At 40.2% G+C, this 144,179-nt stretch overlaps 3 protein-coding genes and 1 long non-coding RNA gene across 18 annotated transcripts in view; 1 reads left to right on the forward strand and 3 right to left on the reverse strand.

Annotated features, from left to right (window-relative positions):
* The window catches only part of LOC113963584, a 46,525-nt gene extending 46,434 nt beyond the window's left edge, over window positions 1-91 (reverse strand). For 2 of the 6 annotated variants that reach the window (XR_003532863.1, XR_003532864.1), the window contains exon 1: window positions 1-74. This exon is cut by the window's left edge and continues 76 nt beyond it. This is a non-coding gene — a long non-coding RNA (uncharacterized LOC113963584). The other 4 variants (XR_003532867.1, XR_003532866.1, XR_003532865.1 and 1 more) reach the window with 3 other exon arrangements.
* Window positions 92-17,885: 17,794 nt separating this feature from the next.
* UBE3A (ubiquitin protein ligase E3A) lies at window positions 17,886-71,788 on the forward strand. 5 transcript variants are annotated; one of them, XM_027674851.1, is made up of 15 exons: window positions 17,886-17,946; window positions 21,708-21,797; window positions 27,410-27,477; window positions 35,091-35,237; window positions 35,842-35,960; window positions 39,357-39,401; window positions 49,211-49,521; window positions 53,370-54,625; window positions 62,281-62,425; window positions 66,098-66,303; window positions 68,411-68,575; window positions 68,955-69,110; window positions 69,205-69,278; window positions 69,766-69,909; window positions 70,145-71,788. In XM_027674851.1, exons 5-15 carry the CDS (start codon window positions 35,941-35,943, stop codon window positions 70,263-70,265), a joined length of 2,643 nt encoding a protein of 880 aa, XP_027530652.1. In that variant the 5' UTR covers window positions 17,886-17,946; window positions 21,708-21,797; window positions 27,410-27,477; window positions 35,091-35,237; window positions 35,842-35,940; the 3' UTR covers window positions 70,266-71,788. The 5 variants fall into 5 exon arrangements, with proteins under 5 accessions (XP_027530652.1, XP_027530653.1, XP_027530655.1 ...); XM_027674852.1 differs by lacking the exon at window positions 35,091-35,237; XM_027674853.1 differs by lacking the exon at window positions 21,708-21,797 and having other exon boundaries at window positions 17,928-17,946.
* Window positions 71,789-79,539: 7,751 nt separating this feature from the next.
* Window positions 79,540-111,188, reverse strand: CNGA3 (cyclic nucleotide gated channel alpha 3). Of its 3 annotated transcripts, XM_027674859.1 has the most exons (9): window positions 111,053-111,188; window positions 100,419-100,550; window positions 96,632-96,748; window positions 95,017-95,196; window positions 93,386-93,439; window positions 88,994-89,137; window positions 87,847-87,954; window positions 87,009-87,115; window positions 79,540-83,743 (listed from the first exon to the last, which is right to left on the reverse strand). In XM_027674859.1, the coding sequence occupies exons 2-9, from the start codon at window positions 100,517-100,519 to the stop codon at window positions 82,338-82,340; spliced, it is 2,217 nt and encodes a 738-aa protein (XP_027530660.1). In that variant the 5' UTR covers window positions 100,520-100,550; window positions 111,053-111,188; the 3' UTR covers window positions 79,540-82,337. The 3 variants fall into 3 exon arrangements, with proteins under 3 accessions (XP_027530660.1, XP_027530658.1, XP_027530659.1); XM_027674857.1 differs by lacking the exon at window positions 88,994-89,137; XM_027674858.1 differs by lacking the exons at window positions 88,994-89,137; window positions 93,386-93,439.
* Window positions 111,189-129,783: 18,595 nt separating this feature from the next.
* Window positions 129,784-144,179, reverse strand: part of VWA3B (von Willebrand factor A domain containing 3B) — a 70,272-nt gene continuing 55,876 nt past the window's right edge. For 2 of the 4 annotated variants that reach the window (XM_027674864.1, XM_027674862.1), the window contains 6 exons: window positions 143,984-144,104; window positions 142,757-142,881; window positions 141,474-141,611; window positions 140,827-140,924; window positions 137,748-137,989; window positions 130,321-131,230 (listed from right to left, as the gene is read on the reverse strand). In XM_027674864.1, coding sequence (XP_027530665.1) covers window positions 131,148-131,230; window positions 137,748-137,989; window positions 140,827-140,924; window positions 141,474-141,611; window positions 142,757-142,881; window positions 143,984-144,104 — 807 coding nt within the window. In that variant the 3' untranslated portion in view covers window positions 130,321-131,147. Of the gene's footprint in view, window positions 130,250-130,320; window positions 131,231-137,747; window positions 137,990-140,826; window positions 140,925-141,473; window positions 141,612-142,756; window positions 142,882-143,983; window positions 144,105-144,179 lie in introns of those variants that run through there. The other 2 variants (XR_003532869.1, XM_027674863.1) reach the window with 2 other exon arrangements.

Genomic DNA, 144,179 nt, shown 5'->3' on the forward strand with positions numbered 1-144,179 from the left:
AAACTGCTGTGTCACTGTGGAATGCTTGGCACCCCATTGCAGGGAGTGAGACAGCAAAATCAGCTGCAGTCAAGCCTAATCCTCACCGACAAGGGGGAGAACAGCAAAGAGAAAGCTGAGGAGGAAACAATGGGGATTTTCCCTTAGCAATAGTGATATTTGAAAGCATAAAAGTAAAAATTTTTTTGGGGTTGCCTGGACACCTAGCAAGAGTTGGGGATTATTTGTGCAGAGGAGTTCAGAAGAGGCTGCAAGCTCTTTGGGAGGATCCTAAACTGAGTGTAAACTGAGTAAATCTCTGGTCAGCTGTGAGAGGGAAGCTGCAGTGCTTTATTTTAGCTGAAAAGGGTTTTTATATACTTATAGGTTACTTGGGACCTCTGCTTATCCCAGTGACCATCTTTGCAGCAGCATTCAAGGCACCTGCTGTTTTCACCTCCTGCTTCTTTCCACAGACACTTTTATTTTCAATGTTCATGGTTGTTTTGCCTGCGAAATTCAGAGCAAGGGTACTTAAATCTTCTTTTGTGAGCCTCTCAGCTCAAAAGAAATACAAATAATAACAAAATACCCCAACCGAAGCTACCAGAAAGGCCTCTATCATTTCTACCTGTACCTTCTGGGGGTCCAAGGCACATTGTTCCTGCTCATTTTGTGGGACAGCCAAGCCCCAAAGTCAGGACCCAGTTGGTGACTGTCAGCAAACAAGGGAAACAGAAATAACAGGTTCTAAGAGAGGAATCAAGAGCAAGGGCCCCAAAACATTCACATATTGCCTGTTCCAATGCAAAGATGATCAGCAAAGGCCACCAGCAGGAACTCTGCCCAGATGTGTTAGGTAACTCCCTACTGATATGAATTGCATCAGCTTTCCACATACAGCTAAATCATGCCAGTGATTTTTTGCTGTCCTTGAAACTTATTAAAATACACAATAAAAGTGTTTTCCTTTTAATTTTTTTAGCCATTGTTAAAAATCAGATTGCCCCATATGTTTTATATTTTCAGGTCATTTCCTGGGATGGAGAATACCTTTGGGCAAAGTCTTTGTTTCCTTAAACTTAACCCAGCTGCACTATCCATACAGATGAACAGTTTTCAGAAATAAGGTACAGATAAGTCCAGCAGTAAGTACAGATCACAGTTTCTTTGCCACATAGAGGATGTCTTTCCTTGTGTAGTTTTTCAGTTTCAGTGTGCTTTGTCCTCAGTTTATGCACCATTTCCCTGTTTCTTCAGCCTTCCTTGAACAATCTCAAAATTTAGGTTAGGTAGCAACTAAGCTGGAAGATGGCTCTGACCAACCCTACCTGCACACATTTCTGCAAATAGTCTCCTGTGTTGAAAAATCTCTCCCCATTGGAGGGCAGCTTCCCCTCAGCAGCAGTTCATGTAAAGGGATTTTGTGAAGGGCCAGAGCATCCTTTATGCAACCCCACAAAATCCTAGCCGGATCATGCCACCATGCATCAAAAAAAGAGAGCAGGATCGAAACAGCACCTGCCTCACGCTGCTTTTCTGCCTGGAGAGAGGAGACAGCCCTGTCTGTGAAGGGTGTGGGTGGGAGAGAGTGAAGGAGGCAGGTGCCGCTGAATAGGTCAGGCAGGCATGCCGAGGGCTGTGGCCACATCCAGCTTCCTCCATTTACTTTAACTCTTGCTCCTTCAGAGGGGATGGGAAAAGCAAACCCTGGAGAGGAGCTGGCAATAACAAGGCTGTCTAAAAGGCCACCTTGGAGGAAATTGGGCAGTCTCCACCTCTACCCCCTGCCTTCCACCCACACTCCCTTCCCACTACCTCTGCCCCCCACGTCCTCCCCGGGCCTGCTAAAGGATTCTTATTTACACACCTTGTTTTCCATGAGCCGCCTTATTGATGTCCACAGCCCTTCCGTCCTCAGAAAGGTCTCCTCAAAGTGACTGATGGTGTTGTCACATGCTATCCCTTTTGCCTGGAACTGCACTTCCATGGCTCTGAGATGCTTCAGCCTGAGCAGTGGCTGAAAGTGAAGAACAATACCCCATCTAAGCATCATGTAAAAGGCATCTGATTCAGATATGGAGAGAATGGGGACAATAAGTCTAAAGGGTTTTGGAGAGGCAGGGGGCAGATGAGGACCAGCAGCTGGAGGGAGAAAAGGCAAAGAAGATCAGGAGGGCAAAATGGAAGATACAGGTTTGGAGACTAACAAGAAAATGAGGAAAACAACATTCAGGGGGAGTAGAATTGGAAAACTGGGATTGGCTGAGTAGTGAGAGCATGAAAGAGCAAAGCAGGGGATGGTGTTCAGCAAAGGAATAGGAAGAGTAATGTATAAATAAAATATGGCACGAGAAGCACAGAAGCCTGGAGAGAGCCAAGAATGCAGAGCAAGCATGTGGCAACAGGAGAGAGCAAGAAGTGCAAAGCAGCAAGCAAAGAAAAAGTAGAAAGATTAAAGCAAAAGTTTTGGTACCTGAGAGGTATTGAGGCTCTCCTTTTTTTTTTAATTTTCTGTCCAGAAATGCCTATGGAAGTTTCTGACAAAGCATCCCATATCTCTCAAAAGCCATCCCACAAAAGGCAGCTGGCAGCTGCTCTCTGCCATCTACTTCATTTCGCACCCAGCATCAGTTCTGCAGGGAAATTCACATTTTTGTCCTGGCTGTTAGCATGTCCACAGGTATCAATAGTATTATAAATCTACGGGTTCTCTTTGCTTTTTAGAAAACCAGGCTTGGTAGCATAATGTAACCCTGTGGAGAGAATATACGCTAGGAGACACAATCCGCAAAGGACTCTGCTCCACTTACCGAGTTCCCTTCTTTTTAAGATACAAGATATCAAATTAAATATTTGATCCAGTGTAAAAAATCCCAAATGTGTTCCTCTTAAATTCAAATGTGGAAGAAAATATTTTGATTTTATTCTTCTGGAGGAAAAAACAGAAGTATTACACTTCCAGAGTGACACAATTACACTTCCCAGACGGGTTTCCAGCTAAAAACAAAACCCATCAATGAACAATTTAGTTTTCTTTAAATGGCATTTTCCCTCAATAAATGAATAAACTTACTTCATTTTTTTACCTCAAACTTTCTATTGTTAATCTGTAAAGCACAGTAATGTTACCCATTCATCTTTTTGAGATGTTATGAAAGTAAAGCCATGGGAAGCACTCAGTTGCTATAGTAATTGAGCATCATAGGAAAAGGCCAATGAGGAAACAAAGGATTTTGGGTTAAAATCAAGCATGAATTGTATGTTAACCTTAAAAACCACATAAAAAGGTGAGGGGAAAAAACATACTGAGGCAAAAATTCTGAAAGAATAAATATACCATGTGTTGGCATAATTAAAGGCTCTATGGCTCACACATATACTTCCTTTCTGACATTTTCTGAGAGATTTTTAGGTGACTTGGCAACCAGAAGAATGTTTTTATTAGTTGATGGTTTGTGTGTCAAACTCTATTTGATTTGCTTTATATGAGTAATTTAGTCTCTTACCTGGATACTTGAGGAAATTACGAAATTGCAAGTTCTTTTTCCATTAGACTAGTACCTCATAAATATGTCTAAACTATACTATATACCTATATCTAAAAACACTTAGGATAAAACCCTTGCATTTCTAACCTTCGTCCACAATCTATTTCTTCTGCTCTGGAAGTCTTTCTTTTTATCACCATTTTATTCCACTCTATCTTCAATAAAAAAGAAATGCTTCCTAATCACAAGACGTGATGGAGCTTGCTACATTTTGCTTGGGTGCTTAAGAGCATTTGGCTTTGTGCTTTGCATCTAACAACGCACCCAGGTGAGCTGCTATTGGACAGGGACTTAATCCCTGTCATGTTTAATCACTACATTAAAAGATTTAAAGACTAATGTTAAAGACCATTCAGTTTGGGCACCATAGACCTACAGGATGCAGTCAGGAAAAGCCACTCGGTTTATCCTGGCAAAATCTATTATAAATCTTTAAGAACAAAAGCCAGGAGAGCTGAGAAGGAAACTCCTTTTCTGTGAGACCCCCTCCCTGTGACTCAGACATCCACCCAGAAGCCCTGGGACTTCCTGCAAGTTTCATATATGAAGTGTCATTTGCACCATTTACTTAAATAGCTGCACTGAATGGTTAGCACTGATGTGCTTCTGTTCTGCATGACACCAGTAAGAATGTTATTAGGTCAATATTGAAAAAACCATCCCTCCTCAGTGCATAACCCTGTGCAGTGAGGATGACTCATCTGCTCCCCAGTGCAGAAAACATAAGGGAGCCATTTTACATTCCCTCAAGAATTTGACCCCCAAATATAAAATCCCCTGCTTGGATCCTACAGTGTTGCAATGTGATTGCAAGGAGCAGTAGCTGGGGATGTTTCTGCCTGTCCAGTTGGCTAAGGAATTAGAAGTCCCTCTTGGAGGTCTGAACATTTCTACAATTCCCCAAGCGCTGTTACTCTGTGCAACTCAGATCTCAGGCAGCTGCACATCCAGGTTTATCCCCTTGGGCCACAAAACTCCGATGTTGCATAAACTCCATTGGCTTCCAAATTCGGTCCTCTGGTCCAAATCCAGTACTGAGTATTTTTAGCCTAGTAATTCATCAGCTCAAGGACTCTGATGCTACACAAGAACTATGGGGCAAATGCAGTGGCTTCTGCACTGTGACACAAAGTCTGGGTCCCTCAAAGTCCAGATGAGGGGGCTGATGGAGCCCACCAAGGATTCTTCCTTGAGTTTCTTACAGGTTTTCTTCCTGTGGAAAGCAGGGCAGGCAGTATGGGAGGACTGATGCATGCTGGCTCACTCCCTGATGTGCTGTCAGGGTGCAGGTATCACAGTTCAGAGCCATCCTCATAGTTACCCAGATAGAGGCCTCATGTCTCAGAGGATATACCATTCAAACTCACTTTCCCTGTCAAAGACCAAGTCTAAACAACTTCAGAGGATGCTTTGAGGATAATTTGTTTTTTAACTAGACCATTTCCAGAGTGTTATTTAGAAGGCCAGAGAGCTTGAAGGGTATTTTGGTCCTTTAGCTTGTACTTGCTTACATGTGCTACTTAACTTTGCTACTCCTCTTATATCTGCATTAAGTGTACCTGGAGGTGTTCTATAGATGCATCAAGTAAAAAAACAAAGTAATAAAACTAATCATCATATTGATTTTAACCACATTCCTACAAAATAAATGGAAGCTGAAATTCCAGCAGCTGAGAGGGACACCTGAGATGACTTCCATTGAGCAGGGAGAAAACACAATGTTACAAGATCATTACAAGGAACACTACTGAAGAGACAAGATCTTTTCAATTGCATTAATCAATTCATATATGAAAAGTCAGATTTCAGAACTCAAATAACAAGATGGTTGAAAGGGAATTAGGATCTACAGAAAGATTTCCCCACATTACAATCTCTCTTCTCGCAAAGAACTGTACAAAGAACTGAACCTGCAAAACCTACCTCATATGATCTTCTCTGTAACAACAGAGGCTGTCCGAAGCCTCTCACTTTATCTTCCCAAGTGGATAAGAAATTAGTATTGTGATAGCAGTGCATACAGTACCTTTGTAACTACTGTATCTAAAGATAAAATTTAGTTTTTCACAGACAGCCCCACAGCAATCATCACTCTTTGCAGCTTCCAGAACCTGGCACAAACTTCTAGGGAACAACTCTGTTAAAATAATCAGCTTCTGCCAGCACCCATGGAGCACAGATATCACTCTCTGATACTTTCCCTGCAGCCCTTTTATCTATGCTGCCTTGACTGAAAACATTTTCACAGCCACAAAGCTAACAATACCACACATCTTTTCAAATATCAAGTCTTCCTCAAATGGTAAAAGAAAGAAATTGTAACACAGCAGACTACACAATGATAACCACTGACGGAGAATCTACATCATATAAGGGTCTTATCAGTAGTGTCATTCCTCATGAATACTCATTTAGATTTACAATGCATCTATATAAGTAATTAGCAATTTATTCCAGTTATCCCCATTTTACTTTAGCAGTATGTGTATTAATTCAAACCCTGTAATTTTTTTTTCAACTAAAAATAAGCCACTGTTTTTTCCTACCAATTCATCATCAGGATAATAAACATTGTCTATGTGTAGGTGTATGATAGCCCAATACAGGTATGTTTTAATACTCCAAAACAACCTTTTCAAATTTTAGCCTTTATCATACGTTTGACTTTTTCTCCTGCATCAGTATGCACATACACATAAATACAAACAGAACAGCAAGGGAAAACAAAATGCTTTCTAGATCAATCACTGCAAGCAACAGACACTTAAAAATCAGACAAATCATGATCTCTATACACAAGAGAATTATTTGCTCAAGTAGGGCAGGAAAGACTTTGTCTAGGGTGTTGTTTAATATCAATGTAGTGCGAAAGATCTTGCATTTCAAATATTCCATCATTCACATGACTTCCATATAGTCAGCAGCATAAACACCATGGAAAGTGAGCTTCTCTTGTGCTAGGTATATATTTATTTATTTATAATATAAGTGAGTGGAAACTGAAATATGAGTACAGAGGAATCATCAATGGGTGTCAGTCTGTGACATGGTCTCTTCACTTCTCACTCACCATAAATACGTCTGTACAAGGAAGATAGGGGACCCCTGGTGGTCTAGTGGTTAGGATGCGGCGTTCTCACCGCCGCGGCCCGGGGTTCAATTCCCGGTCAGGGATACTCCCCTGGGCAGATGGAGCTCGTCAGCCCTGTGAGGCCATCCATCTAAGAGAAGGTCACTCTAAACAAACCTACGTCCTGAGGACCTCACTGCCATTGTCCAAGCTCACTTGGCCCCGGCAGATGAACCTTCGGATTAAAGGGTGGGCTCAGTTCAGCGCAGGCTGTGTCTCACCTAAAAAATCCATTGCGCAGGCTGGAAAGGTAAAAGACCTTTCCCAAAAATCTTTGTTTGCGAAGACCGGCCATACATACAAGGAAGATAAAGGTCACATGCCCTCTGTGTCTGGGATGACATCTCAAGATGTCCTCTGCAGGACAGCATGAGAGGTGTTTTCTTTTTGTAAGGTGTCATGGTCTAACCTCAGCCAGCAGCCAAGCCCCACACAGCCACTAGCTCGCTCCCCCACCAGCAGAATCAGGGAGAGAATCGGAAACTCATGGGTTGAGATAAAGTCAGTTTAATAGGGAAAGCAAAAGCTGTACGTGCAAGCAAAACAAAACAAAGAATTAACTCACTGCTTCCCATAGACAAGCAGGTGTTCAGCCAACTCCAGGAGAGCAGGGTCCCATCAAACATAACAGTGACTTGGGAAGACAAACACCATCACTCCTCCTTCTTCCCCCCACTTTATATACTGAGAATGATGTTGTATGGTTTGGAATATCCCTTTGGTCAGTTAGGGTCAGCTGTCCTGGCTGTGTCTCCTCCCAACTTCCTTGCCAGCGTGGCAATACAGAAAGCAGAAGAGGTCTTGGTGCTGTGTGAAAACTGCTCAGCAATAATAAACACCTCTATATCTTCATCACTGTGTTAGTACAAATCCAAAACACAGCCCCACACTAGCCACCATGGAGAAAATTAGCTCTACTCCAGCCAAAAGCAGAACATAAGGAAAGTTCAACATGAAGTATAGAGCTGTTGATCCTCATGTATTCCTTACCCATATTTGCATGTTGTTACAGTAAGATTAAGGATCAAAACTTCACTTAGTGTTAAACTTCAGAGTTCATATCTAACCCTGAGTTTTTTGACACTAACTTTGATACTATTTTCAAGTACTTTCACTTCACAGATTTGGCATCATATTCTTAAGACAAAAAAAATTATTTAAGCATGCTAGTTACTGTTTTAGCAAGCTATGCCTTAATTAGCAATTAAGCATATGACACACTGTATGAAAATACTATTTCCAGCATTACAAGCATTATAGTATTAGAAATAACTCTACAACTCTAATTCCAGTTCATAAATTATTGCAAGCACTTATTATGCTATATAACTTAGCTGAGGTTTCTAGATGCTTATAACTAGGTTTTGAGAAACATGGAGCCTTGGCAGAGAAATCAAACCACAGTATTCACTCCCAGGGCAAAGATTTTCTTGTGTAAACGTTGCTTTCAGGATCAGTAGGAGTGTTTTTATGGAGAACGGAAAGAAAGAAAAGCAGGAGGGTGTTACTTGCTACATTTAGGAGGTCATTTTTTTAGTTGAAGAGTGGAGAGCATCATCATGGCTAGGCTTCGCGAACGAAGATTTGAGAAGGGCTCTACCCACGTTTCTTGCAAGCGCGTTGGTGGCTAAAAAGGCCAATACGAGAAAGGCAACAGTGTCTGTAACCATGGGATTAACCAAAATTATAAAATGGAAACTCAAGGATATTCCTTCTGGTGTGTAACATGCCAATCTTAGTAAAATCAGTGCAGGTATGTTAATAAAAGATAAATTTACCATCCTACACAATGCATCTCACCATATTTCCACCCATTCTGAGGGACAGATTCTTCACCTATTTCCACCTGTTCACTTCAAGCTGGAGAAGGTAATTTGTGCCTTGAAGGAAAATTTTCCATTCTAACACAGAAGTTCGTGATTGAGCCTCAAAGATGCAATTCTTATAACTTTGGCTCCAACAGCACACCAATTTAAAATTAACTGTACCTTTTCAACTCCTTTATGGTCATTACAGATAAGATGTCCTAAATAACAAACAAGCATCCAGTCTTGTTCATACAGTAAGTATAGGAAACTGAACCCCAGGAGATGACACCATGATATCTGCTGTTATAGAATCTACATTGAATAACAGTCTTGTCTTGTGATTACTTATTCAACTTTACAACACTTTTAAGTCTGTAGTGACATCAATTTTGATCAATTTTCACAAGCATGAGACTATTCATTTTCAATATCCTCTCTAGAATGGTGAGGATACGAGGTGAGGTACTTCTCAAATCAGATGTCACTTGTGGAAAAGCATAGAAGCACTCACTCATGGATTCCCTCTGCAAAAGGGTTCAACCTTTCAGGGTTACAGAATAATCCCATGGGCACAGAATCACATCTGCTCTGTGATTTTTTTTAATATTTTTTTTCACGATTGCAAGGCTTTAGGGGAACTTTTAGGCTTACAAAGGAAACATTTATTGTATCTGTTTGAGTCTGATTCTCATGTGCATAAAGAACTCTATATTTCTTCTTCAATGTCTCTAAATAATGTGATGTAGCTGGGTTTTATTTTCAGGTACCTACAATAAATAAGTACTGTAAGTTACTAAAGGAACTAGTTCAAAGAAGCTTATCAGATCTTTAGCAACACAATCATTCACTCACAGGCTTGGCCTTTTGCACATAAGTAAAGTAAAAACAGCATTTCAGAGTTTACACAGATTAAACCACAGGCTAGAAAATCAGCACCAAAAGCAATACTCCATTTCATACGTCAGCAGACTTTCTAAGAGACCAGAGAATGAAGATTCTGTTTTAAAAGATACTTATTTTTAGTTCAAATGAGTCCTGAATCCAGACAGCTCCAGTCATATTTGAAAGAGAAAAGCAATGGGAACAAGGATCTCTGAAGCACCTTGGTAAAACTCCAAGGTCTATTTCCATCCCAACGGCCAAACATTTCAGTGCTTATTGAGGAAAAATTCCCACGGATTTCAAGTGGATTTTCCTCTGCCACATAGGATTTCACTTACTCAGTGAAAATAGCTGTATTTCTTCAGAAAGTATTATGTTCTAATATTATAAAATGTAAAATTAAGAAAGGAAAATGAAAGCAAAAGCACTAATGCCAAGAAGATCCCTTACCATAGATCTATGTTTCAGCAGTGGTGGACTGACAGGAATCAGATAGGTACTCAATGCTTTTTCAGACAAAACACTTACTGATTGCAATTTCTGGGTACATAACAGCCTGGTGATCTCTTCTGCAATATGGGTATTATCAGTCCAAAGTACATTTCAGTTCTGGGGTCAAGAGGTGTGACATGGCCACATGCCAATGTCACATGGGGCTGAGACAGGGATTATATAGTAGTTTCCATAGAAAGGCAATTCAGGCACATAGGTCAGATTCCAACATGCTCTAGCAGGACTCCAAGCACAAAACTTTATCTGTATAGTGTCTCTCAATCCTACGTTTCTGTGGTGAGCTCAGCACTGTTGATAGTGCTTGTCTCAGGAGGCAAAAAATCTCTAATATTTTTAACCTCTGGGTTCAAACACAATTCTCCCCCACTTTGGCGATAAATTAACATTTTCATCTCCTTGTCCCCAGCTACATTCTTCTTCAAGGATCAATGCCTCCCACATCCTTGTCCTTCTTCCCCCTCTGATGCTCTTTGAAAATAAGGCGGGGACCGAGACGCAAAACACAGGAATTAAATTTTCCCCTAATATTAAAACCAGGCAATTTGCTATGAGAAAGCATGAGAGGCAGTTCCAACCCTCCATCTTCTCCCCAACCTCCTCTTGTTTTCCTGAAAGGGACAGCCAGCCAAGCATATGGTGTTTATACACTGATGAAGAAATGTTGTGAGTTGTATATTCTACCTTTTGAGTAAGGTCATACTGCAGGGTAGGTCTTAATAGCTACAGGAGGTTGAACTTGGTATAACTGTCTCTGCAGCAGCAACATGTACAGTAAAATGAGTGCTGCTGCTGAGGAAAGCAGCGGAGATGGGCTTCTCTTCTAATATCTCACACCCAAGACAAGGGACTTTGGAGCTGTGGCTGATGCTTTTCCTTCTCAAGATAAATAAGGTCTGATTTTCATGCAGACACCCCTCAGCAGTGCCCTCCTTTTCAAATTGAAACCTCTCCAGACAACAGTATTAGTAAAGCAGCTGTATGAAATGCTGGGTGTGGAAAGCTGCATACTGATGCTAATTATCCGACCCTTTAACTTTTCAATTATGTCATGATGACCTTTTAAAAATCATTTATTGACTGGAAAAAATATGGAGAGCTGGTTGAACCTGATTTCACCAAGGTGCCACTGCAGTGCTAATAACCAAACCATACTTTGTATTCAAGGAATGAGCTGTTTAAATAGGAAAGCAATTATGACATTAAAATGCCAAAGAAGAGAAAAAAGTCGTAAATTGAATTTGTCACTGTGTAGGATAACCCAAGGATAAAGTGAGTTTCTGGCATGACACAAGTTTCTCTTAGAAATACAGAGTGTTTCATCTCAAAAGCAATATTACAACTGGGCACTGCGCTGTCCCTTTTTTAGAAAAACATGTGCTGTGTTTGCACTGGGATTGCTTGTCAGATTTTTTTTTTTGGCTGTGGCAGGTTGATAAATGCAGATGCCTGCACCCTTCCAAGCATTATTAAGCATGTCACATTAATTGCACAAAGCCATTTTGCTCTGCTCAGCAAGTCAGACTTCTATATATATCTAGGAAAAATAACGTAGGCATGTGGTCAGAAAAACAGCTGTCACTCAGGCTCCTCTTCTACAACCAAAACAACGGCTAGCCCAAACCTGCATAGCTATGTAATGTAAGGCAGTTTTAGGAGTGCTGCGTGCTGCAGAATATACCAAGATGTCCCCATGAAATCTCTGAGTAAACAAAAGCATCACTCCTAAATATCTTTCACAAATACAGCAACTGTTTGAGACCTCTTTCTGAAACCAGACATGTCAGGAACCAGGGCCAGGTTGTGAATGTAGAAAAGTGCATTGATACAGGACAGCAGAGAGCAGGAAGGTGGAAAAAAAATGGGTTGAAAACCCCTGCAGTGCTGGCAACCTAAAGGCACAGAGCTGGAAAGAATGCACAATGGCCAAAAAAAGAGAGCATTCCCAGTTTATCTGCACAGGTGAGCAAAGCAAACATCATGAAGACCTGCAGCAAACCACAACTCCCCACCCCACAGGAAAGAACAAAAATATCTATATTCTGCTCCTTCAAGAAGACTGGAGGAGGTAAATGCAAGGCTAGCAAAAAGATGGTACATGAGACTTGGAGACAAAGGGGTGCACGTGAGCTGCTTCTCTGTTCACCCTATTTCCTTTCAGAGGCCACTGGGCTTGGCAAAGCACTCAGGGAAACAAGACTTTACCCAACAATCCTCTTTCAGCAAAATGCATCGTGAAACCTCCTTCAGCTTGCAGGGAGGAACTGAAACAACCTCACTCATTTGAGATAAGTCTTCAGGCCAGAAATGAGAGCCACTTCAAGACAACATGAACCTCCACATCACAGCTTAACCAAGAGACCAATTCCTCTCTTCACCTGGAGAAAAGGGAGAACAAGTATGCTTCTCAGGACTCAGAAGCATAACCCTTCAGAAACGCCCACAGAAGAGGAACTACTTTATCTCCTAGTTGACAAAACAAAGCTCTAACTCAGAACTTCAGTATTTCATTCTATTGCTGATGATCTTTTTGCCTCCCTTATCTTCTTATCTGCAAAAGGATGCATGAAGACTTCAGCTACCAGCAAGCTGAAGCATTTGGCTTGGCTCAAAAAGTCTCAGAACACTTCAGTGTACCTTTATCATTTAAGGGGTTACACTTACAGAGCTTCACTATGTAATTTTCACTCACATAATTATTTAAAAGCAACATTAAAAAAGAGTAGTATTATCAGGTCATTTGTATTGGGGTTTTCAAATTAAATGAGAACAGGACACACACAGTGCTTTGTGTGTGTTTACAAAGACTTCTCCAGAGGAAATTATTTGCTACAAATCTCTGAAGTGAAACATCAACATTACCGAAATTAATATGCAGCAGACTTGGTTAACAATGGCATTTCTCCAGCATCACAAGCAAGTGGTGAATGAGTTTGGGATTCTATTTTTAATGTCCTTTTCCTCCTGCTAGAAAACACTGACTATTCCATACAACTTGTGTATCAGGAAGTTGCAATTGTTCCCTTCAGCAGTTAAAAAAACCCTGCTTGTTTCCAAATGTTAAAATGCTGAGACTAGATTTTATGTGGGACTTCTACTTAGTGACCAGATTATTAGCTTTAATTGTTGATTTTTACTTTTTTAACAATAGTTGCTTCAGTCATGTAATTGGAGCATTTCACCACAGTCTGCTCTGTTGAGGGGATCACTGCAAAATACAGTCAAACAGTTTGTTCCCCTCAGCTGCAGTCCATACTCCCTGGATCTGCAGGGATTAGGAAGGAAGTAGGGAGAGAGTGGTGGCTTTTCCATTGGGAATTCCAATCAGATTTTTCCAAATTCAGAACCTGTTCCACTGGGCAGATCCAGTTGCTTTCCAGCAGCTGACTATACCAATGTGAAGTAGGTGAAAGCACTCATGGCAGCAAAAGCATTTCTGTACCCTAATATCTAAGCACATCAGAATACACAACATACTTAAATGAGGCAGGAAAGTACAATTATCCCCATTGTAAGAGAAGCAACTTGGGCCCACCAATGGCCAGAGTTAAGCTGTGGCTAGTCAAGCTATCTTAAAGTAAAATAAAGTACCAAGCACATGCTGTAGAACCTAAAGGTGATTAGTATTTCCTCCCCAAAATAGGAACTTATCCCTAGCAAAATCAAAGTGAAATCCATCAGGCAGTTTGGTAATCCATAAAACACTGCTATGTTGCAATTTTTTCTGGGTATATTCCTTAATGGGAATATTGCATGTCCCCTGACAATGTGATTTGTCCCACAGATTCTTAAAACAGAAGCAAGGCTGAGTCCTTTCATACCTGTGTCCTATTCAGAGAAGTCTCCTTCCCATACCTCTGCATCCAGCCAGTGTGATAAAGAAATCTCAGCATACACATCACCTTAATCCATCCTGCATATCTTCTCCATCTGCTGTCATCTGCCTCTTCCTCACAATTGCATTGGTTTGTTCAGAGGAAAACCTGAGACACGTCTAAACAATATTACCTCAGCACCGTGACAGGTCATGAACTGTTCATTACTAAGCAGGGACAAGATCTCAGGATTGCAACCTATGGAAAAAAATACACTTCATGTTCTGCAAAGACCAAAAAAATCCAAGTCCAGTCAAGTGTCAGCTACTATTTGGAAAGATAGGAGTAAAAAAGACCATCATCATATAAATCCATGGTGTCCCTACCCTGGATAGGATTTTGAGCAGTCCTCGTTCTTTCTGCTATAAGAAAACGATGATTTAATGTCTCAATAAAAGTTATGGAGACAGCTTCCAGCAACAATTGACTGGGACATATTCCAGGAAGTGCTTTAGGAGAACCATCTGAGCATGCAGGGATAAGATTGCGACGGCTAAAGCTAGACCAGAGTTAAAACAGGTGAGGGATGTGAAGGACAATAGGAGGATCTATAGGTACATCAGAAGCAAAAGGAAGACTAAGGAAATTGTGGCATTGCTGCTAAATGAGGCAGAGCACTAGTAGCACAGGGCATAGAAAAGAATATGTCAGTGCCATCCCTACTGGCATGGTGTGGCCTTGGAGCTCCCAGATTCCTATGGGTAGTAGCAAAGCCTGAGAGAAAGATGCTGTTTTCAGAAGAGGAGAAGGAAGCTATGGATACTTGGATAAACTGCACATATGTAAGCTCACAGTATCAGACGGAAAGCAACAAAGCACACTGAGAGCTGGCCAATGTCATTGTGAGGCCACCTTCTGCCATCTCTGAATGATCATGGCATTTCTGAGAGATCCCTAAGGGATAGGGGCCCCTGGGGTATGGACATCATGGAGGGTATGGTTGAGCAGCTTCTCCTGAAACTCTGGAAGATTATTTCCAGACTCAGTAAGAGCAACAATGTGATTGGAAACAGCCAGCATGGATATACCAAAAGCAAATAATGCCTGACCAGCAATGAGAAGACTGGCTGTGTAAGTAAAATGGGACCAGATGATGTTGTTTACGTGGATTTATACTGTGACATGCTTCCCATAGCATCCACATAGTCAAGCAGGAGATAAGGACTGGACATGTGGGATCTGCAACAAAGAAAGGGAAAAGCAGCAAGACAGTGCATATTCCAGATCCAGTTTTCTCAGTATTATTATTTCTGAGGTAATAGGAAAGCTCATGGCACAATAAACTGTGGCCTGAATCTGAAATTTTAATACATGAAAGTTGGCAGTTTTTGCTACTGTGTGGGAGTGAACCTCCAGATGCAGAAGGGCTGTGCTCATTCCAGTGATTATTTTTAGATGATTACCAATGTCCATCTGAGCACAACAATGTACCCTGCTTTCAGATCACATTGAAGTACAAGAATACTTCATTCAGTCCTAATATTTCAATTATACATCTGTCCACCATGTTCCCTCTGAGTATTAGGACTCTCAGCACTGATGCGTAATGATGTTAAGTCCACTGGTCTTACCAGCTATTAGCCTGCAACATACATATTAGGACTTGCATAATTGTGCTAAAAACTGTAATACATTCATGTCTTCTTAAACTCGTTTCCTGGCCCAGACCTTGGCTTCAGTATCATGTTTTTGAGAATTTATGTTTATGGTTTTAACAGCTTATTCTAACATTTGAGAACTTCTCATATTTCTAGTTTACACTTTTAAAAACAAAACAAAAAAAACATACTTTCTGCCATAATAAAACCACCTCTGTTAAATTCCCTTTATTAGGGGATAATGTAAAAAACATGCAGATCGGTTTTCCTTTTTTTTCTTTCTACTTACTCATTCTCCCCTTCAATGCTTGCAGATCCACATATTTAAAGCTTAAAAATTCAATATCCAGAAAAAGTCATATTTTGCATGCGTTTGCCAATTTTGAAATTATTTGATCAACCTGCTTTCAGCACTGACCTGCCAAAATGCAACTTTTACTTATGTTTTTAAAATCCCACAAAAAGAGTACTTGCAACACATAGGCCCGGTCGTAGGTAGGGGAGGGAAAGGAATTACCCAGGAGACAGTGGAAAAACTATTCATAGGAGCAGAGGAGCAAGCCAGGCCTCAGGCAGGGCTGATCAGAGGATCAGAGGGTTTCTTGCCCAGCCTACAGGCTGCATCCCTGAGCCTCACTCCCAACCCTTCCCAGCCCATTAGTCAGCTCTGCCCTTTGTGCACCCCAGGGTGTTGGGTTTGAGTATCGCCAGGCTTGGTGACCTAAATTTACACTATGGTGGCCCTCTGCCCACTGCTGCAGGCTGGGATAGCAGGGCTGCTCCCACATTAAGGAAACTTCCCAGCTCTTGGTCTCTCCATCCTCTCCTTGCTTGCATGCCAAGGGGCTGGACAGGGCAGGATTGGCCAGGCCTGGCACTGCCTGTCCTCTCATACTTAGGCCGGCAGATGGCTCCAGCATGGGCTCCCCTCCAGAGGTCACTGACCGTTCCCCTTCCAGCATTCCCTCCTGACGGCCAGCCCTGGCTGCCTGCCCAGATTAAACCCGATAAACCCCGGGCAGGCTGCCATGGGGCCCACCAGTCGGGCTGGAGTCTGTGGTGGGGCTCAGTAGGGACCTGCCGAAGGCACGGAGTTGGTGGTGGCCACTCTCCTTGTACGCAGCAGCGATCGCCCCTTGCTGTGCTGGCAATCCCTAGGCTGTGCCCCGGCCTCCATGGCTACAAGCACAGCTGGGCATGTGTGTATGTGTGTGTGTACATGTGTGTGTATGTGTGTGTGCATGCAAGGGTCTGTATGTATGTGTGTGCATCCATGTGCACCCACATGCCTGTCGTGTATCAGCATGCATGCACATATATGTGCATGGGTGTGACATGTGCACGTGCATTCACATATGCAAGAGCACCTGTGTGTGCTCATGGGCATGTGCAACCCTGCATACATGCCTCCTACATATGTGTCTTTATGTGCATGTCCCAGGGTACGTGTGCCTGCAGGTGGGTGCGTATGTATGTATGTGCACCTGTCAACCCATACACGTGTGTAATGCATGTGTCTATGTGTGATATGTGTGTTTGTATATGTAAATGTTTGAATGTGCATGTTTATGTACATGTATATGTGCATGTATGTCTATGTATGTGCGTAAATATATGTGTATGTATGACTGTGTGCAGGCACACGTGTGTATTTGTGTGTATGTGGGTGTGTATGTATATGTGCATATATATATGTGTATGTCTGTATATGTGTGTCTGTAAATGTGTCTGTATATGTGTGTATGGGTGTGTGGGTATGTATATGTTTGCACGTGTGTGCATGTGTGTGGATATGCGTTTGTAAGTGTAAGTATACGTGTGTGTATATATGTGTCCGTATACACGTGTATGCGTCTGTATACGTGTACGCTTCTGCAATGTACGCGTACGTATCCGCGCTCCCGCCCGGCCGCGCACCCCCACAGACCCCCGCGCCCCTCGCCCGCCCGCGAGTCACCCCCCCGGGTGTTGCGAGTGCGCACGCGCGATCCCCCGCCCCGCCTCGCGCGCCGGGCTGACCGCCGCTCTACTGACGGGGAGGAGCCCCCGCCCCGCCCCACCCCAGCACCACCTCCCCCTTGCCCTCTTCCAACATGGCGGCCTTCGCCTCGCACGCGTGAGTGCGCAGGCGCCGCTCCGCCTTGCCCTATCCGCCGGGCGCCGACGCAAGCGCACAGGGCCGGAAGGCGCCGGTCCGGCCGCTCTCTATGGTTTCCTGCGGTGGGTAGCGCGCCGCTGCCTCGCCTCGCCCCCGCCCGCGCTGCACGCCGGGACACGGCCGGTCCTCCCTGCCTCTCTCCCGCCCCCCCCGCGCACCCCGAGCCTGCGCCGCGCCGACATCCGCGTTGTCCCAAGATGGAGGCGCGGGGCTCGCGCTGAGCGCGGCCCGGCCCGGCACAGCAGCAGGAGCAGCAGTAGGAACAGGAGGAGGAGACGCACCCGACCGGCCCGGCCGCCTCTCCCTCTCCGCCCCGCCAGGCCGCGGCACCGGCAGCAGCGGCGGCGGCGCCTCCTCCTCGCCCGCGGCCCGGCCCCGAGCGCGGCGCGGCCCCCGCATGAGCCCGGGCGGCGGCGGCGGCGGGAGCGCCCCGGAGCAGCAGCCGCGGCGCCCAGGTCCGTGTGGGTACCGCGCAGGGTGGGAGCGGGGATGGTGCCTGGCTCACGCCGACCCTGGAGGGGAGGGAGTCGCGGGAGAGGCGGCCTTGCCCGCTCTCCGCCGCCGGGGTGGGGAGGGCGGACGGGAGGCGGCGAACCCGGGGTCCTCTCCCTCCCGGGAGGCACACGGGCGTGGGGCCGCCCCGGCGCTCCCCAGGAGCGGGAAGGCCGGCCGGGCGGGTGGCTCCGGGCTTCCCCCGCCCCTCCGGGAAACCGGGTTCGCCGGGCGACCTTGGGTGAACCCGCCTGCCCTGCCTCAGCTGCCCGGCCCGGGGCTGCTCCGCGGGGCTGCCCTGGGCATGGGCCGGCTCGTTGCCATCGGCGCGGCCGCTGCGGTAACGGGAAGTGCTACGAGGGTCTCTGACCAGTGTGCAGGGCCTGCTTCACAAAGTGGCTCCGTTCACTTGCTCGTGTTACCTCCTGCGCAGCCTGAGGAGTTGGGTCTGCTCACCTGTGCACAGGCAGCCTTGATGCATGTGATTGGTCGCTCCTGATTGCGGGTCTTTCTGGGTTTCAGTTTTTAAGCAGTATTTCTCTTAAAGGATGTTAAGGTTCACTGTTGATTTGTAAATCAGATGTCTAAGACGATGTGTTGTGGTCGTTCAGAAGTTACTACTGCTTAGGAAACAAAACATGTTCCACGACTCTCCTTTAAGTGGCAGGAACCTGTAATCTATAGACTTGCAGTTATTCCTTTTTTGTTTTCCCTCTAGTTAATGAAAATACTTGTTTGTATTTCCTTCCATGTAACGTGTCTGATGTTCTAACTCTGAGACAAAGCACGTGTCTTACACATCACTTCAGGGATGCTCCCTCTGTCTGTATTGAAACTTAGCTGCCTCAGTAGGAGTCTGCAGACCTCAGGCCCTGTGAGAACTTGGCTTCTCAGATTGGTTTTGTCGAGCGTCTTGCATGTCTAGCAAAAAGTTGCTCAGTGGAAAATTGTACCAAATTTTCACTTTGATTTCCTAACAAAGTAAGACCTATGTGGTTGTATTGTCAGTTTATCTTTTTTTTTTTCTGACTGGCTGACTGGTTTGAAAGAGAGAGGTCTAAAAGATAAGATTAAGTTCCTAATTCATGCAAATAGCATCCACTTACAGAGAGATTCCCTGCTAAGGGAGAAGCTACACTCTTAGAGGTTGTACTGTGTTGTTAAACATCTATGACTGGTGGGGGAGAATAATGCAGGTGGTGAGAGGTACCTCTTGATAAGAATGAAAACTGCTGGGAAACAGGCTTTACAGTTTTCACAAACTGCTTGGTTTGGATGGTGGCACTGAATACTCTGTGCCCTTTTGTCATGGAAACAGTTTAAGGTACTTTTGAGAAATTGGAAAACATGATAAAACTCAGTTTAATGAGTGTGTTGAATTAAAAATATTAAATGTGCATTGCTAAACTGCTGTGGATATGTGAAGAAAACTATCACTTATGTTTGTCTTTTAAAACAGATGCAGTTTGCAGTGCTTATGACTTGTCTTCCTGGTAGTAATATTCTGTCAACTCAATACAGAAAAACGTTCAAAGAAGACCTAGTCCACTACTTAGGTTTACAAAGCTGAAAAATACCTTTAATTGAAATTATTTCTGTGTAATGTTACAGATGCTTCATCTCTTTTACAAATACCTTCCATTCTGCTGTAAATGTTTGCTGTTTAATGTAGCATCTTTCCTACTGGAATTAACAAGTTAATTTTGTTTATCAGAGTTCTTTGCTATTTCTCTTCACTGGAGTGTCCTGAGTATATCCTAGGAATTTAGAAACAAAACCACCAATTTGGCAATATCAGTGGTTGATTTGTTTGGGTTTGTTTTGGGATATGGTTCTGTGACCGTGTAGAAAAAGCCAGGCTTGAAAAAGCAGAGACTTTTTCACAGCAGTGTGCTTCAACGCCTGGATTTCTCAGTCCAAGTCCTCTTCAGAACTCTAAAGTTGTAGAGATTTGATCCTTTTTTTCAATACCAAACAAAACTCTTACTCTTTTTTTTTTAATTGCTGATGTTGCTTAAAAACATGCAAACAATGATTCTTTTGTGAATGGACTTTGAAATTGGGTGTATACGTTAAATACATATAGGGATGTTCTCAGCTTGTTAGAGCACCTTGAGATTGTCCCTATTCTAATTGACTTGAGAAAATAAAACAGATTCTTTTTCATATAATTTAACTTCTCTTTCAAAAATATGAAATGACATCTGTACCACAGTATCAAATCATTATGTTTCATTATGATTGTCCCTTGTTGACATTTTCTTTACTAGTTCACAGGTTCTATTAACCAAATAAATAATAGAGGTAGAAATATCTTTGAGTTGAGTTTTAAGTAATAAACATGTTTAATTGTGAACATATTGAAATATATAACATTTTAATAAACAATAATTAGTGTAGTACATTATATGACACTTATGATGAAATTAAATTAGTGATTACCATTTGTAAATATGCATCATCTTAATTTTTGCTGTGCAGGAAAGAATTTCCTTCCACCCTCTGCTACTTTTAGTTTCAGTTTACTTAGTGATTGTCCAGAGAGAATTCATCCTTTTTTAAGCACAGGAAATATCTTTCTCCCTCCCCACACTGATGTATTCATACACCTGAAGATAAAGGCCACTAATTCTTAAAAATAGAACATGCAATTGAGGGAAAAGGGGACAGAATTCATGAAGTATGTAGGCATATATCTCATTTCCAGCATCAGTCTTCATTTCTGGTACTGTGGGCCAGGTCTTCACTCTAATTAATGAATTGATATTGATTTTTAAACAAAGGAAGCGTGTTTTACAATTTTTCTGAATTATCCTGTATATTTAAGGTAGTTTTATAGTTCCATAGAGAAGCAGTGTTGAAAAGTTTCCTGTCATTAATCAAATTCCGATTTGTACATGGAATGAGAGGGTTAATACATTTGTTACCAGGGTCTGTAACAAAAAAATCTAGAGTATGTTGTTTACTTAAAAAAAATTACTCCTTCCCCCCCCTCCCAGAAACATGCTGTAAGCATTGTTAAATAGCTGGTTCCCAGAGACAACAGCAATGAGCAAATCTCTTGTGTGAAGTTAATTTTGTCACCTTAGATACTTTGACCTCAACGTTTACTGCATTAACTTCTGGTATTTGCAGGCAGTGCCTGACAGCCTCATAAGGTTGTGTTGTCCATTAATAAAAGTTTGGGAAAAAGCTGGTTCTTATGAATAGTAATGTGTGTAACATATCTGGTTGGTTAGCAGAAAGCCAGCAAATACAATCTAGAGGTAACATTTTGTAACGAAGCCACACTTCAGTAGCTGCACCAGCTGGTGACACATTTCTTCAGAAAATAACCTCATAGGAGAAACATGAAAAAGAAAATGAAACAATGTTGAGATCCAAGTTTGGCAATATAACATGTGACTAAATAGCACTTTAAATTGCTGTTTTTGAATAGTTCCACCCTGCTGTGGCTAGGAGTGGCAGAACTTATGGACAAAATAACTTACTGGGTGCAAAATTACATTATAAATTAAATATTACCATGGTGTTCTGTCTCAGAAAATACTCTTATGAATGAATCTCTTAAAGGAAGCATTAACTACTTCTTACTTACCTTAATATGTTGAGCCTGCTTCCCTGTATTATGCAAACTGATGAATGGAGGAAGGGGGTGGAAGTCAGTCTTTACCAATATTCTTTCCATGATCATCCTGCATGGCTCTTTGCCCATGTTTTACAGAGTGGTGAAGAATTAGGAGAAGCTGCAGTTGTTCAGCTGAGTGGAACTAAATGGGTGGCTTCCCTCTGGACCCTCACTTCACTGTTTTAGGTAAGAGGGGTGATTTGCTTCTTTTGAAGCAACTTGCATTTCCTTAGAGCAGAAGTGTATGTGTTTTGACAGAAACTTCTGGTTAGCAAAGCAGAGGTTTGAACTTTTTTTTTCAGGCTGGTGGCTTGAAAGGGATGTTCATAGTATGTAGTTGTCCCAGTACTTTTCATTGAAAAGTGTTGCTGTTTGCATCCATTCAAATAACTTTAAAAACATGCTTCATATACTAACATGATTTCATTTTGAGGATTGTGCTTATCTTATGTAGTATGTCAAAAGTGGGACTGTCACCAGAGGTGGATCATAGCAGTGATGATTTAGGACAAACTTGAACTGATGTACCAGTTGACTGCTTAATATGGAGCGTACTGCTTTTTTTTTCCATAGGCTTGGAATAGTTTGGGTTGGAAGGGACCTTTAAATGTCATCTAGTCCAACCCCCCTGCAATAAGCAGGAACATTTTCAGCTAGGTCAGGTTGCTCAGAGCCCCGTCCAGAGCTTGACCTTGAACGTTTCCAGGGATGGGGCATCTCCCACCTCTCTGGGCAACCTGTTCCAGTGTTTTACCACCCTCATTGTAAAAATTTCCTTTCTTATATCTAGTCCCCATCTACCATCTTTTAGTTAAAAATCATTACCTTGTCCTGTCATAGCAGGCCCTTTTAAAATGTTTGTCCTCATCTGTCCTATAAACTCCATAAGTACTGAATGGCTGCAGTCAGGTTTCTCCAGATCCTTCTCTTCTCCAGGATGAACAACGCCAGCTCTCTCAGCCTTTCCTCATAGGAGAGGTACTCCAGCCCCATGATCATTTTTGTGGCCCTGCTCTGGACTTGCTCCAAAAGATCCATGTCTTTCCTGTGCTGAGAACTCCAGAACTGGATGCAGTACTCCAGGTGGGGTCTCAGAAGAGTGAAGTAGAGGGGCAGACTTGCCTCCTTCAACCTACTGGTCCTGCTGCTTCTGATGCAACCCAGGATATATTCTGGTCCGCAAACCACCAGTATCTCCAAGTTCTTCTCTGCACAGCTGTCAATTCCCACATCCCTCAGGCCTGGATTGACAGCAAGGGTTGTCCTGACCCAGGTTCAGGACCTTGCACTTGGACTTGTTGAATGAGGTTCCAATGGGCCCCCTTTTCAAACTTGTCCAGTTCCCTCTGGATGGCATTCCGTTCCTCAGGCCTGTCAGCCACATCACACAGCTTGGTGTCATCTGCAGGTTTGCTGAGGGTGCACTAAAATCCCACTGTCTGTCAGTGAAGATACTAAACAGAGCTGGTCCCAGTATGGACCCCTGAGGGATACCAGCTGCCATTGACATTCATCTGAACATTGAGCCATTGACCTTATGCATGCAACCATCCAATCAATTCCTCATCCACCAAAGAGTCCAACCATTAAAACCACATCTCTCCAATTTAGGGTGAAGGGTGTTGTGGGGGACCATGTCAAAGGTCTTACACAAGTCCAGCTAGACAACATCAGTAGCCCTTCCCTTGTTCACTGATGAAGTCACTCTATCATAGAACAGCACTAGGTCGGTCAGGCAAGACTTGCCCTTGGTGAAGCTGTGGTGGCTGTCTCAAATCACCTCCCTGTCCTCCATATGCCTTCATGTTCAGTCCTTTTGTGACAAAATGTCAAAGCTGTGACCTAAATAATTAAAGACAAAATTTATGTGTAAACTGTAGGATAGTTTGAAACCCAAAGGGAATTTGATCTTGATGGATTGTGCATCATCCAGTAGGATCACAAGCAGAAAATCATGGAAACTGTATTTGAGGTTGCTGCATAACTGGCAACAATTAGTCCATATAGTTTGCTTTTCATTCTGGTGTCATGTGAGAACTGTGACAGAACTTCTGTCTTGACTGAGATAGAGTTCTGGAGGTGAAACTAGTTCATCTCTACTTCACAGAGAAGACCACTGTCTTTGCTTCCTTTGACAGACCCTTTTTAGGGCTTGTTAATACTTTCTTGATAGTCATTACACCAAAGAAGTTGATGAAACGAGGAGATTAGGATGACAAACATTCCTCTCCCTTACCTTTAGCAGCTATGCACAGAGGAGGCACAAGAGTGATCAATATTGTGTTGCCAAGCTTGCACAGTGCTGAGAGATGCCAGGCTTGTCCAGGCAGCCAGGCTCTGGCACTACTTGTGTGCTCCTGCTCTGGTATGCTCTGTGGGACCCAGGTTGGAGCAGCTGCCGTTCAGCAGGCTTGGGGTGTTAGAGGGTGGTGGAGTGGCTCTTAAAGGAGCTGAACTTCTGAAGTGGGACATATGTCAAAATACTTCAAGAAAGGCTATCATAGTTGTAGATGAATTTTTCTTTTGCGTTATGGTTAGTCATGTGTTTGAGCTGACTACTGTAATGCTTAAAATATTTTTATTTTACAGTGTGGTGTTTTTCATTTTCTTAAAAGGAATCAAAAACTTTTGCAAAGCTAGATAATACTGAAGAAGTTTACCACTACCGTAGAATTTATGTTTCTAGTACGTTTCATCTTTCTTATTTGTATAGCCATATTCAGATAATGATTGCTTTTTTTTTTTCATAGAGAAATCTCATGTCCAAAGTCTTGGTGATGAATACTATGGTTTACTCTGTGTATACACCCTACTTTATTTTTAGAAAGTCCAAGGTATACCAGTGTACACTGACTGAGTAGCAACATCCAGGCATGTTTCAGCTGTTGTAGGAAAATTTACTTGTTGTAGATAATAAAAATACATACTTAAGAGTCCACACAACCTGCAAATCCCATCAGAATTCCAGGACAAGGGAATTCCTGAGAGAGTATATCACTTCTGTGAAACACTGGTATTTTTTGGTTGTGAAGGTTGAGCCCTTTACATAGTCCAGCTAGACTGGAAAAGAATCCATTTGCAGGATTCCTATAACCTGAATATCTTATTGAAAGAAGGATGTTTGAATACTTGTTTTTTATTTGACTAACGTGATTTTGGTTAAATTTTATTTTGGTTAACATTAAATGTCAGTTAAATGTCAGTTGTGGAAGAAAATTATTATTAATTGAATTTAAATATTTGAAATTGTGTTAGAAAATCTATAATACTGGGTAACATACCTACCATTTCCTTTAGGGTAATGCTCTCAGAATTTTTTCTTCTATTCCTGTTGTATGACAGTTATTGAAAAAAAAAAAACAAACTAGGCAAACACAACAACCCAAATACACAAGTGGAAAATATCATTTAAGCACTGATAGAGGTGATTTTATGATATCTTTTATCAAACCAGATATGAGAGTTGCAAAGCATTTTTTGTAATTTATAATTAATTTCTTAAATATTTTGCAATTCTGTATAGTACTATGCCCTGTGTGGCCATCCATCTATGAGAAGGACACTCTAAACAAACCTACGTCCTGAGGACCTCACTGCCATTGTCCAAGCTTGCTTGGCCCCGGCAGATGAACCTTAGGATTAAAGGGTGGGCTCAGTTCAGCGCAGGCTGTGTCTCACCTAAAAAATCCATTGCGCAGGCTGGAAAGGTAAAAAGACCTTTCCCCAAATCTTTGTTCGCGAAGATGGGCCATTATAGTACTATGTGGTTAATTCAGTGGTTTACAAGTCTGTGTTATTATAATCCAGTGTGCCTTGAAGTTTCTTTTTCTTATTGCAAATGTATGACATAGTTGTAAACAAGCAGCTCTTTTGGCTCTGGTCATGTGACAGATCAAGTTTTTTTTTTAATGTTGAGTGGACATGATAGTGTCGGCCAAGAATTTAGTTACGCTGGCCATTTACTTTTTTTTTAGGCAGATGTGGCTTAGTGCTAATTAAGAAGTATTCTAAAGGTGAATGTGAAAGCATGTCTGACTTCATGAAATCATTTTCATTCCTTTTGGACAAGCATTACAGATCCTTATTTCATTTTGTTGTTGGCCATGTAATCTTTGAGCAAATGTTTTTAGTAGACTGCTCAACTCTCTGTTCTGCCTTAGTGATGGCTGGTGGGGAGAGACTGAAGAAGAAGTGGAAGTCCAGGAATTTCAGTTTTGTGTTGCTGGAATTATTTGCTCTTCTGCTAACTGCATGTTGTTATGCAAATCCCCTGTCTACATCTCCTCCTTTGTGGTCTTGTTTGCTCTATCAATGGTACTGTCCTACACTACTCCATAGCTTCAGTTATGTTGGGAAACATTGTTTGCTTTACTCCTATTGCTGAGCAATATTCATAAGATCCTTGGTAGATGTATTTGTGATACTTCTTCATGCTGTACTTGGTGCTCTCCTCCTACTCTGTGCATGCTGAAAATTGGTGCTTTTGTACCTTAGAGGGGAATGAGAGAATTTTATACAGATGACATTGCTCTGTGTATGTACAGGAACAAATATATACACTGAAGTTTAAGATGGAAGTCCTGCTATGCAAGGTGTGAAAATATTGGTCGCGTTTGTTAGAATACTTTTAACTGAATGTTTAATGGAGTTACTGTAAGTGAAGAATTATTCTTCAGTAGAATATAAGGGGTTCTGGATTTCTGTTGTTGATATGGAGTGGAAGTGCTACCTCCAAACAGGAAAATCATCAGTTACTCTTTCATATTGTTCAAATAAATTTTTCTTTTTTTCTTCTGACTGGCAATAAAGTTTTCTTGATACAGTTGTGTATCATTAATCCTAACTCTACAGAAAGCTACGTAATTATTAGAACTTTTTGTCAAAATAGCAGTCTTGTTTCATGAAACAGGTAGGGTGCCCTATATAACTTTTTTTTAATACGAAAAATTGTGTATAAACTGTTAGTGTTTAGAGCTTTTCTGGCAAGACTCTGTTGGTCCAGAATCACCCCATTTCACTTTCCTGATAAGGGAATGGACCCTTGGCACTAAATGAGGTTTGACGTATTTAAAGATAAACCTGAATCTACTTTTAAAGTAACCAGATCAGGATTTTCTTCATGAGAACTCTGATCTATGTTGGAGAGCAGCCTAAATCAGCTGTGTTGGATTTTTTTTTGTTCTTAATAGAGTTTTTAAACAAAGAAATTATGTATCAAATCTTCATGGTACTGAAAATGTATTACTCTGTGCCAAATGACTAACTTTTTGGAAAGTAGTTGCTAGATTTCATAGAATCAGGGAGTGATTAGGATTGGAAGGGACCTTAAAGATCACCTAGTTCCAACCCCCCTGCCATGGGCAGGGTCACCTTCCACTAGACCAGGTTACTGAGAGCCCCATTCAGCCTGGTCTTGAAGACATCCAGGGATGGGAAGTCCTGTAGTATCAATACAGGGGAAAGAATAGGGAACACTGTTTGTATGAACTTTCTGCTTTTGTAGCTTCCCTAACATAATAAGTATTTTCTATTGTGTTTTTTTATAGAAAGTATGATTTATTTTGGTAAGGTATATGGTTTAGTTTTAGGTAGTCCTGTGAGGAGCAAGGAGTTGGGTGCAATGATCCTTGTTAGGTTCCTTCCACGTTGACATATTCTACAATTCTGTGTTTCCTTTCTTTGCAGACTTGTGACTAATTGAATAGCCATTCTTGAATGTATTGTCTTGAAGTCGTATTGAGCTTCAGATCAATATGGAGCAGGGTGCAAAAACTGAACTGTAATGTTTTGTATTATAGGTACAAGAACTGTAGAAGTCCATTTTGGAATTTGAAAGAGCAAGATTGTTCAGCTCTTGAAAGATATGGTATGTTTATATTTTCACTTATATATTATTTGTATTCTAGTAATTATAAAAGCAAATAGTTACACTTTTGTTTCCTGATTTTAAAAAGAAAAACAAAGTTGAAAGTAAATTCAGGAAGAAATGGACATTCATTTGCCCCTTATTTTTGATGATGTTAACTATTACTTAGTCATAATTCTCTAGAAAACTGAGTTATTTGATTTTTCTTGGAGAAAATAAATACTGGTGATATAACATTGATGATTTCCCTTTTGATTTAACAAACTCAGCACCATGCTGCTACCATTCATTTATTTCTCCATGGATTAGATAAGAATTGGTGTTTTTCTGAAAGCTGTGTGGGTTGATTTTATTTGCTGCTGAGCATATTTATAGTCAGGCTTGTACACCCTTTAGATATGACTTGAAAAGTAAGTTCAGAACTACTAAAAACTTATGCAATCATCAGTGTAAGTCAAATTTACAGATAGGAATGCTGTGAATTACAGAAATATAATCTTTTCTAGCAGTGTTAACATAAACCCATGGTACATGTATCTCTTTTTGTCTAGGCTCCTAAGTGTCCAACCAGTTTAAAAATATGTATGTGTATTGCAGCAGGGTTGGAACTTAAACTTGTAGTTATTTTGATTTCCATTTCCTGACTTTATTCTGGTGTAGTTCTGTGGAGATACCTGGTATTCCTGTGTACCTGGAGGTGCACCACTTTGCAGTGTCTTTTAAGTCCTATAGTTCTGCAACTTGGTACATAAATAATTTTTGAAACTTTTTGCATCACTGCATTCAGAAAACCAATTATTGTTTAAGTTAATTTTTCTGCTATATTAAATAGGTCTATTAATGCATATATAAGATTGTATGTAGTTACTTCAACAACAGATTCTAAGCTATGTGTGTACTTCCTCTTTTAACCCCTTAAAATGTGGGGAAGAGCTCAGTAACTGCTGACAGGAGTTTTCTGTGCCATGGGTTTATGTCTGGATTTTTCTTTTGAAGGTAATTTACATAGGAATGTACTTAAAGTTTTGAAGTCTCAAGTTTGCAGAAAAGTTGTTGGATGTCTTTTTAAGTTCTGTTTTGTAGGAAGCTATAGATAGGTGATAATAATATGATTAATTCTAAGCTGAAACTTTAGCTGTAGAGTGTACTAATTAAAAATTGTAAATCTGTCAAAAAGCTACAATGTTACATTATCACAATCCAGATGTTCCTGAGAGAATTGTGTAGATTGGTCCTTTACTCTAGCAGGCATCTGGCAGGTAGTGTATATTCATTTTTGCACCCACAGCACCACTGGGACCACCCACCTGCTTCTTGCTCTCCAGTTCAATATCAGTTGTGTGTGTGATGGCTCTTCTTCAAACCTAAGCCATTGTTTATTTACTGCCATTATTCCTGCTGGCTGCTTTTTTTCTGGATGTTTAACTGCTTGCCACTGTATGTATGCGTAGAGTCTTTGTAATGATATGTGCTTCATAAAGTGATGAAGAATTCCCCTCTAGTCCCCCACAAATGGTGAGTAGTGAATACTACTGGAACATCAGAAAAGCTGAATGTCATGCTATAAAATTGCATGGTTGCTTGGTCTTAATATAAACTGTATTTAAACAAACATGCTAGTGACACTGAAGACTTGGTGAACAGAAAGGTGCTTTACATGGAAGGCAGCATGAAAACTGGGTGGCAAAAGAAATCAAAATAACAGAGCATAAGCGAAAGGACAGACAGAATGAAAGTTTAAATATTAAAGCTGAAGCAAAGCTGTAAAACTTACCTGAAAGTAACTGAACTTGATAACTAGCCAGTAAAAGGAGAGGTACTAGAAGAAATTTAAATAGATGATTGGATTTCACCTACTGATGTAGAAGGGACTTTCTATTCATAACCGTATATCATTTTGGAGGGAGCCTGGAGTAACAGGTATAACTGAAATAGAAACAAATGGTTCTGCTGCAAAAAAATTGGGAGTGTGTGTAGTGGAAGAAAAATCAGCTGTAGTCTAAGTGAAAAATGCAGAAGCTAAAGATAATTTTGAGTCTCTCCTTCTTTTACAGCAAGCCGAAATAGCAAGCCGAAACTAAATGTTGAAGGCAAAATCTAGGGTCCAGAGTTGCAGGGGCAGTTGTAGAAAATGGAAATAACACACAGGTCTTTAACTTTGACTTGAGGGGAAGGAACGAGGGCAAACATTAGATAATTTTCTGTTATTCTGTGCTTTGTGGATATCATGGTTTAACCCCAGCTGGCAACTGAACACCACACAGCCACTCTCTTACTCCCCGCAGCAGTGGGATGTGGAAGAGAATGGGAAGAGTAAAAGTGAGAAAACTCATGGGTTGAGATAAAGACAGTCTATTAGATTAAGCAAAAGCTACACACACAAGCAAAGCAAAACAAAGAGATTGTGGTCAGGCAGGTGTTATGCCATCTCCAAGAAAGCAGGGAACATGTGACAGTTACATGTGACTGTTCTGTCACATGAAACAATGACTTGGGAAGACAAATGCCATGACTCCGAACATTATCCCTGTTCCTCCTTTTTCCCTCAGCTTTATATGCTGAGCATGACACCATACGATAGGGAAATGTCTCTTTGGTCAGCTGGGGTCAGCTGTCCTGGCTGTGTCCCCTTCCAACTCCTTGTGCCTGCTTGTGGGTGAGGTGAAGAGCAGGAAAGGCCTTGATTCTGTGCAAGCACTGCTCAACAGTAACAAAAACATCCCTGTGTTACCTATACTGTTCCCTGCACAAATCCAAAACGTAGCTCCACACTAGCTACTGTGAAGAAAATGGACTCTATCCCAGCCAAAACCAGCACATAGAGTATTGACATAAAAGCAAAGTAAGTATACAGATATTATAGGATGGAGATTTGTATAAATTGATGCTTGATCTCTTTGTATTGAGATGCACAAAATTCTACCTTTATTAAACTCATAACTCATATTTTTACTGAAGTGTAAATTCCAAAATGGCACCAACTTTAATTTGAAGATAGTAGGAAATTCAGATCCTCACCCCAAATAATTTCTTCAAGTGTTACCTGTCCTCATTATCCCGCATGCTTCAGTTTCTAGTCATGGGGTGTTTATGTGCTTTCTTTTAGTTGGAAGATATTTGTGCTCTTTCTGTGCTATGAGAAGACTTAGTTTCTTCCAGTGTCCATAATGATTAGCTTGATTAACTTTGAATTCTTTTAATTGTCTAATCACAAGGCATTTTCCTCTATCTTCACGTTGTCTTTGTAGCTCTTTTCTACTACACTTTTGAAGAATATTGAATAATTGGAGAACTGGGTTTAAGTTTTGAAGGTGTCTGAAATACTTTAAGCAGATGAATAGACACTTTTCCATGAATCCTTCATGAGTCATATCTGTCATTCTTGCGATACTGGGAGCGTGTGTACGTTTGCTCATTGGTTGTGACTGCCTTAGTCATTTCAGGTTGGCATTTTCCAGGATAGAACCCAATTCTTTTGCTCTTCTAATGAATATGATTTTGCATTTGTTGTTATTAGTTGAATTGTTTCGTTTACTGGGCAGTGGAAAAAAAACATAGATGCCTTATTACTGTTTGGTTGGGGTTTTTTGTGGCTCCATTAGGATTTATATGATCAGGTTGTATTAGTGCTGGTTTATTTTACCGTAGGATCATTAATAATTTGACCTTCTAATTAGATGCATGAAGAAAACTTCTGAAAAAAAAAATGTCTTTTTATGTTTTGTGTGTTGGAAGCAACATGCAGGCAGCAAAAGTAAATGATATTTCCAACCTTATCAAGAAATTAAGGCTTAAATGTGCCTATTACATTATTTATTTGTTTTTTCTCTGCCGATGACAATTAAGGTTGAACGTAGGGATTTGGTAAATATTCTTCAAGACACTTGAATCAATCTCAAGTTATAAAAGGCCAACTTTCCTATAGAGATGACTGTTTCATTGTGGTGTTCAGAGTCATTCTGGGAACGTATAAAATTCATTCTCAGGGGATTCAGAGGGTTCTTCAGAAAACATACAAAAGCTATCTTTAGTGGTATCTTCTTGGGAGAGATGATTAATTAAGCAACTCAAATTCTGATGCTGGATGGTAAGGTAGATCATGGCACTTCTTTGTACAGATGTGAATCACCCCCATATTCAACATAGATCAAAAAGAGAATAATAAAAAAAATTGGATCGAAGATTACTTGGATAACTACTTCTGTAAAGGAAACCTAAATTCTTACAAGTGCCACCTCCCAAGGCACCCATCTTTTAATAAGGTAAATAAGAAGTTATAGTATACAAAAGTGTTCCTTCTCTAAGGGATCTTCCTAGACATCAGATACTGTGTGTCAGCTGCCAGATTGCTGTGCTCTCACAGAAAATAAGCATCAAATAACCCAGGGAAAGTAGTAGGTTTAGGAAATCCATATAAGTAACAACTTTTAATTTGGTGATTTGTACCTGGAAGTTATTTATCTTTATTTTTCATTGCTGACAAATAAGTACTTAAACTCTTCATGCTGTGGCTTTAGGTTTTATATGTTGCAGCTGGGGACCTCTTCTTGGCTCGTGTTTGTGATGGCAGACTTTCAACAGTAAATGAAATATGCAAAGAGAAGATCTCATTCAAGCTATGCAACAAAATTGCTTTTAGCCCCTTCTGATGCATCTGAACTTGCTTTCTGACATCTTGTTCTTTTACCCATTTATTATTTATTTCCTCCCTCTTCTTGAGCTGATAGGAACATTCTTTTCAGAAAATATTCACCTATGCTACCTTGGAGAAATAGATGGTGTTCCAAATCACTGTATAAACATTATTTATCCCGTTCCCTCTTGATGAGGACCAGCCCAAAACATACAAGGTTCTTCAGACATGTGGTTTGAAGACGTGGAACTTGTGTATTGTCTTCCTAATTGCAATAGGGGTTGTTGCAGTCCTAGTTGATTCTACCCCTCATAACTATTCACTAGGCAGATATAGCCTGCCCAGTCCCAAAGAGCCTAACGGCCGTCTTGGGTTTCTTGGACATACTCCACAGGCACAGACTTTGTTTCATACCTTCAGCTGCTCTGTGTGTCTGTGAAAGCCTAAACCGTAAGCCATGATGATCATAACAGCAAAGACCAGTGAAATTCATTTGAGTAAAAAGAATAAATATCTGCTCTGAGGCTGCCGTTCCTCCCTTCTAAAAGGTAAGTTAGAAACAGAGGGTTTTTTTGTAAGGGAATTCCTGTGACAAAAAGAGCAGTTGGTTTAGGTCAATTTCCTATTCTTCATAATACCCTTATCCAAGATGTTAGTGTATTCCTCAGTGTGGTTTCCCTTTCCTGATGAAGTGTCCTTTTACTCTCTTACCAGTTGATTTTTTTTCTGCCTTGTTTGTGTCAGGCAGTCAAAATGTCCTTTGTTCAAACTAGATTCAAAAAAAGTGATCTTTGATAGTAAGTCTCCTTCACCACCCACCCCATGTTTCAACATGCTGGTCTCTTTGCCAGCAGACGCCACTCTCCATGCATGAATGAAGAAGGTTTAGAAAAATTAGTTCTTTCATCTGTTCTAGGGAATTCTTGCCAATCATATTCTGTCCCACAGGAGTGGCAGCAAGGATAGATGGGGAAGGTAGGATGAGGAGGAGATAGATGGGAAAAATATTAATTTAGATTTTTTGCATCTAGATTGTTGAAAAGTAAGTAGCATGAGATTTTTAGATCCCAGTACAGTAAGTCTAGTTTTAAGATATCATGCAACAAATCAGAAATGCTGAAACTACCGTATTCAAAGCTGTGACCCTTGATAAAATCAATTTGTAGATACAAATTTCACAACAAAACTTACATGAGTTAACTTCGGCTCAGTGAGATTTGTGACAGTTCAGATACTGTCTCTCTTCATGGAACTGCTGTAGATATTATGTTCGGTGGTGTGGTAAATCTGACTAACAGAGTTGGATCTGTGTCAGGCCTTGGCACAAACTTTTCTTGGCTATGCTTGTAGAGCTGCCACCTTAATGTATGTTTTTAACATTCCAAAATCTGGTGGTGTTTGAATCCAGCACTAGCACTTTATTTGCTCCTTCACTGTTGTCAGTCATGTTCATGACTTCTCCCATATGAAACAGTCTCAGGACCTTGTTTTACTAAGGTTGCTGTCAGCCTGCTGTTCTAACGTGCTTCCATTTGAATGGAAGACTACTGTAAGGAACCTTTGTGCATAGTCTGGGTGATATAGTACCAAGTCTAGGTAGGGAGCAGTTGATCACATCCTCTCTGGAAAGGAGCTGATACTTCCAGCAATCAGACAGAATGCGGGTTTTCCAACCAACAAGGCTTTAGAGATTATACATCTGTCCTCTGACCACCACACTGAAAGTTACTTGAGCAAAGTGCTAGAATCAGTGTTAGAATAGGCATCTGTTTCTTTAAAGCTAAGGCTTACCTGAAAGTGGACATTTTCAGGTCTTAATCAGAATGCCAAAGCAGTGTTTTACACCTTATTAGTTTTGCATCACCATCTTAATTTTTGCTTTTCTGTACAGCAAACATTAATTTGAAAATCTTTACCATGTTTGTCCTTTAATGTTGACACATGAGGAACCTTTTCAACTGACTTTTATTCATTGTACTGCATTCCTGGCATTGACTCAGTTAAACTTTGACAATTTACACCTGTAAAACATAATAACTAAAGAACCTCTGTTTTGTTTTGGAGATTTTTGCTAGCCAGCTTCTTTTTCACTTTCCTTATGTCAACTGCATTTGTGTTAATGTGACAACAGTCAAATATTACTGATGTTAAAATCATTAAATGGTACTTTTTCTATCTCAAGGAGTGTTCATGATAAAACCAATAAGCATCATTCTGAAACCAACACAAATTTCATTCTCTTCAGAGTTTGTATCAGGATAGCAAACTGTAGAATGACAAAACTTGGCAGCTTTCTTGACAAACTTCAGAAAATCATAACCCTTGCTTACTGGTCGGTGATTTCATATCTCTGACAAGTTGACAGATACAAAGTAGCATTGAGAATCAAATCTAAGATCTCGCTGAAAGACTTGTAATAGGTTGGACTGAAGCACAAAAGAAGGTGCAGTAAAGAAACAAATGTTTTTTACTGAGACATTTAAAGCTACCTGATGTGCTCTCTTAGTATTTGCACCAGATTGCTTTGACTGCGGGTGTTGCAAAAAGCTGCGGGTGTGCCCTCAATAGCTTTGTGCACCTTGGTGTTCTGTATGAGGCGCTTGCTGCATGGCATCTGGCAAATGTGGGGCTTCATCTGGGTTACCACAGGAATGAACTTCTCAGGGTACAGAGGTCTGTCTTCATAGCTACTGCTGTTTAGAGAAACTAAGATAACTTTTTATTAACTAAATACACTAATAACTGCAATTTTAATCAAAACTTTATATTAGCAGAAAGTGAATAATGCTGCTTGTCATCTGACTCTCCATCAGAGGCCTTTTTTCTTTACAGGCTTTGTCCAGTGCACTTAGGAGCTTGGGTGGGAGAGAGAATGGGATGAATTGAGTGTTGAGTATTGTGTTTGGAAATATTTTATCAGTTAACTTTAGTTTAGAGTAGATAATAGCAGTAGGTAAGAGACTAACTGGTTCCTTTTCAGCCATGGAAGTAATCAGCTGGGGTGGTCCCAGGGCGCTCTGGGCACGAGTATTGCTGAGTGATCATTGGCTGCCACCTGCGTGACAAAGTAAAGGACCAACCCTTCAATTTATACCAGTGGAGCCAGATCACGGGAAACAATTGACAGGTAAAATATATTTTTGAAAATTTAAGGGAGAGGAGACAGAACATGTGATATAAATGGACCAAAGAATCTAAGGATTTGTCACAGATAGCAAAGGTTGCTCTTCTGAAAGTTTTACATGGCTGTAGCTTGCTTCATTTTGGGCAGAGGCACACAACAAAGTGCAGGTTACTTTTTGCTCCCCTGGGAACAGAGTCTTGCTAAGAAACAATGTTAATTGAGTTGTATCAGGGAAACATATAATGAAATTTTATTCTAGTTAGAAATTATAGTTCATAATTACACACATGCTTCCAGATCTTTGAATGCTTGTTGTATTAATGTTGGGTGCTTTCCAGTGGTCCCAAAGATGGGTTTGGATTTCAGTTTTTTAGAAAGACTAAAGTTACTGAATTTTCAAGTTCACTAGTTGATAGCACTGTACTAAGTTACTGTAGAATTCGTAGAATGCCTTGCAAAAAATGATTGTAAGTTGGTCTTAATCTTGGTCATAAAACAACGCTTAGTATCAATATTTTTCTTCTGTTCTTGTTGTTTTTTTTATTTAGAGGACTGGCTGAAAATAATTTTTAAGGGCTTTTTAACTACATTATTTTTACTTATTTAGAGTTGTTAAGCTTATGCTTAGCCCAGCGTGATACAGGACTGGTGTGACAACTCGGTTTTGATCAGTGACTCAAAATTGTGATCACCCTGATGTCACCGAATGGCCACAGCTTGTAAAAGGTAAGTATAAAGCATAGCAGGTTGTTTCTCAGGAATTTCTTACTGTCATGTTTATTTTAAAGTATTTAATTTGTATGGCTTAAAGTTAATTTTATAAATAGTAGTAAGTTATATTGTTTGTTTAAGATAAGTCAGCTGACAAAGTTGACTTACACTCTTGCTAACAGTGATTTCAAAGCTCACATTGTTTTTCCTTGCCTGCTTTTTAAAATATGAGCACTGTAGTGCTCCATGAACACCTTCTTAGGAACAATACTATTACTTAAAACTCTCTGGTAGTTTTTACTGTCATACTGAATTTCTGTATAAATTGTTTAACATACTTATTTAAGCAGTTTGTTAATTTTTCTTTTTTTAAAGTATTTGTCCAGGAGGCTTGATGATGTTAAAAATGTGTGAGCATGCATACCATTACTTTCCTCTCCTAAAGAGGTACACTGAAAGTAAAAGGATTGGCTTGCAGAATGGGAAAGTTGCTCCCTGTGTTATTGGAAATGAGCCACCATTTTAATTTGCTAGCTCATACTGCAGTATTCAGATTAGTTGATGTCTTGTGATCAGTATCTACAATCTAATTCAAAGCTGAAATTTTTAAGAGCATTTGCTCTGAGATTTTCTCTGAACAGAACTCTTGTTTCAGATTTTAAACATGATGAAAGGACATCTTGCTGTACTATATAGTTGTTTTTCAGTACTGTTGCCTGCTCAGAGAAAATAACAAGGTATCTTGTTTGTAAACAATTGGGTATTGCAGAATAAATAGCTTCTTAGCAAACAGGTACAACTTCTGTAATTAGATTGATCTTCCACTTCATTTAATGAGTACTGAAACCTCATTTTATTTGGTGCTTACATTGTCATTTGAAACCTTTTAAAATCGAGATAATATATGCATTAATAGTTCTGCAAATCATAATTATGGTAGGTCTGCTCATGTTTTAGAAAACAATAAGCTGAAGGAATTTGATCCCTGTTTTCTGTAGAACCACTTATCTTAGAGGACCAAAGCTTTTTCGACTCAGCTATATTGAAGTTTTTCTGAACTTTGCTGAAATGTTTTCATGTTTTTATTGTTTTGGGGGTTTTATTGGGTTTTTTAATTGTTTCTCTTATAGAATAAACTTTTTTTTTTCCACAGTAACATGTACTGAACTGTACTGTTTCTTTACAGCCCAGATGAAATTCTCACAAATTATGAGGATAGGAAGGGATTTTGGATATACTGATAGCTGTGTTTACATATCTGTACTGCAAATCACCAGGCTACCTTTTTTACCTGCAAAGTTTACATACCAAACTGCTCTTTTTCTCTAATTCTTCATACTACTGTTTATTTTAAAGGCTCAAAGTGATTAGTACTCTTGATGTTTTTCTTTTAATGCCACTACATCACTCATATTTTCATAGCAACTGGAAGCACTGCTCTTTCCCAAAGCTTCAATGTGTTGTATTTCCCAATACTGAAATAAAGATAGCAACACCTCAAACATCCGGACTTTTTGCTATCATTTTCTGAAGTCCTCGAAGTAAATAGGAGCTAGCCAGTGTGGATATAAACATGCTTCTCAGATTGTATGGCTTACATGCTTTGGTGAATAATTGGAAAAAAAAAAAATTGAGATTGTTTTCGTTAAGTATTTAGTGGCTTGTTTTGGTCACTGGAGTTGAAGGGAAATTAATTTTTTATTTGTTTTACTGCTAAGCATTATTTTTGTCACCAACTATCTTGTCCTGAACTTAGTGAGTAAGGGAAACATAATTGGAGGGAATAAATAGAGGCCAAATTTTGAGATTGGGTGGTTTTTATTTTATTTTCCAGTTAGAGAACATTTACATTTAAGCATGAGTATAAAAGTAGCTGAATAGGAAGTTCAGAATTCTGTCCTTATGTCAGTTAAATTTTAAAAGTTAATGAAATAGGAACAAATAATGTACTGTGTTCTGCATCATCTGTCACTGCATAGTATCCAGCTAGCCTAGGAATTATAAGTTATCTGCCAGAAATGCTTTCTAAGCACTTGATCTGTTTGGTAAAATCCAGAAAGTTGTTAAGATAGGGAATTTTAATAAAGGAACTAAAATTTTAGTAGAGAATTCAGAGAACAATCCAAGCTTTAGAGACCATCCAGTAATACAGCACAGTTAAACATGGGTAAAAAGGAATGTATCAGGCTACAGATGGAGATTTCCAATAGCATTTAGAATAGTATAGATAGTCATATAGTAAATATTAGAAATTCCATTCCTATAAACAAAGTTTTTTTCCTGAAAAAGCTATGGGAAAACCTGCTTAGCTGTCCTAATTGAAGTCCTCCAGCAGACTCTGGTGAAACCTACAAAGTGAGTTCTATTTTAGCTCACTTCTGTTTTGAGAGCTGTCATGAAAGAGACTTTTGTTCATGTAAGCTACAGAGTTTTACTGTAGTGGCTGTGCTCTGTTTCCACTCCTCAGAATATTTCCAGGGTGGCAGTTCTGGTCAAGTGTACCAAAATCCATATCCAAGTAAAGGTTTGATAAGGTCCTTTAGGGTATGATTTCAAGGCATTGTAAGGCAATGAAAATCAAAACTGCTGCATTTATACTGCCTTGTCTTCTGGATTGTCTAGTTACAAACTCACTGACTAAGGGAAAGTCCCAAAGGGAGGAAAAAAATACTGCCTAAAAAAAGTTAACTTTTTGAATCAGTGCTTCCTTAAGGAAGAAGATGGGATAAGGAGGAGCTAAATAGATATAATGTAGCCTACTTAAGTTAGTATGAAGCTATACCCCTTAAATTATTCTGTAAATTAAGTCAAAGGGGTTGCCAAGCTAAACACAGGTACTGCTTGTGTATTCAAAAATGCCAGACAGTAACACCTAATTCTGAATATTACTGTCTGATCTCTTGGCTGGAATGAAGAAGCAAAAAGCTGTCTGAGATTACGTCTACAAATTCAGGTGGAGAGAGATGTGAAATTTGTTATGAGATTCTGTTGGAACCTGCTTCTGAGAACAGTTGTGTAGAGAATCTGTTTGTTGCAGTTGATCACTGATAAACTTTGAGTATACATTTTGGTTACAGAAGTGATTATGAAGAACTAGCCCAGAACTGGTGCCCTATGCAGCCTGAATACAGAAGTACTGCCAGCAGATCTCTTCTCTAATGGCTGCTGTTGCATAAGCAGTGGGGGAAAGGTGCTGTTGTCCTTAGAGAAATCTGGCTTAATTATACTGTCAGGTTTTATGTTATAAGCTGTATTCTAGAGTTTGGTAAAATAAATTAAATCTGTAAGTGTCAAAAAGTTGATGCTGTTAGTGGCAATAGTACACTATCATTACTTTCCACCTTTCATAATTTTTCATATTGTAATGACTTAAAAGAACAAAAGGTTAAGGTTTTCTATCTGGTTTTGCAGATCACCAGGAGAACCTCACTCTGAGAACATTGAAACTAGCCGAATGTAAGTAAATGAGTGGATGAGTTTGGTGGATCTTGTTTAAAAATCTTTTGAACTTATGTAACAGCTACTCTTGCATCTGCTTCATAAAAAGAAGACAAAAGCTGAGTAGAACTGTAGAATTACTTTAGAAAGTTTCAAGTTAATATTTTGCTATGGAAAAATAATTTCAAGCCTCTGTATAAACTGTGAGATTTTTTTTGGAGGGTGAATGAGTTGAAGGGAAAGTTTAGAGGCTTAACTAAACACTAACCAGTAGATGGTAGCATAATACAGTGTCAGAAATCTGAAGGCCTACATTCAGACTTGACAGTAAGGGTGTAATTTCTACCTGCTGTTCACTAACATCTTGCATGGGTTTGAAGACACTTCAGTACTAAGGCACAACACCTGCTAATATGTATTGTGGCATGGATTGTTGAACTAAGAAAAAAATTTAATTTGGTGAATTTATATACTAGTTAATTCTAGAAACAACAAATTGGCTCTCTTTCACTAAACAGTGAATCTTGCATAGCATCTTGCTGACAGTTCTGAGTCTTTTTTTTGTCTGTCTTTAGCGTAGAAGCCAAGATCAACTAGAAGCAGATTGTGATGGGCTGAAATGTTCGTTTGTATTTAAAATTCAAAAGGGTTGCAGGAATGAGAGGACCATTTTTAAAAAGTTATTTGACACTTTATTCTTCTGTGAGTTAGCAAACAAAGATTCTTTCCTAGCTATTCAAACAGTCCTGTCATAGAACTCAAATAGGGAAACCACAAACTCTGCTTTCCTGGCTTACAGCACAAGTTCCAAAATAATAGAGGGAGTGTAGCGCAATGGTTAGTGTACTGTCTAAAGCTTCAAAGGATCTGGGTTCATTTTTCTTCTACCACAAACTTCCTCTCTGACCTTAAACTGTCTCCTCCACGCCTTCCCCCCAAGTGGTTTAGTATTTTACGCACTGTGGGCTGGATGCCAGTTTCTGGATGTTTTGTAGGCTAGGGACATGGTGTCAATTGCTCAAGGACTTCTCTACTGTAGCTGCCCAACTTGGGGAGGAGCAAAACTGAGGTTGAGCCCACACACACATTGGACTGCATACCTAATTTTAAAAGTGATGAGAAGGAAGCAAGAATGCTTTTCTGATGTGTTTTTAGCAATTCACTGCAGTGATGCCTTTTCTTGCACTAGGAGTAGCATTTCTCCTGGGATGACAAACTTCTTTTCCCTCTCTCATGCCATCTGTTGCAGAAGTGCTGTCTGGCTGCTTCCTTAGGAGTACAGGTTAATAGGGATCCAGACCTGAGAGATGACTGGCTGTCACTACATGGACACGTGTTAGAGGTTGCAGGGCTAAAGCCCTGCCACAGTCTCTTATTTCTGCTCCAGTAGTGGCCTGTGCTGCATTGTCTTTTACTGTTCCTGCAGCAAGTTGAGTTGTGTTCTTTTGTTTCCCTGGCCTAGCCAAACAGGGGAAATCAGGCTGCAGGCTGACTGTAGTCCACTCTGGATATTGTCAGTTGGACTACTGTTTTTTTACACATTGGAAGGAAAAATGTATCAGGAACAGTCACCTAGAGTGGTGTGAAACAAAGACTCTGTAAGGACTTATGATAAATCAGAAGGAAAAGGCAGTAAAAGTCTTTTTTTCCTTCTAGAAGTTTGACAATTCTTTTGTGTATGTTGTTTATCCTCCTTAAAACTGAACCTGAAAAAATAATCTACAGTAGTAAGCTTTTCTGTGTGATAGCTCAGTACTTTTTTTTTGTGCAGAACAATAATCAGAGTTGTCCTGACTTTATAGGTTTCAGGTATTTGTCTGTAATGGATGTAAGCCAGTGAAGCCGTAGGAATTCACATATTTGAGTAGTAGCTATACAGTATACTTGTGAAACTAAATTGTTTAAAATTGTATCACAATTTCATGTGTATGGCACCTATTACAGAGAATTTTTGCAGTCCTGCTACATAGTTGTTCTTGCTACATAAGGTGGAATGGCAGGCTGAATGTGTAGCTAAAATATGTTATTTGCATGCCTATAAGTCATTAGTAAATGCAGGGACTTAGGCAAGTGTTTTGTTATTTCCACAATGAATGGTTAAGTTGTTTTTGCTCTGGTTGACTGATATAATTGCTTTATTTATTTCTGTGGTTTGCATTGCAAAGCTTTATACCAAGAGCATAGTCACATATGTTTCACATGTGTGAATGAATATTAATTAAAAAATAAATACTCTTGGATTCTTACACAGCAAAATCTTCCATGGATAAGTCTTGCTTATCCCAAGCTTTTCAAATTCTGGCTCTACATGTGGTGAACATTGTGGTGCTAGCTCAGAGTTAGGAGTCTGTTTGCCTTAACATCCATTCAAGTCTTTGAATTTTTAAGGTCAGTATCTTCTATCTGCTCCTGTCATACTTCTCCATTGATTTTCAGCTTTGATTAGTATAATTTTCTTAAAACCTCTTTAGCACTAAATTACATAATTTTTTTACCAGTAACTTCTTGTTCATGTGTTTTCACTCTCCATTGTATGTAGTCACATATCAAGACAAAGTTTTGGATGGCTTTCTGTGCATTCATCTTTCCTCTCTCTGCTTTTGAGGATGGGATGCCTTGCAATTTTGAAACTCCTCTCTGCTTTTCTAATAGGGCTGTAACAAGGTAATTTTTCTGAGAGACAAGTTTATGAGAGATGCTGACTGTTTTCTTCATTCCCTTACCCTAGCAGTCTTCCTGAGTTGCTCCATATAGCCAGGAGAGATCTGTTCTCAGGTTCATCCTTCCTGAGGAAGTGCCATGCCTGACTTTGTCAGCACATGATGTGTTCCTGGAGGCACAGTGGATCTCTAGAATATATGGTGGGGAGGGAGGTCCCTTGGGTGAAGCCAGTATGATCCAAGGGGGTTCACGGTCTGCACCCCAGCTATTGGGGTCCACCACACTGGAAAGAACGAGGTTTGGAAAATGTGAGTTCCGCGCACGTGCACATTTGCTATGGTGTCAGTGGCTGAGGTGGGAAAAAGGTGTTACAAAACTGCTGGAACAGCAGGCTTGGTTCCTGCCAAACACTTGGTGGAGTGTTTGGCAGTTTGGTGTGCAGGGCACTTCAAAAGGGTCTCTGTGGGCAGTGCTATTACTGGAAGCTTGTCTTCTCTAGCACTGCTGCTCTTAGTCTAACTAAACAGAAGCGGGAAACCAACATGCAAGGTTTGAAACTGAAACTCTCACAAAACAGTATTTAACTTCACAAAGATATCTATCCACAATCCACACTTTTTTTAACAGTTTTTGATCCACTGGTCATCTAGTTTCCAAAGGGTAGTAGAACTGTTGCAGATGCATGTCTGTTTGTGCCTCTGTCTGTTAATGCGTATACTGAAAGTTATTTTGCTATAAGTACTAAAAAAACCATTCCCTGTTTTAATTTTCCTATCCAAACAGCTGGAAATTCTTCTAGTTTTCTTGGATATTAATAGTTTTGTTGTTTGTTGGGGTTTTTTTTCTGTTAAGAAAATAGCTTATGAACATTTTGACACTTCCGAATTCCTAATTGCCATTGTAAAACAGACCGTTGTAAATTTCCACTTACTAAAATCAGCTATTTTGGAGCAATCATAGAATCATCAAGGCTGGAAAAGAACTTCAAGATCATCAAGTCCAACCCTTGAAAAATCACCACCTTACCAACTAGACCATAGCACCAAGTGCCATGTCCAGTCGTTTCTTGAACACTTCCAGGGATGGTGACTCCACCACCTCCGTGAACAGCCTGTTCCAAAGCTTGACAACTCTTTCAGCAAAGAAATTTTTCCTGATGTCCAACCTGAACCTCCCCTGGTGCAGCTTGTCCTCTTGTCCTGTCACTGATAGCCTGGGAGAAGAGGGCAACCCCCACCTGGCTACAGCCTGCTTTGAGGTGGTTGTAGAGAGTGATAAGGTCACCTCTGAGCCTCCTTTTCAGAGCTCCTCTGGGCTAAACAATGCTAGATCCCTCAGCCACTCCTTGCATGACTTACTCTCTAGACCCTTTACCAGTTCTGTTGCCCTTCTCTGGACATTCTCCAGCACCTCAATGTCTTTCTTGTAGTGAGGGGCCCAGAACTGGACACAGCACTTGAGGTGCGGCCTCACTAGTGCCGAGTACAGGGGGGTGATCACTGCCTGGTCCTGCTGGCCACACTATTGATACATACTGTGGTACAGGCCAGGATGCCATTGGCCTTCTTGGCCACCTGGGCACACTGCTGCTTCATGTTCAGCTGCCATTGACCAGCACCCCCAGGTTCCTTTTCCGCTGGGCCACTTTCCATCCACCCTGCCCTCAGCCTGTAGCACTGCGTGACGTCATTGTGACTGAAGTGCAGGACCTGACACTTCACCTTATTGAACCTCATACCATAAGCCTTGGCCTTGGCCTAGGCCTAGCTGATCCAGCCTGTCCAGATCTCTCCACAGAGCCTTCCTGCCCTCCAGTAGATCAACACTCCCACCCAGTGTGAGATTTCTGTGTAAAACTAATATAAAAGTGTTTGTGTCCCAAGCAGAAACCATGAAGAAGTATGTAATTTCGTGCTGGTATTTCCAGACAAGTATGAAACATTCATGCATATTTCTGAAATTTAGGTAAACTTAAAAGCGAAATGCGATGCATTTATGCAGATATTTTAAACTTCCTTTACATAGTATTGCTCTGTATTTAGTTTAAAATATTTGAGAAATGCAAATTAGATTCTGTTTCATAGGAACTTTTGAGCAAGTACACTCAATATCTTATTTCCTATGGATTTTAGGCATTCAAAAATTACTACCCAAATTCAGCCCAGTTCACCTTTGCCAAAGAATCTACAAGCATAGAGGATCAGTGGTGTATGTTTCTAGTGATACTCCACAGTTTTGGCAGCATTTAAATTACAAATGTGAAGTACTTTTCATCTGGCTTTTTACTAGTTAAAAAAAAACAAATGAAAAGCCTGAAGGCATTCTTTTTTCTGTAAGTACTACAAAAGTAAGTCAGTGAATACTAATTTCATGCTAAATGGAATAATGTGCTTACAAAATTATTGGACATTGGGGAAGGAAGTTGATGTCTATTTTAGGTGCCTCTCCTCCTCACTGAAGCAGTGTGTATTGCTTGAGGAGGTTATACCAGGCCCACTGTGTGGGAAGTTACCCTTAAGGCATAAGGAGATGCCTGTGATATATCTGTGAAATGTTCACAACTGCATCTGCACCAGTGCAGTTTCATACTTGGATGTGCAAGAACAATATGAGTATTCCGAAACATATACGCAAGTCAGTCACTGCAGCTTTAGCTACAGTAGTAACTGTGTGCTAATGTACAGTGAACTAGTCCTTGAGTTTATAAGGGAAGAGTTAAATCCCTTTATAGGAACTTAAAGGGAGCTGTGGTCTTCACGGGTGTAGCATGAGCTAAGAATAGAGAGTGGTTTTATGATCAACCAGTTTTAATCCCTCAGGTCAAGAATTTAAGTTTTCTGCATGCTAAATGAGCAAGGGAATATAGAAAGTGATCAGGTTTTCACTTCTGGAGAACACAGAAGGTATGATATGGGGTTTTTTGCTGAATAATGTGGGAGTAGGAAATGTGGGCTGTTGTCAGTGAACAGTGATAATAATTCCTGAACTACTCCAGTGGGAATGTGGCATGGAATATCTTACTGTTCTGTAAAATCACACATTGACTTATTGGAACGGCATTTTCTGTGTAAGTACTTCCAACAATGGACCTCAGTAAGGGTAGCTCTTATGGAAGGCTCGGTAAATTCTATTCTACCTTCTTAGGTTTGTATCCTCCCTTTGTCTCCACCGTTTTTTATGTTCTTAAATAATTTGTCTGAGCTCATGTCCAAAGTCTGTGGGACAGTTGCCAGGGGAGAGGTGGGGGGGGTCCAGCTGGATCGCTATAAGTTTATAGGGCTTATGGGACTTATCTGGGAACACTTGAAGAGGTGGCTGATGTCATCACAAGGCCTTTCTCAATGATTTTTGAATGATCTTGGGAATCTGGAGAGGTCCCAGTAAATTGGAAGCTGGCAAACATTGGCCCAATAATCAAGAAGGGCAGAAAGGATGACCCTGGAAACCACAGGCTTGTCAATCTCACTTCTGTGCCTCATAAAATTATTGGGAAGATGATTCAGGGAGTTACTGAAAAACACCTGAAAGACAAAGCAGTCATCAGTCACAGCCAGCACAGCTTCATGAGGGGGAAGTCATGCTCGTCAGACTTAATTTTATTTTTTGATGACAAGGCAACCCACCTAGCTGATCAAGGGAAGCCAGTTGATGTAATCTTTTTGGATTCCAGTAAAGCTTTCGATACTGTCTCTCACAGGATCCTTCTGGACAAACTGTCCAGCACACAGCTGGATAAACACATCACGTGATGGGTGAGCAATTGGCTCATGGGTCAAGCACAGAGGGTAATAGTGAATGGGGTAACACAAGACTGGCGACCTGTCACTAGTGGGATTCCACAGGGCTCCATCTTGGGCCCTGTGCTCTTCAACATCTTCATAAATTACTTGGACACAGGACTCAAAGGGATACTAAGTTTACCAGTGATACTAAACTGGGAGGAGCTGTTGGCTCCCTCAAAGGCAGGGAGGCCCTGCAGAGAGACCTCAACAAATTAGAGAGATGGACAATCACCAACCACATGAAGTTTAACAAGGGCAAATGCCAGATTCTGCACCTGGGATGGGGCAACATTGGATGTACCTACAGACTGGGCAATAAGATGCTGGAAAGCAGTGCAATGGAAAGGGACCTGAGGGTCCTGGTTGATGGCAAGTTGAATATGAGTCAGCGGTGCCTGGCATCCAGGAGGGCCAACCATGTCCGGGGGGGCATCAGGAAAAGCATCACCAGCTGGTTGAGGGAGGGGATTGTCCTGCTTTGCTCTGCACTGGGGCGGTCTCACCTTGAATATTGAGTGCAGTTTTGGGCACTGCAGTATAAGAAAGGTACAAAGCTATTAGAGAGCATCCGAAGGAGGACTATGAAGATGGTGAAGGGCCTTGAGGGGAAACTGTATGAGGAGCGGCTGAGGTCGCTTGGTCTGTTCAGCCTGGAGAAGAGGAGACTGAGGGGAGACCTCATTGCAGTCTACAACTTCCTCATGAGGGGAAGCAGAAAGGCAGACACTGATCTCTTCTCTGTGGGGGCCAGTGACAGAACTCAAGGGAACAAAATGAAGCCATGTCAGGGGATGTTTAGGTTGCATATTAGGAAAAGGCTGTTTACCAAGAGAGTGGTACACTGGAAAAAGCTCCAGGGAAGTGGTCACACCACCAAGCCTGACAGAGTTCAAGAAGCATTTGGAGAACTCTCTCAGGCACATGATGTGATTCTTGGGGTTGTCCTGTGCAATGCTATTGGACTTTGCTAATCCCTGTGGGTCCCTTCCAGTTTAGGACATTCCATGAAATTGTAATACTGCTGTATTCTGGTACTGTTATACATCGTATTGTTTGCTTCTGTACTTGATTTAAAAAATAAATAAATAAAAAATATAACCTTCAGTCAGAGCTTCTGTCTCTAATGAAGTTTCACGGAACTTGAGCTAGTGAGTCTGCAGCCATGAGTCAAAATGAAAGTGTTTGTACAAATAGCATTATTGTAGGCATGGCAAAGTTTGAAAAGTAATTGGTAGCTATATATTAGAAATGAAAACATATTGAGTCCCTCAGAAGTTGACTGTTAGGAGATAAAGATAAGCTTAGATTTGTCTCTGGCATCTCAGGTATGACCTAATTAAAGTGGAGTGTTGTTTAATATGTTAAAATGTGGTGTTAATATACCAGTGTTTATACATTTAGATAACTTTATTCAAACTAGATACGTGGGCTAAAAAGCTGTGCATGTTGCTGAGGTGTGGCCATAGCTCAGGTGTAAAAATTCAGCTTTTTCATGTGATAGACTTACTTGCTTACAAACGACAACATTTCATACTCTAAATCTGAAGGTCCGGAATGATCAAAGGTCAGGAATGATCAAAGCATCAAATCTATTCACAAACAGGTGTCTGTGAAATTATGTACTGGTCTAAGTTGTATTAAAACACTGGTGTTTTTAAGCCTTTATGCTAATGACTGAAGTATGAAAGATGATTAAAAACCACTTACTTTTAGAGGTACGTGGAGAGAGGCAGATTTTTTTAAGTATACATATAAAAATTTGAGAGAATAGAACTCTTTAATTGGATTAGAATGTAGCTATTCCCTGTTTATACAGTAGTGGCTTTGATGATATTGCTCATGCTGCCTAATTTTTTTTATGGTCCTTTACCTCCATCTCGAGATGGCAGGGAAACATTTCTCTTCAATTTTTTTTTTGTCTTGTAGTGCACTGGAGCATTTGGAAGGTCAGGCAGACATCGAGGTCATGGTTTTCTTTCTAAGACATATTTTCTTCTCTAGGATAATGAGATCTTGAAGGATGAACAGAAAGGAGGAAAGGTGTTATTGCTCAGTAATACACACCTCAGTAGTCACATTCAGAACATTTTCCCTTCTAAAGCAGCTGGGTTGAAACTGATACTTAGCCAGCCAGTATTAACAGCTAGGTGCAACAAGTGCTGAGTAGTACCAGTGGGTCTAGCACTTAAGTTCTGAAGTACTTGTTCTATGCAGAATCTGTGCATGCATCAACATCAGGAAAGGCAACTTTAAGTTAATATCACAATTTCTGATGAAAATCTTGCTTCCTATGTTCTAATCTTTATAGTACTGTATCATTAAAGTTACATAAAAGGCCTGCATGTTACACCTATTCAAAATGTTTGAATTGTTTTATAGTTTGATAGTTTTCATTAATAACTTGTTTTCATTAAATGAAATCGAGGTTTGGGGGTTTCTTTCCAAAATGTAGTCAATTATGGTGCTCTTGGTACTGCATGCAGCTGCTTCTGTCCTGATTACCTGCAGCTTTCCAGTAATTTCTTTACTATTTGCAGATTTCTGTAGAAGTCTGTGACATTATTAATAAGGCAGTTAAATTTTCTTCTGTGTTTATATATAGTACTGAGCACATGGATTTGTATAGCAGTACAGCTGTGATTTTTCAGATGCTTACTTGCCACCTATAATGGCAGGAGAAAGGGAAGGATTTGGCAAATAGCTTTTTTTTAGAGAATTTATTTAAGCTGAGGAGAAATATATTTAGCCTTTAGCTCATCTGTAATTGTGGTTTTGGCATCAGTTTAATTAATCAAGGAGTATTTTTCATATGAATTTAAGTAGACTAAATATATGATAATTTAGTCATCTAGAATCTTGTTAAAATGGTTTACATTTTTAAAGGCCTTATATCTTATTAGTGTACTATTGATAGTATGCTAAATAAATGTCTGAATTGTTTGTATTTCATGCCTCTTCCCTCTGTCAGTGGCAACCGTGCCTCAGTACTATATATTAGATTCAAAAACTGTATGAGATCCAGTTCTGTTTCACTTGCAGCCTTGTTTTGCATCCAGATTGCTCTTTTTCAGTGACAGTTGAGATTGTTCAGAACTGTAGAAGACTGTCTCCACTATAGCACAACAATGTAAAGCTGAAAGCTGTGCATAAATAGGATTTATCTCACTCTTACATAGAACCATAAATTAAATTGTGTGTTAAATATATTTGCATTTGTCAAGATGAGAATCCTGCATTTAAAAAAAATCTCCTGATGCGTCCTCTCTGACAGAAATCTTGTGTTTCAGTGCCTGACTAATCTCTGCCTTGCTGATGCTATTGAATGAGCTTTGTATGTGAAAGCTCTACTAATCCTTGTACTTACTGTTTGAATGTTTGCTACAGGAAGCGAGCAGCTGCAAAGCATCTAATAGAGCGCTACTACCACCAGTTAACCGAGGGCTGTGGAAATGAAGCCTGCACGAATGAATTTTGTGCTTCCTGTCCAACTTTTCTCCGTATGGATAACAATGCAGCAGCCATTAAGGCCCTCGAGCTTTATAAGATTAATGCAAAACTCTGTGATCCTCATCCCTCCAAGAAAGGAACAAGCTCAGCTTACCTAGAAAACAATTCCAAAGGTGCCCATAACAATTCCTGCACTGACAGAAAAATGAACAAGAGGGAAATGCAAGGCCCAAGAGATGACTTTAAAGGTAAGATGTTTAGAATTTTCCTAAAATAAAACACATTTCATATGCAAGAGTACAAGCCAACAAAATTCACTGTGGTGGGGTTCTGCTGACTTCTGAAGTAAAATACAATATTGGGCGATCAAATATTTTACTATGGATTCTGAAAAATGGCTGGATTAATGCTAAATACTGATTCTGAATGTGGATCTTTACCACCTGTCTGTTAAAATCAACATGCATTTGTTGTCTTGTGACAATAGTGATTTTGCAAATATGGAAAGGCTTTTTTAGGTGCTGTTTTATGACTGTTTTAGTTTCACTAGTTTCAAAACTCTTCTGCAATTAATGGGTTATAAAAGTTATGCTTTAACGAATTCTTGATTCTATGTTAAGAAACTTAACAGATGAAAAAAATGATACAGTGGATGATAGGCAATACATTTACTAAGCTAAAAAATGTTTAAGCAAAGTTATTTCTAAGCCAGTGTACAAATATGAAATAATGTTCTGTATATCTTTTCTAACTTTTATGTAGCTTTTCAAACTCTCAAATAGTAAGTACATACTAATAGAATAATGCTAGTTGTTGCCAAAAACCTGTGATGCTAACAGAAATCAGGCCAAATGTAATTAAAGCCATTAACCTTTGAGCAGATCTTTTTAAGGATTATGACAATAAGTGGTATAAACACAGAAGTTCAGATTCATTCATTGTAGCTGAAGAAGGTGAAATTGTTTACAGCAAAGAATTAGAGGCATATAGAGTCAGCATTAAAGCTTAGTACAGTGTTATAGGGGACCTAAGATGTTCCAGTCAATAGCTGCATCAGTTTGTTCTTTATCTGATGCAAGGATAAAATTGTCCACAAATTATTTATGATCCAAATAAGCAGAGGCAAACAGTAGGGAGGAGAAAGGGGGGGCAGTGTAGTGTTAGGTGGGTGAGAGGCACATAAGGTCCGTTTTGTGATTCGTCTCTTGACTGTGTATATTTTTAATGGAGCTGTGCATATAGAGAATTTTCCTCATTCTCTCTAACCGTCCCCTCTCCCAAGGGTAGATGCCTCAGAGTCTTCTCAACCTACCTTCAAAGACAGTATGTTGGCTACAGCAGTGACTCAGACTTCCTCTATCGGAACATCACAAGTATTGACCTCTCTTTGTGGCAGTATAGACAGAGAACAGTAATGCTCTCTGAGACCTGGTTACTTTTGGAATTGGATGATGTCTAAGGAATCTAATGCTCTGAAATTTTTTAAGGTCCATCTGCTGCAACACTTACTGGGAAAACTGCAGTTGTGTTTAAGGAAGCCAAGGAAAAGGATGTGTAGCTTGCCTTTATACTTGACAGAGGATTTAAAGTTCTAAATAAATTGAAAGAAATACCCTTCAGAAGTAATTATTTACATTACTTTTCTGGAGTGCTAAGCCCTAGAACTTTTACCTTTGGGGTAGAAGCTACGTGGAGGCCATTGTAAGCATCTCAGTAATATCTTAGATGGCAGTTTAAAAGGAAGGAAATAGAGAAATCACAAATATATAAAAAGCATAGGTTACAATTGTAGTCAGAGAGAGAGGAGGCACCATTTAAAGATCCCTGTAATTACCTGGGAAGCTATTTTCAATTTTGATCACCAAAATATTAAATTGGAAAGAGAGAAGGTTAGGCAGCGAGCACACAATTTTAAAAGGTTCCATAAGAGATAAAATAAAATTAATAAATTTGCTAATTAGGGAGTGTGTTGCTGGCAATATTTAGATCACAGGTAGTCTTTTTCACATCAAGGATCACTGCTAAAGCTTGACTTCATGTGCAGATTTGTTATGGAGTGTTACTGAGAACAAGGTCTGGGAGGAGTTGCATTTACTTCACTGGATTGCTTATTTGAAATAAAAGAGGTGAGAGGAGAAGGCATGTAAAAGCTCACAGATTCAGACATAAGTAAGCCAAAATTGGCTTGTGTTAGAAGGAAGCTTCACTTACATTTGTTTTCCTCCAGCTGTTCTCACTGCTCTAAAGTAAAAATGAGGCAGACCCTTATGGCAGCTCCTTTACATACTAGTCACAGGATATGACTTCTAAAGCTGCTATGAAACTGCTGATGGTAATATTAAATATTTTCACTGGAACTTGCACATGGTTAGTTCCTAAAATACTAAAACCTTTAGAAGAATGACTGAGAATCCTTGCTGTAAGTATGAAAATCTGAAATGTGTTATATTGTTAAATTACCAACTTGTGCTGCTAATTTTTATGCTATGAATGACCTCGGTGGTCCAGAGTCAGTGAACTTGAGACTGTGGTCCTCATTTTGAGGAGCCATGTCATGGAACAACATCTGTATCAGCAGTTAAATTTCTTTTAGATGAGTTTTGCTTCCTGAGCGTGCACTGCAGCAGATAAAAATAGGAGGTGTTGCACTAAGCTTTTCATAATGTTGTCAGTACTGCTGTTTTTTTAACAGGACAGATTTTAGTTCTGAGCTTTTTCACTGTCTTCAGGTTGTTGGAAATCAATCTAAGAAGCATGACATAAACTTAACCTTTCCTGTGTTATGTGTGCTTTAAGAGTGGCGCGGGGCTCTGTGGAAGTCAATAGATTGTCTGTCTTTGCATCATCTAGTTTGAATTTTTAATTTAATGACTGCTTGGAATGAATGTTAGTGTAGATAATCACATTTCAAAATACTTTAACATATAGTGTCTTTATTAAAAATGTCTATTACAATGATGCACTTCCTTCTTTCTGCAGAGGTAGTTAGTTATTCTAGCATGGTTGATGAATACAGTTCTGAGATGTGTGTTTTCTAGATCTCTAGAGATGCTATTAAACAGATTCTGTTTTAGGTCTAAATTGTATCAGTTCAGAAGAATCTGCATAAACTAGAATATCTTTTCAGGGTCTAATTGTGGTAATCCTACTCTAGAGCATCACCTCATGTGGAAGCATCTGTGGATTCTGTTTTAAGAAGTAGCATAGAAAGCTAGAACTAATGTTTTCTCTTTTTCTTTTCTAAAGAGAAAGAGATTTCAAATAACAAATGGACCTCCCAGATGGCTTGTTTTGTATCAGGAGTTTGAGGAGAGGGAGAACAGATAGGTATTTGGAGCAGATGATGTTTGTAAACCAGCTTGTTCATCTGAATAGCGTGTTGATGAGTATACCCAAGTTGTTTTTCGCAGTGAGGTCTAATGTACAAAGAAATAATCCACATACCTCACTGTGTGTGTAATTTAGAAGGCAGCATACATTGCTGAGCATATATTGTGGGTTTTGGGAGGATTTTCAGGCACCAGTTTAGTATAAAAACAGTTGCAGAAAGCACTAAAAATAGAAATAAGAAATCTTATATGCCCATTAACATACAACAAAACAAATTATTGAATCTTTTCTTCAAGATCTGTTTTTAAGGGAGAAAGAATGTGTGAAGTCCATAGACATGCTACATTTGAAAGAAAGAGATTGATACAAACTGGTTTGTTTAGTTGAATGATTTATACATTACCTGTGCAGATTTACCAGAAGACTGTACTGTTTCAGTTTAAACCTCTTACTCATTGCTCTTGTTTAGACAATACAGTACTGTTAACTACCAAATGTAGTTAATTGGCTGAAAAACAGTTTCAGCATTGTGCGCATTCTGATTGACATCCATGAATAAAGTATTTTACAAAATCAGTGAATGAAATTGTGATTCTTCATGCTAATAAAATTATGAAGTATCTGTTTTGAAACTATCCAGCACTGACACTGTTTTTCCAGTGTTTGTGATGATATGACACACAGATTTCTTCAGAAGAGCAAATAAGAATTATTTTATCTTTTTAATTTTTATCTTAATAAAATTAATAACTTTATCTTTTTATAGATGTGACTTTTCTAACAGAAGACAAGATATATGAAATTCTTGAACTATGTCGAGAAAAAGAGGATTATTCCCCTTTAATCCGGGTGATTGGGAGAGTGTTTTCTAGTGCTGAAGCACTGGTACAGAGTTTCCGAAAAGCCAAGCAGCACACCAAGGAGGAGCTCAAGTCCCTTCAAGGAAAGGATGAAGACAAAGATGAAGATGAAAAGGAAAAAGCTGCCTGTTCGGCTGCTGCAATGGAAGAAGATTCTGGCGCATCGTCGTCTTCGTCATCAAGAATAGGTGATAACACGCAGGGAGATAATAACCTCCAAAAACTAGGCCCAGATGAAGTGTCTGTAGATATTGAAGCAGTCAGACGGGTCTATGATAGGTTACTTTCTAATGAAAAAATAGAAACTGCCTTTTTAAATGCACTTGTGTACTTGTCACCTAATGTGGAATGTGACTTGACTTACCATAATGTGTACTCTCGGGATCCTAACTATCTGAATTTGTTTATTATCGTTATGGAGAATGGCAATCTTCATAGCCCAGAATATCTGGAAATGGCTCTACCACTGTTTTGCAAAGCAATGAGCAAACTACCCCTTGCAGCTCAAGCAAAACTGGTCAGATTGTGGTCTAAGTACAGAGCAGACCAAATTCGAAGAATGATGGAAACATTTCAGCAGCTTATTACCTACAAAGTCATAAGCAACGAGTTCAATAGTCGTAACCTAGTGAATGATGATGATGCTGTTGTTGCTGCTTCAAAGTGCTTGAAAATGGTTTACTATGCAAATGTAGTAGGAGGGGATGTGGATACAGATCATAACGAAGAGGAAGATGAAGAACCCATCCCTGAATCAAGTGAACTAACTCTTCAAGAGCTGTTGGGTGAGGAAAGAAGAAATAAAAAAGGTCCTCGAGTGGACCCACTGGAAACTGAACTTGGTGTTAAAACTATAGATTGCAGAAAACCACTTATCCCTTTTGAAGAATTTATTAATGAACCACTGAACGATGTTCTAGAAATGGACAAAGACTACACTTTCTTCAAAGTAGAAACAGAAAATAAATTCTCATTTATGACCTGTCCCTTCATATTGAATGCTGTTACCAAGAACCTGGGATTGTATTATGACAATAGAATCCGGATGTACAGTGAAAGACGCATAACTGTGCTCTACAGCTTAGTTCAAGGACAGCAGCTCAACCCATATTTGCGACTTAAAGTGAGACGTGATCACATCATAGATGATGCGCTTGTCCGGGTAAGTCATACAGCAACATGGAACTTAGGTTTGTTGGTTCTGACTAGTGCAACCTACATGGGCCTTGACTAACTGAAAAGGACTTTGTGTGAGTGGATATATACTGATTTCCTCTAGGAGAATCTCAAATACCTTTACCAGATTGTTTGAATTTTAAGTGTGATGCTGAAGATTTGTGTGTTCAGCAGAACTACTACTCAGAGTGGTTGCAGTCTTAGATGTTTTAAAGTGTCATATAGTTCTTATTCTCCCTTGTCAGACTCTGCATTGTTACAGCTCTTAACAGTGAGAGTACCAGCTTCTGTTTCAATACTTCTTTGTCCTCTGGACTGTCCTGGATCATCTTTTGATAGTAGGGTTTTTCAGATGGAAGTTGGAATTAAAACCTTTCAGTTGTGTACTCTTCTTGTGGACTTCTGAACTTCTAGAAATAAAGCGTTGTTGCAATGTGGTGCAAATACTGATATGACTGAGAAAGGAGAAGACAGACAGTTGAGAAGTATACTGTTTTAAGATTAAAACCTACTCTCTACCAGGTTTTTAATTTAAGAATACTCTTTGTAATTTCACTACCTATCAGACGTACAGTTGTATCCAGTTATGTTTTGTCCATTGATGTAATGGCAGTTTTTCCTTTACTGTTCAGCTGAGGGATATGTAAATACTGGAAAAAAGGGAGGGACAGTACTACCTCTTAAGGAGAGGATGGGCTAGAAGAGCATAAGAGCTAGTTTTAGGGAGATGTTCTTTTTAATGTCAATTACAGCAGACAGAAAACAGAGCTTCCTCCTTATGATGATAATTGGAAGGAAAATAAATAAATATCAGGAAAGGCATTCTTCCATATACAGCTTGTTGGGAAAGAAGTTGAAATCTTTGGGGACAAAAGAAATGCTTAATGTTGCTTAGAAAGCTTGGGGGCAACATCAAGTTGCTGCAGCAACTATATTGCAATCAGGCTGCAGCAGTCACTGCAGTGCACACTCTTAGTTTTAAGGAAATTTAGGAAATTTAAATCAGATTCAGCTCTAACATACTGGTTTGAATTGTGATGCGCTTGCAGCAGCTCTTGCACAGCCTAGCAGTTTGGAGTTACATGCCTGGGCAGTTGCCATGGATCCTTGTATGACTGTTAATTTAAGCTGCCAGAACATGCTAAATTATGGTGACCTGACTCTGTCAAAGCCCTGAGGAAAGTAAGAATTTTAAACTGTTTATTCTGGGACAGAAAATTAAAGGAAAACATAAAATTGTTCTAAATTCAAGAAGTCTGAACTGTAGTGGTAGTCATCAAGACCAAGTGTATCCCAGGCATTTCTCAGAAGTGGAAAGTAGATTATATTCGGTAAAATGGAGATGAACACAGATTCACCATCCTTACTGGAGGAAGGCACTGTGTCGTTTCAAACAGATTCTACAAGGTAGCTGTTGTGGGATGTTGTGGACCTGGGGAAAATTGTATCCATAAGTGTATGTAGTGGGTACAGAATCCACCTTTTAATGATTGATACGTCTTAACTGATGATACGGAGTGTCAGTGCTCAAGGAATAGATTTTAAATATTCCTCAGGAAGTGTTCAGAGTTAAAAAAGAAGTGAATGGAACAATACAATGTCGCTGTTGACCATAGTGTGCCTATGTCTCTTTCATTTGTTTCTTTTCATTTTAATATCAGAAAGGATGCAATAGCAATACATTTCAAGAGCCCAGAGTCTCTTCAAAGAAATTGTAAAGTCCTCTTAAGGGTAAAAAGGCGATGGCATGGACCTAAAAGATGGAATGGAAAAGTTGAATGGGAAATATGATTTTCTCAACTTGGTAGCACCTAGCCTTATTATCAGGAAGCAGGCTTAGTATAAGCAAAGGGGCATATTTTTTTCCACACTGTACCTTAAAATGGTGAATGTGTTTGCCCGGAACTTGTAACTGTTCATGAAAGAAAGATCCATCAAAAGCTAATGGACATTAAAGGCATTCTGATGTGACCCACACACAAACCTCAGGGAGTCCCTAAGCTGCAAGTGTGTTGGTGGCTGGAAAAGTATTGCAGGGAAAGTGCTGTTCTACACTGTCCTGCAGTTCCTTGAGCAAGTGCCTGATCTGTTCAAGAATTGCATGCTGTTGTTATGGGCACTTTCTGCAACTGGTTGAGAAGTGATTTTAGTAATTTTCACTATTTGTTTCCACTTCCTAATTGGTATGAAATAGGTGTGGAGGAAGCTCTTAGTCTTATGTCTTAAGCTTTAAAGCAGCTGGCTCTATTTCTGATGATAGTCAAAGATGGGCACTGAGTGCACTACACCTGTGTCTTCACAGAACAGTTGGTGCAGACTTTTTTGAGATATACTCAACTCAGTTATATCAAATAACTGATAACTTCCTGATAAAAGCATTTTCAGGAATATTGACTAAAATGAGGTTAAGATGGTCTTATTCATATTTTCCTTATTGATGCTGGATATTTTTCAAACAAATATAACTATCAGCCTTCATCATTTCTTGCAAATGGACTAAGCACTGACCTTGTCATGCTAATTAGTTGAGCTAGTTAAGTTATTGCCAAGCTGGTTTTCACCTATTGATACTTAATATTTAAGCTTTTTAATTCAGTATTTATATTTTCTCACTTTTTGGACTTCATTAAAGCAAATACGAGTACTGGTGATTACTTTTTTTTGTTACTATTATTACTGTTGTACTTCTTTCTTTTAGTAAGAATTTGAAGCAATACCTTTGAAATACTTTTGAAACAAGAACTTGTTTCAAGTTGCTTATTAAGAGACTTAGTTCACCCTGAAACACTTACATCTAAGGAAAAAATCTCTTTACAGATTCATTGTTCAATTTCTTTTCATGTATGAAACTTGCCTCAGAAACTTATTTTTCCTTTTTTTATTGCAAATTATTTAATGAAACAACATGCTTTCTTTGTATTATATACTTACTCTATGCTTACTTGTATGTATGTTATTCTGAAAAGTCACTTGGGGACAGGGGTGGAACGTTGGAATTTGTAACATCCTAGTCCCCACTTTTTTAAGGAACCTTACATTTGGGAGTTGGTAGCTCAGTTTGCAATTCTTGAAAGCAGTTAACATGCTTTTTTCTGTCTAACAGGTTTAATAGGTTAGCTGTACTCCTGCTGAGTCACAGTATATCACATGGTAGTAATGAAAGGAAATATATCCTTAAATCCCTTCTTCTGCCTTTTCATCCTCCAGCACCTATTTCTTTCATCCCCTTCTTTTGAGTTTACTCTTCCCCCACCCCCACGGCCCACGTTAGATGTGGCTTTATTCTCAGGCAGCAATAATTTAAAGGGTGTGAGTTATGACACACAAGTTCTGCAAGTGAAAATGTGAATTCCTTCAGCAGAGTCTGGCTTGTACTTGCTTGAAAATTAGAGACTAGCTTTGACAAATTTCACATGTAATGTAGACAGCTAGCAGGCAGTAAGCCTCTCCTGTGTGTAAATGACTGTGACAACTGAAACCAGTAGGCAGATTCTCTTGTATATTAGCAACCAAGTACTTCAGGAGCTTTGATGTTCTTTTAGACTGTCAGTGTTTCTGTGTCCAGATGAAAATGTCAGCACTAGTCTGCCTTGGATGCAGAGTATGTGTGACTGCTGATGTGTTCAAGCTCTGAAGTACAGCTGGAGAGGATACTACTTTGTCACTGTAACTATTGCTTCACATGCTGTTTTTTAGAAAAATGTATTGACTGACTTATGCCATGATATGTCACTGATACTTTCAAACTTTAATAAACACTGTTTCAGTCATTTTTGCCATCTAGCATGGAAAATATTCCTGCTACTGCCTTAAAGAGAGCTAGCTTAAACATGGCTAGAACTTGAGGTGGTTTATGATCATTTTTAACCGTTTTTAGTTGAATAGAAAATAGTTGAGCTACTATCAGTTTTAAGCAGGTAGGCAAACTCTGGTGTTACATTAAGCTTTTAAATGTTATATTTCTGCTATTCAGTGAAGATTCCCATCGTTCAGGAAAGCACAGTGTTATTCTGTAAGCAAAGTAGAATCACACCATCTCTTAAGTTGTGGTACAGTATCATGTTTCAGCAAACAAAATACAGATGTTCTTTATGACATGGTCTCTCAGCTTTCAGCTTTTTGATTCACAGAAACTCAATTTTTGATGCTCCTGCTTTAGACTTGCTACACATATGCATTTTAGGAAGTCCCTGCAAAATGTAATGATGATTTCAATGACTTGGCCAGTCAAACCATCATGATAGAAAACATGACTTCTAAAACTTTGGTAATTCACACACATAGATTATGTTTATCCAGCAACATCTGTGTTGACAAGATTGAGGTAGCTCTGATTATTATAAACAACAACAACAACCAAAAAAAAAAAAACCATAAAAAAACCCCAAGAGCCAAATAACTATAACTGAAGGTCGTACTTCCTTGCTATAGAAACACTGCTGCAGTTCTGCTAAAATCCAGTGCCTCTGTACTACCGTGTCTAATTGCCGAATTCAGTTTTTCTTGTGAAGCATCAGCGTTGACACAGATGTTCGAAGGAGCAGCTAAACCTATAACTGTCAGTTGAGCAGCTTAGCAACATTGTCCTGCTTATAGAATCTACTTCAAGGAGCATCAGGCTTTGCTCAAAATACTGGCTTTTGGGTAATTCTTTATCTGACTCCCTTGCACACAAGCAGCATGCTGTTCCAATCTGCCTAGCCAGCGTTTCTCAACTAAGAGTGTTTCCTTCCCCTTTTTCTTAATGCTGTTTTTCTCAGTTAAAAAAAAAATATCACTGACATTTCTGTAATTGCTCTATATGTATAAACGTGAACTGGGTAGAGCCCTTCCCAAATATTCGTTCGCGAAGCCTAGCCATGATGACGATGATGATGATGATAAATATGAACACTTTCCTTAGTATAAGTGCATTTTCATGACACAAGAGAGCCTTCACACTGTGACAGAGGGTTGCTGTCCAAAAAGAAATGCAGAGGCAACACTTGCTTTCTCAGAACCCATCCAAATTCATAAAACTTGCAGTATACTAAATTACTGGTAGTAAAAACTACAAAGCCAATAGGGGAGAAAAAAACAAAACTTTATTAGTGCTGGTTTTAAGTGGAAGGAATTCAGACAGGAGAACTTGTCTCTCCAGCTTGAACATATAACCCATATTTACAGTTTTAAAATAACTGCTAGTTCTCTGCTTTTAAAAAGTCATAGTTGTACTTGGAACATGGCTTTTAAGCTCCATTGTTGTCATAGTCATGAAAATAAATTTTTTACACATCTGTAAGAAGCATAATTTTAGGATTTACGTAAAAGGCAAGGTGCTAAACTGCACTGTTATGGAAAGCATAGGATGAGAATACCAGTGACGAGGGGAATTGCAACAGAAGTATTGTTGATAAAATACAGTGAATTTCAAAGAATAAATGTTATTTGGTCTCTCCTTAGGGGCAAAAATATTTTATTGCAAATGATATACAATGGAACACCAAATGTCTTAGGTAGTACATAACTAAGTTTTTCAGAAAATCTTGTCGTTTACCTGATTGAGATGTAGACTGATCTCACTTGCTCTCATTATTGGGGTCTTTATGGTTTACCTTCGTGCTTTTTTAACTGAGTTTTATGTGCTATGAAGTTACACTCCCTCTCTTTCTGAGTCTAGTTTTCAGTACCAGATAGTGCAATTTTTTCTCCACATACTCTTTTTGCATGAGGTGCTGCAAAGTCTTCAAACCCATTATGATAACCACCCTGGCTCTGTCACCCATCCAGCCCTGCTGTGCTGCTTGGAACATGGATGGCTGACTTGGCAGTTAGTAGGAGAAAATGTGTCTTGCAGGTGGTGTAATTTTATGACTTGATGGTGTCATTATTGCTGCCTTTACCTTCTCTTTTCTGTTCCTGTTTTACTTTACACTTCTGTAGTAAATTTCTGGGTTGTAAAGAGTGTGTTGGCATGTGTGTGTGCGTAAGGTAGGGTAGCAAAATAAAAAGAAATGGTTCAGCATGTAAAGGACACTTGGTAAGTACAAGTTGCACTGGCCCAAATGAGAGGCAAATCTCACCAGTAATATCGTCTTGGTAGAGGAGTGTACAGGTCCATCTGTGCCTTAATTTACTGCTTTTGAGTTTTCTTTGCCACATAGGTGTGCTTAGCGTAATCATGCTGCATAACTTTAACCGCTATGTTTATGCTTCTAAGCAGCATACTTTGATCAGCTGCAAAATATTCTTGTTTAACTTTTGATTTACTGAAAGAATACATTTTTGTTGTAAGAAAATGAAAGACCTGGCTATGTGCACTCACAGCCCAGAAGGCCAGCTGTACCCTGGGCTGCATAAAAAGCATTGTGGCCATCAGGTTGAGGGAGGTGACTGTCCTCTTCTACCCTGCTCTGGTGAGACCCCACCTGGAGTGCTGCTTCCAGCTCTGGGCCCCTAGTGTAAGAATGACATGGGCCTGTTGGAGCGAGTCCAGAGGAGGGACACAAAAATTATCAGTGTGCTGGAGCACCTCACCTTATGGGCTGAGAGAGTTGTGTTTGTTCAGCCTAGAGAAGAGAAGGCTCCAGGGAGACTTCATAGCACCTTACAGTACCTTAAGGGGGCTGACAAGAGCTGGAGAGGAATTTTTTATGAGGGCACATAGTGACAGGACAAAGGGAAGTGGCTTCAAATGACAGGAGGATAGGTATAGATTAGATGTTCAGAAGAAATTCTTTACTCTGAGAGTGGTGACTGAAACAGGTTGCCCAGAGAAGTTGTGGATGCCCCTTCCCTGGAACTGTTCAGGGCCAGGGCTAGATGGGGCTTTGAGGAAACTGGTTTACTGGAAAGTGTCCCCACCCATGGCAAGGGAGTTGGAACTAGATGATCTTTCAGGTCACTTCCAATCTAAACCATTTTGTGATTCTATGATCTGTAATGACCGTTTAATATAGACTTGAAACCCTTTATTTTGAAATGTCAGAACTTCTATTTGGCCTTAACTGAACTTCTGTTTTCATAGAAGCAATGCAGTAGATCTACTTAAAGGCACTGAAGAAATAAGAGCAAGAGATTTTTGAGACTTCCTCATTAGGGTTGAGGAGAGAGGATCACTTTGACTGTAATATTATTGTCTTTTTTATTTCTGGGGCTTTTTTTCTCAGCTCTCTGTTTGAGAAATGCAACTACTCATCAAAGGCTTGTTTTCTGTTTTCCACTCTGAAAACATATCTGTGTAATCCCTTCAGAAAACCATTTATTGTCAAACATGTAGATCAGATTGTAGACTCTTTTCGTTGTCAGATGAATTTTAATTATCCCAATAATATATCTTGTTTTCTTCCTGTTTTCTCTGAATTGTGTGCAACACAGTGATAACTTATTTAAAATAAGTGCTTAGAAGAATAGAAATAGAGAAGGCTAACAGACTGTGAACCTTAATGGGCTCACAGATCAGATCTGTGAAAAGTTTCTTGCTGCATTAATCCCCAGATTCCAAAACGTGTTTAGAGTAATTTAGCATTACTGTTGGTTTCTGTGTTGTTTTACTGTTGTGATTTATGCTTGCTTTCTTCTTAAGTTTGGAGGGTAGTTTTGACTAAATTCTTCTAGTAAACAGATTTACTAATGAAATATTTCTATCTGTTCACTCAATAGCTAGAGATGATTGCCATGGAAAATCCTGCAGACTTGAAGAAGCAATTGTATGTTGAATTTGAAGGAGAGCAAGGGGTAGATGAAGGAGGTGTTTCCAAAGAATTTTTTCAGCTGGTTGTGGAAGAAATCTTCAATCCAGATATTGGTATGTGTTCTAATAATTTACTAATTTAACGGATTGTTCTCACAAAAGGTTGGCCTGGATGATCTTTGAAGGTCCCTTCCAATATGGATTGTTCTGTGTTTACACACTGCCTTTCTATATCTGCTGCTGTTTCTCTCTGAAGCTCTTCAGATTCACTGGTGATCATGAGAGTATTTGACACACATTGAGGCTCATTGTCATCATCAGTCATCCTCCTAAGGAGGAATGATGAAAGGAGTAACTGTGTGTAGTTAGTGAGAGCTGTCATTGCTTGTTTAGATACAAGTCAGTAGTACAGGGTTTCTTTGGAGGGTTCCTTTGTTGTTCTCTCACCTTTCTCCTCACTTTGCTTTGTGATTAGATTCTAGAATTAGTAATCAAACCAAAGAGGAAGAGCTTCTGCAATGAAGCAAGAGTAGGACAATGGTGAGTTTTTGAGTTATTTCCTCCCCTTCCTCCAGCTTAATAAATCTGGTAGTCTCAGTTCTAAAGATCCAAAGTGTGGCAGTAATGTCAATTTTGATTGTAGTTAGTTAAGAACCAAGAGTAATTTGATATATTGGGGCCAAAAATTAACATTTCTATTTTAGCAGTCACATCTCCATCTTACCCTGTTTTCCCTTGCTTCCTGCACCAGTCTTTTATGCTTCTGTCTTTATACATGCGAGGACATGCTGCTTTTGGTATGCAGCTTGTCTGCTACTCTGAAAAGATTAAAATGTTATAAAATTATATGAGTACTTTGTGTTGGAATAGAAATGAGATCTTCCAGGTTCCTATACTAATTTCATACATTCTATGTGATATATGATGTGACGTTGTACTTCATTGTACTTCCTGTAATGGCTTCCATTAAAGAAGCTCAACAGCCATTAGTTGATTTGGTTTCATTGGACAGTTTAAAAAAAGAAAGCTTGGTTTTGTAGCTTAGAAAATTGACAAAAATACACAGAAATGCATTTTGACCAGGCTAAAGAGGAAGTCCCCAGAGTCGGTAACAGAATATGAACCTTGGCACTTGCCCTTCACCATATGCAAGACAGTTCTTATAACAAGTGTTACAGAGCCATAGGCAAGTCTTACTCTGAAAACTGCTATTAACTCAGAGAGATTTGGAATCTGAGATAGCAAGCTTACTTGGAATAAATTAAAGTATGGCAAAATAAGGAAGTCTTAGTACTTTGACTGATGAAGTTATCTTTCCAATGCTAAATAAATAGATTTTTAACCCAAGTTAATCTTAACAGAAGTTGTATGGGTGCCTACATTGAAATACTCTTTTTTAATAATGCTAAAGTCTACTTCAGCTAAGATCCAGCCAGTGTGTATATACTTACTGTGTTTATAGACTAGGTGTGCATGCACATTTTAAATTTTACTTCCATATTCAAAATACAAAAAAGTATGTACACTTTTTGTAATCATAGTAACTTGGGGGGTGGGGGGAAAGGCATTTATTGGCTTTTGGCATAAATATGTAAAAGCAGAAAAGGTAGCTTGCATTCACAGTCGTCTTTTCTTTGGCACCTATTAATATGCATTGCAGCATAACAGTTTATGTATGCACCATATGTACCAAGTGTGCCTTTTGTTGATTTTTAAACACTTGTTTACCTGAGAAAACAAAGGAGATCCTTTAAATGGAATTTAAAATTTCTGTCCTCTAATGGGTAGGTATGGAGTGATGTATATTGTAATAGATTTTTCAAGTGTTTCCATATTAGACTACCTTAAAGTTTTACTCAGAGGAGGCAGTAACTCAGAAAAAATATTGGATTTATGGGCAACAGTCACCATGGAAAAAGGGAAGAAGTGATAACTTCATATAATATCCCTAGCAACACTATACAGTTGTTTTCCTCTTACTGAAGATTCCAGTTTCTTCTGGTGTTTCATTATTATTGTAATGTACTGTAGTATTAATTTTGGTCAGGGAATAAAATACTGTATTTCACATTAAAGTGTTTCCAGATGTGGATCTGAGTAAACTGTTAATCCTTCATGATTAGACATTTGGTGGATTTCTGTGGTTTGTGTTTTGACAGTTTAACTCTTCTGTCATCTTACAGAAAGTACAAGCCATATTGCTTTTATGTGCCAGTAATCCAGTAGTTACTTCAGTCAGTTCAGAAAATGGAACACAGGATTCTATATAATTCTATATAATGTTTCTCCTGTATATGCCTGAGTTGCTTATCTGTTTCTGATTTTCCAGTTGCCTTATCTGATGTGTCAGTCTGTTATTTATGTGCTTCCTGAATAGCTGACCCTGTGCTAGTACCTTACTGAGATAAATAATCAATTTTGGGGAAAAACCAGAGTCTCTGAATGAGCTTACAGTTCATATCCTGACATTGAATGAGAAAACAGTCTTTATCTCTTGGCTGAAGGTGACATTTTCAGTCGTTAAGAGTGATTTTGTGGCTCTGTTCATGTGGCTTACTAATCAATTTGTACATCTACATAGCTTGTAAATAAGCATATCTTTTACAAGCTGCAAGATAAATCCCTGTGGCAAATGTAGTTGATATTCTTGACCGCGTGGATCTGACTTCTAGTGTGTTGGGAATAAGGAGCCTGGGGAACTTTTTCTTAGGTTCTACCTGGGAATCATGAGACTTAGCTGTACAAGCAACAGGTCACTGGGACTATACTTGTCCAGGGCAGTCTCTCTCTCCCCTTAAGTCTATGGGGTTTGCATTTATCTTGTTTCAGTATCTAGTCAGGTAAGCAATGGATTTTATTGTAGGATTCATTTAAATAATTTATAGCCTGTATACAAACTCTGGTTTCATAAAGAGCTATCTTGTGTCTTGATACAACCAAAAGGGTAAGAGACTCTTTACCTGTCTCCTGTCCACACAGTCATATCCTCTCCCTGCAACTTCTGTCACGTGCCTGTTCAGGTGTTTGTTGCAGACTTCAGCACTCAGCTCATGAATTGGGCAGGAATTGGTCACCTGAAATAGTGAGCTGAATGAAGAGAGGGAGACAAAGCAAAATGACTCCCTTTGAACAGTGACAGGCTGTAAAATTGCAACTGCTCCTGTGGTCCCATGGTCCATTTTCCCCTCAAGTTCAGATGTACGTAATAACTGCAGAAACAATGGTCTTTGAAACAAGCAAACAAATCTGTTGGGCATCTAACTCTAAAATCACGTGTGATGGTCAATCTTCATAGTTTCTAATGCAGTCACAGGGCTGCATCCAGTCCTGTTCCTTTGCTGGAACTGGCCTGAAAAAGCCTTTGAGGAAAGGCTGTCACTTTTTAGTAATTGGAATCCTTCAGGATTGTTTCATCCACATGGTTTTGATTGTGTTCTTTTCTTGCCCTGTTGTATTTGTAAGAGTTACAATCGATGTTGACAATGTGTTGCTGGTTCCTCAGAAATGGCAGGGGATGAAAGCTTGCCATAGGTGCAGCTTTGTGGATGTTGCAGATGTTGTATCACAGGTCTCTTGCATATTTTTAGTGGTGATGTGAGTAACAGTGTTTTGAGCAGCTCCAGTTTACCCTAAGGTAAATAGTTTCTCTTTGCCATTAAATTCAGTATAATGTTAAGTTAAACATGTTTTCAAGGCTAATGCAAGTGGGTTAATAATGATAAGTTTTATGTGCTGTTTTTATTGAATTGTAACAGATATTGTTCAACTTTTTTTTTTTTTTAACAGGGATGTTCACATACGATGAATCTACAAAACTCTTCTGGTTTAATCCGTCCTCTTTTGAAACTGAGGGTCAGTTTACCCTGATTGGCATAGTACTGGGTCTGGCTATTTACAACAACTGTATACTGGATGTACATTTTCCCATGGTTGTCTACAGGAAGCTAATGGGCAAAAAAGGAACGTTCCGTGATCTGGCAGACTCTCATCCTGTAAGTTCCTTATGTTCTTTGAGTTTATTAATATATTTTCCATGCAACAACTTAATCTAGATTTAAATTAAACGCAAGATCACTGTCAGAAGTGGAAGTGAAATAACCAGTGACTTGTGTGAAGAGTCTGTATTTGTTAAAATAAATTCATAACCAATAAAACCTCTGGTTTGGAGGAGGCAGAACTGTAAAGTCAACAAATAGGGCTGGGTATCAGTAAAGCTTTGTTTTGTTTTTTTTACTGCATGAATTGCTAAATATCACTAAGCACTCTTAAGCATAAACAAATACTAATGGTATCTTCCCAAAGAGACTTCTAAAATTAGGCTCCTTATAGCTATTTGTAGAAGTAGATTTCTAGGAAAAAAATGTCAAAGTAATAGTAGATATGCAAAACTGTGATGCTCCTGTTTTTTGTCTAAAGCAAAAGATAGATGAGGCAGTTAATGAATATCCCTACAGTCTGGGAGCAGTGATCAGCATCCATCTTCCCCACCCCTTCCCAGCCAGCGGCTGTACAAAAGCACTGAGCTGTACGTGAGCTTTAGTAGGTAGAGCGTACAAGCGTGTGTGCAGCATGTCTTGGCCATGCTCCACCTGCAATCAGAGATCACCAGTAGCTTCCCCTCATCTTGGCTGGTGTGAATTGTTAGTAAGCTTCATTTAATTTCAAATGGTGGGACATTCCCCTTTTATAAGCAGTTATGCAAAATCTTAGGCTATTCAAAGAAGATGAATAATGATACTGTTTAAAAAGAACTAACCTTTCATTTTTGAAAATGAGGCATGTGTGATCAACAAATACATTATCCAGTCTGTTTTGGATGGCTACATACAACAGTGTGCCAGATTCGACCAGTTTTTCTGTATAATATTGAGAAATAAGACAGTGCTCTGAGTTTCCTTTGATTTTTATTATATACTCGAAAGCTTTTGTGACAGAAAAAGTGGATTTATTTCTATGGAACAAGGCAGTCAGGGCATTTCCTAATCTTTCTCCCCTGCTCTTATGTTTCTCCTCTGACACCTACACTGACTTTTAAAATAATCCTTTTTTAACTCTTTGTATTCTAATATGACTTAAACACTTCAGAGCTTTTCAAACCAAAATGAAATTCTCAGTAGTCAAGCCTCACAGTTTTTTCTAATGCTGTAGAGCATAAACAAAAGGGTTTTCACCAGCCTTCACCACCAACAGTTCCAAGTCCAGTCATTTTCAATGCAAGGTATTTTTAAAGGTCCTGTGGAAGAATCAAAAAGACACAGATAGTGAGAGGTTGAGGCTTACTTTCAACAATAAAACTATTAAGGGGAAATTTATTACTTCTTGCACAGAGTTGTTGCTTTTACCTTCCCTTTGCATTCTTTAGCTCTGTACATCTGTCTCAGCCGAATAATTGTTCCTTTTCTGCATAGCCTTTGGTTTCCAAGAGAGTCTTGGGCTTTTCCTAAGGCATAGCAGGGAGGAAAGCTGGTTGCTCCTTTGAATAGAGCAAACTCTTACAGGTAATTTCAGATTCCACTTGGTAAATTCTGACCTAACTTGTGATTTATTTTTTGTTGTTCGTAAATGTCTTTTTATGTTAAAGACTGCCCCATCTGTGTTGCTTCAGGATTACTTCCTATGTGGTTTGCATTTTAAATCAAGGTGTAGGAGATAAAAGCCTGCTGCCTGAACTTTATCTGATATAAAATACAGCATTTTCTTTGATTTTAACACATAAGTGTTCCACTTACTAGTGTAACGTGTTCTGGATGCCAAAAGTAAATACCGTTTCAAAACAGTTAAGAAGAGGCAATTAATGGCTTTTAAGCTGCAGGTTTGACCCATTGCATTTAGGAATATTGCTGGGTACTGATAGGCTCTTTTAAGGAGTTAGATTCATTGCCATGTTTCTTTTTTATCTTAATATCTGCTGGTTTTTGTTTTTACAAATGCTGAGCTTAATAAACCATTGTTTGGACTGCCATGGGAGATTTCAGGTGACTTGTGTCATAGAATATAACAACCCTTTTTTGAGGCAGGTGATTTCATGTCCTCTGGTATTATTTGGTGAAATCTTTTGAAGCTCATTTTTTGACAGAGATGTATTTCTTATTCTGTTAGGTTCTTTACCAGAGCTTGAGAGACTTGCTAGAGTATGAAGGAAGTGTGGAAGATGATATGATGATAACGTTTCAAATTTCTCACACGGATCTCTTTGGCAATCCAATGATGCATGATTTAAAGGAAAACGGTGATAAAATTCCTATTACAAATGAAAACAGAAAGGTATGCTCAACTTTTTAAACAGAATCTGTAGTTCTTAGGTATACTTACTATATGTAGAATTATGTAGTACTCTATAAAGGTTTGGTCTCACTTATAATGTAAATTTAAAAGCCTTTTAAAATTGGCATACCACAGGGTAATTATGAATGGAAAAGACTTCTCTTAAAGAAATCATCGATACGTGCATGTGTAGCTTCTGGGTGTGGTGTTCAGCCTGTTTGAGCAATATTGAGACTCGTTCTTTATTGTTGCTGAATAAAAGCTGAGCCCAGGTAATCCGTGTAGAATTATAGAATTACACATATTTTGGGGTCTTGTATTTTTGGGAGGTACTTCCAGTGGCATGTGTTGAAGCACTAAGGGATTTATTTCCTTGCAGGAATTTGTCAATCTGTATGCTGACTACATACTTAATAAGTCGGTAGAAAAGCAGTTCAAGGCCTTTCGGAGAGGATTCCACATGGTGACCAATGAATCTCCTTTGAAATATTTATTTAGACCAGAGGAAATTGAATTACTTATTTGTGGAAGTAGGGTAAGAATTCTGAATGTACACCAGAGAGTGGAGCTTTTTTTTGATCCTAAGTATATAATTAGTGGTCATCTTTAAAAATATCATCTTCTTACAGAATTTAGATTTTCAAGCACTAGAAGAAACCACAGAATATGATGGTGGCTATACAAGAGACTCTCTTATTATTAGGTAATTTTTTTCTAATTTTTAAAGGTAAAAAAGCACTTTATCTCCTGTGTCTTAATAATGAATTTAATATTGTAACTTTTGGTATTTTTCTAGTACTGGAGATGCAAAGGTCTTATGTATAATTTCACTTTACTCAAGTATTGTTATTCGAAAAGAGGAGATGATATAAGCATTGTTGAATCGGTATTTCCTTAGGAAATAGGAATAATAAAATAAAGTAAGAATATCTGCAGAACACTTCCTAGCCAAATTAATGTTTTAAAGACAGTTAAATTGAAGTGTTTGGATAATATTTCTGATTTCTACTTCTGAATCTCATTGATTGGTAAATACATTCTGCAAGTTTTGGTTTCTGAATACAACTTCCAAACTTGATGTTAAGCCTAGTTAGAATTACTACACCTTCAAAGCTCAATTGCTTTTGAAAGTCTCATTTATACCAAAGAAAATTTACAGTTTACTTACTTTTTGATTTCTTCCTTGATAGGGAATTCTGGGAAATAGTCCATTCATTTACGGATGAACAGAAAAGACTATTCTTGCAGTTTACAACAGGCACAGACAGAGCCCCTGTGGGAGGACTTGGAAAGTTAAAGATGATCATAGCCAAAAATGGCCCAGATACAGAGAGGTAAATAAAAAGAAAAAAAAATCTACATTTTTTGTTTGTTCATAAATGGAAGGGAATTCTGTGCTTTTAAGTTATTAACCTAGTTAAATCTGAAAGTTGAATCTATAAGAAGAGTAAATTTCCTTGAAATGTATTATTTTGTACTTGTGAAATAGCGATGTATTTCTTTTGCATGTACTGCATGTTCCCAGATCTGAATTAGTATCTTGTTTGTTTGTTTTTGTTTTCCCCCCAGGTTACCTACATCTCACACATGCTTTAATGTACTTTTGCTTCCGGAGTACTCAAGCAAAGAAAAGCTTAAAGAAAGATTATTGAAGGCCATCACGTATGCCAAAGGATTTGGCATGCTGTAATAAATATAACAAAAGGGATTAAAAAATGATGGTGATGATGTCCCTGTCCAAAAAGGCCATAAGATAGTGAGCTACAGTAGTCACCTGTGTTTGTGCCTCCCTTCTTTACTGGGGACATTGGGCTGGAACAGCAGATTTCAGCTGCTTATATGAACAAAATCTTTATTTTTTCTTTTAGCGTGAAAGTGTTACATATTCTTTCACTTGTATGTACAGAGAGGTTTTCCTGAATATTTATTTTAAGGGTTAAATCACTTTTGCTTGTGTTTATTACTGCTTGAAGTTGAGCCTTTTTGAGTATTTACAAGAAAACAAACTGTACTCTCCCAAGGAAAATATTGCCATCATTTGTAGACCATGTAACCTTCAAGTATGTGCTATATTTTTGTCCCTGTATCTAATCAAATCAAGAACTGTACTTTTTGAGAAGTTTGCTTTTGAAACTTGAAGTCTTGGAAAACAGTGTGATGCAATTACTGCTGTTCTAGCCCCCAAAGAGTTTCTGTGCAAAATCTTAAGAATCAATAAAGATGGAAGGGAGAACTTGGAATGTTAAATTGCAGCCTTGAGAACTTTACTTTAGTCACAGCACAACAATTAAAATTCATTTCACTATATGTTGTCTTCACATGTCTTGTAATAAACTGTGTTTTTAATTAGGAAACATTTCTTAGCATATGAAAGGATAGAAATTTTAGTTACTTTTTTAAAAAAAGAAGTTTACTGGGGAAAGTGCATTTTCAATGAACAGCTTTAGAGTAGGGAGTGAAGTGTCTGGAAAAAAAGATAGGAAGTTTTTGCTATATTATAAAAAAAGCATGTGGAAGTGCACTTAAAATGAAGTTTTATTCTTAATTGCCTATTATGTTGACATTTTAAATAGACAATCCAAAGTCTTCCCTACATGTTATGTCATCATCATTTATTTAATGAATCATTTTTCCTACCTATCAAGGCACATGATCAGTGTTGCACCATAATCTAAAGGGATGGCTACTGTATTTTAATCTCATCTAACAATAAGCAAAATTGAACAATATTAAACATGAGGCCTACTTCATGTTGTACACTTCCAGCCATTAAACTGTTAGAAAGTAAGTACTGAGGTTATGTTCATCTACTACATAAAGTATTCAGTAGGTTTTTAATTTAACTCTACAAATCATATCAGAAATAAATCCTTTACCTTTCGTAGTCTGTGTTTAATGTTAATTTCTCCTGTTGCAATATACGATGAAGGGATTATGCATTTTTAAGTGGCGACATAACTGGCATATCTCTCTTGCAATACAAGCTGCAGCGGGTGTGCAGAGCTGAGCTTGTGCCTTGACAATTGCTATACCTGGCTACTACCGATCAAACCCGTGACTGTGTGGAATTGGCATTAAGAGGCATAGTTTTGAAATCATTGGACAAAGAAAAGATGTCTTTCAGGACTATTTTAATAAATTCTTTCTAGTAATAGAAACAGACAACTGTTATGTAACTATGATGCTGAATAAAACAATGACCTTTTTTCACCATGGTTCAGTGAAAAAGAAAACAAGTGACTTCCTTACTTTGATAAATTGGATATTAAATTATTTGGTTAGAAAATGTTCTAGTATGGCATAATTTGAGGGTTGCAGGTACAGAAACTCCAGAAGTGAACTGTAGTGATGTGGGGTCCAGCCATGTTCCCCTGTCAAATCCAAGCCAATGCCAGACGGCCTGAACATGGGCACTGAAATTTGTTGGGGAGGGCGAGGTGCTGTCTGTCTTCTGGCCTTTGATCTCAAGGTGGACCTTAGGACATGCCTTCTTGAATGTCCACCTTGTTGCATGTCCCTGAAGAGGAAGACACAACATATCCTACCTCTCAGTAGTGTGGCTGACAACAGATCTTTGCTGAGCCCTTCAGGTCTGGAGCATCTTTTGCTGTAGGTGGTGAGAACAAGATTTGCCGAGTGCCTTGAGGTGCTTCGTTAGAAGTATGAGCACATCTTGATACTGCTGTGTGGTATGTACTGCATCAACAGTCCAATACTGTAAGCTATATCCCTACAACTTGTTTTATTCTGATGTGGGTATGCCCAGCTGACAGGTATACATGATTCATGTTGGGGTTTTTTATGTAGGTCTAAAAGCTATGCAGACAGCGTAATTGGATAGCAACACAAAGTCTTCTAACTGAGGTGCTGACATTGTAAATATGCTTTTTATGTTTTCCTTTAGCATTAAGATTAAAATAGTACATAATTGTATTGGCCTTTAAAAGCGTAAGCTGTTTGTCAAGGAATCATTTTCAGGTAAGATATAAATACTTCATATTTGACTAATTTCTCATTTAAATATATACAACCTCTCCCAAAATACCACTGTATTGAAACTATCTCCTTAGTGGTGTTATAAATGTCCAGCAGCAGCAGTTGATAAAGTTTAAAATAAGTAAGTCTTGAAGTCTTGTAGCTGCAGGTTGCATTCCTGCCCTGCAGAAGTGCCAGTCAGCCTTCTGTTGCTTGAAAGCAAACATGCCATTTTAAGTTTTTTGGGGTTTGTTTTTTTTTTGGGGGGGGGGGAGGTGGGGGTCTAGGCACACACAAAATGTCTTGCACCCTCACTTAGTCCTTCGACAGCATTTAGCATATTTTAGGTCTACAAAGCTTACCTTGGAAACTTAAGTGTACTTATGTGTCACTGAAAAAACTCTCGTGAGTGAGACAGAAGATTCCTCTTCCAAGGTAGGAGTCTGATGCCAGTGTGCTGGTGCTCTCTCTACAGGGTGTCCTTAATACGTTAACAAGAAAACGTGTTGGATGTCTCAGCATTGCCTCATTTGACATGAGAAATGCCTCTTCAAGTATCTCCTTCTGCACCCTAATAGAAAGCTTTTGCTTCTTGCTAAAAAGATTTCTGGAATGGCCGTCAGGAGTGAGCACAGTTCAGTTAACTAAGGAACAGCATTTTGTGAATTTCTGACTTTGCTTGTCTTCCATGTGGCAGGCAGCAGCCTGAGACGGGACTGTGGCAGCCAAGGGGACCCCTCCAACCCTGCAATTTGAGGAAAGCTGATGCTGGAACAGACTGGCAGTAGGCCCAGGGCTCCAAGCAACTCTGTGTTTCAGCAGTCAGTCTGTGCCTCTCACCCAACAGTGGGTTTCGCTGCTGAAGCAGGAGCTTCATACCACATACAATACCACGTAGGTGTGATGGACCTGATGGGCTGAGCCTCCAGGTAGCCTGCAGTGTGGGCTACCCAGATGCTTGCCTGGGTTTCTGCTCTGTGGAGCAGGGAGTTGGACACAGGTTTCCACGCTGCTGATGTTCTGCAAGAGGACAACCCCCACATCATCAGCTTTAAGGTGTTTCCGTGGCACTGATGTAGCCAGTTACCTGCAGGTAAATTTTCAGTCTCACTAGCGGATTAAAAATTTCCTGGTTGCCTCAAGAATTTTCAGGATGAAGATGTTTCAGTTGGATGGGATGTTGAGTTGTGCCTTATTTATTCTGCAGAAAAACTCCAGTGTTTCAGCATGCAAGATGGAGCAGGAATTTCTTCCAAGTTTAGCTATGCAAAATCAAGCCTTTCCTGACAAGAGTCAAGTTTATTATGTTTAATCTCAGTCACAAGGGTCTGTGAGGTTACCTACAGTTCTTGTTTATACTTAAAACTTTAATTAAAGTTGTCACCAAATTTGTAAGACCATCGAGGACTTAATTTTATTTTAAAATTTAGTTTTGTAGCATATCATGGAAGGGATACTGCTTTGGAAATAAGAGTTAATACTGGCATTTGTCTTTAGACAGGTCACTTCTCACCCAGAAAACCCATGAAATAACGTCATTGTATTTTTCTCTAGTGCTGCATCTAAAGGTGTCTTCAGCTGTTGATTTGTTTTATTTTTCATTAACAAAATTAAAATGTGTGTGTGAAGGTGGTTTTAATTGCAGATGTGAATGTTTCCAATATGCAAGTATAGTTTTGTTCTGTTCTGCAGTAGGATACATCAAGAAAGTGATCCTGATAAATAATTTAAGTTTACCTACTGTGCTTGTGTTTATGGATGTCTTACTCAGTATTATATCCTGCTTTGGGATTTCTGTGTGGGGAAATGTCTAAGAGACAAGGACATTGGAGGTGCAAGTAGAGGGTGCGAATCATCATTCTATTTTAGGACAATAAAGTAGCATTAGGAATTGCTTATGTTATCTTGCTGCATAGGTTTGTGCAGAGTTTTGAGATTAAAAGAGTGAGAGCAGAGCTGACTTTGAAAAGTCAGACAGTCACTGCTGGAGCTAGACTTCTGCCTTTGGAAGGACATGCAGCACAGCTCAGCTATAAACAATTGTGCGTGCAGGGATGCTGCTGCTCCTATGGCCTTGGCTCGCAGCTTGTACTGAGCAATGTCAGGTGAAGGTAAAAATGCAGTATCCTGAAGATTTGTTACTGAACTATTGTCATGTGCAAAGCTGACATGAAGCCTTTCTTAACTTCCCCAAAAGCTCTGGTGTATCTGCTGTGCCAGTGGGTTCATGTACAGAGAAAATCCCTCAAATCTACCTTCCCACTGCATTCTTCTGCTTCTAGACCTGTATAGTACAGCAGAGCAAACAACGATGCTCAGGAGAAACTGTCTATAACATGGCAACTAGTTGAACTTTTCCAAGTTTTGAGCTGCTGTACATTGTGTGCTGCTACATTTGATTTAGTTATTTCCTCTTGCAAACACTCAGGGTTTGAGCAGCAAGGGATAAAGATCAGGTGAGCCAATGTTACAAATAAGGGGGGTTTATTTCCTAATGCAATTGATTTTGAACAAAAATGGGAAACTTGGCACAAGCATGTTTCCTAAATAAAAAGGAATTTTCAAATTTTCAAAAGAATAATCTCCCTGTGCCATGCACACTGATTTTTAATTTTCTTTAACTACCATCTGTGCATGAATCCTGTGAATTTTGTAGCAAGTCACCTGAAACAAAGCAGGTGACATTCTGGCCTCGCCAATACCAGTACATTCTTTTCGAAGCACAACACAGACTTCTTTATGAGCATCTGATAAGGGTTGCTTATCTTGCGCTAGTTCTTTACACCTTGAATCTCTCTGTGGAGTGTCTCTTATTCCCAAACTAAAATCCACAGGAAGATATCCTTTCTAACAAAATTCCTGTGACTGCTTTGGGGCTGCAGCCACCAGGCTCTGCTTTCTGCCCCAGTTGGAACATCCAGCAAACAGCCCCGGTGAGAGCATTGCTTCTGCGCCGGAGTTGTTCCAGACAGCGTCCTCAGGCCTTTGAGGCAATCCTGCTCCAGACTTGCAGCTTTTTGGACAAGCAGCTTTATCATCCAAGCCAGTTTCCTTGCTGGCTTTGACTTTGGAGAAGAGAGGCCTTCTCAGTGTCTCAGGCCTAAGAAAGATTTCCTGGATTTGGGATTCTGTTTCTAGGACCACCCACTGCAGCTGTTACCACCTTAAGAAGATGTGCTTAGTCCCTTCTTTCTCTTTTGTGCTCTTGGCTTCTCCTGCAGGATGGGATGGCCCGGAGCCAGCGCTCTTGGCTGCCGCGTGCTGCTGCAGACCAGCAGTGGCAATGGGGGCAGCAGTTGTTTGCCTGCTGCCTCCAAGCAATCCTGCTGCTGAGCTGTGGGTAGTAAAAATGGACTCTTTCAGCAGTTTCTTCATAGAATCTGTAAGGTGAGAGCCTCCAGCAGCTATACTCTGCTGTTTTTCACTTTTCCTCTGGGAATCTCTCATCCCAAAAATGGTTGTGGCCTCTGGAGTTTCCTAGGGGCAGATGGCAATGTCAGTTGATCTCATCGTCTCCTGAGTTTGCTCTGCAATTTTCCCTTCCCCCTACCGAGGTGAGAGTGAAGCTCTGTAGGACTGAAACCTGTATGGAGTAGGCAGCTCTGCTGTGCTGCACTTCTGTCCTTGGCACCGGCAGTAGCTGGAGAGGGGGAGCGTGCTCCAGTGGAGTCATCCTTGTCACTTATTGATCTGGCTTGGGGCACTTCTGGCCACCAAACTTCAAGTGTAAATCAGAAAACTGGTTGATAGAAAGGGGCTTCCCTGTCTGCTTTCTTGGGCTGCAGATTGCAGCATCTCTTCTCTAACAGCCTTCCTTCCCCGGAGCAGTAAGCTGAGCTGCTTGGTGCTTCTCCCTTGCCCAGGATGTCTGTCACCCCTGCTCTTGGCTGTGGTTTTGAACTGCTACCAGCTGTCCCGAGGTGCTGCATGGCTCTTTTGCTCCTCTCCTTCCTCATCCCACCCCTCCTTTGGCTGCCACTGCTAACAGCAGTTGGGTTATGGCAGGTGAAACAGTCAGCCTTGAATCGCTGAACTGGAAGTGTTCTGGTTGGGGCAGCTCCTCTGTCAATCTGCCTGGTAGCTGTGAGCTTCATCTGTACTGTCAGCACTTGGGACTGAACCAGGCGTGGAGGAGCCTGGCTGTGGCTGACAGGATAAATCAGCTGTGGTGGCAACTGATGTGTTTGGAAGGGTGCTTTCCTAGAAATGCTCTGCAGCTTTGTGTTGGTAGACATAAGCTTTCTTCCTAGCCTTCACGCAAGTGTGGTCAGAGGCAGCTGTGCTATTGCAAAGAGATGGGGCGTTGGCTTTTCAGTAGTCAGAACTATTACAAATCCCACTTCTGGATCGTTTCCTTCACCAAGAGTGCCCAAAGTTGCTGCTGTAAGGGAGGCTTCCCTGTGCCACACATTGGACGAGTACCTGTGAACAAGCAGCCCTGAGGACTTGCTGAACAGCCTAAATTTGCAAGTAATTTGAAAATAGTGGAAATCCCACTGAAGCAAATTGGGTGAATTATCTACGCTATTCTGCAATTAAAATACTTCAGTGAATAACTGCCAATCTGTTCTCCTAAAAAGAGTAGATCTTTACAGTACAGTTGGTTTGATTCATCAGTTCTGGAGACAGGCTATGCCAAAATACAACCCTTTTGTGCTTCTCTGTCTCCTTCTCTGGAAAGGCAGGTAATGCCCATGGGTTCTTGCCATGCTATACACCTGGATGAGCTGCTCAGGTGTTGTGACTGCTGTGGGGTGGCTCCACTTCCAGAGCAATAGGGGGAATAACTGTTGGCAATAAGAACAGAATGGTTTGGGGTTTTTTTTGTCTTGCCAGGAAAATGAAGAAATGACATAGTAAAATAGACAAAAAGCTGAGAAATTAATAGCTAATCATCAAGTTGCCCATCAGTTGTGCTTTCTGATTTTCCATGTACTTCAGCTGCCTATTACAGAAAGGTTGATACCAACCACCACAAATGCTAAGGAAAGAAAAATGGAATAGCAGACATTAGTAATTCCTTTCATGTGTCTGCATTTCTGGTGTTAGTAACTTGCCCCTGATTTACCTATATAAATAAGACAGGTCTCTGTTAGAGCTGGACAGTGTCCTCCTTGGTCTGTTGGAAAGACAGCCCATGGAAGTTGAGCCATTGGCATCGCAGCCTGTGCTCTCCCTGCAGGAGCCCAGCAGAATCAGTAGAGCTGATGAAGGAAATTTCTGTGTGAGAATTGCTGGTGTGTCTGCAGTAAAGCTGATGTTTGTGTTCATCCTTAAATAATTGCTTAAATAATACAAGTCTTTCCTCCTCACTCCATTCCTAGGGTATTCCTAGGAGGATTGCAAACACAGAACAGCAGAACTGTATTTTCCACAGTGAAGTTGCAAAGGCACCATTCTCCTCCTTCTTTGGACTGTGAATGGGGCTAGGGGGTGAGAGGGGAAGTCTAGGATTGATGGCTTCGCTCAGGAAAGCTGCCACAGCTGAAATCCTGTGCTTTAACTGCCTGTAGGGTTGCCAGATCCATTTAGTGCATAATTCATTTTGCTCTCAGGGATACACACAGGGTTTTTATGAATGCTGAATTACATAAAGAAGGGTTTGAGTCTTTCTGTTTGTTCCAGGTTGGAAACATTAACAGAAGAAGCCAAGTGCAAATGCTGTCATTTTGCAAATCTTCAGGGTGAAGAGCAGCTCTCCTTTAGTCTGCCTGACTGTGTTATCTTACTGAACAACCTGGACTAGTTTGGCCTATGAACCTCTCTCTCATCCTTGGTGTCAGCAGTGATACAGACAGGAATGTGTTTTCCAGGCCAGCAACATATGGACCAGCTCCGAGAAAGCACTGATGCTTTTGTGGGGGAAAGGAAAACAAGCAGTTTATTTCTTAATGTAAAGCAGAGCCCTCTTGTAGATTAATAAATATTTGGCAGGAATAAAACTGTAAAGCAGATGCCTAAGAGAAAAGAATTAAAAGCAGGGTTGTACTTTCTCTGGGCTGTTCCTGAAGACAGAACTGCAGAGTCAAGTTAACCTCAACCCTCAGCTGTACAAATACAGGAGCTGTTTTGCTGTCACTGCCCCTTCTGTTGTCCAGTACATTGAATTTTCCAGAGTAGTTTTCTACTGTAAAAACTGTAAAGTAAATAATAGTAGGGGATGAGGGTAAAAGGATTTGAGAGCATTTCCAAGAGCAGCAAGGTTTTAATCGTTTGCTGTCGGGGCACAGGGTCCATGACTGGAGGCCTTTTCCCTAGAAAAGTTAGCTCTGAGCAGCAGTTGGAGCATGGTGTGACACTCCACCACCTTTACTCTCCTTTTGCATGTGGAGCAGATGTTTAAACATCTCCTTTGCCATGTGATGTTTCACTCAGCACAGGCACTTTGGAGCAGCAATACCCTCCAATCGGCCCAGGTACAGTGACTGCTGTGGCCGTTACCCCCACTTGTAGTTTCGGGGCCTATATTCAAACCCTCTGTAAGTGCTGTCCTATTCCTTGATTTCTCTTGTGGTGGGTTGAAGGCCCAGCCCAGCCCCTGCCAGGTAATTTTTGGTCGGTGATGTGTGTGCAAGTAGCAGAAAGCTGCTAACACTTATTTCTGCTAGACAAAGCACTGTCCCTGCTGTGCCGCCCTGCATGGAGCTGGGGAAGGGGAGGACAGGAGACAGGTGGCAGCAGCATGAAGAGCCTGTCAGACTCGGTGCCTCACGGACCCAGCACCCCTCGGGCAGTGGGTGGTGGTCGGGTTCATGTGCCCGAGTGGTATCTGCAAACATAGTGATGGTGTCATAACTGGGCACCAGACCAAAGCTGTGTGCCAGCTGCCCTGCAGTGAGGGGAGAACACCATTCCCACTTAGCTTTCTGTCACTTCTCTGTTCCAGCTAATGATTTTCCAGGCCATGAAATGTTGAAATGATCAAAGTCTGTCATGAAATACTAAAATCTGTAGTGATATGGCTAAGAGAAAACACAGAGTTGCTTGAACATTACTCAAAATATTTTAATGTACATGCTGTAGCCACATTAAAGAAGGGGAAAAAACATCTTACAGAGATGAAAGATTGATATCAAAGGATGTGATGTTGTCATGCCAGAAGCTGTATGTTTCAAAGTGACTGAAACCAGTAGCATCACAATGCTTTTTCTGGCATATGAAAACCAGACCAAGAGGCATGGAAAAGGAATGGCAAACATGTATTTAACTGGTAGATTAGGCTGTTCTGATCCATCAGGTAAAGAAGCAGTCTTGTGTTTGTAAGGTTTTTAAACAGGTATGAACTGTACTTTAAACAGCTTTACTTGTATATACCTATTGGGCTGGAACAGCTGTACTATGTTGGGTAGATAGTTAGATATTTACAGAGGATGATGACTGATGTAGAATACGTCAATAAGTACAAAACACCTACCAGTTGTGGTGTAGGAGTAACTCAGCAATGAACATCAGCCACAGGTGAGTGCAGTACCTGCCTCTCTTAACGAGGTGAAAGTTGCAGGTGCAGCAGCCTGTGACCGCCCCGTTTGTGCTTGCCATGGTCCACTGCCATGAGCCCACACCCAGCTCCACCTCAGCCCTGATTTCCTCAGGGGTAGCCAGGGCACTAGACCCTGCCAAAAGCAGCCCCTCTGATCTCCCCATTGGTCTCAAACCCTTAAAGAAAATAAGGACAAAATTCAGCTGACAGACCAATACTCCCCAATGCCACTGGCCACATACAGATCTCAGCTACTTTCCAAACCACTTCTTACCATCAGTGGAAATTTTGATAACAGAGGTTAAGACCAGTCTACAGTAGATACCTAAGTGTAGTTGTCTTCTAGGCCAATGATAACAGGAGTTTAGACTCCTAGGCCATGTGTGGACATTACTACCCAATGGTCCCTTTGCCAGCGTTGCTGGCAAAGTCCTGTTCCTTAGTCACTGACAGATTTATCTCCGTCACTAGGCTCAAAAGTGTCAATAGAAGGGGGACAGCTGTTTGCCCAGTGCTTACTCTGAGCAGTTGTATTCAGTTTAGCAAAACCACCTCTTTTTATTCCACTACCATGCAGTTTAAACCACCGTCAGTGGATTTCTCACCAATTTTCCCACATGCCATCAATCCCATATGCTGTTAGGGCTCCTCAGTCAGGACTGAGGACAATTGAAAAGTCAGAGCAGTGCCCATGGTAATACCTAATGCCATTGGAGAATCCAGCTCCTGTGCCATGGGTGCTGAACAGGCTGTGCTACTCCATACTTTTCAAAAAGCAGTGCGGTAAGGGAGGATAGTAACATAGGGAAAGTTACATGACCGAAAAATACTGTACAGCAAAAAATGAAAGGTAGTATCTTCCCAGCAGGAGAATACTAAAAAATCCGCTCAATGGGAGGGAGAGGGGCCTAGAAAGAAACTGGGAGCAGCAGGGTGGAGAAAGCTAAGAGAGGTGTGCAGGATGCAAATCCTGAGGTTGCAATGTGACAGAGCAAGAAACCTCAGTGCCAACCTGAATATCACAACAGGCTGAGTGGACCAGACGTGTATTCGACTCAGAGCCAGACAACTACTCTGCAGCAAGCAGAAAATCAACCAACACAACTTGAGCAAATGTGGCCTGCATTCTCCCTAACTAACAGAAATGTGGTAGTGTGACAACTACTTTGGAGAAAGGATGGCAGTAAATAGGAAAGAGAGGTGGAGTAGGCACCTGTTCTTAAAAGAAGAAAAAGGAAGAAAACATAGGCCTAGTAACTGGAATGACTGCAACATGGGGCTTGTTCCCTGCCTCACAGAAACCCTGTTGTGGGAGAAAGCTGGCTGGCAGGCAGGGACAGCCTACCCTGCCAGCCCATACAGTTTCTCCATAGCCTCCCTCTGGAACTGCCCACTTGCTGACACAGAATTCACTCAACATCCCACATACAGGAACTGCATGCACCAGGGCCCTCTTTTTCTCTTCCCAGGTTTGGTGAAGCCATACTGCCCCAGCTGCCTTCTGCCAGTGAGCTTTTGGGGACTCCCTTCCAAGTGAGTGTTTTACCAGTGGGGATGGAACTGTGCTAAGAAAAACAAAAGGGGGGATTTCACACTCTGTCCCCTAGTGAAGCAGTTGCAGAGCAGCAAAGGCTGTCACAGACCATGCCAGAAAGGACATGAATAAGCACTGCTACTGTCTCAGCATGGTCCTTTGTGCAGAGCCCAGCTCATTAGAAGAATTAGACTAACGCATCCAGATGCATGGCTATTTCATACACGTGCAGGGCTGCACTGCAATGCCCAGGTAAGTGATGCTGCTTTGCTGTCAGGCAACTGTTTGCACAGACTCTACACTGCGAAAGAACAAAGATTTTGAGAAACCCGGATTCTGTCCATGCATTTAATCAGCTACTAAGGTAGCAAAGTACAGCAGGTACCCTATAAATATTTTTAAGCCCTTAAAAAAGAAAAAACCCAATTCCTTCTACTTCAAGTACAATGCCTTCTTAACACAAGATGTATGGGAAGAGACAGTGTGTCAAGGCCTACAGGTACCAAACAAAACAGACATTCTGAGCATGACTTGTAAGAAACTCACTCCCAGTACAAAAAAGTACCCAAGTGCCAGTCCAAATTTCCCCCTAAGAAGATGGTGACAGTGTTCTATTTGCAAAGAAATACTGCTTAAGTTAAAAGTGCTAAAAACCATTCTCTTGAGTTCATATAAAAATAATTATGTCTATGTATGCACACACATATTTACATACATTTATGGCTTTCAGTGCTTCAACTTTCTCCAATAAATGAGGAAATATAAATGCTCCATTACTGCTTTTTCTCCTCAGGTTTTTCAGCCTCTGCTTCTGCAACTGATAAGCTGCCACTACCATATTTTTTCACTCGGGTTTCTACTCTGGAAAGTCTCTGCTTCACCTTTTGTTGAGATGCGGTGTATTCTGCCATGAGCCTCGCAAACCTAGTCTGCAGCGTATCCAGAGCTGTTTCAAGTCTTCCGACTTTTTCTTCCAAGTCTTTTGGGTCAGCTCCTGCTTTTGCTGCCTCCTCATCTATTAAATTGTCTTTCATCAGAATTTGACGCCCTTTCTCTTCCAGAGCCTTTTTGGCTTCTGGATACTCTGTGAGGGCTTCCATTAAATCATCTTTAGACAAGCAGAACAAATCAGAATAACCAATACTCCTAATGTTGGCTGTCCTCCTATTGCCAGATTTGCTACCTTTGATGTTTAAGATGCTGATTTCACCAAAGTAGCTGCCATCGCTTAGGACTACAAATTGGGTTATGCCATCATCTGCCACCACAGCCAATTTTCCCTCTTTAATAATGTACATTTCTCTTCCAATATCTCCTTTTTTACAAATGTAGTCCCCAGGGCTGAAGACTGTAGGTTTCAGTTTCAGTACCAGCTCAATGAGAAGTCCAGCTTCACAATCCTGGAATATACGCACTTTCTTTAACGTGTCCAAATGGACATTGATGGCAATTTCAGCCTTCAACTTGTCAGGCAGATTTTTGAGAACTTCCTTCTCATCCACTGTTTTCTTGTTGGTCCAGAGGTAATCAAACCACTTAATAACCCTGGCTTCCAAATCCTTAGTCACTTTTCGGAATTGCATGTACTGTTTAATGGAATCCACTTTGGCCTGGAACTCAGCCCTGGAAGCATTCATGTTAGAAATCATGGAGCCGACGTTACCAACAATGGTAGCAAAGATCAGCACACCCACCAGGAAGTCAATGACCACAAAGAGATACTCTTCGTCTTTAACGGGGGGAGGTGTTTCTCCAATGGTCGTCAGTGTGAGCGTCGACCAGTACAGACTGTAAATGTACTTCCTAGACAGGCGTGCATACTCTGGAATGGAAATGTTGGGATAGACCCAAGTGTCAGTTCCAAATCCGATGACCTTTGAAATCGCAAAGTATATACACGCATTCCAGTGGATGATGATAAGGATGTATAACACAAGATTCCCAATACGAAACATGTTTGGATAATTTGTCCTGGTCTCAGTACGGTCAAAAAACTCAAACAGCCGAGCAATCCTCAGCAAGCGGTTAAATCGTAGTTCAGGGTAGTTCAAACCAAGCTTCAAATAAGCCAGGTCTGTTGGCAGAAGAGACAGCACATCCAGTTTGAACTGCAACGTTTTGGTATAATGTTCTCGTAATTTCTTTTCTTCCTTAACTAGCAAGCCTTGTTCAAGGAAGCCTTCAGAGAACAAAAATACAGATTTTACTTGTTAGAATAAAAATACCATCAACAGTACTGAGTGACTTACATTTCAGATAGCTGAGAATGTTAAAATTTTTACTGTTATGTATACAGACATTCATATATTATGAGGTCATTTAATTAAAAACTTAAATATTTCAATCAAGTTTCAAAGCCGATATATAATGATTAAGGGTAATGACTCTATTATTACTACAGTGCTCCCTGAAGTTTTCTACACTATTCTGGGACAGCTGTATTTTTTTCCTCTAAGTATCTTTGCAAAAGGAGACGGGAGATTCAAATGTCTCATTTTTTATGAATCATTGGCATGAGTCATAAGTAAAGTTAAGCAAGTGTTAAGCAATTGTGTATAAAATCAGAGAGAAATATTTTTAAATAAATACCAAGAATAAGTAGGTATAATGGATCGTTGGAAACTTTTTTCCAAACAATATAGATACCCAGTGACCCGCTTCCTGAGCCATGCTTTTCCTCTTGTGTCCAATGCAAAACTGACAGGATTTTCCTTGGTTTGCACATTTTAGTGTTTCCAGTGAGAGAGCTAGAATTTTGCACATTGATATTAATTCAAATTACTTTGAAAATATTAGATTTAAAAAGATTACAAGGAGATATAAACTTAGTTAGAGACCTTTACGTACTGCAGACAGTACAGCCACAGTGCTCTTTGGTAACTCTGAAAGCTCAAGGCATTGAAAATTTTCCACAAGGAACAGCCTATGCACTGCAAAATACTTGCTGCAATTGCAAGTGGAGATATCCAACTGTCTGCCCACTGGGCCACTCAGGAGGAAAAGTCCACTGAGAAAAAAACAAAACATTCCCTGTATGTGAGGGATTATCACATTTTGCTAATCCCTTAGCAATCTGCAAGCAACCTACAGCTTTTTCAGGGAAGCATCTGCTGAGGAAGAAGCAGCTTCATTTCTTCATGCCCTACACAGCACAGTTATATTTCTGGAATGTGTAGTAGATCTGTAGAGATGCCTCGTGTGTATCTGGCTTTGGATATCTGCAAACTGATGGTGCCTACAAATGGAAGTATTTCCTGTGCCGTTAATGTGTTACATCCCAGAAAACTGCTGAAAAAGCTGGTCAAATATGCCCTTACTAACAGTTATGCAACTAAACAGAAAAGGTGGCCAGGCAGATGAATTTCTGACTCAAAGTTATGAAAAATAACTTTGAAAATGCCTTCCTCGTGAAGGGAGATAAATCCCCTCAGCTCTCTTTGTCCCCTCATGGAACTGAAGTCTTATAGTAAAACCTTTTGAAAACATCAAAACATAGAGTATGCTAAACACAACCAGCTGCTGAGACATGAATCTTTTCTGTTTCACAGTGCATAGTCACCAAATAGGTGAAACACAGTGAAACTGGCCCTGCAGTTAAACAGAAATGCCCCATGGAGAAGCTGATGTGGATTAGAGTAGTCATGGGTCTACCTAGATCCCAGTTCAAAGCCAGGCCTTGCCCTCAGACAGCAGGAAGTCAGACTCTTCCCCAAAGGCTTCCAGGACCTCTGTCCCCAGGGCAGATGGACCCTGCAGACTTAGAGAAAAAGGCAGCAGGCAAAGGCAGAGCCAGGAGGGGTTGTTATGAGAAAGATTTTGGCACCTAAAAGAAGTGAATTCTTTATTGGAGTGCATGAAACTGCAGCAGACACCTGCACTGAAGTGTTCAGGAGATCACTGCTGTGATTCTGCGGTTCCAATCCACACCCGCAAATTCAACTTAACCACGCTTTGACATATAATTATCAGGGCAGCCCATGGAAATTTATAATTTGTATTGCCTGGACATGCCCAATTTCTGCTCGATTCTTTCCCATTACAATAACAGATATAACTGCAGAAGGTAAATTTAGTTGGCACAGTTGGCATTCTAACTACACAAAGAAGATGAAACCCCCCTCCCCCTGCCCCAAATACAGCAGTCTTGTGATTTAGGCTGGTATCTGAAATTTACTTTCCTTTTGAACAAGGTACTTGCTAAGTTTAAGAATTTGGCTTGCCATGAGTTGTGTGCTTCCCACATGACAGCATTTTTAGCCCCTGTCTTCTAATTATGTTTATAACTTTTCACAAGCCATAATTATTGTCAAGTTGTCAGTACAGTTTTAAATAAATAAATAAATGAATAAATAAAAATAGATAAATAGATAACATGTTAAAATGAAAGATTTAAAAGGACTCTCGTTTTAATGATCAGTGTCGGTTTGGACCCTTTCAAGGCATTTTGAGGCTTTGTCTGTACCAGTCAATAGAAGATAGGAAACGTTTTCTGGCCCTGAGATCAGCTACCATGACAGCTTGTATTCACACGTAAGTTCTTTCAGGCCGCTCCAACAACACCACCATGAACAACACCCACCCCCTTCTGTCCTCCTAGCGTGCCCAGGCACTGCCTGAGTGGACCAAAGTGCAAGCATCAAAGTGTATCAAGGATTACTACAGCAATTTAATGTTAAGGATCACTGTATGTCCTTGCTTAGGCCTATATTATGACCTCATTTACTAAAACCAGATATCCCTATAAGGTTAGAATCTGTATCAGCTGGGCATGCTCAAATAGGAGATCTTCTCAGCCTGCCAGGATTACAGAACCACGGATGGGAAGCTGAAGAGAACCACTTAGCATGACATGACACAGTTCTCACAGATCCTTTAGATTCGCACTTCCTTCAGGAAAGAAAGACCTAAACAAAGGGGCCTGGGTTAACCCTAACCTAGCACCAGGCAGTGGGAGATCTGGCCAGGACCTCATAGAGGCTGCAGAAAATACAACAGGAGGTACTGCTGGTTCCAGGCAGAAGACCACAGACTGAAGGCTGATATTGATGCCAGGCTCTTGCGCAATTCAGCTGACGCTTCTGACCAGGATGCTGCACAACTTGGTTAAGAAAACAGCACTTGTGTGGTACAGTTCATTTCTTGCCCAAAATGCCCTGTTGTCCCTTCTCCACACAGCCTCTTACAGTGGCTATTCAGTCAGCTTCTGGCATGCCTATTCAGCACTGATAGAACTGAATTTAGAGACAAGTGAAGAACAAGTGCTGGAATGTTCAGCGTTAAAAAAAATCCAAACTGCTCAGCCACTTCATCTTTCCAAAGCCTCCACTGTTGGTGTCTGCCAGAGACAGGATATTACACTGGTCAGACCTCACAGGGAAATTTCTGTTTCCAGCTTTTATATACATGTAGTATTTGAAAACACCCAAAATCCCAGAAAGACTCACCTGTTCTGAATCTGACAAACATGTCAAAAAAATAGATGATATCAGAGCAATAATCCAAGAACAGCCATAATTTAACATGGTCCATTTGTAGCTCATCAAAGCAGGCTCTAAAGAAACAAAGATTAAAAAAAAAAAAGTTACACCAACTGCACAGAGTATTTGCAGTATGTGTCCTAGCAGCAGGTTAGCACACACTGTTAGAACTGAAAAATTACGGGCACCATATCTCCATGGCTAGAGCCATATCTGAACAGACACTAAGATCTTTCAGAATTCAAAGGTGTTCAGGCCAGGAATAAAACTCAAACACATACACGCCACACAGGTGCACTTACGGAGGATTAAACATATCCCTACAATTAAAAATGCATCGGGTTTCATGGGCTACACATCTCCATTAAGACAATGCCCAAATACAAGGTTTGTTTCTCAGTTGCAAGCCGTCCTCATCTCTAGAAATGCATTATATTAATTTAAGACGCCCCACCACTGCCCCCACCCCTCCCTTCTGTTCTCTCCTGTGAGATGAGAAGCCCTCATCCCTGGCAGTGGCCAGAACACACCTCAGCCGCCAGCCAGCAGGTGGCACACAAAGGCCACACCAGTGCTCATGAGGACACATTGCAAGTTACAACCACCTGTTTTTAGACTAAAAGATAAAAAAAGAAACACTGGCCATCTACTCCCAGTGGTAGACATGCCATATATCCCTGAGGGTATATGAATGGCAAATCTTCTAAGTAAGCCACCCAAAAGATACTGCAGGGAGGTAAGGGGGTGATTTACATGGGAAACATAATGATTGAAACATAGAATTACTATTAACTGAAGTCCATACCTGCACACTAGCATACACCAGTTATAGAACACGGGTGCAGCAATTATGGTCAGCCAGTTGTAGTACAGATTGCTTGAAGGATCTATCACAAAGATCTCTTTTTTTGGCCTGGAAAGGAAAACATGCAGGTTTACACTGGAAAGGTAAACAAGCAACCTGCTGGATCTCCCTCTTTTGGAGGCTGCTCATCTCGTGCGGAACTCACAGCTGCCTGAGAAGAGAAATTATCCATGCAGGCAGCCCAGATCAGATACCAAGCACTAGCTTTATCCCATCTGACAAGTTCTATTTCTTTGTTTGACCCAACTTTGGAAAAAGTAAGTAAGAATGGGAAGAAAAACCCAGGCTGAAACTCATAGCCTTTACGTATAAGCCCCCCACTGAAAACAAAGTTAATTGTTAAATGTTTCTTACTATCACTCATTAGAAGGTTATGTTCCATTGCTAGAGAAAGAGCCTTCCTTTGCAGATAATTCTCTTTTCATCTGCTTCCATTGTTGCTTTTAATAACTGCTAACTAAATTGTACTATGTTTGTGTCAGCTTTAGGGCGACAAAGCAAGAGCAAAGCATTCAAATGATCTCATTTTGTTGCAGAAATACGTTATCCCCTAACAAACAGAAGCAAACTTCAGTGATCACTAGCCATCAACTGCACCATATTAAGTAATTAAATATACTAGTCAGTGAAATAACTAAACTTACTAGCAAATCTTTAATTTTCTACATATAAGATTCTTGGTAAGATGAACCAGAGTTTTGATTCATCTGCTCTGAGTCGTTATGGACTCTGAGTCATTTTGGAACAATGAAAAGTCTGTGCAGCTCTGCAAAGCAGACTGCTGTCCTAAAATGTCCTTATAGTAAAAATGTGATCTTCAAATCAAAGTGACCAAAAGGTAGCTCAATTCCCTTTTACTGACATAGGAAGCTGATTGTGACACAGGTCTAAACATAGGTCTTCAAGACTAACAACTTTGCCAAGCAGTTGAAACCTTTCCAAAGTGGAAAATGTATTAAAGACTTGACAGGCTAAGGTTCTGCAGTCCACAGAACAGTAATAGTGAAAGTGTTATGATGAAATGCCATACCATGTTTTGTAGTGCAGGGAGGTATGTTACAAGCACATATTCATTCTTTATACTTACTCTTCCTTTTTTTTATCATCTTTTTTGTCATCTTTTTTGTCATCTTTCTTTTCCTCTTTCTTTTCCTCTTTCTTTTCCTCTTTTTTCTCCTCTTTTTTCTCCTCTTTTTTCTCCTCTTTAACCTCTTTCTTTTCTTCCTTTTTGCTGTACAACATAATGCAAAGCTTAGCAATATTACCAATATTGAAGCAGTTTAGGGAGAGGGTGGATGTTGAGGTAGAGGAAACTAGACTACTCTCCAGAGTAAGACGGGGATCCAGCTGAGACCTCTCACCCTGGCAGCACCACACTCTCACATCAGGTAACCAGCTGGCTGATTCTCTGCATTAGTCACCCACACTTTCTTGACCTTTTCAGACATCAGTGTACCAGGATGATTTGAATGAAACACTCTCAATTTGTTTCATTCTTTAGAACCCAGGCATTTAAAAAGAAATCTATCAAATGATGACAAAACTTGAAATGGCTTAACAAACTGTCAACATTCTTTGCATAGCTAAAACCTCACTGTGACTGTCTGAAGTTTTAATGGTAATTAAACAAAATGATGCTCAATTTCCTCTCATGGTTCTTTGAAATCAACAAAGCTATAATTAATTCATTATCTCTGGTTTTAACAATTGCCTTGAAGAATTCCAGACAATATCTGAACAAAATCAGCAAATGTAGAGAAAAGAAGTGTGTCTCACTTAACTACACAGTAGTCATTTTATAAATGCTTTATAGTCAACATGATTAAGCCATCGTATTTTAGTTGCATGTTAGAGATAGAGATCTACTATATCTATGAGATATTCCATGTTGCATAGTCCATGAGTCCACAAGATGCTCCAAAAGGATTTCTTTGCTTTCCATCAACTGTAATAGAAGAATGGGTTGCCTGGCTCAGATGCAGGTGTCTGTGGTTGGTCAGAGGAGCTGTGCTCAAATTGCTCTGCCGGTATTCCATTGCCACAGTATTCAAAGGCTGAGCATTAAGCATGAAGTTCCAACCTTTCCTAAAATCAATGGGAATTTTGCCTAGACTTGATGGAATCATGATAGTCTCCATTAATAGTTAATTAATTGTTTTCCATTCAATAAATTAAAATAGGGACCATTTAACATGATATATTCTAACATTCCAAAGTATCCAGCACTGACTCATGCTTCAAAATTTAACTCTGAACATGGATTTTCATACTGTTCAAGCTCATTAGAATGTGATAAGCCAGATATAAAGATAGATCTGACTTGCCCCATTCTTAGGTTTGTCTGAACAGAAGAGTCTTGAACTATGTTAACTTGTAGGTCCACAAATCCTTTTCAAAACTGCAGAAAGTTAACATCTCTCTTAAGATTCTGCCAATACATAATCTTAAAGCTAAATTTTTTACATGCCTTGGTCAAGAATCATGTAATGCATTGCCTGAGATCTCCTTCTTTTTATTTGAAATTTGTCTAGTCCTTGAAGAAGAAAGTGTCCCCATTAGACAGAAAAGCCTAAAACTGTTCCTGACACTACAGTATATGTGGACAATGCATATATAAACATAACTCCCTACAGATAATGTCTGGTTTGGATGAAAGCCATGGACTCTAGCTCCCATGGGAGCTTCATGTTCTCTGAACTGCCGAGACTGGGTCTGAGTCTCCCTTTGCACTGGTGTCAAGAAAGGACACATTAGTTCAATGACAGCCACACCCCACAGCAAAGGCAGAGTATGGAATAACAGGTGAAAAGCACTGCTTACAGGATTTGTGCTTTTCATGCATACCTGCTCATACCGCTCAGACCAGAAAGGTCTAGGCTGTGAATGGCAGTCATGTCTAGGAATGTGCTTGTTACAGGGAGAAAGAAGCACTCCAAAGGAGAAGACAACAGTCACCAGTTTTAAGATAGTAGCAGCTTTCACCTATTAGCAATGAGCACCTGTTCTAATTCTTACCCTTAGACATTTCCATAGTGATGGAGCAACACAGTGCAATTTGGAAAGCCCAGGCTCATTTGGTAAAAAATGCTGAGAACCTACACTTCGCCACATCCAGGGAAATGGCTACCAAGCTGACCAACACCACTGAAACTTTCAAAATTATACACTGCAAGGGCGTATGACTGGAGGAAAAAAGAATCTTTAGCTTGACTGATCTTCTATTTATGCATGCATCTCAAATCAAAGAAACAGACACAGCAGTGCGAACTGCTGCTCAAGTATCTATTTCTCTGCTTACTGACCGCCCTGGACTTTATGGCTTCATTTTCAAATCTGTTTAAACTCCTTCCTGTTTAAAAAACATGTCAGGATTTCACTGCAGATTACTCTAAATGGTGTCTGATCTTAAAGGCAATTCACAGTTGCTGTTATCAACATTAATGTAGCTCCTCAGGATTTCAAATGTCTGTCATTCTTACCAAAAGTTATAAGTAAACAGAATTTTCAAAGGGTAGGGCTATACATTTGTGGATCTTGTTATGCAGGGAAAAGTAGGTTGAGATAGAGAATCAATCAAAAAGTCTTGGTGGTGGTGGTGAACTTTGGAGGGAATATTTTGAGCATTCCAGCTCCCTCCTATGTTCATGGTTTATTTTTAAAAAGTGAAAAAACATTATTTTACACAGCATCTCATGCCAATAATTATTTTTTTCTGGCCTGAGATCTTCTACAAACTCATCTGTCAACTACAGGTATCTTTCATAACTGAGTTTCTTCCATTTATGTGGCCTCTGTGCATCTTTCTATTGTCATACCTCCCACCTTACCACACTCCCACCTATTTGCAGTCTGCCCATGGAAGTCACTTGGACGAAATGGTTGGTCATAATAAGACTTGAAAGCATCACCAACAGTTCCCCAAGACCTGGCACACTTAGGTCTTTAACATAATAAAAAACCTAAAGCTTAAAAAAGACATTCATTTGTTTTTCTCTATCAGTGCCACTGAGGAAACTGGAATGCAGTAACTAATAAAACAGTTGTTTGTGTCTGCCATTTTTGACCCCAACAGAGCAGCATCCATTCTGCGTTTCCGCAGTTTTAGACTTGGAAAACATCTTCATCAGCCTCATAAAAACATTGTCATAGTCTTTGAATGAGACAAATATTTGCATTTCTCATCTGTCAAGTACTTTGAAAATCAAGTATGTTTCAGACTGTCGGGCAGGTAGACAGACAGGTATTGTATTTATTTAAAAATGACAAAAAATTGGAAGGATGAAAGTTTTGCCCAAGGTACATGAGTCATTGTCAGAAACAGAGAAAGACAGAAGTATTTCCATCCTAATCAGTCCTTTGGGCCCCATCTAGCAGGCCAAGCTGCAGGCTTATAGCACTTCTTTTATACCAGTCTGAATAAAAATCTACACATTTCTGTCACTGTTCACTGCACACAGATTTTCCTTTTTAATAAAAGTTATGCAAACAAAACCAAAAAGTTGCTTTAGGAGGAGGAAAATCTCTTGTCCACGTATGTGCACAAAGGTTTTGCAGCATCATTTAAAATGTACAGTTTGAACTTGCCCATGACAAAATTATTTCAAGAAAATAAACCCCAAGAGTTTTCTAAAATTATTTCTGACCCAATCAGAAGCTGTCTTGATTTTTTTTTTTTTTGCTTTCATTTGGAAAACAACTAAAAAAATTTACTATCATCATGCATGAGAACAGATCTGCTGCTGGATACTAAAGAGCAGACATGTCCTCCAACAGCTGAGCAAGAAACAAACATTGGTGTTGGGTGATTTTAAATTACAGGAGCTCTTCACACTGTTCAATAAATTTCTCTTTGGTGTAACACTGTGAAATAGCTTGTCAATTACATAAAACAGACTCAAAAGGACAGCTTCTGTCAGAGCTTCTGTTGCAATACTAGCCTTAATATGGTGCCTTTCACTCTCTCTAGAACAACAATATCTGCTGAACTGAAACACACTTTAAAAGGATGCACACAGAAGTGTTTTCTTGGTACCCTGACCGGTATCCACTTCTCATTTGACAATCTGAAATTTTTGGGGCACTTGATTTGCAAAAAGGGACCAGTATGTTAAAAGAGGAAAATCACTATTAGAAAATTAATACATGAATCTCATTTAAAAACTGAAGAATTAATAAATCAATTGGCGATGCAGTAAAATCAGCCAGCTGAACTACAGGAGGTAGCGACTGAATTCTTGATCAAATTCAGTCCTTGAGAGGAAATGGTAACTTCGGACAAAAAGAAGTTCACAGGGAGCACGAAGAATGTTTTTCTTACTAAGAAAACTAGACCTTTCTCTATAATAAAACTATATTCCTAGGAAAGGCTTAGGAAGAGCTAAGGAGTAACTACAGTAACTACAAATGTTACTAAGCTGGAAAGGGAAAAAGAGAAGGTGCCAGTAGTATAGAAAGATGTTTGGAAGTTATCAGTACTTACTCTTCATTGGTGTTGTTGCTATAGTTGACATTAAACCTGGCCAAAGGCCAGTGTCTGAAAGCAAGTTAAATAAAACACATTAAAGAGTGTAAAGACTGTTGGTATTTCATGCACGTGTTTACAGACATGACAGACTAATTTACTAGCTCCTCACATATGCACTGATAAGATTAGGAAGGTCAACTTTGACTGCTGTGATAAGCCTCTTTGCATAACTGCTTCAAGGCACCAGTTTCTCTTTACCATGTGCTTTGCATACCCATTTGCGACCACATTTGATGCCTGAAGCTTGTTCTTAGGTGTATCAGTGCATGGCAATATGCACCTCACTATTTTTAGCCTTTTACTCGTGGGGCTGCTATTTTAAGCTTTGTTCAGTCCTTTCAACTCATCTTCACGAATGCAGTGTCAAGGCTTGTGGATAAGTAATGAGCATACCTACCATTGCTGCAGAATTAAGCCTTCAGGATATAACACCTGGGAGTTACTGTCAAGCAGCAACAGTGTAAAACTGAGAAGGCAAGGATGGATACTCTCAAATTCACTTTGAATAGCCTTATGTAGAGGATCAATGCTGTCCTCTCTAATTACTTCAAATCTGCAGTTGCTACTGATCAATTGCTACCGATCCAGACATCCGAGAAATGAGACAGTAGTCTGGCTAATTCAATACGTGCTTTTGAGCTGAATTTCCAAGGAGTAGATCAAGTGAAGATAGAAAGGTTGTCCTGGACCACAATAAATCAAGGTAACCTGTAACATGCAGAGCCCTTCAAAGATTTTTGCTTTAATCTGAATGACTAGCTGAGATTTTGAAACAAATTGTCTTATTACTTGCTTACCTACCAACCTTTAACTATGCAGAAAAAAAAAATTTAAAAAATGGGAGTCTCTGCTTCAAAGCATAATAAACAGAAAGTCAGCTTTTGTTTTGGGACTTTATTTTTGCCTCTTCTAGCTGGAGTTAAACTCAAAACACTGTATCATATGTCTATAAAGCAATAATAATCCAGCAAGTCAAAAAACATAATGTTTTCTCTTGCAAGCTTCTGTTGCTCTATTGGAAAAAAAAATTAGGATAACACTGAACCTGTCTTTCATACCAAAGACTGAGTATGTAGTAATAAGTGAAGTCAGCAGCCAAAAGATTTTGTCATTTCTGCATCAGAAGCCTTAACATTAGCAGACGAATTCCTGAGTAGGTATAACAACACAACTGCTTGTTTGAAGTTTCCTAATACTTGCAGATAATGTGCATTAATATTAACGTCCTGAAAAGCCATAGATAGCAATATTCTGGATTCTTGAAATAAAAATCACATTCATCCTCAGTAGAGATGGGTTTAGCAACATCAAGTTGCACAGCTTGCCTATGATAAAATTCCAGTTCTGAGAAATCATTCTGCCTGAAGCAGTATGACCAGAATCCTTTACTTCTAAGATCTCTGCCACAGTGCATTTGAGGGGGAAAGTCTGCTGAAAGCTGTAATACTTCAGTTATATGAAGATTCCCAGGCAGCATTTCCCATGCTAAGCTCCTTACCCTCTTCTTAAAATAAAACTTAGATCCTAATTACCAAGAAAATACCATAACCTCAGTCATCTTCATTTAAAGTATAAACACATCTTACCTGTTTACTGCCCCAGGCCGCTCATGGATACCCAGAAAGGAGCGGATGTTACTTTGCCTACTGGACACCTCTACAAGCTCCGGCCCTCTGATACGTTCCAGGAAAGAATCAGGTCTTTGGTCTTCATGATGCAAATGTCTTGTGGCCCATGACCTTACAGATAAGACAAATCGTGACAGCCTGCATGGAACAGACACACAAAATTGACTGAACCAGACAAGAACATAAGATGCCTTAAAACATTCTCACAAACAGCAGCCCAGGAGGATTTTTCTCCACTTCTCCATCTGCCATGAAATTAAACTTGATGGATTAACTGTAAACCCAGCCACTTCCCTCAATTTCATAATTCACCTTTTTGAAGTGGATCAGGAAAATATCTCACACATTACTTCCTAGTCCACCATATCAGCATTGCAGGAGCAATACAATATTCTTGTCAATGAGGGCCTTTCCATCTCAAAGCGAGATACTCAGTGAAGTCCATCAGATGCACTTGTTTTAGGTCCATGAGAATTTGCAGTCAAGAGTCATGTTATGTTACCATAACATTTAAATTGCTTAGCATTTATGTTTTCATCAGAAACTACCTTGTATATTCAGAGCATACCTAATGGTAGTCAGACACACACGTAATTCAAACTATTCTGAAAAAGGGTAAACAATATCAAGATTAAAAAGGAAGTTCTCAGTATGAATTTAAATATTCATGTGCTTTATGTTTACACAAAATGCACACCTATAAACATTTTTCATCTAAACTCAACTTTTTGCACACTTTGTAATCTACACGTGGTAGCATCGTTATCTGACAACCAGAGAAGTGCAAGTTTATTTTCCCCCATACAAAAGGCTTAAGTGTAAACAACACTCTTTAAATGACCCTAGTTCTGTAAAAATTTTTTTCTTTGCTCTTTGGAATACACTATGCTTAAACTGAGTATGGTCTGTATTGTGTGTAATAATGGTATCCAAAGGCAGAGCTCTGCAGTCTCAGGTAGAAATATTTAAAGCAGACACAGTAAGTTTTTGAAGCTCCACTTGAGATTTATGTTTAAGTCCTGGTAATGTGAACAGTTAAAGCCAATGGTTGACTTCAATTTTGCTGACTAACGTTCCAAATCCATTATAAACATAACTGGATTCTAAAAACTGAGAGAAACTCTTGCACTCACAACACAAGATCCCCTGTCTCCTCCCATGCCAGAGCCATCTACCAAAAGGGAACCATCATTATGTTTTATTTGATAGTACAGTAACACTGCATCTGCTATCAGGCAGAATCAAACACCCATTTACTTTACAGTTTGGCCTCACTTCATGCATTTCCACAGCATTCAACATATTTTCAGATCTGATTATGTAAAAATAATTTATTTTTTTACATTTGACAACTCTGTGTGGGCTTATTCAGCATCTCTCAGATTCTAAGATTTTTACTGCAATACAAGAAGAGTTCAGAATCAAGGTCAAAGGCAACCTCTGTTACTTCTTAGTAGACTTTCTTCATCCATTTTCTTTGGAAAGTGATGGCTCTTCTTTCTTTGACTCCAAATTGTCAACTCTTTCAACAAATTAAATTCAATGCTGGAATTTCTACTAGTCACCATGTTACCTTGCCATTGCTCCCCTGCCTGTGAATGAGCTCGTCTGGGATTCAGATACATGTCTTCCCTCCACAGAAATGACTCCCTGCAGTTCTGAAGATGCATCCTCACACAGTGAATGGGTTCTGCAAAAGCAATTTTTTTTTTAAGAATTCCATATAGCATTCACCACACTTACCCCCAACCAGTTCTTTCCACCTACTATATCAGGAAAAAGGACAGCAAATTGTCTTCTTAGTAACACAGCATATGTTTGATAACCCTATGTTCCTACTTTTCTGGAGCCATCCAATGTGAATTAAAGTCAGGGGAGGCTCTGCCATAAGTTCCAGCAAGCTCAGAAGCTAGAGACTATTTATGAGCACTTGAAAAAAGAGCATTTGAGAAAAACAGATGAAAATTTAGTCTCATCTTTCAGTAATGGAGTTTTGAAATTTACGTCACTGGAACCTGGACTTTATGAGGGTTCACTGTGAATTTTTTTTTAGTACTCCTAGGATTTTCTCTGTGTTTTCCAGTCTTTTGTATTCACTTTTACAAGACTTTATCACGACCACTAAGGATGACTTTTTTCCCCCTTTGAAATGCAAACATGAACTCTCACGAGTCTGTTCATCTGTATTGCCAGGAAAATATTGACTATAATGATAGTTGCAGTATATTCATAAGAACTGGCAACAGCACTTTCAATGCCCACAAAAAGATAATTAGCAGCTTGGTTTTGTGGGGTGCACTCACAGTTGAGAAACTGACAAACACAGAATTAAAATTTTATTATTTCTACAAAAGAACAATGCTAAAATAGATCCTGAAAGTCCCAGGATTCTCAACTTGTTAACTGCTTTCTACTTCTCTTCTAATTACAAAACACCAGTAGACACTGCCTAGTATTGAAATACTTTTATAACCTAGTTTATGTTGTCAGTGCTGAGAATATCGTGGCTGCCAAGGTTAACATGGCTTCCAGGGGACAAGCAACGAACTCATGGAACAGAAATTCATTATGGATTACCAGATACACAGATCCTGCATTTGTCTCAAGAAGTCTCCTGAGCTGGATGTAGTAGAGTTTGCCCACCTTTTTTACTATTTCCTAGAGCAGCAGCCTACAGACCCGCTGGCAAAAGGATGCTGGACTAGTCAGTCTTTTAGACTGCACTACCATGGCTATTTTTAAGCACTTCCATTTCTGTTTACAGGCAAATATACATTTTGTGTGATCTTAGCAATAAATTCTAATATTGCTGCTGGGCGGTACCTAATAAGTATCTAAGTTCTCATTATAGTCAGTGGCTATCTTGAGCTTGATTCAGCTGCCTCAATATAGGAGTCTAGTACCATTTGGAATACTGCAAAATACTTTATCAGACCTCTCCACACAGGTCCCTCCTCACATCCACTAGCACCACCCAAATGCTTCAAATACCCTATGGTATCTCAAATAGCATTAGACGCCTATTTTAGTCAACTAAATACCTCTCTCATAATCAAAAGAGCCAAATGAGCCTGAAGAGTTATTCAGCTCCAGGGTAAGCTGAACAGTTTCCCAGGTGCTGCTGACTATGAGTACTGACTAGATCTCCACTCATGACAGCAGGAACGTAGACACCTTTTCACACAAAGGCACCGAAATCCAGATGTCTACAGGGCACAGCTGAACCCCAACTTTTAGACAGGTAACCTGTGTCTATAGACTAATGTGCTGCCTCTCCTATTTGAGCTGTTTCTCTGCAGAGGCTAGATTTTTAAAATGGAGATTCATTTGTTATTTTTTGTTTTGTTGATTTTTTATTTTAACAAAATGAACCAACTTCATAACATGCTACAGAAGTAAAAATATGGGCACAAGAATCACTCCCGCATATATGAGAATGACAGCTTAAAGATCAGGAGCAGCTTTCTGTTAACTATTGCAGTGAATTCTTTTTCTTGATAATGCCTCATTTCATAGCAGAAAAGGGCTTAAGCACATCCTTAGCATTAGGCATAAATTTAACACCCACTAACTTTAGTGAGAACTAAGTAATGTGTTTAATTGCTTTGCTGAACTATAGCCAACAGGAGCTGAAGGAAGACAATGGCAAAGAAGAAACGCTTGCTACTATACAAAACCTAGTGGTTTTTTCCCAATGTCTATAGCTGTATATTTTGCTACAAAATAGAGAAGGGCTAAAATTCTGGATGGGACCCATCTTTTGGTACAGACATATTCTAAAACAAAACTGAACTTTAAAAACCTGTACCAAAATTCTTTGAGTGGTATTATAAAGGTATTGTATACACTTACTAGCAATCACTTGAGCAATTCAAACCCCCTAAATATGAGATCTTTTTTAAAGAGTAATATTGTATCTTTTTATCTCTTATATTTTTATCTTTTTGTGGTTTATCTTTTTATATCTTTATCTTTTTTATATCTTTATCTTTTTCAAATCTTTCCATCTTTGATGAACTCCTGTAACTAATGCTGATTGCAGCAAATTTCTTTGAAATAAATGTTTCTTTAAGACCATCATCATGATGATACAAGTGTAGTTCATATTTCAGTCCCTCTATCTGTCAAAAGCAAGATATTGCCTCTGAAATTGCAGATGACCAAACAGATGCAATCCTACAGTTAAACCTTTATAACCCCATTCTCATATCCCCACCAGTAATTCCATTCTGTGAGCTGCCAATCACTGATATCCCTCTGCAACTAGGACATTAAAAAAAAGGAAAGGAAGATGCTTATTTCTGTGTTTTCCCTGTTTCTGAGATATCACCGTAAACAGAGACAAAGGGACATGGCTCTTCCAAATCTAAATAAGTCAAGCAAGACATACTGTGCAGAATAGAAGCAGCTCCATTTTCCCTAGTATAGGTACACCCACATGACAAAAGGTATCATGTAAGCAAAGCAAAAAGGAAAAAAGGACCAACTCAAACAGGGCAGGAATCACATCCATACTAGACACTAGGGGCATGCAATTCAAAAATCCTCATAAAGCAGGCAGTCCTATCAGCCCAGCAGGAGTTTGAGTGCTCCAGTCTGGGTATACGTTTGAACAGCAAGAAACACTCTGACAAGGTCCACATAGATGAGGTGGTTGACAAAAGCAGAACATTTTTTCCAGACTGTACAAATGCTGTGAATCATCAGACACCTTCCTGCAGGCCCAGCAGGGTTTGCCCAGTTTAGAGAAATGGCTGGTACTGTGCAAAATGTAAGTGCAAGCTCACTGGCACAGTTTAAACAGCCACTTTAAAACTATTAGAACAGGAAGGCAAATGTAAAGGAACTATTACATTTCCTCTGTACAGTGATGGACTCTGAAAATCCAGTACAAAAATGTTGATATTCTTTATACATTACAAATGCTCCCTATCACATGTACTAGGCAATTTGCAGAGGCTACATTTAAAAAAACTTCCCAAGGCTTTTCACTGGTGCCGAAAGGATCTTTTTTTTCACCAAATCCCACATACTCTGTCAGGAGCACACACCCTGCTATCTGTGTGGTAACTTCAGAAAGATGTTTCTCCTTAATGAGTTAGTATAATTTCAACTGAGGTGAAAATGGGCTTTATTCCTGAGGTAGTACAGCTTCTGGTTCCAAAACTGCAAGCCATGGCAACCTCCCTGTGTCTGTCTCTTCAGTACTTTGGATATATGTTGCTAAGTCAGTTAAGTGCACAGGGTCAACAAGATGACACAACATTCCCATAACGCTAGCTCCTATTCCTGGTGCTAGAGGAGTTCCACAAATTATGCAGCAATCTGTCCTCTTGACTCTGATGAAAGGAATGTATTACCTGATATAGCCATTTTCAATCCTTTCAATATCTTCATCAGTAGTTCTGACAGACAGTCTGTGCATACCAGGGTAGGAGTGCTGGGTGTTGATTTTTGCCATTTTGCTTTACATATCAACATCTAAATGACAGCTGAAATGGGAAAAAAAATATGAAGACTGCAAAAGAAATGTGCTCTGTACTAAAAAGAGTGCTTTATTAAAACAGTAGAACAGCAAAAATCAATTTCAACCATTTGAATAATAGCCAGTGATATTTACACATACAAATGACATGTTTCTTGATTACTTGCAGTAGATAGAAAAAAAAAGTGCTAGTAAAAGTGTAACAAAGAAGATTCATCATGACCTAAAAAAAGGGTTACATGACACAGTATTCTTTTTAGTCTCTGGGCTTTATGAATACCTACACTGTCATACTTATTATCCACTGAAATTGCATATAAAATCTCATTAAAAAAAGATTACAGTTAGAAAGTCAACCAAAAATAGCTAGATAATACATGTGCTAGGACAACCCATTCCATTTTACACTGATTCCCTTGTGCTAATTTTATCTATATTGTGACTAAACTGTTTATTCCAAAAATACATATTAACCAAGCAGATAATTAATGAAACTTACCCCTCAGCTTATTATACACCATGCAATAATTCTATATTATTAAAAATCTGCACTAAACATATACTCAGATTTTTTATTATACTGCTTCAAGACAATCGCTGTTAAGATATTTAGTCGCTCACCTCCTACAAGTTTTAGGATATTGATCTGAATCCCTTTCCAGATTTGACCTTCAATGCCTTTCCAAATTCATATCACATCTATCCTCGCAAAACAAGTTTTAAGGCTCAAGACAAGTGTCTTACAAATAAGGAACTGAAAGACTTTCAGTGAAAGCTTTGAATTTTTAAAACAGAAAAATTTAAGTTTTGAAACTCCCTTCAGGAAACTTTTTTGTTTGAGATACAACTAGAATGAAATTCTCTTAGGATCAGTTAACTCCCTCAGACCACCTACTGTCTCTTTTTCACCTGAAATCCTCTGCCTCACTGACTACACAATATTCACCTTAAGAGGAAATGAAACACATATCTTTCAGAAACTAACTTTCTGTCCTGAATTATTCCTGAAGCAAAGCTCATAATCCATGATTAGAACTATGTTATGTATCCACTTTTTTAAAAAACAGATACCCAACTTACCCTCCACTCAACTTCCAGACAACTAAAGAAAATCACATACAACTTTTAAAATTAATATATTTCAAAATATAAAATAGGTTATTTTTTAATCCAGAAATAATAAAATTAGTCTAGAAATAGCACTTGAGTATCATTTAACACTTGAAATTTTGATTAGTATTTCCCATTACTAATTTTGCCTCAGTATAAGTCAGTTAATGTCTAACTGTGTCTCATCTTAAGCTGAGCCCTGTTCATGCTGGTTAACTGAAGTTTTACTGGGGAAAAATGTGCATTTTTATTACACATCGATATAAAAAATTGAGTTCTTTCAACCCAGCCTCAGATTGGAATGTTCACTCAGAAGAATTAATTTCTAAAGTGCAGATAATTTATGCTAAAAACATAACTCAAGGTTTTAAAATCTTGGTGGTGGGAAAAGAAGAATGATTCATAAGTTACAAAGCACTAACCTTTTTTCTAAAGTTGTATCTTCAGAGTACTGAGTTAAGATCTTGATGACCTAACACAACAGTAAGACTCATCAGTGCTGATGATTCACAATCAGATTGATGTCTACCTCTGGCAGTTCTTAAACAAGAGTCACCTGGTTTATAATATCCAACAAATAAATAACTCTGTTAAAACAATAAAACTGTTGAAATAATAAAATTATGAGCTAATAAAAGCCTTCTGAAGTCTTGGGATGATGTCAATAATTTGTTACCAACAACATGTATTCTCTCACTGAGAAGATATGTTGCCCCTGAATCTGGAGATTAGTGAACAATGCCTTTCTGTATTTCAAATGCTGTAGGTGTGAATATGGATTTCCAGACACTTTGCATCAGTTCCCGAAAGTTTGATTTAAAAAACTTTAAGTATAGTATTTCTTTAAACTTAAAACTGAAATGGCTTCTCTAGATGTTACTAATCTCCTGAAATTAGATATTACTAGTCTGGACTTAAACACTATTAATAGATACTGGAATTAGATATTCCAAATCTCCTCGAAAGGCTTGAGTATGCCAATGGAAGGGCTGAATACAGGAAACACTCACAAACCTTATTTAGACTTTCAAAAACTATGCCACTAAAGAAACAAAACAACTCATAGGATATGAAGCCAAATACTATTTTGGATTAAAAATGAGAAGACAGAAAGCAAGAACAGGATTAAACAGCCCCCCTCACCACTGCAGAAGTTTAAGAACAGTATTCCTCAGAGCTCCATAGGAAAATCTGTCATTAATGATGCTGATGAAAAGAAGGAGTGGTGATACAAGAAGATCTCAGTATGGCAAAAAATACTATAGGCAGGAGTAACAAAAGGAGTGCAAGGAACTTCAGGGTGACCCCCAACAACTACATCAATTTCTCAATTTGATGACAAGTGATGTGCAACACAGGCAAATGGAAATCAATGAATGCAGGTGAACAGCATGTAAGCTACTGCCTTACATGCTTCCAAATGGGCCATATGGTCTCAGAAAAGGGAACCTGAGAGTAGTTTTAGATTAAGTATTGGAAACAAATTCTTCACTATGATGGTGGTGAAACACTGGAACAGGTTGCCCAGAGCAGCTGTGGATGCCACACCCCTGGAAGTGTTCAAGGTCAGGTTAGATGGGGCTTGGACCAACTTGGTCTAGTGGAAGGTGTGCCTGCCCATGGCAGGGGGGTTGGAATTACATGGTCCTTAAGGTCCCTTTCAACTCAGACCATCCTATGAACTTATGATACATGTACAGCTCAGTGACACCCTGCTCACTGCAGGGCAGGCTTGCTGATGCAATAACTAACAATATATACATGGAAAATGTTAATGACACAAAGAACACTAAAACTGTTCCACAAAACAACAGTGCAGACTTATCTAGAACACTATTAATCCTTCTCTTGAACAGAAAGATAAAGCAGCATAAAAGCATGGCAAGAATGATTAAGGACATAGAGAAGGGAGAGAAAGAAAAACGGTCTTGCTCACGCTAGAAAGATGAAGAATAAAATAAAATTATGTAAGTAAAATTGGAGCTCATTTCAGATCCGTTACAATAATTTCAGCTGTAAAGTTCACACTCAATATACAGTGTGTTCTGAACTCTTACTCTACACTATACTGGAGGAAAGGAGTGGGGGAACATTTCATGAAAATACAACTCTACTATTAAGCAATAAAATACAATCATGCATTTTTGGAAGGAGGTAGGGACAGTGGATGAAGGTGTGTTATGTGTGCCCAGCTGTGGTGGAGGGAAACTGAACACAGGACTGATAAAAATAAATAATGCAGCAACTTGAGTACAGAGCAGGTGGTGAGACCTCCTGAAGTAACATGGTTTGGCACTGCATAAAGCCCACAAAATTCTGACAAATTACTGGCTATCTGATAAAGGAGAAATATTTGTTCTTTCTAGGTGTAGTGGTTTGAGCCAGGTTCTCCCCCTGAAACTAGGAAAGTGGTAACCCCCAGGGGGTGGTGACCCTTGGGGCTTGACCCAATCAGTACTCCTGCAAAATATAAACATATCTCTGGAGACCGGAAAAGAAGCAGTGATACTTGTTGTAGGAGGAAGAGGTGGCCATGTTGTAGAGGCCACGAGGAGAAGGGGCTCCGGCCCCTTGGGGGCCTCTGCCCCCCCAGCCCCAGTTGGGGGGGCTGCAGGGACTTGGAACAGTGTTAGCTGGACTGAGTGCCTGTGGCTAGGAGCTGGGGGAGTTTTCTCCCCCGTAAGTAGAAGTGGGAGACGCTGGGAGCAACGACGGAGCAGCAGCGGAGACAGCAGCGTCTGAAGAGCAGTGGCAAAAAGCCAACTGATAAGGACCAGAAGGAGGAACACAAGCCGGTATGCAGCTAAGGCAGACACAGAGGTGTCTGAGGAGAAGGAAAAGCAGCAGCAGGAAGAGAATCGAGACCACGGCACAGACAGAGTTCTGGGGGTAAGAACTGGCTCAAACCAAAACCCCCAAACTCACTAGAGACCCCTCTGAGAAAGAGGAGGGGGTGGTGGACTGAGTAGAGTCCTAAAGTGCAGTATGCACTACAGAGAGGAGCTAAGAAGCTCCGGCCTCCTGAGAGCTCAGCCAGGATGGCCAAAGGAATGTGTGTGGAGGGGGTGACCTTGGGCTTTTCCCCCCCCTCCTTGCTGCAGCTTCAGAGAAGCTGGCAGCCATCTTTGAAGCAGAGCACAGAAGCTCTGTGAAGGGGCTTGATCTCCCCTGAGGATACCAGACCGTCACGAAGACCCCGGTGCTTCGTGATATGACCATGGTGTAGCGGCCGTGTCTGGGGTTACGCAGCCCATGGAAAGACCCCCTGTTTGAAGACGGGGGCCGAGAGAGGCTTGGAAGACCTCCCTCGTGTGTGCTGGCAGAGAGCCAGCAACTACTACTGCTGCCTGAAAGAGAAGAAGAAAGCCTGCTGCCTAGAGAGACACCTGTTGCTCAGAGACTGGAAGGGGTCTTTTCTTCTTCTTCTCTCCTGGACTTTTATTTGGAGGGAGAAGAGATTTGGCCCATTGTAAATATTACTGTCATGGTAGAGATAGATATAGAGTTAAGATTGTATGCAGTGTATTATAGTATTTATTTATGTGTATAGTCTTTGTAATATATTCCTTCCCCCATATTGAGTCTCGTGTTTTTGTCTGGAAAACCCATCTCACATGGGGTTGAGATGTGGGAGGGGGGCTAGGAATCAGAATTGGATTTTGGGCCTTTTCAAACCATGACACTAGGCCTCCAAGAATCCTAATGATAAATGTGTTCAATGGTCTAGGGAGGAGATCAGCATTTCAACATTGGATCCAAAATCTGGCAAGTGACTGACTAGGGAGCAGCTTATCATGAGCTATCAGGAGGAACCAGCAGGAAAGTCCTGAAGAGCCGTGAGGCTCCGCAAATACCTTTCACAGGGCCACAGAGAGACGTCTCCAGCTGTCTAGGATCTGCAGTTCCAAAATTGCTACTAAATACTGGTTCTTATCAGGGAGTTTTAAGAAGCGAGTAGAGCTTGGGTTTGTATTTAAAAACATAGTTGTTACAGTACTGTGGTGGGTTGGCCTTAGCTGGCTGCCAGATGCCCACCCAGCTGCTCTCTCACTGCCCCTCCTCAGCAGTCCAGCAGGAAAAAGTAAGATGCGAAAGCTCATGGGTAGAGGAGAAAGACAGGAATATCACTTAGCAATTATCATCACAAGCAAAACAGGCTCAAATTGGGGAAAATTCAATTAACTTATTGCAAATTAAAACAGAGTTGAATGGTGAGAAACAAAATCAACTCTACCCTTCATTTTTTCCCCAAATTCAACTTCACCCCTACATTCCCAACTCCTCAACCTCCTCCACCCTACCCAGCAGCACAGTGGGTGGGGAATGGGGGGTTGCAGTCAGTCCACAATGCTTCCTCACTGCCGCTTCTTCCTTCTCACACTGCCCCTGCTCCAGTGTGGGTCCTTGCTGCAGGCTGCAGTCCTTTTCACACTGCCCCAGTGTGGGTCCTCCATGGGCCACAGTTCCTGGCAGGAGAACCTGTTCACACATGGGCTCCTCTTCACTGGCTGCAGTTTCCTTCAGGAAATAGCTACTGGCTCCACTGTAGGGTCCTCTACAGTGGATGTCTGCTCCAGTGTGGTCCCCTCCATGGGCTGCAGGGGAATCTCTGTTCCAGTGCCTAGAACAACACCTCTGCTCCTTCTTCTCTGACCTTGGTGTCTGCAGAACTGTTTTCACCCTTTTTTCCTCCCCTCATTCCCAACACACTGTTTTTGTGGCATTATACTTGTTCTTAAGTGCTTTTCCCCAGAGTGCCACCATCTTGGCTGCAGGAGATCAGGTGGAGACATCTGTGTCCAGCACAGGCAGCCCTGGCTGCTCCTCAGAGAGGGCCCCGCAGCACCCTGCCAGCCCCTGGGGGCCTGCACCCACCACACGTTGGTATTTGCCTTCTATAAAATCTCTATTATCTCAGAACTACACTCTCTACTCTCAATATTTAAAGCTAGTAATTACATTGAGAGTAACACTTGATTACCTAAAGGCTGACAAGCCTGATAAATCCACGTTAGGTCCTTAGAACAGGTATTTAGCCCACAAGCAACTGAACAAGAGAAACAGACGGACAAACAGAAGGATAGTTCTCTGAGCTTCAATCTAGTCACCCAGCAAAATAAAACTTATCTGAAACCTTCCTAGCTCTTGAAAGATTGATATCTTTACCAATGCCTTAAGCAGAATTTCAACATGCTTTCTCACTTAGTCCTTCTGTCCTTGCTACCAATTGTACTAACCTGAAAAAGATGAATAATAAATAATTCCACACTCAAGAAGATTGCTTTTCAGTGCCTAAATCACTGAGACTGAAACTAGAGCTAAATTATAAAGATGTATTATCCTGCTAAAAATGTAACAAATCATACATTACTGATAGCACTGCCTACTCCAAATGCAAATAGTTCATGTACTCTTTTATCCTCTTGGATTCAATAGAAACCGATGTTTTGTGTCAAATTATTTTATATGCACTGTCTGGTATAAAAGACCTGTTTTATCAAGACAGCAAGTTGTTTGACAACAAATATGAGTTCAAATAACATGAAAACTTCAGATTCACATAAGCCTTTACTAATTTTGAAAATCAGGTTCTACTTATCTCTTTAGAACCATATCTGTAAAGACTTAGAACAAGAGGTATGAAGGCTGCAGTATCTAAATTTAAGGAGCTGTGCCATCCAGTGGATATCCTAAAGCAGGCATACAGAAATTCAGGTACCCAGGAACAAGCCTCTAAGAGGGGAGCTACATATGCTAGCCAATATGAAAAGACTGAAGCTAAAATGGGAGACTGAAAATAACTGGGCATCTAACTCCAGGCCAAAAAGAGGTGGCACCCAACTGACAGACATTAACTCCCCTCTTTCTCAAGTCTGTTCGCTCATGTGTAGCAAATTGCATTGTGCTGAGCAGCTGCACCTCAAAAATAAGAAGCTTTTTGAGTCTGCTTCAAGTTAAGCAAGCCAAAACATTTTTACTCCTTTCTCTAGAGCCTGCTACCAATAGATTATGGGATATATTCACACATAACTCTCTCATGGGTTTTCAGTGCTCTGAGGACATATACTGGAGCAGCAGCAGGAATGTCTGTTTTCAGCACCCACAGCTATTTGGACACTGTCAAGGCCTCTGAGCAGCTTTTTGTCCTATGTTTCAGACAATTTTGCTCATACTCAGTAGGATAAAAACCCAGGCACATACTTTAATATTATAAATTATAAATAAATAAATAAATAAAATTTAGGAAGTTGATGGCCATCAGCTAAGCCACCAAAATGAATTGTGCAGCTTGTCAAACATCTGTGAAAGAACTTTGAATTACCATAGTGTCCTTCTCAAGAGCATTGAGAATTCACATTTGGGCTACTCTAGTAGTTCCCCTTTGGGGTAGAATATTTTAATTCACCCTAACTTAATTCAAAATCATTAACCAACCAAGAATTAATACACCTGATACAAAATAAATGTAGTTGTTTATCAAGCAGTGATGGCAGATCAAGCTATTTATACCACCACTTAATATTCTCAAAGCTTATTTATTTAGACTAAAAGGACTACGGAGGGAAAATATGACAGAATTCAAAAACCAGCTTTTCAAGGTGAAATATGTTTCACCATCACAAAGTAAAGGATGACCTTACATACAGTTTTATAACGGATCTTATGTGTTTGTCTAATTGGTAAAATACTGTAGTTCTTGAGGCTTTCAACATTTCATTTATAGCTATGGAAGCAGTAATAAGCTGCATAGGATCACTTACATCATTTCAGTTAAGACACGTTCTAAATCCTCACACAGCCGCTCAGGTTCAACCCTCCTAAGACTCTGGGATTTATTTTGGGATTTGACCTCCACCTACATGATCCTTGTTATATCACTTGGTAATAGTTGTAGCTCAGCTGTATATTCTGTATCTTGTGTATGTAACGTGTGACAGCCTGCAGCTCCAATGATACGACCAGAACAGGCAACAAATGGACATCAAAGACTGGACACTGGATCTTTAAGTAACTACACGATGTGAAGACAAGGCACAACTTTTTTCTTCAACCACTTGGAGGTTTGTAAATTAACCCGCAGATAGGACTCTGGCATGTTGTCATGGACATCAACTTTGTATAAAGGCTACTAGATCAAACCCAAGGGGCTGAAAAAATAATCAGCAAGCTGCACCACCTTACCCTCATGAATCATTATGCATAACAGTTTGAATCAACAATTCTTAAGCCCTAGGACCTCTTTTAAAAGCACACTTTTCAAATGTTATTACTCTCTGCTACAACATTCTACATTTACCACAGTCTATGAGCACTGACATCTCCTGAAAATGAACATAGTTTACATGCATAGCCTAGTAGCCTCAGTACCAAAGATCTGTTAGATACCTTTTACAGGTACTCTAGGATGTGCGTATACTCCACACAACACTGCATATGCTTGTATGTAAAATTTATAGTTTTAGAATGAAATGCACATGATTAGCCTTGATCTATTTGATGGCTGAGTCCCTGGCACCTTGTAGTACCAAAATAACCTTTACAATAAATGGTTATTTGAATTGAGTTTCCCTTCTATATCTATGAGTTATTAGTAATGCAGTTCAATTTTCTAAGATCTGCTAAACTTTTTGCAGACCATTTTCTATGAATTTATTATTTTTTAGACTGGAAACTATTTAAGAGAAACTAGCCGTGAATATTGAACATAATATTGTAAATTAAAACCCACTAAATTACAAATTACAGCTGACTAGACAACCAAGCTACATCGTGTTGTTTCTGTTGCTCGTATGGGCTAACAAGATGCAGGTACCCAGTACCCATGTCTCTATACAGCAAATAAGCTCTGTGCAAGGCTTCTGTAGCCACTGTCTGAAATTCACCAGTTCTGCCAACATCTCTGTCAGTGCATTTATTTACCAAGATAACTCTTAAAAGGGAACATAACAGGGGCATGAACACAGCTAAAACACAGCAGGTTTACACTTCTGGATGCGTGTCTATAAAATATATACCTAAGTTTCCATGCATGCACGTGCGTATATGTGAATGTTACCCCTTCAAATTCACTCCCTGCCCACATTACGTAAACCATTGGAGCTATTCCACTTGGCTAGGGAAGGAAAGCTCGAGAGGTAAATTCTGTCACGTTTCACAAGCAGTAACAAGACATTCGACAGAAGAGGATTTAAGAGATGCTAATGAAAAGAGATGGCAACATCGGAGAAGGCTGCAGGACAACATGCTGAACCAAAACAACGGAGCTTGGGTGCAAATTATATGACAATGGCTCGGATACACAGAAGGCAAAGCTGAGAGATGCTAATATGGAAGGATGCTTTATACTTTTTTAACACTGATGTGCTCTTCCCTCAAGTTGTTCACTGCATGTTTACTATGACTACCCTTGCTAATCAGCCATCCTCACAGTCCCATTATCATCTGCACCTGTATTTTTCTAATCAGATGGTTTTAGTATGCATAACTCAAAGAAAATTACATAAACAATACCAGAGGGAAAAAACCCCTGGTAACTGAAGGCAAAGTTATGCTATTTCAAAACCTGTAACATCTGAAACTACACTTTACTTATTTGTAACAATGAAAATTACAGATTTTAAATACAACGTTCCTCTAATACTTGCTTTGAATGCAACAATTATAAATCTGGAAAACAAAATACAGTTAAAAGTGTCCACACTCAACAGGTACCAACATTTACATTTAACATCGATTCTTCAGAGAACTGTAACGTTCAGGTCATTTTTTCTTGTCTTCTTTTGACTTTTTTCTCTCAGCAAGTGAGTGGACCTTCCATTAGAGAAAGATTGATTATAGTTATTATTGTATCTTGCATATTCTTAGGCACACTATGGCCTGGATTACACTACAGGAGTTTTGCAAAAGATGTCATATGGCTAGAACCAAGATCAATTTATTGGGAGCACCGGGAATCACTGGAAAATTATTCCCTTTCACTACTTGCATTATTTGCTAGCATTTCCTTTATATAGGAAACAACCTATACAAACAACCTCCTGCTTACACCACAGCAACCAGACAGCAGAGAAGTTAAGAAACACATCGATCAAACTGGCAAAATTAAGTATCAGTCAACGGGAATGGTGTAAGTGCCCCTTGGCCTCACTTTTGTATGGATTCGTGTCCTGAATCCAATTTGATTGTATGCAGAACTCTGTGTCAATTAACCAAATGAACACTTTCATTTAAAACTAACTAACTAACTAACTAAATAAATAAATAAATAAATATTGTAAGTTATGTTTTCATTTCAAGCTTCTGAGTTAAGGTTTGGAACTGAAGTCCGATGCAGGACACGATCCCGCTCTCACGGGCATGACAGAAAGGGAGGCTTACTGCCTCCTCTTCCAGACTCACCAGCCCACGCTTTCCTCCGCAGCACCCGAACTCTGGAGCTCCCTCCGACCGTCCGCCTGCCTGGGGGATGCGGATGCCCCGGGGCCGTGATCCTCGAGCGACGCTGGCGGTCAGCGCTGCCCTTCCCGGCGCAGTTCCAGCGCGGAACCCTTCCCGGCCGCGGAGCCGGGCAGCCCCGGCAGCGCAGCCCGGCCCGGCGCGGCCCGGCGGGGGCGGCGGGGCAGGGCAGGGCCCGCCGGGCCGCCCCTCCGCGCGGCGCGGGCGGATTACGGCCGGAGCCCGAGCGCCTAAACCCGGCTCACCGGGAAAAGCCGCTCGAAGGGCTTTGCGATCCTGTTAAGTTCTCGGAGAGGATCAAGACGTCAAAGCGGCTCGGCGGCGCCCCAGCACATTTCGTGCCACGCCGAGGAAAGTTGGGAGCCCGGCGCGGGCAGGGTAGGGCAGTGCCGGCCTGGGGCCGCTGGCGGAGCGAGGACCCGCAGCCCCGGGCGGCGACACGAGAACGGACGGGACCGGGCGAGGCGGCTCCCGGCAGCGACACACGCTCCGGTGCCCGCGGCACTCTCTCCCTCCGGGGCGGAGCTCATCCCGCCTCACCGGGGCGGGGGCCGGAGCATCGGTGCCTGTGGGCCAGGCAGAGTCCCGCCGCCGCCCCCCTCAGCCTCCCGGCCGCGCTCACCGCGCCCGCTGCTGCCTCGGCCGCCGCCCCGCGGGCCGTGCCGAGGGGAGAACCTGGGAAGAGCAGGGATGCTCGGCGGCGTCCCCAGAGGGGCCGGCGGCTCTCGGGAGGAGATCTCCGGGCCGGCTCCTCGCCGCCCTCCCCTCGCACACGCTGCCCTTGCGCCTTCATCTCGGCCGGCGGCGGGCGCGGAGGGGCCGGCGCGGGGCGGCGGCGGGGCCGGCGGGAGCGGGGATCGGCAGGAAGGCGGGTGGAGACGTGCCTCTGCCGGCTGAAAGCGCGTCCCCCTCGGCAGCCGGCGCGGCGCGGGTTTCCCGGGAGTCTGCCCCGCCATCTCTGCCTGAGGCCGACCCGAGGGGATGGTACCCCACAGCAGGTCTCCCCGCTGGGGCCGACACCTTCTCCCTCATGAGAGGCGTTTCTCCTCGATGTACCGCTGAAAAGGTTTCTTCTTCGGTGCTGTGGCCCTCACTCCCTGCCATCCTGGATGGAGCTGACACTCATTTCATGTGCTGAGGCTCCCTCAAGGCTTTTGCATTCCCTCGAACTTCACCTGTTCACCTCTGATTCTGCTTTTCACAACGTTCAGAAAAGCTGAAAACAAAGAGTGTGTATTATATATGAAGTGATTCTTCAGCTGGAAAATGTCAGCAGAAGCCATGTCATTCCTAAAGGAAAGGCTGCTGCATTTTGCTGCACGTCACTGAACACAATGCAGCATTAGAAATTCATTTGAAGTGCTCAGGTGGAGTTACTCACTGCTCTCCCCTCACTGCGAATCATTTTACATGGGAAAGATGAACCACATGACACAACGAGGACTGAGAAAAGAAAAGACCATGTCTAAAACTCTTAAAACTCCATCAGAAACTCAAGCTGTCTGTCTCATATAGCTATCACATCAGTCTTCAGAATAACAGGGTTTTTGAGGATCAGAACAGAAAACCTAGGAAGGCAGAAAGCATTTGAAGAGCACCTTTTTCATTCCTTTCCTGCTGCACTGACCCCTCAGGAGTACTCCAGGCAGTGCTGTGGAAGCACTGGTAGGGGAGCTAGCTGACCAGGTGTGCACCAAGTGCCAGGCTGCTCTGCTATTGTTCCTCAGAACACTCAAGCACTGGTTGCACTTCCCAGGTGTTTCATCTAGATACACACCCTTTGCAGGTCCTGGCTTCCTACTACAAAGCACAGAGAATGGGGGGTTATGGTCAGTTTATCACATCTTATCTCTGCCACTTTCTTCCTTGATGTCCACCCCTGCTCCAGCCTGAGGTCCCTCCCACAGGAGACAGTCCTCACCAAACTTCTCCAATATGAGTCCTTCCCACAGGCTGCAGCTGTTCATGAACTGCTCCACTGTAGGTCCCTTCCACATGGTCTCACCATGGTCTACACCACGGGCTGCAGGGAAAATTAACTTCATCTCACCCAGACCCAATACACGACCTCTGGTCAAAAGACCCTTCCAAGATGGGTCTTTCTTCCAATCCTCTTATTGATCAACAAAGAAGGTACTACAGGAACATTCTGCAACAGCTTGAGGGATATGAAGGGTCTACATTCCTTTGTCTTCCCCTGGAAAGTTTTGCTTCTTCATGCTTTGTGTGTTATGCTCTGAAGGAAGAAAGTGATACTGCAAAAATAGAATAGGAGAGCCCTATCTCTCTAACAGCAATTCAGGGTGAATATCTGTGTTTTAGAAATCTTACAGCTACTAGAAAATTACTTGTGAGGTGATATGCCTTAAAATACTTTCTGTCAATCTTTTTTTCAAACAATACACTTAGAAAACCTTTGTCTTCAGTAAGTTAATTGTAGTGCATGGCTTAAACTATTTTCAGGAGACAAAATGGGCAAAGAGCCTTCCCTTTCTCCTTTTTCTGTTTTGCGACACTGCCTGTCTTGTTATTTGCCTTTATTTGCATATCATGAAATAGCCTCTCATATCATGCTGGGGTCTATAAATAGGTCCATTTTACTGTATTCATTAAATTCCTGTGAGTTGGAGAAATACTGACAATAATACAATGGCTAAATGACCATAAAATTTATACATAATCTTGAGCTATATCCTTTGAAATTGGAACAGGAAACAAAATTGGAAAAAATTTGCAATCATTGAGTCCATATTTTGCACTTTTTTGTAATATGTACTTTGACAGTCTTCTGAGAAAGAAATAATTATGCACAGGTATCTTTCTCCAGTTGCTTTCCCTTGCACCAGAGTTTGTCTCTCACGGTGAGCCTCTCTTTAACTCCAGAACCAGCTGGCTTGTGAGTTTCCAGTAGCCTCTGAGAAACAAAGGGGGAAAAAAGGGGTAGGTGACACATCAGTAACTTCTCCAAAATGCACTGGAAAAACAGAAGTTAATTGCAATAGGAGCCTTGACTTAGTCCATCGTAGAATGAAATCCTGAGCCCGTAATAGACTGGAAACATTCAAACTCAGTGCTTGCTGGAAGATACACTGCAGTGTCCTCCTGCATCCAGCAGCAGGACAGCATTTTGAAGAATGTCTAGTCTGTGGGGCAAAAAGTAGATCTGAGAAGAGGATAAAGCCAGCTAGACTGTGACCTGTGTTCTGTAAACCTGCCCTGCTCTCCGCTGGCTTGGGCTCAGAGCACTGATGCAGTGTTCAGTTTCACTGATTTCCCTGAGCTGAGTCGGGCCCTGTGCTGGAAGCAGGCGTTATGTTGGAGCTGTCCTTCCACATCTTCAGACCAATTCCTGTCATTAGTCATCTGAGCATAAACCCCAGTAGTTCAGTCAGTATAGAGGCAGTACACATCACAGACCAAAATATAGAGTCAGGCTCTGTGAGAAAGATAGTCAATAGCCAGAGTAGAAGTTTTATACATAATCAACCTTTGTTGTCAAAAAGGAGTAAGTGTTTAGCGTCACTGCAAGAAGTCTCTTTCTGAATCTTTTAATGATAACGTATGCTATCATTAAGCATATGTTTCAGCCTGGAGAAGAGAAAATGGAGGGGAGATCATAGCAATATACAACTTCCTCATGAGGGGAAGAGGAGGGGCAGACATCGATCTTTTTTCTCTCTGCTGACCAGTGACAGGACCTGACGGAATGACCTGAAGCTGTGTTAGGGGACATTCAGATTAGATATTGGGAAAAGGTTCTGCATCCAGAGAGTGGTTGGGCACTGATATAGGCTCGCCATCAGAAAGTGGTCACAGCACCAAGCCTGACAGAGTTCAAGAAGCATTTGGACAATGCTCTCAGGCACATGGTGTGATTCTTGGGATTGTCCTGTGCATGGTCAGGAGTTGGACTTTAGTGATCCACATTGGTTCCCTCCAGCTCAGGATACTCTATATTTCTATGTAATTATGTTATCCAAGGAGTGAAACCTCATCCTTTCCCTCCAGTGAACTGCAAGTTTTTAGCTACTCTAAACTGGTCCCAGGCAATCAATAGAGTTGAGCTTATTTACAATACCTGTGGCTTTAGCTACACAGTTCTGTCGTGAGGGGCATTGACGTTATTCTAATAGTTCTCCCAAGACTGCTGTGCTCTGCAATAAAGCACTACCAGGATGCATGACAAAAGAATAAGGCTTCATAAATAAATAAAAAATAAAGGAATGTGTTCTAAAATCTCATTTTCCTCAGATTGAGAAATCGTAATTTCCTGTTTGCATTGTAGCTCTGACCTGTTTCTTCTGATTGTTCCACTTCAAATGAACTAAATGAACAAAGATCAGTGAAATAATTGGACTGAATTGCCAACCTAAGAAAAGCTCATTTGGTTTCCTTCCCAAAAGAAGCACTGATTTGTTCTGCCTTAAAAAGCAATTCTCATATGAACAATCTGAGTTATGATTTGGAGAGGATCTGTGGGATGGGAGCTTCGCTGAACAAAACCGTGCAGTTCACACATGCAAGACAAAAGCATCCAAAAGAGAGAATAAACAGAAACGAGGAATAGAAATGTCCAAATGGGGCATGTGAAATCCACATCACAGGTATTTTCACAGTTCTGAATCAGCCTGATCCTGCAAGGAACTGACTACTGTAGAAAAGTGAACCTGGCCAAGCCATTTTCATAAACTAGCCCCATTAGAGCCAGCGATGTCCTGACAAGTAAAAGCAAAAGAGTGTACATACCTGTTTAGTGTTCTACCCTGTAATCTCCACATTGTCCTAATTATAAGTGAGTGAGCTCTATTTATTTTACCTTAATCTGCACCACTGCAGGGGAGGTATAGTAAGGGGAAAGGATAGGACTCTGTAATTCTTTTTTTAACCAAAATGAATGACCTTTTCCTTGGTTTGAATAAAAATAAATGCTGAATGCACAGCAGCTGCTGTGTCCCTTTGAAATCAATGAAAAGCATCCCACACATTTTGGTGTAACAGGATTGGATCTTTGATATATATACAACATTATTAGCATTCTCCTAGAGCCAGTTGTTTTTCCAAGTGAAATTACAGTAGAAGCCATTACAGGCTCAACTTTCCAAAGAACGAACTGAAAGCCTTTAATACTATTTGGTGTTCCTGACATGGCAAATAGAGGCATTTGCATAAGAGCAGACCAAGGCATAGACAGATAAGGAACCTTCCTGCCTGCTGCCCTGGTGAGCGCAAAGCTCTGTCAGTTATGTGGCACCGCAGCTCACAGACAGAGCCTCTCACAGAAAAGCCGGTACGTGCCCCTGCCCCATTCTGTGTCAGAAGAGAGCCCCGAGGGATGGGGAGCACATGGTCACCCATCAGCAGGTACACTGGCTCTTGGCCTAGGAGAGGTGTGGAAGTTCCTGCTGACTTCAAGCCTACCTGTGAGTTCACTTACCATCTTGTGTGAGTCAGACTGCCTGAAGACACAGGCTCGGTGAGCCGTGCAAAAGCACTACAGATGCTCAGGAGGTTGTGGAGATTTTTCTGTGAATTTTCATGCTGCTTTATTTAAACAAACGTGATTGCAAAGGCAGCCCAGTTAATGTTTCCCAGGTGACTAGCTTGGGATAATAAGTATACACAAGAGCACTTATTTTTTATGTTGGTTCTCAGGACAATCCTATCTCTTAGTGAAAATAAAACTATCCCGCTGTGTCTAGGGGAATTTTAGCAAATGCTAGTCAGGCCTGAGGCACTGATAGGGATACAGCCCAGCTACTCCAAACAGAATAAATTGACATTTCCAGTTACATAATGATGGTCCATTAGCAACAAGCACAGGAAAGAGAGACACTTACGTGAAATACAAATTGGGGCTTAAAAGCCTTTCTCATTGTGCTTTATGATGGCAGTTGCTGTCATGGCTGGGTCTCACTAATGAGTCTGAGGAAACCTGGCTGACAGACTGCAGCCAAATGTTGGTAACCACAGATTAAAGATGTCTCTTTCATGAACTCAGAAATATCTTTCCGTGGATCTAACAACAGCTTGCTCAGACTCTGGTACTCCTGAGGTACAGGAGACAAATGATGAGTGGTAGGTGTCTAACTGCTGTCTGTAAGCACAGTCTCAAGTTGTAAACTTAGAACTAAAGAAATTAAAGAACTAAAGAAAGTGTATAGGAGGGCTACTGGGAGCTAGCAGCTCCAAGTGCCCAAGTTCTGACCCTCATTTCAACAGCACCTTGAGGAGAAAGCAGCGACTTACCTCAACCGCTGGGTAGAGAGAAGAAAAATATCCTATCCTCTTTATTTTGGAACTAGATGATATATAAGGTCCCTTCTAATCCAAACCATTCTATGATTTTGCCTTGGAATTATTTTAGCCAACACCATTTATTTCCATTTACTATATGCATGGCTCAAGGTGTAAAATTTGTCTCACTTAATAATAGTGTTAGAATAGTCATAAAAAGCCAGCATCTGAAAATGTGACAGAAAACTCAATTTTTCAGTAGAGCACTGTGTCCTGATGAATCTTCATTTGTCTGGCACTGTTCAATGTCTTTATTCTTTCACACAAGTTAGATAAGGCAAAGGTGAAGTGCTGAAATAAGAAATGTTTTTAAAAAACAAATATCACTTGGCTAGGACAGATGGGAACTGTTGTCTTACGATATCAAGATGATCACAGATAGCAAAGGCAAAGACACTGGAAATCTTTGCCAATGAGAACACTCTGTACACAAACTTTGCTTGAACAAACAAGCTGTCTGAGAGGTGGGGTCAGTGACCAATGCACTCCCTCGCTGATGTACCTGAACTGAGCACATTACTGGCTCTCGCTGCACTCTTGGTGTGAGAGACAAGTTTTTGTCAGATGACTCTTGTCTCTCTTTGGGGCAGGTACCTTCTTTTGTAGTGCGAGCAGTAGGCTACCTATGCCCTAACTCCTTTTAACTTACACACACACATGGTTAAGGCATGATAACTTACCATGGACTGGCATAGCCCATCATAACTAACCAGAATGTATATATTCCTCAAGACAGTGAAATCATCCTGGTTTCAGGGAAGCTTGTCCTAATTCCATACCAATGGGAGTTTTATTTCATCGAACTAACACCATACTTAAAAGTCTAATACAATGATCAAAGACCCTCCATAGCAGTAACTATCAGTAAAACCGAAGTTCCAAAGTTGATGCTGCTAGTGCATGAGGAATGAGGAGGACTCAAGGGGAGTGGCTGAGGGAGCTGGGATTGTTGAGTCTGGAGAAGAGGAGGCTCGGGGGAGACCTCATCTCTCTCTACAACTACCTGAAAGGAGATAGTAGCCAGGTGGGAGGTCAGCTTCTTCTCCCAGGTAACAAGTGATTGGACAAGAGGAAACAGCCTGAAGTTGTGCCTCTTGCCCTGAGTAGGCCTGTGGAATTGCCTTGGGGGTGTTACAGCTATTTCAGTGGGGCTCAAGGCAATGGTATCAATATGTCTCTGCTAATGCCTTTGTAGCACCTATGAACACTATTCTGTTTATTTACAACTTAATGTCATATTCAGAGGGACAGCAAGGCACTGTAATACAGCACTCTGGATTAGCAGCCTGCAAAGAGATTGCAACTAATCTTTTGATGCCACTTGGAAAGTCAAATGAGAAAGGGCAGAACAGCTGCCATTGGGAAAGGGATTTCCCAGAATGGTGCCTCTTCTTTTCGGCACAGAGGAAACTCAGGGAAAACTCTGAATGGTTTTCCTGAGGGCTAGAGACAGATCCAGAGAGTTTTTGGAAGAAGTTTCAGAGGTTGGCAGTAATACAGAAGAATGCATGAGATTACCCTGCTAAAATCCTAAGTGGCTGGTAAGAATTAATGCTTGCACCTGCCTATGCACAAAACAAAAAGTACTGACTGATTTGATGCTGGGAATGGTTAGAGGGGAAGGAATGTTTCAGCAGAGTATATTTATTAAGATAAGCTCCTCATTTATTAGCTTACGAATGAAGAATAGCCCCGAAGGAGAAATTTCATAACCCTAGAAAGCAGGATTCCTAAAGTTAGGTTATCCTTAAATCCCTTTCTTGCCATGGGAGGTGGGGATTGCTGGAAAGCATGTTGTGCTAGGTGTTTTTATGCAGAAATAGGGAGACTAAAACTGAGCCTCAGACACTTGTATGATGCTACTGAGAGACTGGGAAGGAGAGCTCAGAAGTTTCTTCTGCCTTTTCCGTTGCCATGTAGCTGTCTTTTCTAGACAAGAACTAAGATTCCCTTTGGCTTTAGCACCCTTCTTCTAGTGACAAATAATATTTCATTCTAGGGCTATTTCATTTGCTTTATCCTTATCCTCAAAGCATGGACTGATGGGTACATAAACAGCTGGAGAATGGCACATGCCTGTAATTTAGAGGTAGGCAACCCAGATGTCTGGTTTGCATGGCAGTTCTGAGTCTGATAACTCATTCATGTGGACTCTTTAAACACAGAAAAGAAGAGGAATGTCTTCTCTAAGATCCAAACTTTGAAATAAGAGCAATCCCCATTCACAAGGAAACTCCATTCAACATTCGTAACAATGTCAAATAAAAATACAGCATAAAAAATAAGAAAAATCAACTTCACAAACTTCTGATTGCTAAAGTAAAGCCCCAATATTCAACAACATAAAAGTGTGATCAGGCCATTCTTGGCACAGCAGGAATCATAGATATTTTCAAAAATAAATCCCAAAGATGTGTACTACATCAAAGCTATTGAAAAGTGACATTGTTGCATGTTGCTTTTTCTGAAAGATGTACAGGGTAGGTCAGATAACTAAATTACTGTTGTACTCATTTCCAAGAATAACAAAACTAAAATTAGGACAATACTCTACAAATTGCTGTATCACACAGAAGTCAGCAGTCACTTTAATCGTGGTTACATTTTGTTTATGCATAGTATGCAGGACTGAACAGTAGAGGGTGTTAGCTAAAAGGAAAATTTGAGTTCGCAGTATGGAACAAGTCCTGTTTGCTACAATTCACAACAAAAAGGTGCTGGTAAGTACAGCTGTGTCTCAGTGTAAATGGCACTGAGACACCTGTCCATCGCCTCACCTTCAAGAGCAGAGTAAAGAAAAAAAAAGAATTGCAAAAAAACCCCTCTTAGAATCATAAAAGCTTAGAATCGTTTGGGTTGGAAAAGATCTTTAAGATCATCAAGGCTAACCATTAACATAACACTTCCAAGTTCACCACTAAACCATGTCCTCAAATGTCACATCTCATCATGGCTAGGCTTTGCTAACGAAGATTTGGGAACGTTTGTTACAAGTGTGCTGGTGGCTAAAAAGGCCAATATGAGACAGGCAAAAGGCACAGCAGAAAGACTCCTTAGGTGGTATATTCTGCAAGGCACGAATCTTTCTGCATTGTCTTTTCTCCTCGAGAGTGATCCTGCGTGCTTTCTCAAAAACATCGGCAGCATTATAGATAGTGTGTCTCCAGACCTCCCGATTGGAGGCCAGAGTAGACCAGTTATGATGATCAATATGGCCAAGGCTGAGATGTTGTTTCAGGGAGTCCTTGTATCTTCTCTTCGAGGCTCCTCTTTTGCGGCAGCCAGTGGCAAGTTCACCATAGAGCAAGATCTTAGGGAGGCGGTGGTCCTTCATCCTGGAGACATGCCCTGCCCAGTGCAGCTGTGTTCTCAGCAACATGGCCTCAATACTTGTGACTGCTGCTTGTTCTAGAACAGATGTATTGGTCACATAATCTGACCAGTGGATGTTTAGGATTGTATGGAGGCAGCGTTGATGGAAGTGTTCTAGGAGTCGCAGGTGGTGAGTCAGATCCGTATAAGAGAGTAGACAGCACTATGGCTCTGTAAACACTGATCTTTGTACTTTTCTTCAAGTGTTTATTATGCCAAACTCTTTTATGGAGTTTTCCAAAAGCACTATATGCCTTTGCTAACCTGTTGTCTATCTCTCTGTCAATCTTACCATCTGAGGAGATGAGGCTGCCTGGGTAATTAAACTGCTGGACTGATTTGAGTTCTGATTGGCCAATGGTGATATGGGGATGATGGGGGACTTCCTGAGGTGCCGGTTGATAGAGAACTTCTGTCTTCTTTAAGCTGACTTCCAGCCCAAAGAGCTCAGCAGCATCTGCAAAGCAGGATGTTAAACGCTGCAGAGCTACTTCTGTGTGGGCGACAAGGGCAGCGTCATCAGCATAGAGCAGCTCCTGTACAAGATGGTTTAGGGTCTTAGTGTGGGCCTTCTGTCGCCTTAGGTTGAAAAGGCTTCCATCGGTACGGTATCAAATGTAGATACCGTCCTGATCATTGAGGTTGGCCGTGGCCCTTTGGAGCATCATGCTGAAAAAGACTGTGAATAGGGTTGGTGCGAGAATGCAGCCTTGTTTCACACCATTAGTTATTAGAAAGGGCTCAGAAAGTGTGTTGCCATATCTGACTTGGCCGTGTTGATCTTCATGGAGTGAGATGATCATTTAAGGAACTTGGGGGACAACCTAAACGTTCCAAAATCTGCCATAGACCTTTTCTACTCACAGTATTGAAAGCCTTGGTGAGGTCGACAAAGGTTACATAGAGACCTTTATTCTGTTCCCTACACTTCTCTTGCAGTTGTCTGAGAACAAACACAAACCATGTCCTCGAATGCCACATCTACACATCCAGGTATGGTGACTCCACCACTTTCCAGAGCAGCCTGTTTCAGTGCTTGACAACCCTTTCAGTGAAGGAATTTTTCATAATATCGAATCTGAATCTCTCCTGCCGCAACTTGAGGCCATTTCCTCTCATCCTGTCATTTGTTATCTGGGAGACTGACCTCCCTATTTTTATGTCATTTATGATGAATTTGTAGAGTTGAATGATTTTTGAATGTACCTTGCAGATTGGATAATTGTTCTTTTGATGACTTTCTGGGTAGCAGCTCAGAAAATATTTTTAATTAGAAGTTTGTATGGCATGCCTTGGTATCAGTAGATTTGCCTTTCTTTTCTGCAGTTTTCTACTGGCAGAATGATTTCTTCCCCTCTTCCCATAATTAAGCAGATATAAATGGTAATGGATATAAATGGACAAACCTAAGCCTCTCCTGCAATACTCACCTGGGGAATGACTTAACTGACAAGGCTCAGTGCTATTTTAGGTGCACTGGATTATCTCACCCAGCATCCAGCATCCAGCAACCAGATAAAATGAGTCTTTCATAAGTCTTATGTCATATATGACAACCTGAATCAGATATCTTGGAGACCCTTGGGCATCTCAGATAGCCTTGGACTGATGTGTCTTGGCAACTGCTCTTCATCCTTTTGTTTAGATTCTGTGTGTGTGAAGAGAAAGCAAAATAAAGAGAGATTTTTAAAGCTCCTTAATTTATTTAGGCTTGCTCAGGAAGTGTATTTGTGGCTACAGCATTCATGAGCATCACATCTACATCCTGAATCATGGGATTTTGCTCCCTCTCCATTCAGTTTGATGCTGAATCTGTATCCTGGACACACCAATACTCCTCAGCAAGTGCTTGCATTTAGATTTCAACTCTCAGATGAAAATTGTCAAGCATGGACCTTACCACTGACTTGGCTAACTTTCTTTGTACATTTTAGTTCATAAAATCCCATGAAGGTGTTGCCTTGGAGTTTTTTGATTTTTTAATTTTTGTAGATTTTAGAAGTAGCTGTATTTATTGTATCCCTCACTCTTTAGCACAGTAGTTACACATACTCAACCCTATTACCCTATTCCATATCAATTCCCCCTAAATTCCAGCAGCATATTTAGTCTCTTTGTCAAGGTAGGCCTTCATTCTGTTTAAGAACATCTGCACCCTGACCTGGACAACAAGATATCACCCAGGCAAAGCAACCTTCAAACTCAGAACTTTGGAAAGCCTCCAAGGACTGTACGTGCTCCGAAGAAGATGAAGATGAGGAAGAGGGGGTCACAAAACTCCCCCAGACTCAATTCCCGAGGGGTGGGTCGGGGCAAAGGCCGGGGGGTGGACGAACAGGGATTGGATGGACATCATCATAAAAATTGTAACACCTGAGTCAGGGGGCGCGCACGTGGTTTGTATTCCCAGAGCCTGAGAGGCTTCATTAAAACCTTCTTACCTCCTGCTTAAATTGCCCTGGAGTTTTTTTCTCCCTAGGTCTTTTAGGCAACAAAGGTCACAAATGAGACACATTTTTAAAGTATTATATAGTTGTAAGTATCAGGTGAATATTATGGGAATTAACTGAAGTCATGTACACTGGTGTCTGGTGTCAATGTAACAACCCTTTAGGGTTACCTGGGGCCACTGCTGGAAAGAGCAAAACAGCAGTGCCAGATCAAAACAGTAAGCATTACACAGCTCATAAGAAGACCCAGGCCCTTGTAGAAGTGCTTGTAGTCTAATTCAAGGGAAAAAAATTCAAAACAGCAACAGATGTGCATGTAAGTGCAGTGTATACTAAAACTTTCTTTACTATTACCTATTTCACAGGAGCCAATGCATTCTGAGATCTGTCTTTGCCAGTTTCTGTGCAGGAGTGGACTTGACCTCTCAGCTTCTCCCTGACTTCTCTGAAGTTAAAAAGTGCTTGCTGAAGCACCTATAAACTACATACACACACACAGGGTCACATATATACAGGACAAAAGTTTCAGTGGGAGACACTGTTGCTGGTGGGAGAAGAGGAATATTGTGTTCAGTGCTTTGGCACGCTGTGAACTTCAAGGCTGTTGCAGCCAAATTTTACAGGTAATGGTCAAACTGGTCAGACTGGTCATTTGAATGCATTGATCTATTTTTAAGCAATACAAGGTGGGTAGGCAGGGAGAGAAAAGGATCACAGGTTACTAGTCAGCCATCAATTTGTCACTAGGAAAGTTCCTCTTGGTGGACCCTGCACAAAATGTCACACATTTATGGGAGAAAGGATTCTCAAAATTCCCACCAACTATGAAAAATGATGGGGCTTTGATGTTTTGTGCCACTTAAAAAGCACATCCTCTTAAGCTTTTCAGTGTAACCCATTTCTCTCTGGAGTTAAACTCTGCAATCTCCTGCTGCTCTTACAGCCAGACTTAAGCTAAAGATTCCACAGTAAGAAAATGAGAAAGAAGAGGCAAACAAAAAAGTCTGTGTAGCTTTTGTGCTCAGGATGACAGCACAGAGTGACAGCATGTAGCTGCTCTCTGACCATGAGGGCTGGCAGAGCTGAAAGGACCAGCAAGCACAGCATCACTCGTCCCAGCCAACGCTAACATGACTGAAAGCATTTAGCTATATATTTAATTAAGGGAACCAACAGGTACACTTAGCTGCCAGCACGGCAGGCATACTCACAGCATAATTGTCTGGAAACATATTTTTAAATTCGTGTGCAAAAAATATTTAAGCACTCAATGCCAAGCTGTTACACTGAAGTGCTACCTCTTGTTTGCTAAGGAAAGGTCTGAGTTTCCTTCACCTTTGTAAAGCAGCTGCACAAAAGAGAGGTTGAGGGTAAACCTTGGCAGGAATCTTCTTGTAGAAGATTTTTTCTCCTCTACTTTCTGTACCTCTTAAAATTTATTCACAGACAAATGACATACTGACCCCCTGTCATCTCTTATGATGTAAATAAAAAATGGTCTGTAAGTACCAAAATATGCTTCTGTTTAGGAAGAAACGGACCAAGATAAATACTGAAAGGTATAACACCCCCTGCCTTGGTGTCTAGTCTGCCACAATTTTGTGAGTTACCTATTAAATCCCAAGGCACCTTGCCTTTTTGTGGACAACTCAGATTCTGTATCCATGACTTCCTATAACAGCCATCCCTACAAAAACTTGCCTAGTCCCTGTATTTTGTGTGCTTATATTTATATTTTTAATATTTTTCATGCCTAGCAAGGGCAAAGCTCTTTCAGTTCAAGGTGACTTTCATGTTATATCAATGAAAACAGCAGAAAAGAATAAACAGGCAGCATCTGTGGGTGGTAAACTAATGCAGTATGTGTGAAAAGACTTTCAGAACAAAGCCAGGCTCTGCAGACAGGCAGACAAGGTGAAAAATGTGAAGTATAGTGGAAAGAAAAAAAAAATTTTCCACTACATTCCCCATCTATATTCACTATGTTGCCTGAATTCGCTCCCCCCACACATTTCTTGGTATCTTGGGTTTTCATTTTAGCCACGAAAAGTGAGTAGATTCACAGTACCTTGTATCAGAAAGAGCATGGGGAGATGGCAATTCTATGAATTGCTGGCACATAAGGAGACTGTCTTCCCTCAGAAATCCCCCTTCATGTTCCTAGCAAACACAGTCCCACTACATCTCAGCAAGCAGGGAGACCAATGCTCCAAGGCCTGAAGGGCCAGACTCTGCACCAACTCCACCAGGAGTGCAGGACCCGGCGTGCAGGAGCGGCACTGGCACTGTGGCACCATGTACTGCACTGGCTGTGGCTTCAGGTAGGTGCTAACAGGGCAATCCAAGGAGGATGCAGTGTTGGTGATTTAATCTGAGGAGAATGCTGAGCTTGAAAAGTCATCATCCCCAAATTTTTATTACTTACTGCTGTCCCAGATTTTGTTTTCAAGCATAAGCACCCAAGCTCTGCTTTGAGCCTACTAGCAGCTGTGTAGCTCCAACAGTGCAAGGTGGGTTTTAAACCAGTGCAGGCTACTTCTCAACAGGGCTGATTAATGCAGGGTCACTGCTGAAATAGCCACCATCATGTGGCTTCCGGTTGACTAGGGGAACTGACAAAACTGTTTGCAGGAAAAAAATCTGCCTGGGAAAGTTTAAAAGGAGAGGCAAAAATATGGTAACCTATATGTGAACTCAGATGTGCCATGCTGTGAACTCAAAATACATTCCAGAGCTAGGGAGAGCTTGGCTGGAGTTTGTGAGCTCCTGGGAACAAACCTTGCTGCAGGTTTGAATGTCTGTTCTGTATCTTTACAGCAAAACCAGGAAAGATCTGCCAGACTGTTTGGGTTAGCCCTGAGTTTTTTTGCTCAGCTGAGCCTGGAACTCACAAGTTACCTCAGGGGAACTAAACGTGCTGGAATTAGCCACAGCCCTAAAATCAAAGACCTTCCATCTAATCCTGCCTTGACCACTCTTGTGAAATTCAATTACAGTAATTATTTTTTTAAAGCTACTGAAAATGAGGACAATAGTCCTAACACAGTGTCACAGAAGAACCACTCAGGTGCTGGGGAATAAATGCGTCAATGAGATCAAAGGCAAACTCTAGGAAGAAAAAAAAAAGCACCTTGGCAAATGAGGGCCTGTAATATATCACCATCCTTCTTTTTATGCTGAACCATATAACGGTTGCCTGAAAAATCTTATATACCTGTCCATAACCATGTCTCTCCAGATGAAAGGCTATTTCCAGAGGAAAAAGATATGAGCAGTCTGAGAAAAAGTTCTAAAATGTTCCTGTCTCATCACCTTCCCTGAAAACTACAGCATCTCCTGTACTAAATCTCCATCCCTCTTTGAACTTTCCTCTCTGCTGGAGATAAAAAACATAAAACAAAGATGAGGTGTGAAGGGATCTCCAGTCTCCTCATCACTGTCTGGCATAGCAAAAACTCAGCTTACAGTCACATATCTGAGCTCAAGATCAGTGCATGCAGGTAGCTGTGACTATGTGTCAAAGCCTGTGTTCCGAATTTCCCAACATCCTTTCCTCAAAAGCCTCAGGCAACTAAAGATCATGTGGAAAAGAGGGAGGCAGAGAGGCAGCTACACAGATGCCGCAATGCTCAGCTGTGAGTTTTCTGCAGGGGATACTGTCTGGAGCAGGGAATGCCACTGGAGATGGACAATTACCTCTTCTAAAGCTACTAAGGACTGAGATGTGGGGCAACTTTCAGAGGAAGGGGTGACACTGCCAGTGCTGAGATCCCAACCTTAGGAGCTGGTCGGAGTAGAAGAACTGGGCAAAAAGAACTGCTGTTCAGTTTAGGCCACAGATGTGTTTGTATTTGCTTGCTTTTGATCTTTTCTTACAGCCCTGTAATTAGAAGACTGAGCTTAGAATATATTGAAATCATCCCTCACACAGATTTGCTCTCCAGCATGTTTTCATTAAATTGGAACCTGGGCACTACTATGCCGGGTTGAGGTGTCTTTGCAGAAGCAGCAAGGCTTCATCAGCAAACTTCTTATTGCAACTTGGGTAGGGACGGCATTTGCTCCAGGGCCAATGTGGGGAGGACTGGCATCGCAGGCAAAGCCTGCACCCTTTTCTGCTAAGCAGCCTCTTCTCCCAGGAGAAGCACCTCATAGCTGGGGGAAAACCTCAGCTTTGATGCCAACACCCTCATTTTATCAGTGGGAGAGGGTTACGGTTGGGCCCCAGATCCCCTCAGAGCCGTGTGGATGTGTGTTTAAGAAGAATTATTGGGTCTCTCACAGCATTGTTTATCAAAGGACTGAGCCTTGGGAGCTCAGCTGTATTTATGCAGCAGCCAAGGGAAGCAGCGTTCTCACTTGCCTAGGCAAGCAAGGAAACAGCCATAGAGGAAAAGGTCCTTCGCATCCTTGTGCAGATTCAGTCAAAGTTTCCTTTTCTGTGAAGCTGCCCTTTTTCTTGGAAAATAGTACATTGCTCTGATTTCATGTTCACAACTGAGTAGGAGGTTACTGATGACTTTCTGAAGGAATTCATTCTCAAACACTTTTCCACTTCCTCTAGTTCTACCAGCTGCTCTCATAAAAGCCTTTACTCATATTTCCACTTTTATCCTTACTTTCCTTGGACCCTGAGAGTTTCATGGCCACACTACCAATAGGACAGTGAACAGGTGTTCTCTCCCTATGTGTTTCATGCCATGCTGAATACAAGGGGCTGAGTCCCAGCCCCTGGATCCAGAGTTTGATCCAGAATGGCAAATACAGGTGGGGGTGAATATTCTTTTCTGTTCCTTTGTTGGGGGGGGAGGTGTTTGTTTGTTGTTGCTGTGTAGGCTATCTTTCTTTATCAAATAGGAAAAGTGCTATCTTTGTAGTTGGCCAAGAATCACAAAGAAGGAGTCTAAGCATAGTCTTGGCAACCCAAACCCCACCACTGCCATCTTTGTATGAGGCAGTGTGATGAAGCAGCAACCTGTTTTTTTTGATGATCTGGTTGTGCTCTATTGACAGAATCTGAGATTAGACCTTCCTGGTCAAGCTCAGACATATGGCAAATCTAATTGGAAAATTCATCTTGTTGATAGATCATCATAACACTACTTGTCTCTCTAAAACAGATGGAGGAGAGAAACAAGCATATGAAAACATAACCTCCTGTACATCTGCACCAGGGTGTGGAACTCAGGACAGAGTCCACTTTGTGCAAATGGACCAACAGGAATGTTTGAATGAAGAGAATAAACCATGCTGACAGTTTCCGAGCTTAATACAAAGCAATGCAACAAAACATTTAACCAAACTCAGGCAGGAAAAAGGTCTTGTGGTCCACAGTAGGGAAAATTAATATGTTACCTCATGATAGGTGCTTTTTGAGGTCAGACAGCACACCCAGAAAGGAACAGTGAAATGGATTCTTAATAACAAGTGAAAAAGAAACTCATCCATCACCATCCATATTTCTATAATAAATCAGTTTTTAAATGCAACTTGTCTAAATAACCAACAGTGATTGATGACCACACTTTATGCAGAAGAAGAATTAACCATTCAGACTACCTGTGCTGCCAGTTTTAATCCTGTTCTTGGTTAACATTTCTCTTTGTATTTCTCACAAATATGTATTGCATGCAGTGGAATACTAAGTTTCTTGAGCCATTTTTTTCAGAGGGATCCTAGTCTTTGTCATTGTGCGTTGGCATACAATCCATCTGCACTTAACAGTATGTACATACAAAATTGGCCCACGCTCCATTTTGTTCATGTACTTGGAATTACACATGCTCAGCCTCAAATACACAGTAATCACAGATGACATAGGTGAGATGATCACGTCTGTGCTGAATTAAGTCTGCTTGAGACACATCTGCAAAAAATGTGAGCAAGTAAATTCTAAAATCTGTGTGATTGAAAGTCATTCTTGAGAATAAAATAGATATCTGAACTTTTCATTTTGATATTTTTTCTACAGCCATGCACAGGGCTTTTCCATCTATTGGTAGTGCCATTTCCTTCAGAAAACAAAAATATTCTTATCCACAATAGAAATATTTCTTTCCAGCTGTCCTGTCCTAGGTATAGTTATATTAGTGATATCACTTCCAATTTTTCTATTGTGTGAAAAAATCCTCAGTGACTCCCTAAAACCAAGGACTCCATCTGTGTATCAGCTCTGTTCTCCAAGAGAATACTCCAAGACACAATGGAGTAAGGAGCCTGACCTGCAGAACAGAAGGTAACATGAAGTATGCAAACTGGAACTTCAGGATAGACCATTTCAGAATTACAGTTTTTCCCAGGTTTGAGTCTTCCCTGAGTCAGGCCAGAAATTTCAACACTCTCATATCCCTGCTGAATTATCTTGGCTTCAAGGTCATTTTGGCTACACAAACTATAATTCTCCTTTACTAAATAAAAAACTCTGGGGTTTTGGGTTTTATTTTGTTGGGGGATTTGTGTGTGTGTGTGTGTGTGTTCCAAACTGTGACAGAAACAGATCTCAAAACCTCAGAATTTCCCCCAAACTGATAGGTCAATGTACTTCTAGGAAATATCTTTCCTGGCCAACTGTACACCTGAACTACCTACATAGAGTAGCCAGCCAAAATATGCCTGAAGGAAAAGACATAAACATATCCTCAAAGACTCTGTTTGCCTCCACTGACCACAGAAATACAATTTTTTTATACTCTCTCCTAAATGATGGCACCAGGCTATTCTCATTTTGTATTAACGGCTGTTAAAAATGTGAAGCAAAGAGTGGGGTTTGAGATTTTCAGTGTGTTTGTATATAGAAGCACAGCCAAAAAATCAAGAGAAGCAGGGTATTTAGTATGGTACTTTTAGTTCTCCTACAGCAGGGAACACACATTCATCTGAAAATAATGTGACACCTTCTCCTTCTCTGAGTTTCTCCTTCAGATTTGGTAATAAGCACCACAAGCAGCCCCAGGTGCTGTCTCCACACTGGCCCAGAGAGTGTCTCTACCAGCTTTGCCATAAATCAGATGTAACCTTCCTACATCTGTAAAATCAAATCAGAATATCACACTACATTTGCTGGATAGAGAAAATTAATCTTTACTTGGTTTTGGGTTTTTTTTTAACTGGGTTCAGTCACCTATCAATTATTTGGGATCTAGAGCAGAGACACTCCTAAATATGTTGAGGTGCAATTCCTGCTTTCATATATAATGCTGTAATACTGAAGCAATTCCTCTGCCTCCAGAGTAGCACTCACTTTATAACAAACAACCCTTGGTCTACGTCTGTGTTACTGAGAGGTTAGTTTTCAAGGGCAAAGCACCTCAACTGTGTTCTCACAGGACAGTCCCTATCAGTGGAAAAGCTTTAGGACAGATACATGTAAAAGTCAGCGACAGTGGACAACTGGGTAAGCACCCTGCAGCAGGTCTTCCCAGATGCCTTACAGACTGAGGCTGTGAAAAAGAAGTTGTGGGAAAAGGTATTTCATAAGAAAGACCTACAGTTAGTAAATCAAATAGTTCTACTGCAAGCACAGAGTAATTTGGCAAAGACAAATTTTCTGTTCTCTTTTCTCATATTGATACTATTCACCAGCACAGCTGAACCTCTGACACTGTTTCTCTTTCATACATCCAAAGTAAGTCTGAAAAATCATAATTTATTATTAACTAATAAGTTTATTTTTGATTCAAGGAATGGAATTTCACAGTTAAGGATGCTAAAAATCTTTTGTATCTGCAGCCTCATTCATTCCTCTCAAGCTCCTTCATCGCGCACCCTTAATGTGGCTTCCTGAGCTCTGTGCAGTGGTGCTGAGGCTGGCTTGCCAATCCTCACTGCTCCATGTTGACCCTGATAATCTGGCGGATGTTGCTTTTACCAGGCTCTGGAGAATTTTCTGCAGATGGACTGCACAAGCAACAGCGAGACTTCAGTCAACTGGGCGTCGAAGCTCTTGGCGACTGCAGAGTTTGACACCTCGATGAACACCAGGGTGATGAAACGGAGAATGAAGATGCTAGGAGAGAATAGGTACTCTTCAGTGAGAGAACACACTGACCCACCGCGAGCTTGGATATTACGGTTCAAACATCCCTTGAAATTTATCATGAAACAAATAACTCCATGACTATATTAACAGAGTAGCAGTCCTGTGTAAAGGTGCTTTTCACTACTGTCCTTTCTGCTTTCATGCCCATGAGTTCAAACCAGTCTGCTTTTTAGGTATTTTTAAGTATTCTCATTTTCTAAGCTTGTAGCTGTTGTTATTCACAGGCCAGCCTTTGTTCTTACTCTTCCTCTGCCGGGGACAGGGCCAGGCTATATGGACCTTTGTCTGTCCAGTACAACCAGGCTTGTCTTCTCTGGTTTTCTATTTGTGTCACTGAAAAGTCACTTTTTATAGTCATATTAAATGAGACGACCAACTACCAGGCACCCTCCTGGCACAGAACAATGACAATCATAACCAGACGCTGGATGAAAAATGAAAGAGAATAAAATAGGAAGAAACAAAGTAAAGCAAAAGTGTTTACTCTCTTCTGCTTCATATATTTCTTTAGGGGGATTTTTTGGTTTCCACTTGTGTAGTAGAAAACAAAACTGTGGGAGGCATCTGAAAAATAAAGATATGATATACATGGTGAGGAAGCAAGAGCACAGACTGGGTACATAAAGAGTACAAGATTTGAGTAGGATTAGTTTTAGGAGTGACAGTCATCCACAGCTACCACTGAAACTCTGAAGATGTGTTTTAAAAATCAAAAGTGTCTTTGAAAATTCTCTTATAAATGCACATTGCCAGCACTTAGACATACAAAAGGAGCATTCTGACTCTTCTTCAGCATCCTAAGAGACAGGAATCTGGAGTTCACCTGTGTGAGGGTCAGGAAATTTCTTGACTGTATCCTATCTGTCTGCAGTACAAAACCATTGCCAGACTGATATGCTGAAAGGTATCACGACTATACTGTTTCCCTGAGTAAAATGAAAAATGCACTGTTAAATGACTGCTCCCATCACATACAAATCACAAACTGTTTATTTTCTTTTCCTGGTGCACATGCTTTCTATGTATCTTCCCAAGATGTTGAAATAACCCATTCTGGTCTTGCTCCCAGGATCTGGACTGAACTGCCCTTCCTCTCCACCTTCAGATACCCCAACACAGGCCTCCTACACCAATGGCACTTTTTTTCCTTGCCTGTCTCCATGTTTCATTCTTTACAGGGAAAGAGACAGAAAGTTTAGCATACTTTCCTCTTTCCATTAGCTGACAATGCTGAGAGGAGAGAGTGGTTCCAGCCAAGCTGTACCAAACAAAAGAGACAAGCAAAAGCTAAATCTGGAAGCCATTGCGGAGCCCTTAACCACACACAGCTGCAGTAAGGAACACATGCAAGCATAGCTGAATTGACATCAACTGCTTATTAAACAAGCCATGACCAACAGATGGGAACACTGCTTTATTATGATAGCCTTCTTCAAATGCTGAATGAACTAGCTTGGAAAATGAGACTGGAAAATGAGTGGGTGCTAAAAATGTGAAATCCTACTGTGGGAAATCCAGCCAATCCACTAGACTGCCAGATGCCACAGCTGTTACACTCTTGAACCCAATTCATAGGAACTACATTTGCCACATAAAAGGATAGAAAATGTGCATTTTCAGAGGTCTCCCAACTACTCCATATTGCCATTTATAGTAATTATCATCAAAATTGCTTCAAGCCACATCTCATTATAAATGAAAAGGAGATTTTGTCTCTGTTAGCTATTATTTGCTAATGCATCAGGCAATGCAGTCTATTATAAGTATCATACCGGTCCTTCACTCCATATTTTTTTTCCAATTTATTTTTTTTACTAGATACAGATTTAGAAAGTTGACTGGGAAATCGCATGTAATGAACATTGATTTTAGAGGTCATGTTCATTATAGAACAGAGAAAAGACTAGAAAGACAGGGAGAAGAATTTTTCTATAGAAAGAGAGATGATTTTTAAAGTATCTATACCAACAATTATTGCAATAACCAAGGATGGAGTTAAGTATCAATGATCTTGCTCCATCAAACAGTATTACTTGAGTTACCTGGACAAAGAGTCATTAGCCCACTAACACTCAGCAGAAATTTGCCAGGCCTTCATTCGCTCTCTGTAAGGGGGGTACTTTTGAATTAGATGATCAATGGAGCATAGAGGCGTGAGAAAGGAATCATATTAGGATGTGAAACCATCTAGAGTATGGTACAATGTAACTTCATGGCACAAGCTAATTGTAAGGTCCATTGTGCCTTTTAGCAAGTCAGCCTGATATCCCCTATTATCAGAGCTGAGTTCTTCCTTGGTTTTGCTACATATTGCAAGATAGATACATCTACCCTTGAAACACAATAGTAGAGGTCATACATGGGGTGAGAAAGATGATGGTGGGAGGAAGATTATGTGGGCAGGGGTCGCTCGCCCCTTGCCCCCACAAGTAGGGCATGCGCAGACTGTTGCCATTAGGTAATGATTAGGCAGTGTTTGGCTGCCATTCAGGCATCACCTTATACTACGTACTGGCCCTACGTAGTATAATGTGGAACTGATAAATATGGGGTGTCAGGATTGCTGAGTTGAGCGATACTCATCCTACCATCAAGACTGTGTTGCTCCGCGGGGACGCCCGCTAAGCATGGGTACCGACCAGCTGCTGCAGATCCTGGTAGCCCTGGCCTGTCTGTGTGGGTAAGCACAGTTTTTGATAGGAAGCAACCGAGAGAACTAACTTTTTAACCTTTTAACCCTTTTAGGTCCCTTTAATTCCCCTTTATTATTGAATAAGTTGTTCCCTTTTACTATCATAGTATTTTTCCTTTAATTTCCCCTTTACTAACCAATATCGTGTTATCCATAATGTAGTGTTAAGATCCCTTTTTTGGCATCCCTTTTATTAGTTAAGATTACACCGTATTGTATGCTGTTTGTAGTATTTGTTTTAAGAACACACGATAAGGTAGTTATTTTGTATCTCTTTAGTTTTTGGTTCTTTCACTAAGTTTATTATTATTATTACTATTTTCACTGTAATAAAGATGTTTTGTGTGTATGAATATCTGTGCACTTGTTTTATTCCGGGCATGTATCCTAACGAACTGTTACACTCTCTTATAAACTTACAGAGCTAACTAACACAGTAAGAGAGGCAAGCATACACATCAAAATAATAATGTTTCAAATATAATAGTTCTGGAAGAAATAAGACAAAATTACACTTCAAGACAATAATGAAGCTAATGTACACTAAATATGCACTAAATAACTAACAAAATTACTTAATCTTTATTCACTTCCATTACTGTTGTTTCCCTCAGTGGGAACAACAGAAATGGGTTCTTGATACCTCTTAACTATCAGAAATACTTTAACTGAGCAAAAATCAAACCACAAACATTCCGAAATGCTCCCTTAATTCATACAGAGCAGCTGTATGTGGAAATACAAGGGTTTATGGAAATAAATGGCTTCATCAACCACCTATATAAGAGCTATGTAGCTGAATCCACATTATCTTGGAGAGCACAAAAATCCATCTCCGTATCTGGCAATGCTCATTCAAGTTCAGGAGAAGTTCCTGATATAACAGATGAATGTACACATGAAGTCAGCAGAACTGTAGGAAGAAGTACTGATTGACACACTGAGTAGTTACGAAACATAGCTCAATCAGACTATTAAATATATACATATATATGGATCTGGACATACGAAGTGACAAGACAAACCTTTGGAAAGAAAATGCAAGAAATACTGGTGGCATTGAATGCTTTTAATGCATTACACACATACACAAATAAGGAAAACTTGTGTATAAATATGAAGAACATGCCTTTACTTCAGGCAAACAGGTTAGGACTATCGATCTATTTCAAAAGTTAAAAGATATCCAAATTATTTGAGTATTTGATATTAAGAGGAAAAGAACATGTGGGAGAATTATAATAATTAATAATGGCCAGTCTTCGTGAACGAAGATTTTGGGGAAAGGTCTTTTACCTTTCCAGCCTGCGCAATGGATTTTTTAGGTGAGACACAGCCTGCGCTGAACTGAGCCCACCCTTTAATCCTAAGGTTCATCTGCCGGGGCCAAGCAAGCTTGGACAATGGCAGTGAGGTCCTCAGGACGTAGGTTTGTTTAGAGTGACCTTCTCATAGATGGATGGCCTCACAGGGCTAACGAGCTCCATCTGCCCGGGGGACTGGGGAATTGAACCTGGGTTGCAGCAATGAGAATCCCGCATGCTAACCACTAGGCCACCAGGGGTCCCTGGGAGAATTATACAGCTTTCAGATAAACCAGTTCTCAGTTTAACAGACTGTCTTAGAAATCTCAAAAAATATAACCTAGTTACCGTAAAAGATATTTAGCTACCAAAGTTGTTATTGCAGGTATTCAAGACATTTCTCTGAGATGCTGACTCTATTTAAAAAAAAAAAAAGCCTTTGTTATAAACAATCAAGAAATAATGAAGTATTGAAAGCAGCTACTAGGAAACCCTGGAAAGGGATCACTCTGATGAACATTGGTGTGTTGGCACATGAAGGACAACAACTGAGATTTCAGAGTTATGCAGGGTCTGAAGATGAAAACAGAATGTTTCACCTTATAATTACTTTTGCTATTTAGGCTCCTGACTTGAATATCCAGCCTTATTTCAACATAATGAAAACTCCATGAAGGGAAAGTCCATTGCTAGATATCTGATATTTTTAATATCTGGTCCATAGAGACTAACTGAATAATTCATTAGACCAGCAGAGCTTTCCAACTTCTCAGCCATGTTACTTAACACTTACATCAATGTAATTAAATATGACTACTACTATGAAAAGTGTTCACCTGTATAGGTGAATCTCACAGATCTGGTGATCAACATATATTGAACTGCCAAGCAGTAAACGTAAGCTAGTAGCTCATACTAAACTGAACCTTGGGTAGAAGGAAAAAACAATGCCAAGCAAATTTGTTTTCTTTATTCTCTTCACTCTTTAAAATGAAATCCAGTATTAACACAGTTAAAATAGGTGTGTATGTCAGAAGTCAAGTAACCCATTTGATATAACTTACAAAATTATATACACAAAGTGCTGTGAAACATTAACATACTACGAAAATGGGCAAATATCTACACCTGAAGAGAATAAATACACAGTCATGTACAGAGATTGCCTAAAGAGGTATCTAATGAAACCCTGTGAAAATGACCATATAGTGTTACTTCATCAACTCACTGACTTTTCCCTTTCTGATAAAACATGGAAGGATATGTAAATGAAAATATATCTAAATAAAAAAAAAAAGCCATATTCAATAGTCACGGTATCATAAGAAGAGGACAGGGTACCCTATTTAGCGTATTTGACCTGCATAGCACCTTGAAGTCTTGTTAGAGTACTATGAGATTATTTGCTAAGTCTAGGCAGGATTAAAATGCCCAGATAACCACTGCTCTTGTTTTATCTTTCCTTCAAGCTGCATGGAATCAGTTACAGGACTTGCTGATCACATTAGCATTATTTCACATTTACTCAGTATCTGCATCTCAAGATGTCCAACAGGAAGGCACCTGGGATAACTGAGCATCTCCAATGAAGCAGCCCTACTTGTGGAGCCGTGCTCTCTCACACAGCTACTGGACAAGGCCAGCACCTCTGTTCTGACCAGGCCACTCCTAAAATGCCAATTATATAATGGGCACCATAATACTCATTATAAGCAATGTAAATGGAATTTGCAGACAGTCTTTAAAAGATGAGTGAGGACATAGAAGAAAAATTCAGAGGAGCCAAATCAAGTTGACTGACAACATTATGATTGAGTGAATCTAATAATCCACTACTTCTGGAGGTAAATAAATAATGAGGATGTTGAGAACATGTTTAAAATGGTACAAGGAGATACACTTAGCAAGTATGGATAAAGTTCTCTTATATTTCCACTGACAATATGATCTTTAAAAAGAAGAGCTGACTGGCATGTATGGCAGACACACACTAGGCCAGGGCTCCACTGCAGAGTGACAGGGAGTACAGATACCAATATCAGCTTTAACTGAGCTAGCTCATACACTAAAAGCAATTTACCCTCTGAAGCACTGAGCTACAGATGCAATAATTTAATATCTGCAATACAGATATTAACACATAACACAAGTAACAAACAGTAGAGGGACTGGAATACATACTCAGTTTATAAGCAGGTACTAAGGTTGGTGTTATTGCATCTTCACTGCTACTACAACTGTTAGGGAAATTATGGTAGCATATGCTGGAACATGCTTAATTCATTTATTGCCTTTGCTGTGAAAACACATGCTGAGAAAGTGTCAAGAGTGGTTTCCAAAGGAGATGAAAGAATTTCATCACATAGGACGTGGGAAAGCAAACTGGGATAACACCTAGAATACTAGTTCCTTTTCTGGGGAATAACCAAAGGCCCATCAGAACTGTTTAATTCCTAACATTTATAATTTTTCAGACCTACTTCTTTACCTCCAAATTCTTCTTTATTACTAGACTGTGAATTTCTTCCTCTCTGTTTTACTTCACTTCTGGAGACAAATATAAGATCATCAAAGTCTGACATCTTCTCCCTGGGATGTCTTTTGTCTACTGCTCTCCTCTTGTTTTTCTTTTTCCCCCTCTTTTCTTCCACAGTACTTTTCTTTGCTTCTTCTCCTCCTTCATCTTCCAGAGGTGACTGAGGATAGGGCTTTGTGGTCTTGCTGTCCAGGCTAGAAAACCACATAAGGAAGTTTGCAAAGCTAAAAGCACATATATCATACTGTCTTAAATCCTTATTACAAGACATAGATTTCACCTTTTTCCACATCTCACAGTACTAACAAGAGAATGACTTATCACACTCTTGACCATTTCATAGGGCTGTAAATGTCTTACAATTCAGTTTCCCTTTTACTTATAAAATAAGTAAACAATAGCCTAAAACAGGGCTCTGGTCCCTAATTCTGTCTCCCTCTTATGATTCCAGAAAGGATTTGGGCAATAATGTTCTTTTAAGGTGTCAGTCCAGATCACACAGTGTTTTACTTTGCTTATGGAACTTGTTAGCTACATTTGCAGAGTGCTTGCTCTGCCATAATTATTTCTTTCTATTGTGATGTCAGAAAAACACCCCAAACAGATACTAGTGCCTGATACTAAAATGCTGAGAGCTATATTAGTACCTCTAAAGATTCATGAATTAAGCATGACTCCTAGTACACACCACAAGAACATCAAAAGACAATCCCAAAGAACTCAGAGCTGGACAAGCTATTTTAATATGTCTATGTGCACTGGAAGCCTGAGCTATGCATTTTAATTTTCCTTCCCTTCCTACTACAGGACTTAGCACAAAAAGATTGTCTCTTTTTGAGCTTTTAATATCATACTGCATTCAAACTTTTTGATTCCTTTCCAATTAAATTATGCTTCCTCTTTGTTTCTATCAACAATGTCAGCATGTTTTCATTAAATTTGTGTGCACCCATCAGCAATATGCTGCACTGTTCCTGTCTAAGTGTGACATAGGAGGTAGGGATCTATTTTAGAATATAATAAATAACAAGTTTCATTAAAAAGCACACTTCGATGCCCTCTTCAAAAGTAGGTGCTTTAATGGAAACTCCATTCAGTGCATTCATTTCAGTCAATTCTCCAAAGAATTCCTCTGTTTTCCAGTGAATAACTCAATGTTCTCATCATTTGTACATAACAATGGCAATTCAGCTTGCTAATAAATTCTGTTTGGAGAGTGAATATTAAATTTTATATTAAAGCACTCAGTCATGAAACAAAGCATGTAGAATGGAAGCTATTCTTATTGCTTATGCACTTAGTCACATCTTTTCTTAATATGGTACCTCATTTAGAATATAATCCAACTTAGTAGAAGGGAAAGACTTCTACTGTTTTTGCTGGAACTCAGATCAGTTATATGCCTGCCTCTTTTCAACTGGTTGTATGCATTAAGTAAGGAACCGTGTTCTTCAGGTTTGCTTTTTAGGGAAAAGAGGCTACCACCATGTCAGTGATCTGGCCTGGGAAAAGGCACTGAAGTATTTCCAGATTTGGAATTCTGCTTAGTAACGGGGAGGCATTTATTGGTTTGTGTGCTGTGGGTGCAACTTGGTAGAAGTTTCAAACTGTTTCAAACAAAGTTTCCACTACTAGAAAATATGTGGGAAATAGGACTTGAATCTTAGTTGCTTTTTGTTCCATCATTCTCAGGGAATCCATAGATCAGCCCACAACTGCTACTCTCACCCATAATTTTTAGATTTAATCTTTAATAATGATAATCATATTAGAACATTTCAATGATAATTAAGAACATCTGCAAGTGACTGTGCACTGGAACAGGTTGCCCAGAGAGGTTGTGGAGTCTCCCTCACTGCAGATATTCAAGAAGCGTCTGGATGCAGTCCTGTGCCATGTGCTCTAGGACAACCCTGCTTGAGCAGGAAGGTTGGACCAGATGACCCTCTGTGGTCCCTTCCAACCTTACCCATTCTGTGATCTAAAATTGCCTTTAGTGGTATAATTTGTCCTTTCATGCCTCCTCTTGGGAATAAACCTCCCATAGCGGAGATTATACGGTTCTTTGGCAGCAGTGCTCATACTACACTGACATACATGGAAGAGGAAATCCGTCATCCTGTGGGATGTCAAGGCACATGGAAGATTCAAAACAAAACTGTGTTTTCTCACACAAAATGTGAAACTTTGCAGCTTCCTCTGGGAAGAAGCTACGGATGGTGAAGGTTTACGTGGGTTCAAAAAAGTAACCGCACAAATTCATGGAAGAAAATTCTGTCAGGGCTGTTTAATACAGAGACTCAGTTCTGCTTCAGAGAATTCTTAAATCACGAATTGCTGTACATTGGGGATGTACTCTGGAGAAATATCCCTAGATGATTGTTCTGATCTTTATTCTCCTTCCTAAGGTTTGTTGTTGCTAACTCTCAGAGGTTGTTGGTGCTCTGAAAGTTATCAGAATTCCATGCTATTTCAAATGGCTTAAACTAGAACTAGAACTTGATGCAAGATGAAAATGTAATCCACAATTACCTGGAACCACTGCATGTTCAGTGCATACTTCACACCAGAAAAATGTTACCCCTGTTGCACATAAGTTCTGCAAAACTTAAATAGGGGCTCATACTCATCCTACACACTCTATCCGCATCATTCCCCAGATTCAAGCCCAGAAGATGAACCACTATCTTAGAAACAACTTGTAATTTAATGTGTAGCTTTATATGACAATAATTATCTTAAAAGGAAAATAAAGTCTACAACAAATAGAAACTCCATCCCACCTTCCAGCAATGCTCTTAACAACTTCCTGGGACTTAGCTTCAAACCATCACATCCCACCAATATTTCCAGAATGAAGATAGGGCAATAAACTGTCAGATAAACTTGGTTGCATGTGTAGAGTAAGACAGATCAGAACAGCTATAGTTAGAGTACTACATACAGAAATCTGACAGCATAGCTGAACTCAGAGTGCAGCATTTAGGATTCATGAAAAAACCTTTATATTTCTAGGTTCAAACATACTCACATTTCATAATCCACCATCTGCACCATTCTTATGTACTGACAGGAATAGGCATACTTTGTTTGGCTGATTTTAATAAGCTCACTTCTTACACAGTGTTCCTGTAATAACACGATCAACATGCATCTAATTTAAATCTGAATCTCAAAACCAAGGAAGATACATATGTATAAAAAGTCAACTGTTTTAATATAACTGCAATCAGCCTTTAATAAGGATAATTAAAAGTTTCAAGTACAAAGTACATTTTTGTAATACGCACTATGAAAAATGCAGTAAAATTATCATAATGGCTAACAAACAAAAACCCAAACAAACAAACATAATGAAATTAATTTCAGACTATAATGACTGTGATAAAATTCCCTGTGTTTCTCATTTTAGCACCATGGAACTTGTGCAAGCCACCAAATAGATTATAGAGGAAAGAACTGAGTACGATTTAAGAATAAATTATCCTACAGAGTTTCTTGATGCAGGTCTATTGTGTGAGCTCTTCACTGAGCTCCAGAATCTGCTTTAATTTGGTTAGCTGGAGACAGGGAATGCGACAGTGAGCTGATTAGCAAGGAAAATTCTATCTGCCTCTTCAAAAACAGAATAATGGTAAAATTATTGCCAGACAGCTCTCATCCTCTAGGTCTACTCACCTTCCTGTTGTTGAACATCAGTACTGTGTAGAGTTTGTTATCTGTTTCCACCCTCTCTGGTGTTGCAATAACAATGGCAGGTACATAATACTCATTTCCTGTCTGTGTCCCAGTTCTGGCAAACACATAGTCTCCAACCTGCACATCAGGAAAGGACCAGTGCAAGAGCCATGTAACTTGTGAGTTTTACAAGACATAAAAGGTAAATAATGAGATACTTTTACATGAATCATCATTCTATCATCTTCCCATGCTTTAATATGGATCTTCGAAAGAAAAGAACTTGGTCCTTGCATGTACTGATCACACAATTGCCACTGAATCGAGAATACAAAATAAAAATAAAGGAGAAAGCCCTACTAAAGGTCCCTGGGCTCAGCTAGCAAGTTGAACTGAATGAGGAAACTCTTGCAACTGTGCATTCCCTTGGACTTCATGCAAATTTTTATGTTTTCAATAAGCTTTTAAACCAACCTTGGGACATTTAGGTAATTCTATATATAACTGACTTATCCAAAATTGTTTTAAAACTTAACACACAAGTCACAATTTTCTATCAAAATCTGCAGATCTCTAGAGTTGGAACTTCCCCTTACAGAATACCAGGAACTACTGTATCAGAATTTGCCTTCATTTCAAACAGGAAAAAAAAAAAAAACAAAATCATGAATCTAGTTTTAAGTGTAACAAAGTAATTATAAAAACGTTTTGCGCACTCAAAATAGCCATATCCATTCTGTATCCTTTCTGTATCCATTCCCTCTCTTGCATGTAAAATAAGAATCACCTGAAAAAACAACTGTGATTACAGATAGTCAGCTGATAAATTTTAAATAAAATCAGAAATTGAATAAGAATTTTATTTTTTTAATTAGTTATTTGCCTTAGTATACAGTTATTTGCTGAATCTAAGACATGCTATGAAAAACAAATGGTTAAAACTTGCTGCACATCACACTATGTATAAAAGGCTCTCTTCGATTTATAATCTATGTGCTAGGAAACAATAATTCTGCTAATAAATAGCTCACCTTTCTTCTATAGCTGGGGAAATATTCATGTTTTATAAAGAAAACAATATAAAATAATTTAGAATGTAGAATTTTAATAAAGAAAGAAATAGGACTACAACAAAAACAAGCTTCAAACAAATGAAAAACAAATGAAAATGTTGAAAGTAGCTATTTGAAAGATAAAAAAAATCTATCCTTTACTCTAGGCCTGGCCAAATAAACAAAATTAAAAATGTCTATTTGCTGTCATAAAAAACCCCAATTTTTCACCTGCAGATGTGGGCATGGCATAGCACCTCCCACAGGTATAGTGAACTTCACAGGTACATCCCAGCTCTCCCCATTGCTGAAGTCAACAAGTGCACAGGTAGAACTGACATTCTTTATCACAGTTCCTAAAAAACAACATAATAAAATATTCAAATTATTTTTCCTTCACCCCTTGTGAAAACTTTTTTTTAAATCCTAAAGGCTGTCACATATCACTGAGGTCAAACGTCATTTAGCGAGGGTAAGCTGTGCTAGGGCACTAGAAAAATTTGTACCTAAAAAAACCTCCCGTCTTACTAGCTACTATTAAGAAATGCTATAAAAATAAAATTAAGAGTCTTTTTCAAGCACAGGTCTGAAATTTGTAAGCTGATCAGGTGGATGAGAGTTGGCATAATGAAACTATTACACGGTTAAAAATATGAAATTGAAAAAAAAACCAAAATAAATAAAGGTAAGACAAAAATAAATACACGAATGATTTTTTCTTAAGAAATTACAGAACTCAATTTTACTTAATAATTCTTGCTTAAAACTCAACAAAAGGTCAGCAGCATTTAGTGAATTTTTTGAACACATGCAAAAGCTTGGCTTTTGCCAAATGATCAACAGAAATATTCAAGGGAGACAGCAAATAGGGATAGTTGATACTCTTGGGTACTCAGTTACTCAAAAGGATTTCCTTACACACTCTTCATATCATTGCTTTCTAACTTTACAAAATGTATGTCTTCTTATAAATGTATATATGTGCTCATACAAAATATATATTCATTTTGCATCAATATACACATACAATGGGACCCCTGGTGGCCTAGTGGTTAGCATGCGGGACTCTCACCACTGCGACCCAGGTTCGGTTCCCAGTCCCCTGGGCAGATGGAGCCCGTTAGCCCTATGAGGCCATCCATCTATGAGAAGGTCACTCTAAACAAACCTACGTCCTGAGGACCTCACTGCCATTGTCCAAGCTTGCTTGGCCCCGGCAGATGAACCTTAGGATTAAAGGGTGGGCTCAGTTCAGCGCATGCTGTGTCTCACCTAAAAAATCCATTGCGCAGGCTGGAAAGGTAAAAGACCTTTCCCAAAATCTTCGTTCGCAAAGACTGGCCATTATTATTACACATACAATATTAAATGTCATGAAGAAAGAAGCAGCTAATAATGACTAAAACTTATGTTTTATCAGCATTAAGAAACACTAAATAAGTGGACAAAAATATATACCTGGATAATAAAATCCTGTGACGTCCGATCTTGCAATTACCTTTTGACTTTTGTGAGTCACAAATATTTGCCATTTTTGTCCTGTCTTAGACTTTGACTTCATAATTGCTTCTTCATGTCTCTGTAATTTGATACAATTATTTTGGCCACAACAGTTAATACAGTCAGCCTTAATCTATTCTTTGGAATTAATTAA

Source organism: Neopelma chrysocephalum, unplaced genomic scaffold (genome assembly GCF_003984885.1).
Source record: "Neopelma chrysocephalum unplaced genomic scaffold, ASM398488v2 Primary Assembly neopelma1_25, whole genome shotgun sequence".
Classification (NCBI taxonomy): domain Eukaryota; kingdom Metazoa; phylum Chordata; class Aves; order Passeriformes; family Pipridae; genus Neopelma; species Neopelma chrysocephalum.

What these genes read in the sequence shown, in the direction of transcription:
- UBE3A (XM_027674851.1), top strand. Translation starts at nt 35,941, where the DNA reads ATGGCCACAGCTTGTAAAAG. An exon ending in CCCAAGAGATGACTTTAAAG is followed by an intron (nt 49,522 to 53,369) that starts GTAAGATGTTTA and finishes ATCTTTTTATAG; the next exon opens with ATGTGACTTTTCTAACAGAA. An exon ending in ATCTGGCAGACTCTCATCCT is followed by an intron (nt 66,304 to 68,410) that starts GTAAGTTCCTTA and finishes TTATTCTGTTAG; the next exon opens with GTTCTTTACCAGAGCTTGAG.
- CNGA3 (XM_027674859.1), bottom strand. Translation starts at nt 100,519, where the DNA reads ATGGCAAAAATCAACACCCAGCACTCCTACCCTGGTATGCACAGACTG. An exon ending in ATTGAAAATGGCTATATCAG is followed by an intron (nt 96,749 to 100,418) that starts GTAATACATTCC and finishes TTGCTTTTGCAG; the next exon opens with AACCCATTCACTGTGTGAGG. An exon ending in TGGTGTATGCTAGTGTGCAG is followed by an intron (nt 87,116 to 87,846) that starts GTATGGACTTCA and finishes TTGTTTCTTTAG; the next exon opens with AGCCTGCTTTGATGAGCTAC.